Source organism: Pleurodeles waltl, chromosome 6, assembly GCF_031143425.1.
Source record: "Pleurodeles waltl isolate 20211129_DDA chromosome 6, aPleWal1.hap1.20221129, whole genome shotgun sequence".
In the NCBI taxonomy this organism is placed as follows: Eukaryota; Metazoa; Chordata; class Amphibia; order Caudata; family Salamandridae; genus Pleurodeles; species Pleurodeles waltl.
In genome coordinates this window covers 654,925,920-655,070,098 of record NC_090445.1, presented here as the reverse complement: position 1 = coordinate 655,070,098, position 144,179 = coordinate 654,925,920, and the positions used below count along the sequence as shown (strand labels likewise).

The following is a 144,179-nucleotide window of genomic DNA, read 5'->3' as shown; positions in this document are numbered from 1 at the left end:
TAAATACCATAAAAAAGGGCATAATATCTACTAAATGTGGGTGATTCCACAGCTATGCTTAATGCTCTGGACGTCGCAAATTGTACATCTACTAGCATTGCAAAAGTTATAGAAACTGGGACTAGATGTAGCTCCCTGAATACTTTCAACTATGAAAAGCACACGGTAAATTGCCACATTCACTGGATGATGTATTCAGTGATGCCATCAATGATGTCATTTAAAATGCCATGAGTGATGTAATATGTGTGGTTGTAGCAGTGCTTTGCTGGGGTGCAAGTTACAACTAGGTTACTGAATTATACCTGGTGAATTTCAGTGTTTTTTTGTTTATAAACATTAGCTTATAAGCCTTTTCAACATCTATTACGTCACTTTAACCTTTGTTTTTTTCAGTGACTTTCTGGGGCTTTGTTATCGTATTTAGCCAACATCCAAATTGTGGATGACCTTCTGCCATGCACAGCGGGTGGTTGGCCAGACCCAAACCTCATGGGTGGCGAGGCTGCTATCCCCATAATCAACTTGTTGTCCCTGCCCTTCTCATGCCTGGACTCCGTTCTGTCTGCATGCCACACCTGCCCTTCGTAGGCAGCTTGCCCCTGCCCTTCCCCACCTGCTTTTTATGGTCAGATAGCTACCCCCTGACCATACAGACCTCCGTCCATGGTCAGCTTGCTGTGTTTCCGTCCCCCCCTTTTAATCTCCATGTGCATGTCCCTTAGCTCTACCTCCTGCCCACCATGGTCCATGCTGCTTCTTCTGCCCTTTGTGGTAAACTTGCTGTTCCTCCCTGCCCTCTGCGGTCAGCTAGGTGCCCCAGTCCTGTCTTCTGCCTTCCATGTGTGTGCCCCTGCCTCTTCTTATCCACCCACTCTGGTCGATTCTGCCTCTACCCCATTTGCCTTCCCTGCCTGTTATCCTCGCTGCCCATGCCCGGTACTGTCCATGCACAAGGCAATGCCTCCTCCTTCCAACCCTCTGCTGTCTTTCGTGTTGCCACTACCCTACCACCTACTATGTCTGGTCAGCTTGCTGCTTGTTCTGCTGCCCTCTGTTGTCTGTGTGCTGCTGCCTCCTCAACTCTGCTGTCTTTTGTGCTGCCACTGCTCCTGCTGCCTTGAAGAGCTTGGTGCCCCTGCCTCCCCACCCCTGTTTTCTAAGTGCAGGCATCTCAGCCTCATCACTCCCACTGTGGTACCTTGTGCCGCCATTGCTCTCCATTGCCCATGTATGCGCCCATGTCCCTTGCCTCTGGCCTTTCAAGCTTGCTGCCCAAACCTCTCTCTCCTCTCCTCCATGGTCCATTGATCTGCCACTGCCTCTTGCTTGAGCAGCTTGCTCCCCTGGTCTTTTCCACCCTGGTCTCTGAGGTCTGTTATGATGATGATGCTGCTGCAGCTGCCGGTGTCCCTGCTGTCTACCCTCCCTTGCCAGCTTGATGCCTCTGCACGCCTCTGCCCTCTGTTGTTGGTGTGCATGGCCCTCCTACTTTTCACAGTCCACAGCCACTGGCCCGCCCTCCTTCACTTAGTTGTCCTTTTGCGTGCCCATGCCCCACTCTTTCATGCCCTCCACTGCCCATTGTGGTGCCCCTGGCCCGGTCACCTTTTGGTCTTACTTTTAACTTCCTAGAAAGCTAACTAATTTTTATGATAGAAAGAACTCCCTCATGTTGTCCATTTCTATGGGAAATGCTTAGGTTTCACAGCCTAGATTCAATTAACATGTCTTCAGGGGTGCCACAGTACTATCTTAAATACAAATGTAAATTGGGAGGGGGTTATATTTCTTGTTGACTTGTACTGATGTGGGGCAACTTCAGGTGGCTAATTAATGGCATTTTGGATTAAAAAATCATGTGTCCCACCTGAATCAGGGCTGTTGGCTTGTTAGCTAACAGACTGCTGCTGGTGTACTTTTCGGTCTGCATGTCCAAATGTTTCATTTGGATGAGAAATACATTTGACAAATCATGGACAATGTGCCCCCATTTTAACATCGAACAACATTAACAATAATTGCTATGACAAAACAAACCCTCTCATTTTGTTAATTTCTAAAGGAAATTCTTTACACTTTACAGCTTGGATTCATTTAAGATGCCTCCAGGTAAACCACACTATTACCATAAATACAAATGTTAGTGCCGTCGCTGTTTATAAGAGCATTGTGGGAAGCTGCAATAGCACAATGGGAAATTAACTGACGGACTGCTGCTGGGGGTGACAGTACATGATTCGAGAGCATCATGGCTTGGACAGCTAGGTGGATGGCAGGCTAACCCTGCTGCTCCTAAGAGTGTGGAGCTTACCAATTACCCTTCGCCAAATTTCCGTACACCACTACAAGAAGAAGACACATAAAAGGAAACATAAATGTCTATGGAGCAGTTTGATCGAGTTTAGAGACTGTTATGACCGTGTTTGCGGCTAATGAGTTGATGTGAAGTAAAGCGGCAGCAGTTTGACTTGGTTTTAAAATAACAGAATGAGGCGTCTTCAGACTACATTGGCTCAGAACTGTACATTGAAACCTCCTGATATTCAGACCATCACACTATATACATCAAAGGGCAAGACTTATTGGCGGACTGAGGGCGGCTGGCCTTACATTCCTTAAAAACTAGGACTACAAGAGTTAACCCCTTCGTTGCCAGGCCTTTTCCCCCTCCTGTGCCAGGCCTTTTTTTGGTATTTGGGGCAGTTTGCACTTAGGCCCTCATAACGTTTTGTTCACATAAGCTACCCACACCAAATTTGCGTCCTTTTTTTCCAACATCCTAGGGATTCTTGAGGTACCCAGACTTTGTGGGTTCCCCTAAAGGAGACCAAGAAATTAGCCAAAATACAGTGAAAGTTTTTTTTTTTTTTTTTTAAATGGGAAAAAATGGCTGCAGAAGGCGGCTCGTGGTTTTCCCCCTGAAAATGGCATCAACAAAGGGTTTACGGTGGGAGGATTACCATCTCCCCAGCTTTCAGGAACAGGCAGACTTGAATTAGAAAAATGCATTTTTCAATACAATTTTGACATTTTACTGGGACATACTCCATTTTTACTATTTTTTGTGCTTTCGGCCTCCTTTCAGTTAGTGACCGACATGGATGAGAAACCAATGCTGGATCCCAGACAGCTAAACATTTCTGAAAAGTAGACAAGAATCTGAATTCAGCAAGGGGTCATTTGTGTAGATCCTACAAGTGTTTCCTACAGAAAATAACAGCTGAAATACAAAATAAATGAAATTGAGGTGAAAAAAACAGCAATTTTTCTCCACGTTTTACTCTGTGACTTTTTCCTGCGATGTCAGATTTTTTAAAGCAATATACCGTTGTAGGAGGCTGGACTGGCTTGTAGTGAGTACCAAGAGGTACTTACACCTTGCACCAGGCCCAGGTATCCCTTATTAGTGTATAGGGTGTCTAGCAGCTTAGGCTGATAGATAATGGTAGCTTAGCAGAGCAGCTTAGGCTGAACTAGGAGACGAGTGAAGCTCCTACAGTACCACTAGTGTCATATGCACAATATCATAAGAAAACACAATACACAGATATACTAAAAATAAAGGTACTTTATTTTTATGACAATATGCCAAAAGTATCTCAGTGAGTACCCTCAGTATGAGGATAGCAAATATACACAAGATATATGTACACAATACCACAAATATGCAGTATAGTATTAGAAAACAGTGCAAACAATGTATAGTTACAATAGGATGCAATGGGGGGACATAGGGATAGGGGCAACACAAACCATATACTCCAAAAGTGGAATGCGAACCACGAATGGACCCCAAACCTATGTGACCTTGTAGAGGGTCGCTGGGACTGTAAGAAAACAGTGAGGGTTAGAAAAATAGCCCACCCCAAGACCCTGAAAAGTGAGCGCAAAGTGCACTAAAGTTCCCCAAAGAGCACAGAAGTCGTGATAGGGGAATTCTGCAGGAAAGACCAAAACCAGCAATGCAACAACAATGGATTTCCAGACGAGGGTACCTGTGGAACAAGGGGACCAAGTCCAAAAGTCACGATCAAGTCGAGAGTTGGCAGATGCCCAGGAAATGCCAGCTGTGGGTGCAAAGAAGCTGCTACTAGGCAGTAGAAGCTGACGATTCTGCAGGAACGACAAGGGCTAGAAACTTCCCCTTTGGAGGATGGATGTCCCACGCCGTGGAGAGTCGTGCAGAAGTGTTTTCCTGAAGAAAGACCACAAACAAGCCTTGCTAGCTGCAAGTCGTGCGGTTAGGGTTTTTGGATGCTGCTGTGGCCCAGGAGGGACCAGGATGTCGCCAATTACGTCAGGGGACAGAGGGGGCGCCCAGCAAGACAAGAAGCCCTCTCAGAAGCAGGCAGCACCCGCAGAAGTGCCGGAACAGGCACTACAAAGTGGAGTGAAATGGTGCTCACCCGAAGTTGCACAGAGGAGTCCACGCCGCCGGAGGACAACTCAGGAGGTCGTGCAATGCAGGTTAGAGTGCCGTGGACCCAGGCGTGGCTGTGCACAAAGGATTCCCTCGGAAAGTGCACAGGAGCCGGAGTAGCTGCAAAAGACACAGTTCCCAGCAATGCAGTCTGGCGTGGGGAGGCAAGGACTTACCTCCACCAAACTTGGACTGAAGAGTCACTGGACTGTGGGAGTGACTTGGACAGAGTTGCTGGATTCAAGGGACCTCGCTCGTCGTGCTGAGAGGAGACCCAGGGGACCGGTGATGCAGTTCTTTGGTGCCTGCGGTTGCAGGGGGACGATTCCATCGACCCACGGGAGATTTCTTCGGAGCTTCTAGTGCAGAGAGGAGGCAGACTACCCCCACAGCATGCACCACCAGGAAAACAGTCGAGAAGGCGGCAGGATCAGCGTTACAAGGTCGCAGTAGTCGTCTTAGCTACTTTGTTGCAGTTTTGCAGGCTTCCAGCGCGGTCAGCAGTCGATTCCTTGGCAGAAGGTGAAGAGAGAGATGCAGAGGAACTCTGATGAGCTCTTGCATTCGTTATCTAAGGAAATCCCCAAAGCAGAGACCCTAAATAGCCAGAAAAGAGGGTTTGGCTACTTAGGAGAGAAGATAGGCTAGCAACACCTTAAGGAGCCTATCAGAAGGAGTCTCTGATGTCACCTGCTGGCCCTGGCCACTCAGAGCAGTCCAGTGTGCCAGCACCACCTCTGTTTCCTAGATGGCAGAGGTCTGGAGCACACTGGAGGAGCACTGGGCACCTCCCAGGGGAGGTGCAGGTCAGGGGAGTGGTCACTCCCCTTTCCTTTGTCCAGTTTCGCGCCAGAGCAGGGCTGAGGGGTCCCTGAACCGGTGTAGACTGGCTTCTGCAGAAATGGGCACCATCTGTGCCCATGAAAGCATTTCCAGAGGCTGGGGGAGGCTACTACTCCCCTGCCTTAACACCTTTTTCCAAAGGGAGAGGGTGTAACACCCTCTCTCTGAGGAAGTCCTTTGTTCTGCCATCCTGGGCCAAGCCTGGCTGGACCCCAGGAGGGCAGAAACCTGTCTGAGGGGTTGGCAGCAGCAGCAGCTGCAGTGAAACCCCTGAAAAGGCAGTTTGGCAGTACCCGGGTCTGTGCTACAGACCCGTGGGATCATGGGATTGTGCCAACAATGGCAGGATGGCATAGAGGGGGCAATTCCATGATCATAGAGATGTTACATGGCCATATTCGGAGTTACCATTGTGAAGCTACACATAGGTATTGACCTATGTGTAGTGCACGCGTGTAATGGTGTCCCCGCACTCACAAAGTCCGGGGAATTTGCCCTGAACAATGTGGGGGCACCTTGGCTAGTGCCAGGGTGCCCACACACTAAGTAACTTAGCACTCAACCTTTACCAGGTAAAGGTTAGACATATAGGTGACTTATAAGTTACTTAAGTGCAGTGGTAAATGGCTGTGAAATAACGTGGACGTTATTTCACTCAGGCTGCAGTGGCAGGTCTGTGTAAGAATTGTCAGAGCTCCCTATGGGTGGCAAAAGAAATGCTGCAGCCCATAGGGATCTCCTGGAACCCCAATACCCTGGGTACCTCAGTACCATATACTAGGGAATTATAAGGGTGTTCCAGTATGCCAATGTAAATTGGTGAAATTGGTCACTAGCCTGTTAGTGACAATTTGGAAAGAAATGAGAGAGCATAACCACTGAGGTTCTGGATAGCAGAGCCTCAGTGAGACAGTTAGTCATAACACAGGTAACACATTCAGGGCACACTTATGAGCACTGGGGCCCTGACTGGCAGGGTCCCAGTGACACATACAACTAAAACAACATATATACAGTGAAAAATAGGGGTAACATGCCAGGCAAGATGGTACTTTCCTACAACCGTTACGTCCGCTGGACTCTTCTGGTTGTAGGGATATATAGGGCTTGAAGGTTCATCAAGAACCCTAGGTACCCAGAGCCAATAAATGAGCTGCACCTTGCAATGGGTTTTTATTCTATACCGGGTATACAGCAATTCATTTGCTGAAATATAAAAAGTGAAAAATAGGTATCAAGGAAACCTTTGTATTCCCAAAATGGCCACAAGATAAGGTGTTGAGAAGCAGTGGTTATTTGCACATCTCTGAATTCCGGCGTGCCCATACTAGCATGTGAATTACAGGGCATTTCTCAAATAGACGTCTTTTTTACACACTGTCTTACATTTGGAAGGAAAAAATGTAGAGAAAGACAAGGGACAATAACACTTATTTTGCTATTCTGTGTTCCCCCACGTCTCCCGATAGAAATGGTACCTCACTTGCGTGGATAGGCCTAGCACCCGCGACAGGAAATGCCCCAAAACACAACGTGGACACATCACATTTTCACAAACAAAACAGAGCTGTTTTTTGCAAAGTGCCTAGCTGTGGATTTTGGCCTCTAACTCAGCCGGCACCTAGGGAAACCCAGCAAACCTGCGCAGTTTTGAAAACTAGACACTTAGGGGAATCCAAGATGGGGCGACTTGTGGGGATCTGACCAGGTTCTGTTACCCAAAATCCTTTGCAAACCTCATAATTTGGCAAAAAAACACTTTTTCCTCTCATTCCGGTGACAGAAAGTTCTGGAATCTGAGAGGAGCCACAAATTTCCTTCCACCCAGCGTTCCCCCAAGTCTCCCGATAAAAATGGTACCTCACTTGTGTGGGTAGGCCTAGCGGCCACAAAAGGGAATGGCTCAAAACACAACGTGGACACATCACATTTTTTCACAGAAAACAGAGGTGTTTTTTACAAAGTGCCTACCTGTGGATTGTGGTCTCTAGCTCAGTTGGCACCTGGGGAAACCTAGCAAACCAGCACATTTTTTAAAACTAGACACCTTGGGGAATCCAAAATGGGGTGACTTGTGGGGCTCTGACCAGGTTCTGTTACCCAGAATCCTTTGCAAACCTCAAAATTTGGCCAAAAAACACTTTTTCCTCTCATTTCGGTGACAGAAAGTTCTGGAATCTGAGAGGAGACACAAATTTCCTTCCACCCAGCGTTCCACCAAGTCTCCCAATAAAAATGGTACCTCACTTGTGTGGGTAGGCCTAGCGCCCACGAAAGGAAATGGCCCAAAACACAACTTGGGCACATCACATTTTTTTCACAGAAAACAGGTGTTTTTTACAAAGTGCCCACCTTTGGATTGTAGCCTCTAACTCAGCCGGCACCTCGGGAAACCTTGCAAACCAGCACATTTTTAAAAACTAGACACCTAGGGGAATCCAAAATGGGGTGACTTGTGGGGCTCTGACCAGGTTCTGTTACCCAGAATCCTTTGCAAACCTCAAAATTTGGCCCAAAAAAAACTTTTTCCTCTCATTTCGGTGACAGAAAGTTCTGGAATCTGAGAGGAGCCACAAATTTCCTTCCACCCAGCGTTCCCTCAAGTCTCCCGATAAAAATGGTACCTCACTTGTGTGGGTAGGCTTGCGCTCACGAAAGGAAATGGCCCAAAACACAACATGGACAAATCACATTTTTTCACAGAAAACAGAGGTGTTTTTTACAAAGTGCCTACCTGTGGATTGTTGCCTCTAGCTCAGCCGGCACATGGGGAAACCTAGCAAACCAGCACCTTTTTGAAAGCTCTACACCTAGGGGAATCCAAGATGGGGTGACTTGTGGGGCTCTGACCAGGTTCTGTTACCCAGAATCCTTTGGAAACCTCAAAATGTGGCCAAAAAAACACTTTTTCCTCTCATTTCGGTGACAGAAAGTTCTGGAATCTGAGAGGAGCCACAAATTTCCTTCCACCCAGCGTTCCCTCAAGTCTCCCAATAAAAATGGTAGCTCACTTGTGTGGGTAGGCCTAGCGCCCACAAAAGGAAATGGCCCAAAACACAACGTGGACAAATCACATTTTTTCACAGAAAACAGAGGTGTTTTTTACAAAGTGCCTACCTGTGGATTGTGGGCCCTAGCTCAGCCGGCACCTGGGGAAACCTTGCAAACCAGCACATTTTTTAAAACTAGACACCTAGGGGAATCCAAAATGGGGTGACTTATGGAGCTCTAACCAGGTTCTGTTACCCAGAATCCTTTGCAAACCTCAAAATATGGCCAAAAAAACACTTTTTCCTCTCATTTCGGTGACAGAAAGTTCTGGAATCTAAGAGGAGCCACAAATTTCCTTCCACCCAGCGTTCCCTCAAGTCTCCCGATAAAAATGGTACCTCACTTGTGTGGGTAGACCTAGCGCCCACGAAAGGAAATGCCCCAAAACATTATCTGGACACATCAAAATTATCAAATACAAAACTACCTAGGCAGTTTGCAAAAAAACATTTTTAGGCTGACAAGTGCAGCAGAATTTTTATCGGTATAGATGAGAAAATGCTGGGTAGTAGGAATTTTGTGGATTCCTGCAGATTCCGGAAGGTTCCATCACAAAAACGTAGGAAAAATGTGTGATTTCCAGCAAAGTTAGAGGTTTGCAGGGGATTGTGGGTACAAAAATGGTGCGGGGTGCATGTGAAACACACCACCCTGGAATCACCCAGATGTTTAGTTTTCAGATGTGTCTAGGTCTTGTGGATTTTTCTACATGGCAGCGTCACAAAGTCCATAAAGTGCAGCCCTCACCGTTCCAAGTGGGGCGATTTTGAGAGTAAGCCAAGCTCTCACGGTCCAAATGTAAAACTAAAACCCAAAATAGTCAAATGTCTTCTTGCTTGCTGTGGGATAAGATGTTTTAGAGTGCGGGGAGAGCTGAAAGACTGTTACCCCCTTCAGTTGAGGTGGGGGTGTAACCAGGACCATACTGGTTGGTGGCCACCACCCCAATATTTTTTTTTTTTTAAAATTTACTGGCATCTAGTAGACTTACTGCCCCCCCGGGGTGTGGCTCAGGGGTAATTGCCCCATCTGCCCACTGGTGGGCAGAACAACTTTGGCCCCATTTATTTGGGGTGGGGGTATGGCTATACCCTCACCCTCTTATTTTTGAAAAAACTTCCCTGGCCTCTGGTGGGCTTTCTGCATACACACACACCAATCCCTGGTGCCTAAGTGGTTTCTGCCCCCATGGGGGGTACAAATGGTCTAAAAACAATTTGCCCCCCAGGGGAGTGACCGTTGACTAAGGGGTCGCTCCTCACCTCTAAAAAACAAAACAAACAAAAAAAAAGAATTTTTTTTTTATCCCTGGCGCCTAGATGTTTCTGCCACACCTGGGGGCAGATCGGCCTAATAACAATAGGCCAAAAAGGCCTAAAATAAATTTCCCTCCCCTCCCCCGGGGAGCGACCCTTGCCTGAGGGGTCGCTCTCCACCTCTAAAAAACAAAACAAAACAAAAAAATAAAATCCCCCAAAAATGTATCCCTGGCGCCTAGAGGTTTCTGCCCCCCCCTGGGGGCAGATTGGCCTAATAACAATAGGCCGATCTGCCCCCAGGTGGGGCAGAAATGGCCTAAAATAAATTTGCACCCGACTCCCCACCGCCCCGGGGAGCGATCCTTGCCTACGGGGTCGCTCCCCTTGTGTGACATTTGGGCAAAAAAAAAAAAAGATCCCTGGTGCCTGTTGCTTTCTGCCCCCCGGGGGCAGATTGACCTAAAATTGCCCAATCTGCCCCCAAAGGGGGCAGAAATGGCCTAAATACAATTTGCCCCTCCAGGGGAGCAACTCTTGCCTAAGGGGTCGCTCCCCATCTGTAAAACAACAACAACAACAAAATCCCCGGTGCCTAGTGGTTTCTGCCCCCCTTGGGGGCAGATCGGCGTAATTAAAATATGCTGATCAGAAATGGCCTAAAATAAATTTGCCCCCCAGGGGAACGACCCTTGCCTCAGAGGTCGCTCCACTTGCAAGAAATTCATGGGGAAAAAAATACCTGGTGTCTAGTGGTTTCTGTTCCCCTTGGGGGCAGATTGGCCTCATAAAAATAGGCCAATCTGCTCCCAAGGGGGGCAGAAATGGCCTAAATATAATTTGCCCCCTAGGGGAGCGACCCTTGCCTAAGGGGTCGCTCCCCACCTCTAAAAAAAAAACAAAAAAAACAAAAACAAAACAAAAAAAATTATCCCTGGTGCCTAGAGGTTTCTGCCTGGCAGAAATTGGTAGAATGTGACAGATATAATAGCTGTAAGGTGAAGTACATTAAAATAGGTTCAGCGCTTGTTGTCTCGTTTGGAGGTGACTATATCAATGCATCCACTGTGCTCCCGCTCAGGTCATGCCTGTTCCCAATGTGGCCACCATGAAAGTTCCTATGCTCATTTTTTCTGGGTTCTACTCATGTTAATTATGAGAATTCATCTATTACTATAGTGATTTGGATTTAAGATCTTTGACACTGGTTGGGCAGCCATTATAATGAGATGCCATTATAATGAGATGCATACCATCCTACTAACAAGACTAAAACTGTCCTTTATTAAGTCATTAAGCTCAACCTACCTGACCTAAAAAAAGACCTCAAAATACAAAGGTTCCAGTCTGCTTGTAAGCAGTATTAGCTCTGTATAGATCCATACAATGCATAAACGTACTTTATATAGTATGTAAGAGGTCCAGAAACATATGCTGCTTTCTTGTACTTCACCATAAATCCATTTGAAGATAAAAAATAAACATGTACTATAGACTTAAAGTACAACATATAAACACGACCTTTGGAGCATGTACCCATGGTGGAGAAAGATACCAAATTGAACCTCAAGAGGTCGAAAGTCAAAACTCCTTCACTAGACTCACTGATTAAAGGAAAATCTGATATAAACAGCACTATGGAAATGATCCTATAAAAATGGCTGAGGTTTACAGCCTGGCAAAGTCGACAAATATCAACACAGATACGATGCAACTAGAAATATGAGCCATAAATTCAGATATCAACTTAACAACAAAATAATAGTGGCTAACCACTGGAGTAGCACAGTCGAGGAAATGTCTGTGAAGGCAAATAAGGACCTTAAAGTACTTTACTCAACAGCAAAATCCTTCCAAGGGGACCCCTCAGAACTAGAAGTTATGAACAGTTGAAGTAACCTCCATATCTTTTATCTTAAGTCTATATGAAAATTGTATGACCTATGTGGCGGCAGCGGGTGGCCTTCGGTTCACTAAAGACATCATGGAAGTCTTTATACGGTGCAGGAATGGCCTGTGTGTCATCCGGCTTGATAGCCATACTATGTGTGGACCCACAATGCAAGGGTGTCACTAGTAATGTTTTGTCTTGGTAGGAGGAGTGTCAGCAATGTTTAGAGTCTAATGTCACTGTCCTTGCTGCCCAGTCAATTTTGAGATTGTGTAACTGAAGCCAAGGTATCCCCAAAATGGCTCCAAATACTGGGGTATCTATAAGGTCAAACTGAATTTGTTCTGTATGGTTGTTTGCACAAAGCATGGACAATGGTGTTGTTTGATAAACGATAAGCCCGGAGGACAATTCTGAGCCATCCACAGCAATGACTGGTTCAGGGACGCCTTTTCTGACAGTCGTAATATTTAGGGTTTTAGTCAAACCCAAGTCTAAAAGGTTTCCTGTAGCCACAGAGTCAAGCAATATGGGAATGACCTTCCGAAACTGAGGGGACAACACTAACGTCACAATAAGAGTTAGATGTTGAGGTACTGAACTGGTGGTATTAAGAGACCATATTGAAAGAAGAGCTCAAGAAAATGGTCTCAGAAGTTATCGAGCCAGTTCGTTTTCCACTTGGTCAGGAAGAGAGAATTCAGGCACTGTTACCGCTCCGATGGCTTTGTTTGGAGCAGTAGGCTTGTTAGGACATTCCCGAGCAAAATGCCCTGCCTTACCGCAGTATAAACACAGTTTCAATTTATTCCTATGTTCTTTCCCTTCCTTAGATAGTGGGCCCGGCACACTGCCTATATGCATGGGCTCAGGTGTATCATGAGTGGGAATAGGAGACTCCTTTTTCTCAGTTTTGAACACCACTGAGCGTGTGTCACACTGGAATTTTTCTCCCTTACGTTCACTCAAGCGGTGATCAAATCGTACCACCAGGTCAATGAACTCGGAACACTCCGTAGGAGGCTCCACAATTTGGGCTAGAACATCCTTGAGATCATGCCGAAGGACACAATAGAAGAGGGAGGTCCTCTTCTCCTTGGGCCACTCAGTCTCTGCCACCAACTGATTGAAAGAGGTGATATAGGACAGTAGACCCTTGTTTCCTTGGCGCAAATTCAGCAACTCATTGTCACTGGCTTGCACAAAGAGATGTTTGGCGAACAGTTTCCGCAAAGCTTCCTTGAACTGGTTGAAATCATACAGTATAAGGTCATTGCGCTCCACCACCGGACTAGACCAATTAGCTGCATTGCCTCCCCAATAAGAGATAATAAAAGCTACCTTTACAGCATTGTTGGGGAATGCAGCTGCCTGACACAAAAACTGTAGCTGGCACTGGTTAAGAAAAATGTTGAACTTGGCACTATCTCCAAAAAACCTTTCTGGAGGAGCTAAGGGCACAGGGGTTGGTGTTGTGACCATTACCTGCATGGGTTGTGTGGTGGAAGTCGTTGGGCCTGAATCGGGTCTAGGATCATGATTAGACGGGTCAAACCGAGGGGCCTGTAGTACTGGAGATCTTTTTAGTTTGACTCCTCCCCAGGGGGTGTCTTGTGGTTTATACCGCTGTAGTTCAGTGTGCAACTCCAGGTTCTCTTGCTTAAAGGAAATAACTTTCTTCTGTAATCCCACTAGGGCCCTAGTTAAATCTAATAAAGATGGAGCATCCTGTTCAGCCTGTGCTAAACCTTTGAAAGTACCCATTGAGGAATCCATCACCCAGGCAGACCTGTAAGTTGTGGCTTGGCTCTATGTCGAAACGGGCCACTCACCTGAAAAGCAGGATGTCTGCAGGGGGGATGGTATGCCCCGACCTCCTGGAACACCTCTCGGCACTTCCTGGTGTACACAGAAACCCAGGCATGTGTCCCAAAAGGAAAGGGAGAGTGGAAGAGGAAGAGACAAAACACTGCCACGTCTTGCCCATCCAGCCAGGCACCCTGTATCTTCGGGGGGCAGGTCGTTGTTGAGAGAGTGATAGTAGAGTTAGTGCACCCAACTTCCTTGAAACTGAATCTCTCTTTCTGATATGGGCACAGGAGCAGTAGAAGAACACCTGGATGCTCCAGCACTTTTCTTGGATAATAATAACAGTTGGCACAATTACTAACACTGCATTACCAAAAACCCAAATTGAGTACCATAACAATAAGTACTGCAACACAAGGGCTGGCTTCAAAGAGATTCACTGTTGCACACTACAATTAGAACTGTAGTTGCACTTGTCATGCACAAGAAAGACAAACAAGGGCATTAATGATATCACATATAACATTCCTGCATGCATAGGGTTAAACTAAAAAGAACAAAAACAATCCAAAGAAATACAAATGTCCACTCTGGGTTTAAACAGTTAGGGTGGCACAGTTTGGTTTGGTTTCACTGTGTGTGTGAAAAACCCTTCAAAAGCAAATTCCTCAAACCTGAAACACAGGCATGAATGACACAATTTAAATCCAAGAGCTATGCTATTAGAGAAAGAAAAGTCATGTAAATACTCTTTTAAAATTGCACTGTCACTTTTTGTAGTACTTGAGCTCAAGCAGATTTCCTGAAGCACATTTAGGCAAGTAACTACAATAATAATGTAGAATGTTCAGAAATGCATTTGTCTCTTCAAGATAAGCAATCTGCCAAAATACGAGGTCTGAAATACACCAGCTGTTCTAGGAAAGAACAGCGCTCAAAGAACAAACTCCCTGGAGAATACTAGTCACTTATCTGGAGTCTTTTCCGGAGTGCTGGAGGAATGCCTGGTTTCAGCTGGCACAGGAACGAAGAAAATAATTGCCTCAAAAATCCTGAATACAAGGATGACAGCAGGGGCTGGACTGCCAAATCAGATGCTGAGATCAGGAAGCAAAACAAAGCCAAGCAGGGAGGCATGCTTCACTCTGCTATTTATAGCCAATCAGGAAAGTAGTTGAGTTTCCACATGTGGATGAGTCACCACACCCAATTAGAAGCACATGTCTACACCACACCCAATTAAAAGCACATGTCTACACCTGCTCACTTTAGCAAACAAGCATTGATAAAACCAATTGTGTAACACAGCACATTATGGCCCTCATTTCAACTTTGGCGGGCGTCAACTGCCGCCCGTCAAGTTGGAACCGCTGGGAGGCCGGCAATGCGGCCGCACTCCCGCGGGGGCTATTTTGAGATCCCCGCTGGGCCGGCGGGCAGAAACCAGCTGGGATCTTGGCAACAAGGGAGCCGGCTCCAAATGGAGCCGGCGGTGTTTCAGCTATGGACGGGTATAGTTGCACCCATCGCGCTTGTCACTGTCTGCTATGCAGACAGTGAAAAGCTCCATGGGGCCGTGGCAGGGGGCCCACAACTCCCCTTTCCGCCAGCCTTTTCATGGCGGTTCATACCGCGTTGAAAAGGCTGGCAGGAGGGGGACTCGTAATCCCCTGGGCAGGGCTGCAAGCAGTGCTGCTCTGGGGGATTACAACCGCCGGGACAAAAGTGGCGGGAAACCGCCGGGACAAAAGTGGCGGGAAACCGCCGGGACAAAAGTGGCGGGAAACCACAAGTCCCTGCGGTGCGACCGTGGCGCTTCCGCCGCAGTCGTAATGCCCAAGTTTGTACCGCCAGCCTGCTGGCGGTACAAACTCCAAAACGGCCCTGGCGGTCTTTGACCGCGAGGGTTGTAATGATGGCCTATATTTACTCAAACATGAATGTTTAACCAAGAACAGAGATATGATTTAACCCTAAACCCTGGGGATGCTAACAGATAACACAGGAGGCACCTTGGGGATTCCTGACATCTTAGGCATTCTTGAAGGTTCTGAAGAATCGTCAGACTCCTGTATCTCTTTTTTAGAAAGATGGATACAACAAGTCACTGGCCTGTTCTTTAACAACACTTTGAACTGGAGCCCGAACACCACGTACCATCTTTTAAACCTGCAACCAAATATATCACAAGACAAATTGTGTGCAGGCCCCTGCACTTCCAACACACGGAACTGATCTTAAATTGCATGCGCAAAAAAAAACATATTCTCTGGAACAGTCAGAAAATCAACATATCACAAGACTACACAAAAACAACAGTTGACACCAGGAATGGCTTCTTGTCCCTTCGCCCTAGACTCAAAAGCATGAATATCCAATGAGCTCTTGCTGGCCTGGCAAAGCTCAAAGGTTTCACAGAAGGAAAGCATCACATCGTTGTTGACCACAAAGAGCTCACAGCCTTTCTAGATGGAAGGAGAAAATAAGAATGAAAATTCAATATACCAAACCGAAGAGGAAATACTGAACCCAGTCAAACACCAGCTAGATTTATTTCTAGCCCTTGCTCACGTATATCTGTGTCATATTTTACTTCAGTTATGTGCAGATAAGTTGTCTCTACTGATATATTCAAAACTAATAACTCTATGTAGAGATTTATCCTGAGCTGATAGTGATAGAATACTTTAATGATTGCCCAACCTTAAATTTGCTCTTTCGCTACCAGATTTCTAATGGATTCACATTGCACTGTATCGATACCTTTCAAGCATTGAGTATCCAGTCTTTTGGAATTACGCTGATTAGCTTAAAAGTTGAATGCTACCTGTCTATGTTATAGCCTTAATTTGTTTGAATTGAATAGTTAACCCACATACTTTGTAATAACTGTATATGCAATCACATACATTTCCATAAAGTTGCCTACTGAGTGCCTTTCTACCAGAGATGTTTTTTTATGATACTATGTGCCCCTCCCAAACACAAAGCACTCTGTTCTTCCTGTTGTTGACTCTTACGTTGGTTAAGTCCTGGGCTCATGTAGGCTTGTACACTACAGCAACATGTCAGTCGCTGCTGGGTTGGCGCTTCTCCATCGTCTCCTCTGTTATCACTGTTTGGGGTTCAGGGTGGGTCTATTAATATCTCTCTCTCTTAACTTACAGTTTCAATGTTCTACTTCCTTTTTCCTTCCTCTGATATACCCTTTAACAGTGAAGTCCAAGTAACGTGGTTTTGCTTCTCACTGCCATCACAACAGGTCACTTTTGTACTAATTTGTATACCAAGACACAGGGTGCACTGAAAGCTCCAGTGGTTTATGCCACTCTGCTGCCATGGACATGTCCTTTCCTCAGACTTCACTCACACAGCGAGGTTAGCACAAAAAACTAAACACTTTTCTGCTATAACTAAGGCATACATGGTTCCGGAGCACCAGACTGTAGTGGAAATAACAATTTCTGGCACTGGCACCCTCTCACAGCCACTTTGGCCAAAAAGGCTACCACTTCCTACCATGAAGCGGAGAGGTAGCCCTCAGTTAATTGTGGGGGTGTGCAGTGGAATGTGCAGTGGGGAAAAAAGGAAGGATAAGGCATATTCCCTGAAAACTATCTGTAGAACCCACCAGTACAATGTTACTGTGTGGCAGCCCGGGAAGAATCAGTGGATTCTGCCTCCCACAGGTGACTGTGATCCTGAAAGGGCATGCTAAAGAGGTTTGACAGGTGGGGGTGGCAGGGGAGGGGTAGACTGAGCGGCCCTATGACCTTGCCTACCAGGTAAGTGGGCACCAGGTCCTTGACCGCAAAACTGCTAGGTTCCTTGTTGAGGTTGGACAGGCTGGCAGTACAAGACACCTTGACCAAATCTGCAAAAGGAGAACAGTTGCAGCTGCGGAGGGGAAGGGGGGTGAGGGAGAGGGAACAGGCCCAGAGAGCATGCAGTAGCCCTGCACTATTTAAAATACCCTGGAGCTGAATCAACCTTATTCCCAAACATACAAGTCCTATCAAAGAGCAAGTCCATCAGGAAGGACTGGGCACTGACTGCAAACCCAGTCATGCATGTCAGGGAATGGCAACAATAGTGCTACTTGTCCACCTGATGGAATTGCTGTGAATCACTCTGAACAAGAACAGGTCGGAGATCTTCAGGCACATCAGGGAGGACTTGGCCACAGAGCTCCAAAGTATATCAGAGACCACAGGAGTGACCCTTACACCTCTAAAAGGACCTGGGGGTGATATATTACAATGCAAAAATGTCCAATCAGGTATCATTTGAAATCATGCTTCTTAATTCTTACAATGACACATTAATGTACTGTGCGACCCCAAGAGGTCAAAAAGGAAAAAGAAAATGACCAAATAAAACACTATATTTCAAAGGAATTATCCAAATCACTTGTAATTAAATGCAACACATATATTAATAAAACTAGTGAAGTAAGTGCTCAGTGCAGTGTGAGCACATGGTGCTCACTAGTTTAAGCTAATGGCACAAAAATGGAGTTGATCACAATACAATCAAGAGAATGACAGAAAGCTCCAAACAACAAGTGCAGTTCCTCGAGTAGGAAATTCACAGTCTCAATTTGGTTATCTGCTCAGGCTCACGTTTGAGACTATGTGGATGCACGAGGCTGGGAATCTAAGAAGCCTCTGAGTCGTCTCAACGAGACCCAGGACTCAGCTGCAACATCAGGATCTTGTCATAAATGTCCTGGATTTGCTGAGGCAGTGGTAAAGTCTTGAACACTAGCATTTCCAGGACAGCCTCAATGAAGGAAACCCTCTGTATGGGGCACAGGTAGATGTCCCCTCCTTGACTGAAAATACAACAGATGTTGGATATTTGGCTATCTTTTGCAGGTAATCTAAGCCCGCCTTGAGCAGCCAGTCAAGGAATGGTAACATGTGTCCTGAGTGCCGAAAGTGAGCAGTGATCACTGCCTTCACTTTTGTGAGCTTCCAAGGGCTGAGGTAAGGCTGAAGGAAAGGACAGTAAAAAGGAAGTGTTGCAATCGACAGCATGAAACAAATAGCAGGTTATGAGATTGGAGGATAGAAATATGAAAATACATGTCTTTTGGGTCCAGAGCTCAGGAATCTGGGACAGAGTGAGCATTTTGAATATCATACAGCCAAGAGGCTTTCAGTGGATGGTGGTCCACTTTGTCATTCTTCAGTACAAGAAAGCAGGACGTAACCCCACTGAATGATTTGGAAGACCCAGCTCTCTGACATGATGGCTCTCCAACCGGGGAGGTAATGTTTCTTTCCTCCTACGAGTTGAGCATGGGCCTATGAGGGCAAGTTAAAGCTGCTTGGCTACCACTACTGTAGGAGAGGAAAAGGTAGAGGAGAGTTGATGTGAATGGCCTTGGTCAATGCCACGACCACATCCTCCTACTGGTGCATATGTTGGGAATGCTGGAACTGCCTGTAGGCTAGCTCCCTTTGAATAACCCATAAACGTTATGTACTATTGGTGGAACTACTTGGTAGGACACAGGGATCACACCATGGCTTGGATGTACTTAAATTGTCCAGGCACCAAAACAGCATCCTCAACAATTTAGGAGCAACTTGTTAAAAAAAAAAAAAAAAAAAGCAACTCGCAAAGTGCTTTGCGAACGCAAAAATTGCATTTTGTGATGTACAAATGCCCTTCGCAATCCAAAATTAGCGATGTGACTGTTGCAAGTCTGTATTTTTAGCAGACGATATTATGAGTTGTAGTTAGGAAATCTGTATTTGTGATTCACAAACAACATGTTAGAGGCAGTCGCAAAAGGCCGGTTTACACATGGAAATCACCACCAACTCAGACCAGGTAGTAACTGGGTACAAAGTATAAAAGCTGGTCCAAGGTACGTCAGGGGTTTCAACAATGCCTGCTCTGTACCTGATTGCAAGGAGGATGCAAATACTTGCTGCCCAGCAGAGGAGGAGGCGAAGACAAAGAGGATAATCAGTCAGTCTGACCAATTTTCAACAGAGGAAGAGATATGAAAAATACAGGTTAAGTAGCAATGTCATACTGGAGATAATTACCCTCGCAAAGCCACATCTAGAATACAGGGCACAGCGCAGCAGGTCTATCCCCACTCTTATTCAAGTGTTGTGTTCGTTCCACCTATTGGCCTCTGGCAGTTACCAGGGTGTGATTGTTGTAGCAGGAGAGATGTCTCAAAGTTCACATTTCTGTGCATTCCTAGATGCCATGCTGCCCTACATTCACGACCACAGTCACCTACCTAGGAATGAAAAGGAAATGCAAAGTACAAAATTGCACTTTTACAGGACTGCCAATTTCCCCATATCCTAGGGTGTATAGATGGGACACATACCTTTATGTCCCCAATCCCAGCTGAAATATATTTCAGGATCAGGAAAATTGCACATATTTAAGGGGTGTGTAATGCCCAAAACATCATTACGGATTTTGTGTCAAAATATCCAGGAAGCACTGATGACTACTTCATGTTTAGACACAGCGGAATATAGAGATGGCTGGAAAGAAGGGAGTTTGATGATGGCTATTTATTAGGTGCAGAAAAAAACGTACATACAGATACATGATTGTTGTCACCTAGTCTAATTAATACATAGCCTTACACCAATACCTGTTTTGCAGGTGATAGTGCGTATGCCTTAAGTCCATTGATCCTCATACCATACTTTGCCCCAATCACCTAAAAAGAATGGCTATATAACAATGCACACCATCGCACCAGGCGTGTGATTGTGCAAACATTTGGCCTACTGAAAGCTTGTTTCTGTTGCTTACACAAGAATAGGGGTGCCTTACAATATGCTCCATAAAATAGCTCGCAAGATAGTAACAATGTGTGCCATCCCACACAATATCGCCACCAGGAGAGACCTACACATCGATGTGTTAGCCTCAGATTCCAAGGATGACAATCGTGCCACCAGTGCTGCAGCCTATAGATGAGAGGAGAGCAGTGGAGGGGAGGAGGCGCAAGGACCACAGTGCCACAAATTACCTTGTGAGGTAAGTTGACTCTACAAATACATTGTGCATGTTCAAATAACACAACCAGGTTGATGCTCGTCACCAAAGTAATCTTTAATGTGAAGTATGTCCTGTGGTGTGAAAGAAAACAAACAGATGAACATGAAATACTGCTCTGCTGGTTAACTGCTGGTAATGTCACCAGATATGAGAAACCTTAAAGACTGCCAAATAAATCACAAAACTCAATGCTCCTGGCCCCTACGAGCTGACGAAGTACCTTCTGTTTGTGTGGCAGCATGTGTCCGGCTTCTGCTGTGTCTCAGTGATGTGGCATCTGTAGTGGATAAACTGCTAATGCTTGATTGCTCCTCACTCTCCTGACCTTTTCTAGCAGGGACACCGGCAAGTAGATCAATTTGTATTGCTTAGACTGCAGATGTGATTTGTCGCAATCCCCTTGACACATCACCCCTACAGTGGCCCATTTTGACATGTTGATTTACAGTCCTTCTACACAAGGTTGATATTGCATGTGCTAGGCATCCTATGGAATGGTTTAGGGTGTCCTGTGTGCATTCTTGCTGCACTGTCTTTCTCTCCGTTTTTGCCTGGAGTCAGTGTCTGCAAGTTGGAGATGCAACCTTTCCAGGGCAGAAGTAATTGTGTCCATCTTGTGGTACATTTGTCACTTGTTCCCGGTCATCTGACTGGCAACATTTCCAAAACCCATTGATAGGTTGTCTTGCATGCTATACAACTTGTGATTCATTATTTTCATTTATTTGTGTTGCAAGCGTTGAATATATAACATGGATATTTTCAGCCTTCCAAACAACAGTGTGTCCTCTGTTGACTGTTTGTTTGATGGAAGTGTTTGGGGCACAGGTCTTGGATGACTGTGTCCCAGAAGATGCGACTGCCATGGTCTTACTACAGGAGTGATTACAGGAATTAGTTGTGGTTGGCCCTCATCCTCTTCCAGTGATGCAGGCTAGGGTGAAAAAAACAGCACTTGTGCTGTGATTATGTGATGTGAAGGCTCCACTGTAGATGTCAAATGTGTTTTCCTCCTCACCCATGTGAGTTGTGTCACCTCCCTCTGATACTGTCCTTTCTATGCAGTGTGCAGATTCATCAATCGTGCAGAAAAATATCCAGATTCGTTTTTGTGTACACGGTTGTGAGCCACCTAACATACATTTGCTGTTTTGTTACATTAAAGTTATGAAGAATACAAGCATATTTCCTGTATTACATGTCCCATAATGCACTGGTATGGCTCCAGTCAGTGCTACCTTTACATGTGTGTTTAGATTTATAATCATGGTTAATACGTACAATGTACATGCTGCAATAACTTGGATTAGGTCCTGAAGTCAGGTGTCTTTATTTCCAAATCCAACTATTGCCTCAAGGGTGCCTTCCACCAGTGTCACAATGGCTGTATGTGGGGGTACTCCAGAAGGTCTACCCACTGTAGCACAACTCTCTGACAGGTGTGGAGCCACCTTTTCTTAGGTCCTTGACCTGAGGTTGTACCATCTTTTGCGGATTTCCTCCACAGAGTACTGTGTGACCCCAAATGTTCTTATCTTGGATTCGATTACAGTCCAAATGTTTTCGCTATGTCTCTGGGAAAGTCATGGTGGGTGCTTCATTCCTCAGTTAGGATCTCAATCTCCTTTTCAGAAAATGTTATCGTTGTTTTCCTGCCCCGTCTCCTTATCTCCTTCCTGGTTTGCCATGTTTGAAGGGGGTTGGGGTGTTCAAGGCAGGTAGTCGTTTTCCAAAGCAAGTTGCTGTTCCACCTCTCTCATCTTCACTGGCAGCCATTGAGAAACACTTCCTGCTTCAGGTGTTTAAATCTCAGAGTCCAAAGCTTGCACCAGGAAGTGTTTCTTCTTGCATACATAACTTATGATGGCTGTCGCAATTTAGGTAATTGCAATTTCCGATTCACAAAAATGCGACTCGCATGAATTGCGAGTAGGAAACAATTGCATTTCACTAAGTACATGCCAAATAGCGTTACCTAATTGCAATTTGCAAAAAAGTAGCAATTAGGTAATCACAACTTGGCCCGTAAGTACAAGTGGCCCTAAGAGCTGTCTAAGTACATATCTGTAAGCGACACCTGGACATTCCCTGAATATCTGGTTGATCGCATCTAGGTATACCAAAACACTGTACTGGCCCTGATACCTCAGCCCACACAGTCTGTCTCTCCAAACCAGCACACAATATGCTTCACCACATCCTAGCCATCATGTACCCTTTGAATCAATGAGGCTATGAGGTCCTTTGGGGTGGGTGTATAAATTTCACTAGCCATGCCCCGTAGAGCATGGGTGTACTTTCCCAGAAAGCACAGCACAATCAAGGGACTCAAGACCAAACTGGCCTTGAGAACAATCTTTCTGAAGGCATCGCTACATTTTGATTCTCTATCCAAGAAATGGTTGGAAAGGTATTACTAGTGCCTTTACTCTTCAACTCTAGTACTACAAGCTTTCAGGTGTACGGTGACTGCTCAGAAAATGAGGGTGATTGGGGGCTGGTCAATGTGGTCCGTCAAAAATTTGACTAACTTGATGGCTGAGAACAGAAGTAGTTGGACCTCAGTGAAAGATCTCAGTTAACATGTATGCCTTGCTTTCAACAGTAGGCACTAAAAAGAGAGGCCCTTTCTTCCATTGGTGGCTCAGGTGGCAAGTCTAGCTCTGACTCTAGGGGTATAACAACACCACTGGTATTTTCTAATAGGTAAAGCTCTGGGGGAGCAGGTTGTTCACCTCTTTCTCATCACTGTCAATATCAGAGTCCTGGGAACATTTTGCATAGCCGGAACCACGTCAAAGCTAGATACAAATAAGGCCTCTGTTGCCTCTAATGAACAAATTAGTTACCTTCCGTAATGCCTTCTCTGGTAGAGACATATTCTAGTTGCAGTTTCCTTACATTTGAATTTTCCCCAGGTGTCAGCTTGATCCAGAGAATCTTCTGAGCAGTACCCCTGCGTGCTGTTAGGTGGCGTCAAGGGTCCTATATAAGCACCACCCCGATATGTTGACGGCAGTTTTTTTTTTTTTTTTTATGAATTCCAGGCCAAAAGCACAGAGCCATGAAGAACACTGACTATTGGTGTGCCAAAACTAAGGCCCTGAAAGGGGTGTCCCTGTCCCCTGAAATCAGTTCGCAGAGCAAGCAGGATGGGTGGGTTGTTAAGGAAACTGCAGCTAGAATGTTTCTATCCGATAAGGCGTTACTGAAGGTAAGTAACTTATCCATCTAATAGACTTCTAGTTGCAGATTCCTTACCTTTGAATAAAAACCCAAGCAATACCATCCCCTGAGTCGGGTCTCTGAACCAAGATCATACTAGAAAGTCCCACAGGACCAAACGGACAAAGTACCCATCCCTACGGCCCTGACTGACCAGGCAGAGGTGTTTGGTAAATGTGTGCAGAGAACCCCATATTGCGCTAGACAGATGTCAAGGACTGGAACTCCACTGTAGCTTGGGCATAATGAGCATGCAAACCTTCAGGTGGATGCTTTATTGTCAGTATGCAGTAGATTTTAATACGGAATACGACCTATCTGGAGATGGTCCGCTTCTGCACGGTCTTTCTTTGCACCTACTTAACCAATAAACAATCATCCACCCGGAACTCTTTTGTGCAATCACGGTAGAACGCAAATGCTGTTTTTGGGTCGAGGCGGTGGAGCCTCTCCTCTTCCTTAGAAAGATGCGGGCGTGCGTAAGAAGAAGGCAAGGCAATGGATTGGCTTACATGAAGGGTGTAACCACTTTTGACAGAAAAGAAGCCTTAGTGCAAAGCACAACTTTGTCAGGATTGAAGGAAATATAGGGCGGCTTAGAGGACAATGGCTGCTGTTCACTTGCCCTGCGGGCAGAGGTGAAGGCTGTTTTCAAAGTGAGAAGTCTGAGAGGATAATTTTGGAGAGGTTTGAAAGGAGCACACATCAGGAAGGTCAAAACCAAATTCAAATCCCACAGGGGCATAAAGAACAAGAATGGAGGAAACATACGTATAAGGCCTTTAAGGAACTTAAACAAGGAAGGTTGAGCCAAAGAAAGTATAAGCATCAAAACCTCAGTGAGAGGGGCAGAAAGTGGGTCAACAGACTTGTCTGGGCACTATGCCAGAAATGTCTTCAAACAAGAGGCATATACCTTTTTGGTGCCTGCCAAGATAACATTACAGTTTTCGGGCAGAGGGACAAAAGCTGTCAAATGCAGCTGCTCAATCTCCAGGAAAGAAGGCGGACAGTGGACAGCTCCAGGGGCAGAACCCTCCCCTGCTGCCGCAACGGAAGATCTTCCTGAAGGGTCAGTCTGATCAGATGTTCGATGGACATGCTCAACAGCTTGGGATACCAGACTCTCCATGCCCAGTACTGAGGCACATGGATTACTTGGGCCAGGTCGTTCTTTATCTCCTTACGAACTCTGGCAGAAATGGTATGGGCAGAAAGGCGTACAGGAGGCCTGAGTTCCACTCGAGACAAAAAGGATCTCAAAGCAATTGCCGCCATGGAAACTCCAACGCACAAAACTGCTGACACTCTGTATTCTCTGCGGAGGTGAACAGATCTATCCAAGGCTCTCCCCACTGTTAAAGGAGACCCTGCACCACCTCCAGATGGAGACGCCATCTGTGATCTGGTAAACATTTTCTGCTGAGTTTGTCTGCTCTGGTGTTTAGAGACCCCACCAGATGTTGAACCACCAGGGATATGCCCTGCTGTTCCAGCCATGTCCAGAGTCGCAGAACCTCTTGACAAAGGGTCCAAGACCCCACGCAACCAGACCTGTTGCAGTACCACATAGCGGTGGTATTGTCTGTGAACACCTGCACCACCTTCCCCCTGACAGAGGGAAGTGCCTTCTTTGTTAGCCAGATCACACAGAGCTCAAACAAGTTGATACCTCTAATTTCCACCTTTTCCAAATGGCCGCCCCATCCCAAGTGTGATGCATCTGTCACTATTGTTAAATCTGGCTGGGTAAGGGAGAGGGATCTGCCTCTGACCCAATCGTGATTTGTTAAACACCACTACAGATTTTGTGCAGTTCCCAAAGAGACCTGGACCTTGTCGGAGAGATTCCTCCGATGCTGTGCCCATTGGAACTTCAGGTCCCACTGCAGAGTCTGCATATGCCATTGTTCAAGTGAACCCTAGTAAATGCAGGAGGTCCACTGTAGTCTGGAGGTGGGAGATGACAGCCCGGGGCACGCACACCTTCAACAGTCACTCATCAAGATATGAGAAGACTGAAACCCCTGATTTGCGCAGATGAGCTGCGAACACCACCATCACCTTGGTGAACAACAGAGGGGTGCTGGGTAAGGCCAAAGGCGAGCACGGTAAACTGAAAGTGCTCGTGGTCTAACGTGAACCGCAAGTAACGTTGATAGGCAGACAAAGCAGGAATTGAAAATAAGTGTCCTAAAAGTCCAACGCTTTCATCCAGTCTCCTGGGTCCAGGGCAGATAAAACCTAGAGCCAAAGTGATAATTTTGAACAACTTCTTCTTGAGGAAGAGATAAAAGGGGTCGAAGTCTGGAATAGGATAGAGGCCCTTGTCCTTTCTGGACATCAGAAAGTAGCGTGAATAGCAATCATGACCTACTTCTGGCTCAGGAACCCTCTCTATGGCTTTCTCATGGAGAAAGGACAGATGATCCTCCGTCATCTGATCGTATGTTGGTGGTATGGATGGACGGGTAGCCTCTAAGGCAAGGAAGTAGCCCTTTCGGACTATCTACAAAACCCACCTGTTGGACGTGATGGATTGCCAGCAGAGCAGGTAATGGTGAATTGTGCCTCAGACTTGCCCTTGTTGGGGAGTCAGACTAGGAAGGCTTAGAGGCTGCTGCAGGGTGAGGGTGGACTGGCCAGACCGCTAGCTCCCTGATCCACGAGGTTGGAGGATCCCATGCCCTCAGCCACGCAGAGGCTGGGCCGCATGCACGGCATGGTGACTGGCTGGGAATGGGCCTGATTGGAGGCCCATTCCATAGCCACAAAAAGAGCGAATGACAGACTTAGGGGGATGAGAGACCATTGCAAGGCCCAAAGACCTGGCCATAGTATGAGAATCCTTGAAACGCTCGAGCGCAGAGTCTGCCTTGTCTCTGAAGAGACACGTGCCATAAAAGGGCATGTCCATCAAAGTAGCCTGGACCTCCCCACAAAAAGCCAGATGTCCTCAACCATGTGTGGCATCTCAAGGCCACCGTTGACGAACATGCCCAGTGAATCAGTCATACCCAGTCTACAATGGATGGTGAACTTTGCTGCCTCTCCTACATCAGGCTGCCAGTACAGCCCTGGCCTCCTTCGGAAACTGTCAGCACTTGTGCAACCTTATCTCACAGCTTGTGGGACTAACGGCCCAAAAGGCATGCAGTGTTCACAGATTGCAATGCTAGGCTGGAGGAAGAAAAAAATCTTCTCAAGTGTGTCCAAACTTTTGGATTCCCTATCTGGGAGGGCGGAAGGAAACCAAGCTCTCAGGGATGGGGTGCTGCATCAGAAAGTTTGGGAACGGCAGAGCGGGTTATTGGCGGTGGGCAATTTTTATGTTCACTTGAGCCCCTATGCTTGGTTTGGACCAGATACCCAGTAAGACATCTGTAAGGGCTTCATTAAAGGGGAGCATGGGGTTTAGAGGATAAATCCCCAGGCTGAATCACCTGTCAGGAGGCTAACCCTGACTACCACCAAAGACAACTCAAGGTCCAAGACCTCAGCTGCTCTTCTCACCAGAACCGAGCAGGAAGCCCCCTCCTCTGTAGCTACATTAGGAGTAGAAAGCATGCCAGTATCTGGAGAAGTATGCAGTCCGCTAGTCTCACTCCAAGTCCACAGGATCTTGGAGCTGGTATTCTAAAGTGTCCATGGCCCTTTCCCATTTTCCATTGTAACCTAGCCCATAGGAAAGAGGCTCAGGAACGGACATAGGAGGCAAGGTACTGCCGGCACTGGCATTGTACAATATCCATCCGGCTCCATGTCGGAGTCAGCAGTGAGAATGGGGATGGTGCCACCTGTTGGCGCGGGCGGTGCTGGGAGTGTCAGCGTCGGGACCGGCTTTAGGCAAGGTCAGGGTGGTCTGACCGATGCAGGTCCAGAATCAGATCCACAGGTGCCCCTCAGCGCAGAGGCTGAAGCTACCGGTGAGGAACCCTTATGACTCCACGGGGCCCATAGATGCTCCAGCAGAGTCAGGCTGCCAAAAATGAGGCATATGGCCTCATACAATTCTCAAAAGTTGGGTGTGGTCGCTCCGTCTTCCGGAAACTCGAGGAGGAGTGCAATCAGCCCAGGTGCAGGATCCTCGGAACGATGCCTAGAGTGCTGACTCTTCATCGCCTTGTCAGCCAGGGAGAAGTCAAAGAACGCTTCGACGTATTGCTTTTCTTGTGGCTCGACTTACCCGATGGTCTTGAGGACTTTGGGTCAATGACAATGGATGACTCAGTGATCCATCCTGGGCCCTTCCTCTTGACCGGGACCTCGACTTGCGTGGAGTCGAGAATTGGGCCACCATTCATTTCAGGGAGTGCTCCCTTAAAGCCTTTGGATGCATGGCCCAACACTCCGAGCACAACTTTGTGCAGATCAGTCACCGACATCGCCCAATGACATGACATGCAGGGCTTCAACCTGGCCTTCCTCGATGACATCAACACACCAGGAGTAGAAAACTCAAAAAATCTTCGACAAAGTAAAAAAAAAAGGTCAGTGAAAAAGTGAATGAGGAGTAGCTCTCTCCAGATCAGCATTAACTGGCGCAGAAAGAAAAGAACTGACGTCAGCGCACCGTGTTGGTGCCTATTTAGGACCCGCAACTTAATTTCCGGTGTGGCCAATGATTGACGCATTGCCATTCAACAACACCTATCGGCGCGCGGGGGTACTGCTCAGAATATTCTCTGGATCAAGCTAGCGCCTGGGAGAAATTCAAAGGTAAGGAATGTGCAACTAGAGATCTCTATCAGATAGTACTGCTGTTGAGGTAGAGGTCAAGGATTAGAGTGTGGTTCCAGCCGACTGGTTGCTTCTCTGTAGTCTCAAAGTGCAACACATGCCTGGGGTAAATGGACAATGGCTCTGGGTCACAGAAACCACCATTGGGAATGGATCTTGGGCTAGCACCGGTAGAGGAGGCATTGGCCCAAAAGACATTGGCTTACACCATGGGGCCGGAGAGGCAGCATCAACAGTCTCTGGAACAGCCCTGGCCCCCCCCCACGGTAATTTGGCACCAATTCGGACTGGCTGGTGGCAGTCTAAATCCAAATGGAGCTTCTCACTTCTCGGTAGGGCTAAATGCATGCTTGGGAGTGCCAAAGCATATGAAAAACCTCATTGAAGGCTGCAGTTTGCTGCGGGGACGAACTACAGTAAGAGCTGGGAGTCGAAAAACACTGGAATGACCCTTTAATTGATGCCTTCGTGCCCGATTGCAAGCATCAAGGTGGAGTTGAGTCCTGCTTCACCTTCCTGTGCTATTGGCACGTCTCCAATTTATTGAAAATGTTGGTCCAGGAAGGGGACTTCACGGTGGACAAACTCACTGCAACTTGGAATGGCAGCAGGATCTTTTTTTTTCAACCGCAACCTGTTCTTATGCTTGATGATGTACAATTTTGCCTCCTATTCCCAGATTGCCTTTGGGTGCATTCATCGCACAATTGAGAGTCACTACTGGAGCCCAAGGACCAAAGCCGCAAGTTGGGCAGGGCTGTGACTAACATCTGCTTCCTACAGACATGCAACATCTTGAATCATGTTGTTTTGAGGGAGTCATCATCCCAAGCAGACAATGTATTTTTTTTTTTTTTTTAAGGTGGTTAGAAAGCCTGCAATTTCTTTGCAATATATTTTTTTTAAGGTCGTTAAACCAATGAAGTTGAGGTGGAGCTGTGGATCGGTGTCCCAGGGCACAAAATGAAAAGAATGGGCATCAGTGTGCAAGGGTCAGGTTTTTATGAGATTCCACTTCATCACTTCTGGGGTGAAACAAAAGTGAGTCCAAGTGGAGCCGCACAGTAGCACCACCCAGCGCACTCGGACATTACTGAGAAGATTGTCTTGTTCTAGTCGGCACACAGTGATATTCTTGAGGTTAGGAATGTGTGTGTATCACAAATAAGGAGTGTACAACATTGTACTCTAGTTCCTTATTAAATTGCTAGTTACAATGGATGTAGTTGAATTGCATGAATGAGTGCAACTGATATCTGGGGGACTGTAAATAATAAAAGACCTTGCCCTTAATTATTAAGATCTGTACTTACTTGGAAAATGCTTTAATTTATTACAATCATGGAACAAACCTATTCTATAGCTATTTCAAAGAATGTCAAAATATAATGAAAATCTCTTGTGGAGATCAGTTTCACTGAAACATAAGGGCAATTAAGACCGAATATTGGAGTCACACAATTAAATAATGAGGAATGCCAGACTACAAGCCGAGCTTTTTAGGGTACGTCACACCCTTGGCACTGGACTCTGGCTAGACCTTAAGGCTGAGCTTCAGATTCTTCCAGGTGTTGGTGATGAAAATAATATTGTGATACAGTATATACCCTCTGGATCTGCACAGCTCTGATTAGTTTTTTTTTACAAGAAGTGGTATAGGGTAGTTGCCTTTAGTTGAGAAGATATGCCTAATCGTGCAATAAACTTATATAGCTTTTTGACTTCAGTGACACTCCGAAAGAGACAGAAAGAGTGCACCTTTTATCCCTTCTATCGTATTCTGCGATTATGACAACCCAACACTGAATGCTAAATGTTTGGCAATGATAAGCACCTTGAGACAGGGTTGCATGATCAAAAACACAATTTAGAAAATATCTGGGACCCAATCTAACACTTTCTATTGTTAACATTGCACCATAATTTATCATGTGCCTCACATACCCTTCATATTTACAAAGGATGAAATAAACTCAGAGTACCACAGCCACTGAGATATCCTGTGATTTTCATGTATTGGTTTGTTCTTGATTACCATCATTTTTAGGTCTGATTTGCTAGTGCATCTGTCTCCAAGTCTTACGTGATCAACAGAAAAAGTACTTTAAGAAGGACTACTGTGAGGGACTTTGTCTTCACCCACATGTTGATTTCCTTAGCGCAGCATTTTAGCGGGCAGATGTGCGCTTCGTCTGGGGGGGGGGGGGGGGGGGGCAGGGGCAGGGGAGTGCTTGTATTACACTTTTTGCCTTGATAAAGTTTTTGCTCAGTATAGTATTACTGATATGGTAAGGGTGCCAAACCAATGGTCAAATCATATGCAGGATTGGTTCACTGGGGAGGGTTATGTTAGATGCCACTGGTCTGATTGGTTCATTATGAGAAGTGACAGCAAATGCACCAAGCCAGATATATTTTGAAGCCTTTCTGCATTTCAGGTTGGATTATTATAACACTGTTTTAATGACTCAGAAGTATTTTGTTACCTGGAATATCAGATTTCTACGCGAGCCATGATTTTTGGTATTGGCCACCTGTTCTAACAAGGTTTTTGGAGTTCACGGTTGTAGTGAAATATGTGTTTTAGACCTCTGACTTTGTGTTGCACTACTTTGCACCTGGATTACTTTTTGTGTTCACCAATCGCAGACTACATTTTGTATTCAGTTTAGCTGCCTATTGACTTTATCGTAGAGTTAGACATTGCCTTGTTAAATGCATCTGTGTTTTTCCACATTGTAAACTGTACTTGTTTTTGTATTCTTTCTCACTGAAGAGCAAGGACATATCACCGAACAGTTAGTCAGCACGATAAGAACGGACCAAACTTCTGTTTTTTTTTTTTGTGCAAGCAGAGAACAGTTTGGCCTTGGAAGAAATGCCTTGGGATGTTGGCCAATTCTCAACACGTTCCTTTCAACTCTGACCTACATTAGCCAGCATGTTTGAATTTTTTTTTTTTTTAATGGGAGTTTTTTTTTTTTTTTTTCCAGAAAGCCCTTTTTGGTTCTTTAAGATATAAAAAGGTGGCCCTGCTCTGTAGTGGTGGAATTTAAGACCTCGGTCAGGATTAGACGTCGAATGCCTGACATATCTGTCCCGTGAGGATGGAGACCTTTCTCGCAGTTGAACAGGGTCCTCTTCTTGCTGGCATGAGAAAGATGAAGAGCTTGGCAGGCCCTACGGTGATGAATTTTAACTTTATTCTTTGCTTTGCAATAATGATATAATATAACCACATACATTTGCTGTGTACATTGGAGTTGAGAATCATTTTGGGTATATTTTCCTTTAATTGCTGTGACTATTGTTAAACGTGTGCTTTCGACCTACTAATCTCCTTTTTTTAGGAACCTCGTGGTGAAATAATAATGTCTTCATTGAACTGAAAAGTGCATTCCAGAGAATTCTGTCAGCTCTGTCATTAGTGAACACAAAACAACTTTTGCCAACTGTCATTTTGAACCTATTTGTAATTTTTCACCTATATGCCAGGCGGCTAATGACATTAAGAAGAAAAGTACCTCTCTGGTTACCATTTTCACATTTTAAGTAAAAGAACAATAGTTTTTATACTGTCCCATAAGAGATTGCTTCAAACATAAGGCATATATCAACATGGATACATTAAAGGTTCGCAGTTACTATGGGATGAGAGAATAACAAATCACAAATTCTTCTAAATACCAATTAAGAATTATATGTAAAGTTGAGGATCACTACCAGTGACAAAAGCAATAACCAATGATTGTGAAAAAGCTGTCAACATAATATGTGCACATTTTAGTTAAAGACACCAGCCCAAAAGCAGAAGAAAATAGAATACGGAAAACATGTTTTGAGGTGAGGCCTTCTTTCTCCGTAGAGAAAAGTCCACAACAAGACATAAAAGTATGTGCCTGGTACCAAGTCACTATAATCAGTTCTTAAACAGTGCTACAATGATTAAATTCCAGGTAACTTGAACCAAGGTTTACAGTGCTGATGCATTTCGACCCTGTAATCATATGGCATCTCCTCAGGACAGGGATCTGGTATAGGATGTGCCTGTGAACACAGGACAAAATTATTTCCTCAGACCTTACACCCAGAACAGATATAGGATCTGGGGTCTAACAAGGTCTCTGTGAAAGTAATACTCCACACCTTGTCATTAACATTTACTCCTTACGTTATACATTTAATATCAACGTTAAACATTTCTTTTATAGAATAAATCTGCACTGTATCACAGTCATGTTACAATAAAAACACTGTCCCTGGTTTTCTTATGTCTTTATTTAACCCAGGAAAAACAATATGAAAAATCCAATAACTTTTGGTTTGACAATGGTTGTATTGTTGCTGACAGAGAAGAATAGTATGGCACAGAAGTCTATAGATTTAGCATATACATGTACATAATTGTTTTTGTTTTAAACATGTGGCTGAACGACAATACGGTTCTGTAAGTCTGATAAAATGTGCTATAAATAAATACCCACGCCACTAAACTGTTAAAATCACAGTTAATTGATCATAAATAGCAAACAAAGCAGACCGCACAGTGTAGATATTTCCAATTACTTGAAGTAACACCCGTTCTTGCCATTCAAATTCGAAACTCACTTTTATTCCTCTAACAGCCATTATAGGATGATTTGACCACACCGTAAGAGCTTAATGTAATTACAAAATATTACAACAATTAATGCGCTCCAAAAGAATCACCTCACAATTATATACATTTTATAATTTCCTCAGCATAAATAGTATTTCCATTCCTGTGACTTTTAATAACTATGTTAAACAAATGGAAAATAAACTAAGATTGTTCTTAAAAATATTACCCACTTATCTCACAAAGATATGTACATATTTTTCATCATCTAATATGTTTCCAAAATTGAAACATCAGATGTTACACTTATGTTCCCACAAACTGCAAAGACAACTGACAGTTGTCCTCCCTCAAGTATGTAAGACAAAGCTGTACGTGCAAAAATGTAAGTATGCAGGGTGCACAGTTCAGGTGGATGCACTTATAGACCTAGTCTTTAAAACTGGTAAGTTATCGAAATGGCGAGATAATTATTCTTTACAATATTGAAAGGAAAAAATAAATAACCAGCATTCCTATGTAAACTATTAAAACAAAGGAGAAAAATACTGGCGATTGCGAATCAGTTAAAAAAAGTTTCTCTTTTGATGAAAGACAAAGCAATTTTTTTTAAAAGTAAAACTTGCTTCAACATTAACCATTGTTTAGCTGAATGTGCAAAGACGCTACGACATTTTGTATTAGAATTCAAGAAAACACATCACTTTATGTGGACATCACATCACTGCAGCACTGTAAAATTCATCGTGCTATTAGTGGCATCATACGTAATTTGTGTCACAAGGTTCAGGTGCCTTTTTCTGATATTAGGAACGTTATTAATTACAACAATGGCGAGGTAAGATCAATTCTCTTATTTACAATTCCATTGGTCTGAACGAATGAGCAATGTAATTGTTCGGCCTACAGGAAAGGTGCTTAATTTCCTATGATGTGTTTAACTTCCCAAAATACTTCGTATAATCTATGTTGTGTGTTCTGTTCATAAATGTCCAACATACTTGATGCACAGCTGATGCGATGTGCTGCTCAAGCAGTATGGATTCCATCTGACAATACACAAAATCTATTTACCATCGTTGGCCGGTAGGTGGCCTAGTATATAACACGCCTTGCAGAAAATAAAAGCAGCATGTAGCAATCAAAGTGAAACACTTCGGAGAGACCATTCTGTGTTTTCAAACAGATGTCTTATTTGTATTCAATCTAGCTCTCTTACATGATTTACAATATTTGAAGATTTCATATTTATAGCCCAAGGAATTGTTCCAAATACTTTAAAAAATTCGAATAAAATTATGAATCATAGGGCTTTCATTTACCACCTACCGTTACACAAAAATATGAACAGATATGAGCAAAACTGTCCTCCCGTAATGGGTAAGCCTGTGCATAGGTTAAAGGCATTCCAAAATGTGTGCGATCTTTTTAAACAGTGTCATGTCTTCTTATACAATGCTGACTTTTTAAAGTTTAACATTGATGTAAAACGTCAGAAGTACCGAAAAGTAAACAGTTTTCAGATGTCAAACAAATGCTCCTAAGCCATGTGAGAAAAGGGATACTGAGGATGCCACCAGTCTAGGAGACGTACACTGTGCACTGGATCCAAAACTACTTGAACCCCTTGTTCGCCACGCGGTTTCTTCCCATTGAGTACCGGAGAATCTTGTAACACAAGCCTGACGCGGTGATGCCTCATGTCAGTGCTGACATTTATAGTAAACTGAGGAAAAAAATGAAGACGTGATTATTATAGTAAAACAGCATGCTGCGGTTTGTTGAGTTAATTTTTTATAGGGGCACACAGTAAACACTTCTCATGTAGGCCATATGTTATGGTCTATTGATCTATATTATCCCACCCTCATTTCTTTCCCCAAGATCTGTTTTTCAAACATGATCTCACAGTTAAAAGCAAAGCTACCGAGCTGCACTCTGTCTTCCCAGACTTGCAGTTTTGCTCTTCGTTACGGATGCGGACTCCCATGTCTCTGTGGATGAAGTGGAAGGGCATGCACGTGAAGCAGGGTGGAAGGCTCAATAAACTGTGTTTGCTGTTGACAATCGTAATTTTCCGGTGGTTATGACTTTCAATCCATGCAAGGCAGACGCAGCCTACATTCACCTGAGGTGGGTAAACTGAATACCATGAATTGCATTAAGAACTGTTACCATTACTGTTCAATGTTCTTTGCTAAGAAGCCCGAGATGGCTGCAGGCATCACGTGATGATTTGTGACTGTCCCGAAGCCACATGCCATTAAATGTAAATGGCGTTATTAGCAATACAAATCATACAGGTATCTTAAGTACACCAATTAGCCAAATATTGTACATTAGAATGTAAACACCAGTTTCCAGAAGCTTGCTAACCAATAAAAAAAAAAAACGTAGTGTGTGACAGTGTTCCTTTTAGAGACTTCAACTAGGCTAGAAACTGCTTGTGTCACTGAAAATTTTTGAGAAGAGCTGAACCGTAATGTACAGGCTGAATCGGTTAGTTTCAGGAACTCAAAATGAGAAGGGGGTCCGTGGAGAACAAAATTACAGAACAGGTTGCACAATTTACCACTCTAATTGGACAAGGCAAACTCTTTAAAATATATACCCCCACAACGTTGCGTGTGTGTGTGTGTATATATATATATATATATATATATATATATATATATATATATATATATATATATATATATAAATAAAATGCCACTTACCCAGTGTACATCTGTTTGTGGCATGTAGTGCTGCAGATGCACATGCTATGCATAGCTTCTGCCATCTAGTGTTGGGCTCCGAGTGTTACAAGTTGTTTTTCTCCGAAGAAGTCTTTTTTTGAGTCACGGGATCAAGTGACTCCTCCTCTCGCCCATAGTGTGCATGGGCATCGACTCCTTTGTTAGATTGATTTCCCGCAAAAGGGTGTAGGAAGGAGTGATAGAGTGAAAGAATGTAAATGTGGTAACAAATGTAATAAGTAAATAAGATGTCCATTAAAATGTAAATGTATATACATATGTACAAATAAGAAAATGCAACGACTGCAGGCTTCCGGGGAAGAGGGAGGGTGCATGTGAATCTGCAGCACTACATGCCATGAACAGATCGATGTACACTGGGTAAGTGACATTTTCCGTTCAATGGCATGTGTAGCTGCAGATACACATGCTATGCATAGACTAAAAAGCAGTTGCTCTCTCCAAAAGAGGCGGTGGCTAGCCTGTAGGAGCTGAAGTTGTTTGAAATGTTTTTAATACAGCTTGGCCAACATTGGCCTGTTGCTTTGAAAATACATCCACACAGTAATGCTTTGTAAATGTATGTGGTGTAGACAATGTGGCAGCTTTGCATATGTCTGCCATTGGTATGTTTCCTAAAAATGCCACTTCTACCTTTTTCTAGTGGAATGAGCTTTAGGTGTTATCAAAGTTGTTGTTTTGCCTTAATGTAACATGTTTGAATACATTTAACAATCCATCTAGCTAATCCTTGTTCAGAGATAGGATTACCTTTATGTGGCTGTTGAAAAGCATGAAAAGCTGTTTCGTTTTTCTAAACTCTTTTGTTCTATCCATATGATACATTAGAGCTCTTTTTAAGTCAAGGGTGAGAAGGGCTCTTTCAGCAGTTGAATTTGGCTGTAGAAAGAAGATTGGCAATTCCACTGTTTGGTTAATGTGAAAAGGTGATACTACCTTTGGCAAGATTGGATTAGTTCCAAGTACAACCTTATGCTTGTGTACTTAGGAAAAAAAAAAAGGTTCCACCAGAGTGAATGCCTGTATTTCACTAAATCTTCTTAAGCAACTTTCCAAGTTAGAAACTGAATCTCACACAAATGCAAGGGTTCAAATGGTGGCCCCATTAGTCTAGTGAGTACAATATTTAGATTCCAAGCAGGAACTGGTGGGGTTCTTGGTGGAATAATACATTTTAGTCCTTCCATGAAGGCTTTAATAATTGGAACTCTAAAGAGAGGTATGTTGTATAGTTTGTAAGTATGCTGATACAGCAGTAAGATACATTTTAATAGATGAGAAAGCTAAATTTGCCTTTTGCAAATGAAGTAGGTAGGATACGATGTCTTGTATAGATGCTGAAAGTGGGTCAATATTTTTGGTTTGACAGTAATAAACAAAATGTTCCCACTTATTAGAATAACATTGTCTAGTTGTAGGTTTGCATGCTTGTTTCAGAACTTCCATACATTCCAATGGAAGTTGCAAATATCCAATTCTATGACTTCTGGAGCCAAATCGCTAAATTGAGAGCACTGGGATTGGGATGTCTGATTTGACCTTTGTTTTGTGTTACCAAATCCCATCTATTTGGAAGTTTGCAGCGAAATACTACAGACAGGTCTAGGAGTGTTGGGTACCAATGTTGTCGTGCCCACGTGGGGGCTATGAGTTTCATGGTGAGAGAAGTTTGACAGGGTTTGTTGACCAGAAATGGAATTAGTTAGAGGGGGGGGGGAGCGTAAGCAAAAATCCCTGACCAGTTAATCCATAGAGCATTGCCCTTGGAGAGAGGATGTGGGTGCCTGGATGCGAAGTATTGGCATTTTGCGTATTTCGCTTGTTGCAAAGAGGTCTATTTCTGTTGTCCCCCACCTTTGAAAGTACTGTTGAAGTACCTGAGTGTGACTCTCCCATTCTTATATCTGTTGGTGTGTCTTGCTTAGGAGGTCCGCTAGCTGATTGTGTATTCCTGTGATGTATTCTGCTAGTAAGTAAATATGATTGTGAATCGCCCATTTCCAAATTGTTTGGGTTAGAAGGGACAGTTGAGATTAATGTGTCCCCCCCTTGTTTCTTCAGATAGTACATGGTTGTCATATTGTCTGTTTTGTGTTTGAGAAGTGGTTGGAATGGTTTTAGGCCAAGGAACACAGCTAACAATTCTAAATGGTTTATGTGAAAAGTTAACTGTTTTGAGTTCCATTCCCCCTATATGGTAAGGTTGTTGAGATGAGCTCCCCAACCTATCATTGATGCATCCGTTATTGTGGTTTGAGGCACAGGGTCCTGAAATGACCGCCCCTTCATCAAATTGCTGTGACTCCACCATTGAAGGGACTTGAGCGTCTGGCGGTCTAACACTAGATCTTGCAATTTACCCTGTGCCTGAGACCATTGTTGTGAGAGGCACTGTTGAAGTGTTCTCATATTTAATCTTGCATGCAGTACTATTGCTATGCAGGATGCCATCATTCCCAATAATTTCATGATAAATCTTACTGTGTAACGTTGATTTGACTGCATTTGTGGTATGAGGTTTTGAAAAGCTTGTATCCTTTGTGTGTTTAGAATTGGACCTAAGTAAGGTTGAACCTACGCTGGTTCAAGATGGGATTTTTGGTAATTGACAGTAAACCCTAATGTGTGAAGTGTTTGTATTGAGTGTGTTATTGACATTGTATAACAGTGCTTCATTTTATTAGCCAATCGTCTAGCTAAGGAAAAACATGTATGTGTTGTCTTGTTAGGTAAGCTGCTACTACTGCTAGACATTTTGTGAATACTCTTGGAGCTGTTGTTGTGCTGAATGGTAGAGCTTTGAATTGGTAATTCTTTCCAGCTATCACAAACCTTAGGTATTTTCGGTGAGCTGGATGTATGGGGATATGAAAATACGCTTCTTTGAGATCTAATGCAGTCATGAAATGTTTTTGTAGTAGTGGAATGACGCCCTGCAGAGTTATCATGGGAAAGTGTTCTGACAGGATATATAGATTTAGTGGTCTTTGATCGAGAATGGGTCTCAGAGTGCCATCCTTTCTGGGAATGAGGAAGAATAGTGAGTATACCCCTACTCAGTGTTGAGATTTTGGAACCAATTCTATTGCCTCTTTCAGTAGTAGTGATGTTGTTTAGGAGTAGTTCTTTTTGTAACATAACGTTGTGTTCTGGGGACAGCCTGTGATAATGAGGAGGAATGTTTTGAGGGGTAGAAATCAATTCTAGGCAATAACCATTGTGGATAATTGAGAGCACCCATTGGTCTGTGGTGATATTTTGCCATTGGGAGTGGAATTGCTGTAGTCTCCCCCCACATGAGATGTGTGGGATTGTGGTATGCTTATGAAGTCACTGTTTTGTTGGAGTGGTAATATTTTTTGAGGCCTGGAATTTTCCTCTGGTTCTGAAGTGTTGGCCTCTATAAGAGCCTCTAAATGCTCCTCTTTGGTATTGTTGTTGGCTCTGTTTACGTTGGGAGGTAGAAGCATCTGTAGATTGGGGCTTGAAGCCTCCTAGGTGTTATGTATCGGGCTCCCATTGCTTTTGCAGTGTCTGAATCTTTCCTGGGTTTCCCGATTGTTGTGTCAACCTCAGGACCAAACAGGTGTTTTTTGTTGAATAGCATATTTAGTACTGCTTATTGTATTTCTGGTTTGAAGCCAGAAGATCTTAACCATGCATGTCGACGTATGGTTATAGCAGTATTTATGCTCCTAGCTGCTGTATCTGCAACATCAAGAGCAGACCTTATCTGGTTGTTTCTTTTTGCCGGACATTCAACAATTTGTTGAGCCCTTTTGGGAAGTGTTGTATTAATTCCTGCATTTCGACCAAGTGTGCCCCATCATATCTTGCTAGCAAGGCTTGTGAATTGGCAATGCGCCATTGGTTAGCTGCCTGTGTAGCTACCCTCTTGCCAGCAGCATCAAAATTCCTGCTTTGTCAGAAGGAGAGGTATCCCCTATCTATTGGCCCTTTTTCTGGCAGCAATGACAACAGAGTCTGGTGGTACCTGATGCGTGATGTAAGGTGGATCTGTAGGTGCAGGCTTGTATTTTTTGTCTATATGTGGTGTTAAAATCCTAGCCTTAACAGGTTCTTTAAATATTTCATCTGCATGCCTGATCATACTAGGCAGCATTGGTAGGCACTGGTAACGTGAATGCGTGGAGGATAGTGTATTGAAAAGGAAATCCTCTTCTAAAGGCTCACTATGCATAAGTACTCCACGGTACGCAGCTGCCCTTGAAATGACCTGTGTGTATGCTACTGTATCCTCTGGTGGTGAAGGTTTGGAAGGATAAAGGTCTGGGTCATTTAGTGGTATGAAATCATACAGATCCAAGGGATCAATTGTATCACCATGCGAATAAATGTGGGAGTGTGTCGGTGAAGGCAATGGTGGTGGGCTAACGGGTGGTGGTGAGAAAGAAAGTTGTGGCGAATGTGGGGGAGAATCTTGCAAAGGTAATTGCTTCTCCTCCCGTTGAAAAATCTTTGCTGGTGGTGGAGCAGTACAAAGATGTTCTTGAAAAGCCAATTTTCTTTTTGTTTGGGGAGGAGGTGCAGCAAGGATCCTACCGGTCGCTTTGTGGATATGAATTCTTGACCTGTTTGTCATCCATGATCTCAAGTATAGGCTGAATGTCAGCATCTTCAGAAATATATTCTGATGTCTTTGGTGATTTAGAGGACTGTTCATCAAATGTCTGAGCTCTGCTTTAATTGGCTTGAAAGTCCTTCTTCTTCTGTATATGAATACTTTTTCGGCTCAGAAGTTGACAATTTTTTCGGTCCCGAAGATACAGCCTGTTTCAGATCCGAAAGTGGGCAGCGAGCTTTCTATTTCAAAGAGTGTGGATGCCGGCTCGGATGTAGAGCTTTTGATAGATTTGCTGGACTACGGTATCGAAGCTGGTGTGGCCTTTTTCGGCGCCGAGCCCGAAGGTTGGTCGCCGATTAGTTTCTTTCGGGTAGACCCATGACTCTCTGGCAGTGGTGCACCCAAGGCCTTAGATGGTCTTTTAGTAGCGGGCGTAGGGGCAGTTGTACTCACATGCTGAGCCACAGTGATCGGTTGCCTATCATCTGCCGAGTCTTCTTCAGAGTCGGTGTCCTGAATGGAAACTGCCGCCTGGGCCTGTTCTTCGTCTATGGTGTCGACGTGTTCTGTATGTTTCGACGCCAACTCAAGTCTTCTGGCTTTCCGGTCACGACCGGAACAATCAACAGGCTTCACAGTCTACTTCTAGATGGTCGGGAGAGAAACATAGATTACATACCACGTGTTGATCTGTGTACAGAAATTTAGCGTGGCATCGAGGACAGAATCGGAATGCAGTCCGATCCATCAGGCTTTGGCGTGGCAGGCCTAACAGGCCAGAGTTAGGCGCTCGCACCCAAAAGGGCGTAGTTTGGTTTTCAACTGTACTATCGGTTCGACTATAGACGGAAACGCGATCAAAACAATACCGACGGTCAAATAAAGTTATATCAAGTTTCTGAATCGAAAATCTCTGAGCAAGAGGAAACGCGCCCGAACCCAACAGCGGAAAGAAAACAATCTAACAAAGGAGTCGATGCCCATACGTACTATGACCGAGAGGAGGAGTCACTCGATGCCGTGGCTCGAAAAAAAGACTTATTCAAAGAAAAACAACTTGTAGCACTCTGAGCCGAACACTAGATGGCAGAAGCTATGCATAGCATGTGTATCTGCAGCTACACATGCCATCAAACATATACATACATATATACACACAGGGGTCACTCGGTCTCGTCACTCGGGGGGACTTTTTCGGGGAGGGGCGGCTTGTGGCACTCCGGGCCCGGCACTGGGTGGCGGGATGTGCGGGGCGTGTGAGTCTGCAGCGTCTCATGCCATGAACAGATGTACACTGGGTAAGTGACATTTTCCATATATATGTATGAATGTGTATATGTTGTTTCTGTGCTTGGCATGTTCGTGGATCATTGCATGGCTCCTGGGTGGGTTGTTATATACTAGATATCTATGAATTCCTGCTCTCATCTTATCACACTTATCTACTCATCACTCTTATGTCATGTCTCTATCAAACTATTCTCCATTCTCACTCTGACTCATCCCAAATCCCTTCTACCACTTTCATCTCCTAAATATTTCTGCCTAAGCTCTTCCCTCCACTTCCACATCTAACTCACCAAACCTCACTCTACCTCTGTGACCTCCCACACAACCCTACTAAATTCTCCTGCATTCATCTCACCCTGCTACTATGCTCTCCCTAACCCTTCCACATACTCTTCCCCCTCTGCCCCCCTTTACTCATCCCAAGCCTTTGGGTTGAGTAAATGAAGGATATACTCCCAATTAACACTTCTGGATTTCTTTCCTCCTCCACCCCTCCATTACTCCAGTCAATCTAACTAACAAACTCTCATATCTGCGGCTCAAATTATCTCATAATAATACTAAAACTATACTCATTATTTAACGATACTAATCCATCACTAATTCTTGTTGGGTTCCGGATTAGCGTGCTATTCATCGAAAAGCGCTTCGACACCTCGTCAGGGGTAGTAAGCGCTGTATAAATACGATTACAATATATATATATATATATATATATATATATATATATACACACACAAACATATATATATATATATATATATATATATACACACACACACAAACAAACATATATATATATATATACAAACATATATATATATATATATATACACAAACATATATATATGTGTATATATGTATATATATATATATATATATATATATATATACACACATATACATGTACATCTAGTGTACATCTGTTCGTGGCATGGGACACTGCAGATTCAAATGCTGTGCATTATCCTGCCATCTAGTGTTGGGCTCGGAGTGTTACAAATTGTTTTTCTTCGAAGAAGTCTTTTCGAGTCACAAGACCGAGGGACTCCTCCCTTTCGGCTCCATTGCGCATGGGCGTCGACTCCATCTTAGATTGTTTTCCCCGCTGAGGGTGAGGTAGGAGTTGAGAGTATACTAGATGTGCCCATGCAATGGAGTAGGTGTGTATGTACATAATGTGTATTAAAATATTATTTATTTACAAATTTACAAATCTTAATCAACTAACAACGGCTACAGGCTCCTGGGGAGGTGGGAGGGCGCATGTGAATCTGCAGCGTCCCATGCCACGAACAGATGTACACTGGGTAAGTGACATTTTCCGTTCGGTGGCATGTGTAGCTGCAGATACACATGCTGTGCATAGACTATTAAGCAGTAACCTCCCCTAAAAAGCAGTGGCTTAGCCTGTAGGAGTTGAAGTTGTTTGAAATAATGTTCTTAATACAGCCTGTCCTACTGTGGCTTGTTGTGTTGTTAACACATCTACCCAGTAATGTTTTGTGAATGTATGAGGCGTAGACCAGGTGGCTGCCTTACAAATTTCAGTCATAGGTATATTTCCCAGAAAGGCCACTGTGACGCCTTTTTTCCTAGTGGAATGCGCTTTTGGTGTAATAGGTAGATCTCTTTTTGCTTTAATATAACAAGTTTTAATACATTTAACTATCCACCTGGCAATGCCTTGTTTGGATATAGGATTACCGGCATGAGGTTTTTGGAAGGCTACAAATAATTGTTTTGTTTTACGAAATTGTTTTGTCCTGTCAATGTAATACATTAGTGCTCTTTTTATGTCTAATGTATGTAAGGCTCTTTCGGCTACTGAGTTTGGTTGTGGAAAGAAGACTGGGAGTTCCACTGTATGGTTTAGGTGGAACGGCAATCTGACTTTTGGTAAGAATTTGGGATTTGTACGTAGAACCACTTTATGTTTATGTATGTTTGTATAAAGGGTTCTTGTATAGTAAATGCTTGTATCTCACTTACTCTTCTAAGTGATGTGATAGCTATTAGAAAGGCTACCTTCTAAGTTAAGTATTGCATCTCACAAGAGTGCATGGGTTCGAATGGTGGTCCCATGAGTAGTGTTAATACAATATTAAGGTTCCACGAAGGTACTGGTGGTGTTCTTGGGGGTATGATTCTTTTTAGTCCCTCCATAAATGCTTTGATGACTGGGATTCTAAAAAGCGATGTTGAATGTGTTATCTGCAGATAGGCAGACATTGCAGTGAGATGTATTTTAATTGAAGAGAATGTTAGCTTAGACTTTTGTAAGTGTAATAAGTAGCCTACAATATCTTTTGCGGAAGCATGCAGTGGTTGGATTTGATTAGTGTGGGAGTAGTAAACAAATCTTTTCCATTTGTTTGCGTAGCAATGTCTTGTAGTGGGTTTTCTAGCTTGTCTAATGACCTCCATACATTCTTGTGTAAGGTCTAAATGTCCAAATTCTAAGATCTCAGGAGACAGATTGCTAGATTGAGCGATGCTGGATTCGGGTGTCTGATCTGTTGTTTGTGTTGAGTTAACAGATCTGGCCTGTTCGGTAATTTGATGTGAGGTACTACCGATAAATCTAGCAGTGTTGTGTACCACGGTTGGTGAGCCCAGGTTAGTGCTATAAGTATTAGTTTGAGTTTGTTTTGACTTAGTTTGTTTATCAGATAAGGAATGAGTGGGAGAGGGGGAAAAGCGTAAGCAAAAATCCCTGACCAACTGATCCATAACGCATTGCCCTTGGACTGAGGGTGTGGGTACCTGGACGCGAAGTTTTGGCATTTTGCGTTTTCTTTTGTTGCAAATAGTTCTATCTTTGGCGTTCCCCAGCGTAGAAAGTAATCTTGTAGGATATGGGGATGAATTTTCCATTTGTGTGTTTGTTGGTGATCTCGACTGAGATTGTCAGCAAACTGGTTCTGTATGCCTGGGATGTATTGTGCTTTTAGGCGAATGTGATTGTGAATTGCCCAAATTTTCTGTGCTAAGAGATACAGTTGTGACGAGTGTGTCCCTCCTTGTTTGTTGAGGTAATACATTGTCGTCATGTTGTCGGTTTTGACAAGAATGTGTTTGTGGGCTATCAGTGGTTGAAATGCTTTTAATGCTAGAAACACTGCCAACAGTTCTAAATGATTTATGTGTAGTTGTTTTTGTTGATTGTCCCATTGTCCCTGTATGCTGTGCTGGTTGAGGTGTGCTCCCCATCATGGAAGCATCTGTTGTGATCACGTCTTGAGGCAATGGGTCTTGGAATGGCCGCCCTTGGTTTAAATTTATAGGGTTCCACCATTGAAGCGAGAAGTGTGTCTGGCGGTCTATCAACACTAGATCTTGGAGTTGACCCTGTGCTTGTGTCCTTTGTTTTGCTAGGCACTGTTGTAAGGGCCGCATGTGTAATCTTGCGTTTGGGACAATGGCTATGCATGAAGACATCATGCCTAGAAGTTTCATTACAAACCTCACTTGGTAGTGTTGGTTTGGCTGTATGTTTAATGTTATATTTTGGAACGCTTGTACCCTTTGTGGACTTGGAGTGGCGATTGCTGTTTGTGTGTTGAGTGTTGCTCCGAAGTATTGTTGTACTTGGGATGGCTGCAGATGTGATTTTTGGTAATTTATAGAAAACCCTAGTTTGTGTAGAGTTTCTATAGCATATTGCATTTGAAGAAGAGACTGTTGTTGAGTCCTGTTTTTTATTAGCCAGTCATCTAAGTACGGGAATACGTGCATGTGCTGTCTCCTTATGTGAGCGGTTACTACTGCAAGGCATTTTGTGAATACCCTTGGGGCTGTTGTTATCCCGAACGGTAACACTTTGAATTGATAGTGTAAGCCGTGTATTACAAACCTTAAGTATTTTCTGTGGGAAGGATGTATGGGTATGTGAAAGTAGGCATCCTTGAGATCTAATGTTGACATGTAGTCCTCTTTTTTGAGTAAGGGAACCATGTCTTGAAGTGTTACCATGTAGAAGTGATCCGATTTGATGAAGAGATTCAGCGTTCTGAGGTCTAATATGGGTCTTAACGTTTTGTCTTTCTTTGGAATTAGGAAATAGAGAGTAGACGCCTGTTCCTTTTTGATGGTTGGGTACTAACTCTATTGCTTGTTTTTGTAACAGTGCTTGGACTTCTATTTGTAACAGGTCTAAGTGTTGTTTGGACATGTTGTATGCTCTTGGGGGCACATCTGGCAGGAAATTTATGAATTCTATGCAATAACCATGTTGGATAATGGCTAGGACCCATGCGTCCGTAGTTATGTGTGTCCAGTTTTTGTAGTATGCAGTAAGTCTCCCCCCCACTGGTGTTAAGTGTTGGGGTTTTGTGACATTGAAGTCACTGTTTGGTTTGTCTTGTTTTAGGGGTTTGGAATTTTCCCCTTGCTCTTGGAAATTGTCCACCCCTATATGAGCCTCGAAACCCTCCTCTCTGGTATTGTCCCTGATAGGTGGGTCTGGTTTGAGAGGTGGAAGGTTCTGGTGTTTGCATACTAAACCCCCCTCTAAACTGTGGCTTTCTAAATGTGGCTCTGCTTTGTAGGGGAGTAGAGCGCGCCCATGGCTTTGGTCGTGTCTGTGTCCTTTTTTAATTTTTCAATTGCTGTGTCCACCTCCGGCCCAAACAATTGTTCCTGGTTAAAAGGCATGTTTAACACAGCTTGTTGGATTTCTGGCTTGAATCCGGAGCTTCGTAAACATGCATGCCTGCAAATGTTTACCGCAGTGTTGACTGTTTGTGCTGCTGTGTCTGCCGAGTCTAATGCGGACCTTATTTGGTTGTTGGCTATTGCTTGTCCTTCCTCAACAACCTGTTGGGCACGTTTCTGGTGTTCTTTGGGCAAGTGCTGTATAATGTGTTGCATCTCGTCCCAGTGTGCCCTGTCGTAGCGAGCCAGTAAGGCTTGCAAGTTTGCGATCCGCCATTGATTGGCTGCCTGTGCTGCCACCCGTTTGCCCGCTGCATCAAACTTCCTACTCTCCTTGTCAGGCGGTGGAGCATCTCCTGATGATTGAGAGTTTGCCCTCTTTCTTGCTGCCCCTACAACTACTGAGTCTGGCGTAAGCTGCTGTGTTATAAACACTGGGTCCGTTGGGGGAGGTTTGTATTTTTTCTCCACCCTAGGTATGAAAGCCCTTCCTTTCACTGGCTCCTGGAAGACCTGTTTTGCGTGCTTAAGCATGCCTGGGAGCATTGGTAGACTCTGGTAGGAAGTGTGGGTGGACGCCAAGGTGTTGAATAGGAAATCATCCTCTATTGGCTCTGAATGCATTGCTACATTATGGAATGTAGCTGCCCTCGATAGTACCTGCGTATATGCAGTACTGTCCTCTGGAGGGGACGGCCTTGTTGGGTAGCAATCTGGGCTGTTGTCTGATACCGGAGCACCATTTAAGTCCCATGCATCCGGATCATCCTGTGTCATCCCTGTATGGGTCGGTGACTGCATTGGGGGTGTTGTTACCAGGGACAGCTGTGGTGAATGCAGTGGAGAAGGTTGTGGCGAAAACCTTGGTGGTGGTGTTTTATCTCTTGCCGCCTTTGGCTGCATTTCTGACTCATGAAATGCCAGCTTTCTTTTGGTTTTGAGGAAGAGTTTTTATTTTCCCAGTCTCTTTCTGGATATGCAACTGCCTTTCGGTATGGCCTGGTTCCCCCATACCTATCTCCTGCTCAAATCTGTGTTTTTGCATTTGGCCGGAAAGTCCTTGCTCTTCCGTGTAAGAGCTTCTTTTCGGCTCCAAAGCCGCTTTTTTCGGTCCCGAAGCTTCCGTGAAAGTCTTTTTCGGTTCCGACGTAACTTTTCTCACCTTGGGTGAGTCGAACTCTCGGTGCCGAGATCGTTCGGAGCCTGAATCTCGACCGGAGTCCGATGTCTTCGGCAGTTCTTTGGCCTTTTTTGGTGCCGATGTTTGGTCACTGTCTTTTCGATGGGTTAAGCCATGGCCTGCTGGCGGTGGCATCCCCTTGGCCTTCACGATCTTTGTGTGAGTCTTGGACGGGGCGTTTTACTCACTGTTTTCTGCGTCGTCGCGGGTCGCTCACTTTCGGAATCATCTGAGTCCGTTCCAAGGATGGAAATTCTTTCCTCCTCTTCGACGTCGAGTTGTTCCCTCTGTGTCAACGCCATCTGTAGTCTCCTGGCTCTTCGATCGCTTAGGGTCTTTTTCGATCGAAATGCCCGACAGGCCTCACAAGTATCCTCCCTGTGTTCTGGTGATAGACACAGATTACAGACCAAGTGTTGGTCTGTATAAGGATACTTCGAGTGGCACTTCGGACAGAAGCGGAAGGGGCTCCAGTCTATTAGTTTTGCTGATAGACGCTGTGGGGCCGACCAGGCCCTGCTGAAGAGCGGAAGCCCCGAAGGGCCACCGGAGCCCATCTACTGTCGGTGTCGATACGCTAACACTAAACCGGTACCGAGCGCGAACAATACCGTCAAATTTTCGATATTTTGCCAACTTTCCCGATTCGAAATACAGAGCGAAGAGGAACACGTCCGAACCCGATGGCGGAAAGAAAACAATCTAAGATGGAGTCGACGCCCATGCGCAATGGAGCCGAAAGGGAGGAGTCCCTCGGTCTCGCGACTCCAAAAGACTTCTTCGAAGAAAAACAACTTGTAACACTCCGAGCCCAACACTAGATGGCAGGATAATGCACAATATGTGTATCTGCAGCTACACATGCCACGAACACATACATACATATATATATGCTATATATACATATATATATATACATATATATATACATATATATGCTACATATATACAGGGAGTGCAGAATTATTAGGCAAGTTGTATTTTTGAGGATTAATTTTATTATTGAACAACAACCATGTTCTCAATGAACCCAAAAAACTCATTAATATCAAAGCTGAATATTATTGGAAGTAGTTTTTAGTTTGTTTTTAGTTTTAGCTATGTTAGGGGGATATCTGTGTGTGCAGGTGACTATTACTGTGCATAATTATTAGGCAACTTAACAAAAAACAAATATATACCCATTTCAATTATTTATTATTACCAGTGAAAACAATATAACATCTCAACATTCACAAATATACATTTCTGACATTCAAAAACAAAACAAGAACAAATCAGTGACCAATATAGCCACCTGTCTTTGCAAGGACACTCAAAAGCCTGCCATCCATGGATTCTGTCAGTGTTTTGATCTGTTCACCATCAACATTGCGTGCAGCAGCAACCACAGCCTCCCAGACACTGTTCAGAGAGGTGTACTGTTTTCCCTCCTTGTAAATCTCACATTTGATGATGGACCACAGGTTCTCAATGGGGTTCAGATCAGGTGAACAAGGAGGCCATGTCATTAGATTTCCTTCTTTTATACCCTTTCTTGCCAGCCACGCTGTGGAGTACTTGGACGCGTGTGATGGAGCATTGTCCTGCATGAAAATCATGTTTTTCTTGAAGGATGCAGACTTCTTCCTGTACCACTGCTTGAAGAAGGTGTCTTCCAGGAACTGGCAGTAGGACTGGGAGTTGAGCTTGACTCCATCCTCAACCCGAAAAGGCCCCACAAGCTCATCTTTGATGATACCAGCCCAAACCAGTACTCCACCTCCACCTTGCTGGCGTCTGAGTCGGACTGGAGCTCTCTGCCCTTTACCAATCCAGCCACGGGCCCATCCATCTGGCCCATCAAGACTCACTATCATGTCATCAGTCCATAAAACCTTAGAAAAATCAGTCTTGAGATATTTCTTGGCCCAGTCTTGACGTTTCAGCTTGTGTGTCTTGTTCAGTGGTGGTCGTCTTTCAGCCTTTCTTACCTTGGCCATGTCTCTGAGTATTGCACACCTTGTGCTTTTGGGCACTCCAGTGATGTTGCAGCTCTGAAATATGGCCAAACTGGTGGCAAGTGGCAACGTGGCAGCTGCACGCTTGACTTTTCTCAGTTCATGGGCAGTTATTTTGCGCCTTGGTTTTTCCACACGCTTCTTGCGACCCTGTTGACTATTTTGATTGAAACGCTTGATTGTTCGATGATCACGCTTCAGAAGCTTTGCAATTTTAAGAGTGCTGCATCCCTCTGCAACATATCTCACTATTTTTGACTTTTCTGAGCCTGTCAAGTCCTTCTTTTGACCCATTTTGCCAAAGGAAAGGAAGTTGCCTAATAATTATGCACACCTGATATAGGGTGTTGATGTCATTAGACCACACCCCTTCTCATTACAGAGCTGCACATCACCTAATATGCTTAATTGGTAGTAGGCTTTCGAGCCTATACAGCTTGGAGTAAGACAACATGCATAAAGAGGATGATGTGGTCAAAATACTAATTTGCCTAATAATTCTGCACTCCCTGTATATGCTACACACACACACACATATATGCTACACACACACATATATATATATATGCTACAAAGTTTTATTCCCCGCTATTTAAGAAGCTGCAAACAAATCTTACCAATATTTGTGGCAGTCTAAATAATGGGTATATAGTCATTAACAGAATACAAGCATTAAAGACAGCGGTCTAAATCTCACAGATTTTAAATGGTGTTATTGGGCTGCTAAGGGAAGCACAATGGTGCGGTCCCGTGAGCTCTAAATTGCAGTGTCAGAGATACGCTTTGTTCAACTTCTTTCCAACTCACATGCCAGGATGCAATTATTTAAATTAAATGTAACCAATCACAGTTTCTAAAGAGATCAAATTAAAGACTATTTATATTTATGAACGTTTGAGTGGATATATGCCACGTTTATGGGATGCCTCAAATCTGTCTAGTCTATGACAGTGGTTGTTAACCTTTTGACTTCTGTGGGCCCCACTTAATCATTATTGGAATTCGGAGTCTCTGAGTGAATCATTATTGGGATCTAGGGACTCCCACACTGAATCATTATTGGAATTTGTGGACCACCACTGAGTCGTTACAGGAAGCCAGGGAATCTGTCCTGAGCAATTTTGATAACTTGAACCGCAAAGCAATAACACAACAATACAGACACAAGCATTCATCAATCAAAAGCACAAATTATCAAATATTTTATTTAATTAACAAACTAGTATAAAAAACTAATTTTAATTCTAATGGGAAGATTAGAGATTTTTTAAGTTCAATTGAGGCCACATATTATCCATATTACATTCTGTTAGGTGCACTTTTTCTATGAATCAATCTACGGAAATCACATTTTTATTGAACGTTTCAAAGTTTAATAGTACTTATTTATTCACATACACTTTATTTAGCTGTGAATGTTATTTCCTAAGCATTTGCAGACCCCTCAGTAGGCATTGCTGATTACCCAGGGGTCCACGGACCAGAGGTTAAGGACGGTAGGTCTATAATTTAGGACAATCTACTTTGTTTCTATTAGACAGTCTACCTTTTTAACTCCAGTATCAGTCATAGATTTCCTTGATGTTGCTCACACAGAGTTCACACACTGTTGGACAGTTTTTAGAAGCCAGGAGAATACTCAGCTTTTCAGAACCTCAACAAACACATAGCCTAAAAAAATCAATAGTGCTTCAATATGTACAGTTGGCGTCTGTCATTAAAAGAATGCCACGGCTTCCATATCACTGTTATCGCATCCAGTGGCATTTGCTTTTGGGGTTGGGCTATTACGCAGTGCTGTGAGCATGCACAAAGCCATGTGACAATGGTTAATAGCTGGTCAGAAGAACTCTGTCAACAAGTCTGACAAAGTGCAGGAAACGTTTGTAAATAATGTGCGGTATCTCAAACTGGGTAAGCTGTACATGCAATGCTACATAACAATTACTAAAATTTATTGTATTCTAGAGTGACTGTTTCACCCAAGCTTAATGAACCTCTAGCTACCCTAAATGATGCTAACCTAATAAAAACGCACTTAGACTGCCCCATAATCAATATGCTGCACTACGAAATTAAGATCCAAGATGTGCATTAGGTTTAGATCCGATCCAAATGGTGGCCAATGATTCTTGGAAATTTCCATAGTTATTGGCTGTTCTGCTACCTAGATCGCAGCTCTATGCAGAATCACTAGCATTGGTTAACTGATTTCAAGAGTCCATTCTCTGTTATTCCTAGGAGAAAACAGTTTCTTGTGCCAGAAAGGTATATGGAACGTTTCAATGGAATTGCCAAGACAAGTAGGACTATTATAAGCGTTAGAATTAAGCACAATGTCATTTTGGATTGGGTTTATCTCTGACAGAAACATACTTCTGACACCAGTTATCTATCAAAGGTGGCTTCATACACAGTGAATAGCTCCATTCATGTACAAAATCCTAGAAACCTTTAGAAATGCAGAGAAAAATCAATTAAAACATGCCTATGAAAATGCAACAATTGCTGTGCAGTTTTTTTCATCGTATAGGCATAATGTAAAAGTACCAGTATAAAAAAATAAAAAATAAACAAAAATAGGTCTAATAAAAGCAGCAGCCTTCCTGCCCAAACACAGCTTTTTCTTTTCCCCCAACGAAATACGAGAAACAGTTGGTTACTTCAGTTAATTTTGACGTTTTGAAGTACACAGGTTCTTACCGGTACTACACGCTTCCATTTCATGGGCAGCACCAGAGAAGACGGGGGTCGTTTATGATTCTATTTACCATGCCCTAAGAGAATCTTATATTCCAAGTAAGTAACTACTTCGTCTTTATCATGTGGTCTTTATTAGTATTAATAAATACTGAACAATAGCGAGCTCATCACTTCCTAGAAGCAGTGGCATAGCCATAAATAATGGAATGAAATTAGGATCATCTAAATGAGTGTAAACTTAGTGAGCTTAGGACTTTGGGGACAGGTATACAGTGCAGATAAATAAGGCTAGAGTCATGTTGGTCATAAACTGAAGTTACTATTTATCTTGACGTGGCACTAAAGAGCCTGGCAGCAAGATAGCCGCCACTTAGAGAGGTTCCGATCTAGAGAGATCCGCAATTTATCTGTAGGGTTAGGGCAATGAAAAAAAAAAAAAAACACCGCCCAACACCATGCCTGCAGATGAGGTGGCACTGATGATGCCACTATTTACAAGAAATTGGACCCAGGATAGTGAGATGCTGACCAGACTTATTGCAGCCTGATCCGTGACTCGGCGCGTGGCCCGACCACTCTCCCACTGCGGCGACCCTGACTGGGTCAGAAGCGGCCTGTGATCTGGGAACCTGCTGAGCTACAGGGGAGCCCCTGGGCCTGTGACTCACCAGCTGGAGCAGTTAGAGGCAGCTGGGATTAGGGCTGCTGGCTGTGATCTGTGGGACTGCCGGGCCAAAAGCAGAAGGTGGAGACTGGCCAGGAGAACTCTGGGGCACAGTCACAGAGAGGTCCTGGGGGAAGGGAGAGGCACCTCATTAGGAGGTGTTGCCCCTGGTGCACTGTGTACGACCAGAGCCGACTGGGAGACAGGATGGTGCTTCAGCCTGTCGCGGCCTGTTCTGCAGCCTATGAGATCCTCTGACCTGAAACTGGTGGAAGCTCTGAGCCGCCGTACTGCTGCCTTTATTTGAGGCGATGCCTGCTGACCACCGACTGCTGCGGCGAAAAGGGGAAGCCATGCCTGCAGAGCTGCTTGATGATAGGCACGGCGTCCTCGCCAGGGTCAGTCAAGGCCCATTACTTCGGTGAGGCGTGTGGAGAGTGGGCCCTAGACAAACCCAAAGCCCTTGACCCTGGCCTGAGGCCCAGGGGACTGCTTTTGGAGCTGTGGGGCCTTGCTCCTGCCCTAGGTGTGCCCCACGAGGAGGATGCCACTCTGGCCTGCAGACCCTACTTGCACAAACAGGCACATACTCCTCCACCCCAGACCGTGGGCCTGCTTGTGGCCCCCTTTCCCAATTGTGCTTCTGCAGCTGTTGGGGGTCGAGGCAGGTCCCTCAGGAAGTCAGTAGTTTGCAGTGCCCCAGCATGATAACAGACTGAGGTACAGTGGCAGCCTGTGAGCACTGCACTCAGCCCACCAAACATCCCTCTGACCTGTACTGCGGACACCCATGGAGAAACTCCCAGTGCTGCATCTGCTCATGCCCCCTGAGCCTTGGAGAAGCAGGGCCAGATAGCAGCAGGACTCAGTGTATGCATCTGATAACCCTGATGGCCTAACAGATGTTCTCCACCAAAGGCCATGTACATTTTGATGGACCTTTGGCTTGAAGCCTGATATGCAGAGCCAGGAGTATCATGAAATGGGGACGCTGGTGTTGACAACCTCCTCACCAACCCGGTGATGCAGGATCCGCAGAGTAGACAGCACAGCAGATGGTAACAATAGAGATAGTGATCTTCTCTGTGACTATCTCCTCCCACAGCTTTTTAACTCCTCTAGAAGAGGAATGACTTGCTCATGCATCTCATTTCTTCTTGTATTGGGAAGGGAGTTCAACAGAGTTAGCTATTCTCAAGAGAATGCTAGCCTCTATCATTATCCTCTGTAACAGCTGCTTCCAGTCTTTTGTTCTCCTTATCTGGTGGGGGAGCATTACCCATGGCATGAGCGGAAGCCTGCTTGTGTGCTGTATGGACAACAAGAGAGCCTTGTAAGATATGACCCTTGATGTAGGGTGGGTCGCTGGGAGAAGGTATATATTTTACTCATCCTGCCCTTAATTGGCTATATATAGCTGTTGGGCTGATTTTTCCAAGCCCTTCAAAAGGGTGAGGAACTGGCCAGTTCCCTCAGACTTGGAGAGTATTTCTCTGAGGAAATAGTATTCCTCATAAAGAAAATGAATATGTTATTTGTGGGAAGTAGCTGCCCACTAAATCAACTCATGGTATGCCATTGTCTCATCTGAGGGAGATTCCTTAACAGGATAGTGATTCAGGTCTGTATCTCCCAGGAGGGAATCAACATCGTAGTCAGTCCAGGAGTCATCTGAGGGCACTGGATCGAATGGTGCCTTGTACAGGTCGCAGGGCCAAAGGGGCTATCTTCCACATAAGAAGGGGGGGGGCTACTCTGGTGGATGTGGAGGCAATGAAAGGTGACACAGGAGGTGGTGCTGGTGGTGGACGTGCAACATAGGGGAGAGGGTTGGTGACCAATGACCCTTGTTGTGGGGCTATCAATATTGGAGCTGCTCCTGCTGTGATAGGCTGCTCCCGACATTTCTTAGACTTAGTAGGTGGAGATGGCTCCAAAGCCAACTGCTCCTCAAAAGTTAGTTTCCTCTTCCCAGGCAGAGTTCCCAAAAGTGAAGGGGACTTTGTATAGATTTAGCACATTTGGAAATGGATGAAAAGTTGTTTTGCCTTGCATACAACTCCTTCTGCAATCTCTGTAAGATCAGTGCCCTTCACTCATTGGGGCTCCCGTTGAAAGAATCCTAAGTGTTGATGGTGGTTTCGGAGTCAATGGAGGCATTGGGATAGAAGTTGGAAAATTGCTGGCATCAAAGATATCTTCTGCTTCGAAGCTGCTCAAGGCTTATGGGTGATCTTATAGCTTGACAGGGCTCATGCTGGAAGCTGGGAGAGATATGAGTTCCGAAGCCTTTGGTCAGTGCTGTATAGTAGTTGGAGAACGCGATGTCTGACCTCCTGGAGGGTGGTGTTCTGCCTCTGATGGAGGTCTTTATTCAAAGTTGCATAGGTGAGGAAAACCACTTGATTTTCCTTCTTGTTTGAGTCGGAGGAAAAGGCCACCTCTTCATTGGTCAACGGCTGATGGGGCAGTATGCCAGAATTGGCAGGCATCCTCACCGTCCTCCAAGTCAAAAGGGGCCTGTTCGCCGAAGATGTTGGGAGTGAGAGGTTTGCTGCAGCATCATCTGAGGGGTCCACCTTCTTTCCAGTTGATAACAGAGTATGTTCTTCAAGTGGAAGGTGAGGCTGGCCTAGCATGCTATGTTTTTGTGGTCGGGGAGCGGCAGGTTGCAAACCTCATGGTAATCGAACTATAGATATTTGATGTGCCAATCAGATCAATATTGAAATGGTGTCCATTTCATCAATGTGAGTGCATTCTTTGAGGGGAACTCAAGGACGAGGGGCTCACTGCCCCAAAAAAGGCCTGCGCCCCCAACGGTTGGAAATCTATGCCAAATCTCTCTCCGGAGACATTGAAGTCCTTTTTTCTCACGTATTGGAATTAAAGTCCACAATTTGGGCCAGAGCGGGAGTTCAGAGAACGAGTTGAAACTCTGAGCCCGGTACTACACCTCCGAACCAGATGGTCGGAAAAAAAAACAATCTAACATGGAGTTGGTGCCCATGCACATTGCTAACTACGGAAGGAGTCACTGAAAAACAACTTGCAAACATCTGAGCCCAACACTGTATGACAGGAGTATGCAAAGTATTTTTATCTACAGCAACACAAGCTATGAACGGTATTTTCTTTTGGGCATGCGGGAAGATGGGTGTGAAGTGCAAGGATTAGCACTTTATTGATCTGGTTGTCAGGTACGCATGGGTACCCACTTCCTGCTTTATCAAAAACTGTGCCCACCACATAATAAAAACTGTCATTTTGAGCATAATGTACCTTACTGATGGACATCAGTATCTTTTCTTGCACTAGCTTTCCCTCTTTGGAGGGCCACTTGTCAGTAGCTTTAAGAATCTTGTCTTCACTGGTGGCAGTAAGAGGTTTTCTCGTTATATGATTTAGTTCTAGTTTCTTGAATGCTCTGCACAAAGAATTATGCAAACCAATAGATCAGATGATTTTACTGGTAACTTTCCAGGGACATCAAGATCAGGCACATACACTGGTACCTTGAAGAGGAACATATGGGTTGTGACCACCTAATACTCCTACAGGAGGGGTTATTAAATGCTCTCTGAACCACATACAGATTATGTAGCTTGCTTAATCCTATATCCAACACCCTGGCAGTCAGGCTTGTTTAAGTGTACTGTTGGTGCACTCTACGACCCCATTAGATTCTAGGTAGAAAGGGCATGAATATAGCAGTCGTAAGCCCACAGTAGACATGGAATTTATAAACACCTTAGCAGTGAACGCATGACCGTACCATTATCGGAATGAATGGTATGAATTGCTCCTGTTCCTACTAGGTACTGCAAGTCCTATGACCGATTGAGCAGAAGCAGTCTTTTATGACCCAGAGGAATGTAGAGCATATATCGACAGTAACCAAAATATGCTTATGTCACCTCACACTTGGGAATGTGGTCTAGGAAAATTACCCCAAAGGTTTATCAGAGATTGTAAAAGAGAGACTTTGCTGGTCATGAAACCATAGTGTGTTTTGTTTGTTGGCAAACAGTCCCAAGCTGCACATATTATTTGGTAACTTTTGATAAATAGGGCCACCAGTATTGTTGATGTAGTACTGACACAACTGTGTTTATCCCATCATGTGCAGAACCTATCCCCTAATGTGCTGCCCTAATCAAATTTAACCTAGCTCGCTGCCTAGGAATATGTCTATCCCTTAAGGCATAAAACACCATCAGAGGGCTTTTCTCCTTTTAACATGGTTTATATTGCATCCAAAACATCTGCATTGTTCTTGGTTTCAGATCGGGTTACAGCAGCTACACCTTAGAGGTTTGCACCGCTGAGTTTGCAGCAAAATCTGATGCACAGTTTCCCATTAGTGTGAACTCTTTCACTTTTATGGGCAATGGTATGCTGTACATGGACCAAAGGGTCCAAATCTACCTACCCCCCCCCCAAGCTGTTTACTTTTTATTGAATTGCTTTTGAAATCTCTAAACCAATTTAAACATCAGTATGTTAAATACATAATACGTCCTTGCCCAAGGAATGCTGATCCCAGCACAATGAATGTAGGAAATGACGAATGAGCCTGCTGTAGGATAAACAACACTGCATGTATTTCTGCTAGTTGTACAGAAGAATCACCTAAAATTTTAGTATGCATGCTAAGCACCCTGAAGTTTCAATCTTCAAAAATTCCCTGCACTGAAGCATAAGCTGCAGAGGATTTCTGTTTCGTACTAACTGCAGAGCCAACCATTTAGAACAAGTTCTTTTATTCCTGTATAATATTAAGAGTTTGTGGTATTTTCTGTTTTTTTACATTTTTGCAGGTGGAGTGTAGAGTCATACTTGCTTTTATTTCCACTGCCAGTGGACGTATAAGACATACTATAATAATCCTTTTTCCGGCACCAAAATGCTCTTTTTCCAATATGGTTGCCTGCACCGCAGTGACAACTATCAGTGGAAGTGCAACCTTCCTCAGCAGAGGAGTACAGGTGTCATCTGTAGGCGAATGGGCGGGGGGGGGGGGGGGAGGTTCTCTGTCCGCTGTAAACTACATATCTGTAACCTGAGGTACTAGGAATGACTCGGATCACTTGGTTTGTTTTATTATCATGAAGCTGTTAATATTGAATCTTTAACAACTCTACTTGTAGTCCATGTAAAATAGCTGTGTTTTATCAACCAATGTTTTTCAGAAATGTGGGGGGGGTAATTAAATCATACAAGGTCTTCATTTGAACACCATAATGTAACAAGTTAGCTTGACCTACGCTAGGCAACAACACCAGGGCTTGTAACTTTTTCAATGTATTTGGAGGTTGTGAAGTAGCAAACTTCTAAGGTAAGTCAGGTGCCAAAGCTTTATCCTCACTAGATAATTCAATATATGATTTTAGATTTTGTAAAGAAGGTTATACTCTTATCAGGCTAAAAAGTCACTAAAGAATCAACTCTATCCAGGTGTTTAGTCAAGTCATCATCTGCAATCTATGTATCATCGCTATATGCTAGTGCTTCAGGGTTTTCTTGTAAGAGCTCCATGATTCTAACTGCAAAAACCTCAACCGTGAGGGATGGAGGGGAACCTAACATTTGCTGTAAATGCACATGCTGTATATCCATTCTTAATATTTTATTCATGGTTGGAGTACGTGATGGTCCATCTCAGTGGATCGCAGAAGGGTGGCTACATAGCAGAGTTATGCTTTGTGGTCACACGGACATTGCTGCTACAACCTGGTGCTGCTTATTTTGGTGTTGCAACTGCCACTTCCACTAGGGTGTAAGAACCTGCTGTTGCTGGCCCATGATGAATCGTTTAAATTGGAATGGACCTTTGTTAAAAACAAAAAGTAATGTCAAACACCACAGATTCGAGCACTTCCGCAACAGACTATTTCTGAACTATTTTCTGAACTTGAAGGTTACCTACCCTACAAGCATCTGTTCATAACTTGAAGTGCTGGAGAGTATCATGCACTGCATACTTCTGTCATCTAGAGTTGGACTTGGAATTCTGAAAGTTGTTTTTCTTCTAAAAAACTATTTTGAGTCACTAGATGAACTGTGATTCTTCCATTACTTGGCAAAGAGCATGGGTACTGACTCCATGTTAGATTGTTTTTCACACAGCAGGTGAGTGCGGTATGCAGTAGTTAATACATAAAGCATTGTGTAGATGTACAGTGGGAAAGGAAGTTATTTAGTAAAGGAGTGCAAGGAAATGCCTCCTTGGCATGGCTACCCCCTGACGTTTTGCCTTTCCTGATGCCAAGTTATGATTTGAAAGTGTGCAGAGGCCTGCTAACCAGGCCCCTGCACCAGTGTTCTTTCCCTAACCTGTACCTTTGTCTCCACAATTGGCACACCCTAGCATCCAGGTAAGTCCCTTGTAACTGGTACCCCTGGTACCAAGGGCCCTGATGCCAGGGAAGGTCTCTAAGGGCTGCAGCATGTCTTATGCCTCCCTGGGGACCCCTCACTCAGCACATGCACACTGCTTGCCAGCTTGTGTGTGGTGGTAGGGAGAAAATGACTAGGTCGACATGGCACTCCCCTCAGAGTGCCATGCCAACCTCACACTGCCTATGGCATAGATAAGTCACCCCTCTAGCAGGCCTTACAGTCCTAAGGCAGGGTGCACTATACCACATTTGAGGGCATAGGTGCTTGAGCACTATGCCCCTACAGTGTCTAAGCAAAACCTTAGACATTGTAAGTGCAGGGTAGCCATAAGAGTATATGGTCTGGGCGTCTGTCATACACGAATTCCACAGCACCATAATGGCTACACTGAAAACTGGCAAGTTTGGTATCAAACTTCTCACCACAATAAATGCACACTGATGCCAGTGTACATTTTATTGTGAAATACACCCTGAGGGAATCTTAGAGATGCCCCCTGAAAACATACCCGACTTCCAGTGTGGGCTGACTAGTTTTGCCAGCCTGCCACACACCAGACATATTGCTGGCCACATGGGGAGAGTGCCTTTGTCACTCTGTGGCTATTAACAAAGCCTGTACTGGGTGGAGGTGCTTCTCACCTCCCCCTGCAGGAACTGTAACACCTGGCGGTGAGCCTCAAGGCTCACCCCCTTTGATACAGCGCCACAGGGCATCCCAGCTAGTGGAGATGCCCGCCCCCTCCGGCCACAGCCACACTTTTGGCAGCAAGGCCAGAGAAGATAATGAGAAAAACAAGGAGGAGTCACTGGCCAGTCAGGACAACCCTTAAGGTGTCCTGAGCTGAGGTGACTGACTTTTAGAAATCCTCCATCTTGTAGATGGAGGATTCCCCCAATAGGATTAGGGATGTGCCCCCCTCCCCTCAGGGAGGAGGCACAAAGAGGGTGTAGCCACCCTCAGGGCTAGTAGCCATTGGCTACTAACCCCCCAGACCTAAACACACCCCTAAATTGAGTATTTAGGGCCCCCCAGAACCAAGCAAGATAGATTCCTGCAACCTTAAGACAAAGAAGGACTGCTGACCTGAAGCCCTGCAGAGAAGACGGAGACACCAACTGCTTTGGCCCCAGCCCTACTGGCCTGTCTCCCCATTTCAAGAAAAACTGCAACAGCGACGCGTCCCCCAGGGTCCAGCGACCTCTGAAGCCTCAGAGGACTAACCTGCATCTAAAAGGAAAAAGAACTCCCGAGGACAGGGGCCCTGTTCCAAAGAAACTGCAACTTTTCAACACAGAAGCAACATTTAAAGACCCCACGTTTCCTGCCGGAAGAGTGAGACTATCCACTCTGCACCCGACGCCCCCAGCTCGACCTGCGGAAAACTAACACCACAGGGCGGACTCCCCAGCGACTGCGAGCCCGTGAGTAGCCAGAGTTGACCCCCCCTGAGTCCCCACAGCGACGCCTGCAGAGGGAATCCAGAGGCTCCCCTGGATTGACCCCCAGGAGGCCCTATCCCTAGCCCAGGTGGTGGCTACCCAGAGGAGCCCCCCCTTGCCTGCATCGCTGAAGAGACCCCTGGGTCTCCCATTGAAACCTATTGCAAACCCGACGCCTGTTTGCACTCTGCACCCGGCCGCTGAGGGTGTACTTTCTGTGCTGACTTGTGTCCCCCCCGGTGCCCTACAAAACCCCCCTGGTCTGCCTTCCCAAGTCGCGGGTACTTACCTGCTGGCAGACTGGAACCGGGGCACCCCCTTCTCCATTGAAGCCTATGCGTTTTGGGCACCACTTTGACCTCTGCACCTGACCAGCCCTGAGCTGCTGGTGTGGTAACTTTGGGGTTGCCCTGAACCCCCAACGGTGGGCTACCTTGGACCCAACTTTGAACCCTGTAAGTGCTTTACTTAGCTGAAAAGCTAACAAATACTTACCTCCCCCAGGAACTGTTGAATTTTGCAGTGTCCAATTTTAAAATAGCTTATTGCCATTGTTTGCCAAAACTGTACATGCTATTGTGATGATTCAAAGTTCCTAAGATACCTGAGTGAAATACCTTTCATTTAAAGTATTGTTTGTAAATCTTGAACCTGTGGTTCTTAAAATAAACTAAGAAAATATATTTTTCTATATAAAAACCTATAGGCCTGGAATTGTCTGAGTGTGTGTTCCTCATTTATTGCCTGTGTGTGTACAACAAATGCTTAACACTACCCTCTGATAAGCCTACTGCTCGACCACACTACCACAAAATAGAGCATTAAAATTATCTCTTTTGCCACTATCTTACCTCTAAGGGGAACCCTTGGACTCTGTGCATGCTATTTCTTACTTTGAAATAGTACATACAGAGCCAACTTCCTTCAAGGAGGCAATCTGAATCGCATACTTCTGGGAAATAGGGTGGGCACATTGGAACCTACAGCACTACAGGTTGTGAACAGATGCTTACAGGGTAAGTAAAATTTTCTGTTTGTATCAAGTTTTGCTGTAGATGGTTGGAGTTTGAAGGTGTTGAGGCAAAAAAGTGGGCTTTTTCAAACAGTTATCCCCTATGCTGTGGTGCAATCTAGGATCTATTTGCTTGAACAGCTATTTCATAACAGACATAGGCCCTCATTACAACATTGTAAATGACGGGCGCCAACATACCGCCGCCGTGGCTACTAGCTGTCAACGCGTATTATGACCGCCAACGGTGTTCCGGCAGAAATCTGGCAGAACACTGCAGACGGTCATAGCGGCGGACTGCGGTAAGGCGGCACCTGCTGACAACAGCACCGCCACGCCAGCAAAACACCGCCGACCGTATGATGAGCAATGATACGGCCTGGCGGTGTTTTTCTTGCGGACGCTGCTGCTGACCGCAGCAGACCATTTCCAGCCGGGGGACCCCCTGCAAGCAGGTAAGTCGGGTTCTCCGACAGGAGAGGTAGTGTTGTGTGTTTGGGTGGGGGGGGTATATTTTGGGATGTGTGCATGTGGGTGAGTCGCGTTGGATGCGTGAATGAGGGATTGTGAGTGTTGTGTGTTGTGGATGCATGTGTGTGACAATGTATGTTGTGGTGTGTGGGTATGTATGTGTGGGTGGAGGTGGGTATGCGTGTGTGCATGTGTGTATATGGGTGCACGTGTGGGTGTGTATATGTGCGGGGCGGGAGCGGGTGGGGGAGGACTCTAGGGAGGGGTAAGGAGCAGGGGAGACCCCTATCAGTGCCAGGGAAAGCATTCCCTGGCACTGATAGTGCCTACCGCCATGGTTTTCGTGGCGGCACAGAAACCACGAAAACCATGGCAGTAGGCCGGGTTGTAAAGCCGAGGGTGGGACTGTGACGGCCTCCGGGCTGGAGATCGAAGTCTTCAGCCCAGCAGCTGTTACCACCCTTTTTTTTGTTTGTTTTACCGCCGGCCTGTTGGCGGTATTACCCCCGCTTTAACACCCACCGACAGGGTTGTAATGAGGGCCATAGTCCCTTCACAAACTTTCAAAAACGGAATGCAAATGTGACCAATCATCTATCTATTTGTGCCAGGTTGACATTTTAAACTGGTAAAGAGGCTCAGCTGGTGGGTGGTGATTATTTCCTCTAAATGTCTCTTAACCTAGAGATCATAAGTACTGAAAGAGTGTGCCTTCCACTACAGGCTAAGGAACTCATTATGAGTCTCAAGACCGCCACACTCGCGATGGTGGTCAGACTGTGGCTGATGGGCCACGGTCTGACTGCCGGTACTGCCAGGTTGCCGCCTCTTGACAGCCTGGTAGTCGCAATCTGCCAGGACAGCGCTGCAAGCAGCGCTGCCCTGGAGATTATGAGTCTCCTTTCCGCCAGCCTTTGCATGGCAGTCTTAGTGCATGACTTGACTACTACCCTTCCATTTCATACTCGTGCTACTGACCCTGAATATAGGAGTTGAGTCCAGTGGGTAAATGCTGCCCCCAGTCCCATTGCTTCCAAGACTTGGTACAGATAGTCCCACCTCAGGCTATCAAAAGCCTTTTCTATGTCTATTGACACTATTATCACTTTGTCTTCTTCTGGAGGGGCAGTTTTCAGGATAGAGAGCAGGCTGCGTATATTCAGAGGTGTGTTTCGTCCAGGGATGAACCTGCTCTGATCTCGGTGTACCAACCGTGTCATATGGGTGGAGGGGTGGCGACGGCTGGCCAGTATACTGCTCAGGATTTTATAATTCACATTAAGCATCAATAATATGCAGTATATGACATGACGTCTTTGGGGAGGGAGGGAGGGTTGGGGGGGGGGGGGGGGGGAATGCCTTCCCGGCTTCAATAGGGGAATCACCAGCACCTCCCTTGTGGTGATGGGCAATTGGCCAGTTTCTCCTGCGGCTACATATAAATCGACTAGTTTGGGGACCAGCTCGGCTATATATATATATATATATATATATATATATTTTTAACTCAACAGGAAGACCATCAGTCCTCGGCACCTTTCTCCCAGCCATATTTTTAATGATTGATCAAATTTCTTGCAGTGTAATGGGGTTTCCCCAACTCTTCTGCGCCCATTCGTGGCAGTGTTGCTGCACCCAAGAATGTCACCAGGGGGTCTTTTAAGGAAACGTGAGGAGGTTCATATAGGTGCATGTAGTAGGGTTCAAATCTGCAATTGATAATGCTTTGATTATAATGGTACCTGCTTGTTTTAGATTGTATCTCTAGTATTGGTCAGCTTCTGGGGGTGGGATTGATGAGCCATGCTAGCAGGGTTCCCACTCTTTCCCGTTCTGCATAGATCTTGATTATGTATACCACTATGATCAAAACAATGTAGTTTTTCTAGGTGCATTGCTAACTGTTATTTAGCATCAATGAATTGCAGTTGTAATTCTGGGTTACAAGGGCAACTTTTCTCCAGGGTTCTGTCCTGTGCCTCAACTTCCGAGGAGAGTACGCAGGACTCCTACTGTTTCAGCAATACACCTGCCTCTTAGCAGAACCTTAAAAGCAACCCATTCTGCCAGAGGGGTGTCTGTGATAAGTGTGTTCTCCGTAACATAATTACGGATAGCCTCCCCAACGGCATTACAGAATGCTGTGTCTTTTAGGGCTTCTAATCACAATCACTAATCTGGAATTTGAGGTTTCTCGCTCTACCAATCTAGTGTTATTAGTATCGGGTTTCAGTCCGATATTGTACGAGAGAGAGAGGTATTCAGCGTATCGTACTTTTTGGTGTACTCCTTGTGAACAAAGAAAAGCATGGAGTCTGACATGCAAGTCATATACACTAGAGAAATTCAAGTCTATCTGTGGGGTGCAGCCTCCTCCAGGAGTCTGTGGGTCCCCATCTAGATTGCCAGTCGCGGAATATTTGTGCTAGCCTCACCACCGGGGAATCATTTAGGGGCGCGTGTGTCCTGTCTAGGGCAGGGTTGGTGACACTGTTAAAGTCTCAATAAGTTGAGTCAGGTGTTTGGCTAATGTATGGGACAGTGTAGCAAAGAAGGTCCCCTGGTCAGTGTTAGGTGTATATAGCCCAACAATGGTCAAATCCTGCCCTCTAGCCTACCTGATAATAGCATATACCTCCCATTGAGATCCAGAAGTTTTCCTGTTTTTTGGAGGAGGAACTCCGGATGGATACAGATCAGGACGCCCCTCGCAAAGGCCGAGTATGTTGTAGTGCACAGTTATCTCCTGCCGTGTTTGAGGAGGACCTCCCTCTCCAGGGCCTGCCAGATGGATCTCCTGTTTTGTCTTGTTATTGAGTCCTGTGACATTCCAGCTAATCAAGGTATAGGCCATGGATTGTAGGTTAAGTAGAGTATTAGTTGCTTCCATAACAAGGTGGAAGCAGTCACGAAGTCAGCATTCCTCCACCAGTTTTTAGAGGGCCAGATATTGTCGCTTGGTGCCCTGTAACATCAAAGCCAACAAAAACATACAAGAACATCCCAACTCCCTTGGCCCAGGATGAGAAGCAAATGCACACCCATCCAAACCAGTAGCCAATTCAGCGACATTCCTGCATTCATCTTGCACAAATTAGATAGTTGGGGGTGCTATCGTTACGAGGAGCCCCCCGACCTCACTACCTAATATCCAGACTTCAAACAGGGTCAAAGTGGGCTAATCTCACCCCAGCTAGGCTCGCACGATAACCAGGTGTCTTGTGTGGTCTTCCCGTCTCCTTTTCAGATGTAGGTCAAGTAGCAGTTGTTGTGCAGTGTCGGACAACATTAGCCATTTTCGGCCCACCCAGTGTGGAGTGCGCAGCCCTTTCCCCCCCTCCCCTTCACATTTGTGGCAGGATATCAGATTAGGTCATCCACTGTTCTAGCCGTTATTTGCGGGAGGGAAGTATCTGTGGTCCTCAATATATTAGACGCCATATCCGAGTCCACCAGGTCATGAGTTGTTTTCTCCGATTGGGTGGGGGTGGGTGTTGCAGGTAGGGTGGAGAGTGGACACAGATCTTGATCCGCTAATGGCCGCCACCACCAGCTGGCGTTCCTGTACAGCCTTGCAGCGGGAGGGGACTGCCCTCTTCAGGTTTTGCTTGTTTTCTCTGGCTCTTAGGGGAAACTGTGCTGCGTGTTCCGGAAGGGATTTCCCCCCTGGCTAGGGAGTTGCTCAGTCTACTTGCAGACCTGGGGTGGGAAGGTGAACTAGTGTGATGAGTTGTTATGGGTGTCCCTAGGTCAGACAGGGGACACCATACGGAAGGCCCAGTTTTGCAAGTTGGTTCTTGGCTTCCGTAAAAGAAGCTCTCTGCTGCAATGCATCAGTAAATTTGGGGAAAAAAATTGACCTTGCTATTGGCCACAGAGATGTCTCCTTTCAGTCGGGCTTGTGCCAACGTATGGTCTCTATCTTTGAAGTGTAGCACTCTAGCAATGATGTCAGGGGTCTGGTACGAACTTGATGGGCCCTTTCAAAAGAAAAAAACGCCAAGATGCCTTTGGGCGCTATTTCAGCTCTGAGCCAGATTTCTAGGAATTTAGTCATGTCTGCTTCACTGCCCTCCATCCGTTCACGAAGTCCAATAATCCTTATATTATTCCTCTGGGTGCTAGTTTCAGCACCTTCTGCCCGTAGCTTTAGGACTTTCACTCTGTTTTCCAGTCCCGTTAGCCAGGTGGTCACTGAGGTCACCTTCAGGGGTTATGTTCTCTATTACTCATTCCGATGTTGTTACCCTTCCTGTTTGTCACCTATGATCATCTCTGAGGAGTCCCAGATCCGTGACCATGGATATCTATTTAAGTTCTAAGGCTTTGCAGGATGCTGCTATGACTTAAAGGATAATATTTAATGCGGCACTTGTCTTGCTTCCCCGTCTGAGCCCCCAACCTCATCCATGGTATCCAATGTGGTGGTCAGGTTACCCCGTTCCACATCAGGATCTCGGGTGTCTTGTTTCTTGAAACACTTGCCCATCCTCGAGAAGTGACAAGGTGGTTGTGCAGAGAGGGACGTCCTTCTCCTTGCACGTATTTCTCATTTTGACAATTCAAAGCCGTCCTGGGCTGGAGCTCTCTGAACACCCCAGTGATGAGTGCCGCGAGAGAGCCGTATTAGAATAAGTTGCACCACACAGGCCCCAACTCAAGGGCGCAAGTGCACTATGAGCAACTTGGGAGTTCCGGAGAATGCACCTTCATTCTCCAGAAGCGTTCGTGCAGCCTGCGAGGCCTAGTGTGCCTCTGCAGTGGATATGATCCTTCTTAACTTGGGAACTACTTGGGCGGCCATTAGACAAGGTCACATATCCTGCTAGGGTATTCCTCTCTCTGATGTATAGGTGGGGGGAGAAGGCAAGCTGCAGGCTCACCTACCCTAAGCCAGTCTCTTTCCCCTTTGAGATTATAGTTGGAGTCTCACTCGGAGCAGCTCATTCGCCCCAGCCTAAGTCAACATCAGGTCTCAGAGTGTAACAGCGTTTTGCATGAGGAGGGGGTTGCAGAGAAACGGAGCTCCCTCTGCCAGCTACCAAACGGATAGCTGCAGATGAGTCTGGGACAGGGAGGTGGCATCAAGTCTGTGCTGGTCCGCAGGGCACAATTGAAGTCCACTCATGGAAGGGCTTGCAGTCCATTGATTCGGGCCGCTACACCGGCAGTCACCATCTCGGTAACTGCAGCGGGGCAAACGGCTCCTGGGACTACTCAGGAATTCAGCACCGCCTGGTAAGGGCACCCGGTCCCCATTCGCTGTTGGCATCAGGTGAGAGAGAGGGTCGGGGAGGTTGAAAATGTTCTCCGGCTGCCAACCCCACACTCTTGGGTGAGGTGGGCCAGGCAGGCAGCTCCAGGTCCTCAGCCAAGTTTCAGGCTCTCGACGTCAGTGCCACCAGTTCGTGCTATCTGGTTTGCTCCCCTCTGACTGCCACGTTACAGAAGGGGGAGGGGGAAGGAAGGGAGAGACTGTAATCCCACTCCAGAGACATCCGGTATTCTGCTCTGCTCTTAGGGCCGTCCGCACCTTCTGAGTCCATTGCGGGGTAAACCGATCTGCGAACAGGGTCATCTGTGAGCGCCATCTTGCCCAGTGTCGTCCAGTCTCAAAAGCGCAGCCACGGTTCTGCTGCTTTAAATTGTAGCGGCTATTGCACAGTGTTCGAAGGGCCAGGAGTGGTCTCCTGTAAATTTAGAGCACCGGGAGCTCTGTGGGTCTACTGCCTACCCCATTGGCGTCAAGCCACGTCCCCCAACCGATATTTATTCTCTTCATCAGAGAAGTGATATTGTAAAGATTCTACAGACCATAACAAGGAAGTTGATGATTTTAACAGTGTGTATACTTTTTGCACTAAAAAATTTGAGGAAAATTATGTATTCCTAGACTTTAACAATTGAGTCAGAGATGTGCTGTACTGTTGCCAGAGAATGTTTCATTGAATTGTAATCAAATTTATTGTAATTTGATTTGTTTTACTATGTGGTTTTTAGTTTAATGGACCACGGTCCCAATAACTTACTTCTGACTCACTCTAATGAACTAGAAATTCTTTATAAATCAATAACAAATATTGTGAACCAGAACAGACAGCTTTTAGATTAAACAGTGAAAATATGTTCAAACTTCATTATCACATTGCAGAACAGAATAATATGAACCAAATGTGCAATTTAATGATCACGCAGATTTACTCTTGATTAATTAGTACATGTAAATTAAGAGTGGGGAATTCCTAAAAGAGACATAATACTTATAAGAAGTGGTACAAGTAGCTCTATTTCCTGACTGATACCTTGACTGCAACATCCTGCAAGTGGCTGACTGCTCAAGCAACAGGCAAGTAAGTGCAAGAGCACCAGTACTGGTATAAACTAAACTGGGTTCCTATGGCAGAAAGAGGAATGGTGGTTATGGCTTGGCATACAAAGCACAATAACTAATGACTAGTGCTTAAAAGCAAAGCTTAGGTTTGTCCTACCATAGTAGTGTCTTTGTAACCAATTTATAAAGCACAGAATTGAAACCTAGGAAGTGCCGGAAATGAAACCTAAAATGGTGTGAAATAAACATATGTTTGGGAGTACAGAAGAGTAAAGTGGATAAACATATGAAAGCAGAAGGCTAATCATGGGTGGGAAGTTTTTTGGCTTGTCTTTTAAATTTTGTGGCATTTGATTTCGTATGCTCTTAAAACTTCGTAAAGCCCATCTGATTTGCAAGGAAAGAATCTGGAAATAGGTGACACAATAAAACATAGTTCTGATTATCACACACTTACACAGGATAATGTCATGCCCATGACAACTGGTATGAATATAAAATTGAGAGTAGTGACTTGCAGCAGACAGCAGTCCTGATCTGGGTTAGTATGCACTTCTTCATACCTAGTAGGGGGGCACAGAGCAGGATGACTGTTCTTCTTGCACCTAGGAAGCTTGAGAAAATGAAATCATAAACACACATCTCACCTCTGAAACATTATAGACTATACACCAATGGCTATTCCCCAAAGCGAACAGGAATACAATAACGGTAGCTGCTGCCAAATGCTGGAATCTACTCCCTCAGACTTTAAGGCAGGAACAACATTTTTTGGCCTTTAGAAAGTCAGTCAAAACCTGGCTGTTCCCACGTTAATCCAGGTTTTATATTTTTGTAGGGATCAAGCACACACTCCAATCCTTTGAGCGCTTTGATGCTTTTGCCAGAACGCGCTTTATAAATACCAAATACAATACAATGTAATAAACTCAGTGAAAAATCTAAATATACAGAACATTGTTAACTGCAAGGTAGGTTTACAGTTTATGCTAAGGGGAAATGTTGTACTAGAGAAGCTTGCAATGCTGCTGCTAGGTATGCCAGGAGTGAGACAAGCAAGTACTGCTGCTATTTGTGCTGTACTTATGCTGTGTGTGTGTGCAAGGTCGCATTGCTGACGGTTATCCCTGCTCTTTCTGTTTTACGGAGGCATAAGAATCATTTCTCACTATACCAAAGCAAAAACGATTGGCTTTCTCACACTTCTTTTATACCAGAACATTATCTTATTCAAGTGGATAGTAGTCAGACCATCTCATTAATGACGTAAAAAAGTGGTAGAGAGAAAATAATTAAAACATTGTTGTGAAAACAAGGTCTAACTAGAATAAACAAGCTTAACAGTGAAAATGTGTCTTCAATCATAGTTAACCGCATGTTATCCACTGCTGCCACACATACATCCGTACCATATTTATACTATGAAATTTTGACCAATTATGATTGCTTCTTTAACAGCTCTGAGGAACTTAAAGAACATGTGCCAATACCTGCTTTTGGAACTTGAAGTTAAATTCCCACATTGGTTCTTGCCGAACCCCAATAGTCTTTCTGCACCAGAAAAGCAAACACTGCCAATAAGAATATAAAAATAATCAGATTACTTTATTCATACGTACAAACTGTTAAACAAATATATAAATGTCACTTACCCAGTGTGCATCGGTTCGTGGCATGTTCCACTGCAGATTCACATGCTATGCATAGGTCCTGCCATCTAGTGTTGGGCTCGGAGTGTTATAAGTTGTTTTTCTTCGAAGAAGTGTTTTCGAGTCACTTCAAACAATCATTTCTCACCCAAGCTTTAGCAGAAAGACAGATATAAAGATGACACTAATTATATGACATATTCTAATGAAAAATTGGCTAAGTTCTTTTGGGTTCAAACTGAGGTTTAAATACTGCAGCTGAAAGCCAAGGAAATTCTAGCTTGAACATATTCTCTTATAGCTTTCTTAAAAACCAAAAATACAAAAATGCAAAAAAAGGAAACTAGGTCAGAAAAAATGTAGTTCTTGCCTCAAACTGTAGAATACCAGTGCTTGCATCTATCTTTCAAAGATCATGACAATTGAAACATGAGCTCCCCAGCTGGCCTTCTGCTACTTTAGCTGCCTGTGGCCTTCACCATACTATACTTGTCGACCACCAGGATTGAGGGGGAAGCGCATGTGGGGCGGGGACGAGGGGGTTTGGCCCCCAATGAAACACCTCTGGATGGTTTATTTCCTTTGTTACAGGAGTGCGCGCACACACACACACACACACACACACACACACAAACCATCCCCTTGCTCCCTTTTCACTCGAAACACTTGGCTGTCGAGTTCCTCAAGAAATTGTGGCTTCCCCCATACTTATAAACATCTACATTCAACCTGCTGGAAAATCGATTAGGAGCTCTGGGTTTCAGGAGTTGTCATGAGCTGAAGTCAGACTTCAGCAACTCAAACACTGGACTGCCCCTTAAAGAGTATTTGCAGGCTAGTCGAGATTGGGTGGCAGTCAGTTTCCTCAAGCTTAACTTCAATAAGAACAAAATCTTCTTTTATTCTTATTATTTAGGACCTCAGAGGAGTATCATCTTAGATTCTGGATTAAGATATCTCAAGTTAACGTCCAGTTTAAAATACTCAGGCTGCTTACTTCCTTTTGTTGAAAACTCAGGAAAATCCTCCTATTTTTCCCTCTTGTAAAGAACTGCATGAGGATGATTAATTCCAATTAATCTCTCACATCTGGACAATGGGAACACCCAATGACTACCAGGTTAATATTGGATTGATCGATGTTGATGCTCACAGCAACACATTTTTATACAGGAGTCACACATTTTCATGCATGAACGCATCATCATTGTTAGATTCCCCCGTCGAGAACTCTCCGTCAACGCCAGCACTTACATATATGGGGAAACGCAGGCTCTGAGATCTAGGCCGGAGGTTGATGACTGACAGGTCACAGGTGGGGTAACACTTAGCCTGCAGCCAAATGCACAAGTAGGAAAACTTAGATCAGATCCCACAGATAGGCAGCAACACTACAATGGTCCCCAGAGAATGGCCTCAATAAAACACACAAGGCCAGAGGGATGCGTGCCTGCCCAAAAACACAGAGTTAGGTACACTTAGCCACTCAGAACGCAGTGACCACGTGCCCCTCAGGATGGACATCTGGACACATACTCGCTGGCCCATATTGTGTCCATGCAAGGTCGAGGCCCACCTGTGTCCACTATCTCGAACTGCATTTACGACTCCTGGACAAGTGTTCACATTTTTCACCAAGAAAAGAATATCTTATATGGTTTCATTCCACTCAGAGAAATGTATAAAAACTTGCTTCAATGCGATGTACAATGCAAGATTCCTCAGACCCCAGTTCTGTGACTGCTCTCTTGGCCTTAATGTTTAAGTAAACGAACCGTTCCTGTTTTGTCAGAAGCCTCGTATTGTGCTTTTTAAGGTAAATCCTCATTCAAGCATCAAGGTCAAGAAACTGCGAAGAATCCAGACTATAGCAGTACATCTGGCAGCACATTTACCGGAAGGTGATCGTTTTTTTCATAGTACAGGCTCAAAGCTGCCTCCTTCTCTTTTGCTATTAGTTACAACCCACTTTACAGCTCTTAGATCAGGGTCCTCTGTTACTCCACCTTCCACACTACAACTTCAGTGTGAAAGAAGATCTTTTAAAACCATGTGCCCAACACACAAATAAAATGCCTCAGGAAAATCATCAGATCATTCTGTACTCCTTTTCCACGAATAGCTGAAAACTTCTGTTTGTTTCTTTTCACTTCTTCTCATGCCTATGTCCAAGCATCATGGCGTCTGCGGCTATAAACTGTGCAACAATAATAAATAAACATTTGAAATTGTATGCCCTTACAGTTGCAGATGCTCATGCTTGAGCTGGGATGTTACTACATTCTGTTGGCAAATCCAAGAGTATAATTACTCAAGGTACACAGTTCTGAGAAGAGACACACCACACAACCAATTAGGAGGGGTTTCTACATATCAATCATCACAGAGAGGCAGATGCAAGTGCCCTCTCTCACCAATTGGTGACATGCTTCATCATGCTTCACATCGTGCCCATACCCTCCTCTGAACAACTGGTAGTCCCAGAATGGTTGTGTGTATTCTAAGAAGAAATTATTCATGTGACTATATTACTCAAGAGGTGTCAAGTACTATGTTACATCGTTCACACGCAAAGAACTAGCAGATATGACATATTGGCTATCCCTAAACTTCAAAGAAAAATTAACATATGCCCTCAGGTAAAGTAAGAAGCGGTTTTAGCTGCTGAATAGCCCTTTTCCCTTAGCCCTTTAACATATATCATGTCAGAAAGGGGTAGTTACAGATGCTAAACAACCCTTTCACAATAGAGGATCAGGGCAGTAAGTAAATTCAAGATGGGGTCAGTTCTATCCGAGGAATAGATTTGTTCAGAGCACTGATGTGGGTTCCTAATTTAAAAACCCATCTTTGTTCCTTCTCAAACAATCGCTGGGCCACTTTATATGATTCAGGTATAGATTCTGAAACAACCCACTCGGGGTCATTCCGAGAGTGGTGATTCTCTATGAAGTGTGTGCTCATCTTCATGGCTAGTTGCTTAAACCGGATAGTACTAATTTGTTCATTGATCCCAATTCTGTTCATTCTGGTGGTCGTGCCAAAATATAACAAGCCTGTCAGGCATTGCAGTGCCGGCCTGATGAGGAGCACTGCCCAATGATGAAACATATAAAAAAAAGAAGAGAGAGAGTGACTGGGAGAATTATGGTCTAGTGTACGGTCTCCCAAGACCAAGATATGTAAGTAGAAATAGTACACTGTTCCAATACATGTGCATGCAGGGAGAGGGAGTGTCAGTATTTTCAGGAGAGCCCTCAAGCATCCACTAGGATGCTAAGCATCATCATTAGGCAATCTCCTCGTCAGACCGGTACTGCAATGTCTGGCGGACCACCTCACACAAGGTGGTGGCACTCAACCGAAAATAATATAGCAGAAATAATGAGGTCTGCAGAAAGTACTGACCATAAGAAAAAAATGGGAGAGACAAAAGGATTAAAATTGACTCTGAGCCTCAGGCATCATGATTTAATAACTCAGAAAAAGGATCAGGACAAGATTAAAAAAGGAAACAAGAGGAGTTAATACGGGGAATAATGTCCCACTGTACTCCATGGAAAAGAAAAAAGGTGGTGTACCTAGTTCTAACACAGTGTGGTCAACATGTTTCGCACCTCTGCGGTCAAAAAATGATCCCTTGGCGCTTCATCGGGACCGTAATGACTACTTCTCCTATTTATAAAAAAAAGATAAGTGCTGGAAAGTCACTTACTGAACGAGGACTACTACGACTACGTGCGACCCAGGGTAGGTTTACTGATGGACCAGAGGAAGATACGAATATAAATTCTCTTTGGTTTGAGGCTTGCGCGTTCCTCGGATGCCTTTTCTCTACTATGGGATGGGCGACCTACTGACCAATTGACAGTGACAAGTAGTCCTCGTTCAGTATGTAATCAATCTTCGTCCTTGGCTAAGACTTGTCACTCCGGACCAGAGGGACACCTGTGGAAGCCAGAAGCACCTTCAAGTTCCCTTGGACTAGAGGCACTAGTCCCCTGCAAACTACAGGTAAAAGTAACCGAAGATGCCAAATCTTCACTGGCCATCAGGCCTGCTGTGGTAGTGTAACAACCAGGTGGTCCAGTGTCTTCTGAAAGTCATAATCCCGCCTGCCTTCAAGTTTCAGGCTGCTGAATTGCTCCCTCAGACCCCAGTAAATTCTCAAAGGAATCCTGCACCTTTAACTCTGCCAAGGCTTGTTAGTTGCCAGTCCGGTAACTAACCCCCAACGCTCAACGCCACAGGTGCAGGGTACAGTGTGCAACTTACAGCGGACATCTGCAACCCAGCCCCAGCTGAGGTTTTGCCTCTCTTTGTCTATTTTACTTACAGCTCAGGATTTATTTATTTTTTTAATTATGAACAGCACTTGACGCACACAATCGTATTTTGAGAAGCTTATTTTGTATAGTAAGATGAAATGTTAGATGATGTTTTTTCGAGCGCAGTTGTTTACTGTGTTTGTCAGACTTGAAAGTGTGATAATATTTTCTTTTGCTGTATTTAAGGTTGCGTTTGTGTATTCACTTATTTTTTTTTGATACAATTATTCTTTTGTATGTTGTGTGTGTTTTTAGTTGCACGCATTGCTTTTTGTGTGTCTTTATTTTATAATATTTGCTGGAATTTCTTCCCTGTATAATCCATCTGTTAGTGTTTTCTTTTTTCAATGGTTTTGTTGAGTTTGTTTTAAAGAGGCTTCTTTATTTTAACTTCCCAGGGAAATGCATGATTCTTGAAACGTGTAGTGTGGGTGTGCTTGTCTGTTTATTATGCACACTGTTGTGAAATGTTAGAGGCTGCTTAAGGGAATGTAGCATTAACAAAATCCCGATTTTTTTATTTAGCTGCTTGAGAAGGACTTTCAAAATTTTCCTTCTGCTGCAAAAGCAAACTTCACCCTTGCAGGTTCCCGGGGATACACATCAGGCCCGGTATGTCGCTGCCGGCCGTAGGTATATGAACTCTGTGTGCTACCTTGAATGAGATCGAATTGCCACTACACAGTACTCTTAAGTCTTTCAAGTAGATACATGAATTAGTAAAAGTATATTGGCTGTTTAATAGTTTTTTTAGAAGTGTTGTAAATATAAAGAACTCTGCAGTTGCTTTTAAAATGTTGCTCTTCTCCAATTTGTTCCCTTGCTGCAAAAGCTGCCCATACCTCTCCAGTTTCCTAGGGACATGCACAATGCCCAGTACAGCTACTGTGGCTGTGTTTTCGTGTTTTTATTCACATATATGAAATGTCAGAGGCTAGTTCCAGGAGTGCAGAGCTATTACAAGCTAAAATTAGTTTTATCTCAACGCCGCAGAAGAAGGGTAATATTTGCACTTATATATGTTTTTGCCTGTTATTGTTTTTTTTGCTGCGTTTATGTTTGGTCATGTTTTCTGATCTGTGTGGTACATGTTGTTGTCAGCAGATATATTAAGCCTTTGCACTACCTTAGCTGAGCTATAATTGCCAATACATGAAACTTCGAACTCTTTCCAGCAGATACATTAAATAGTTGTAGTATTGTGCCATTTTTATAGTTGCCTGAAAACTGTCTCCAATCCAAGGTAGTCTGCAGTTGTTTTAAAAATGAATTACTTTTACCAATCCAGACCCAGGTGATAAAGCAGCCCCCACCCTTTACAGCTTTCCAGGGATACGCATGATGCTTGGTACAGCTGCTATGGCTGTGTTTGTATGTTTATTATTTACACAGATATTAAATGTGAAAGCACAGTTCCAGGAATGCAGCGCTACCAAAAGGTAAAACAAAAAAAGAAAAAAACCTCGGACACTAAACGCACTTATGTATATTTCAATCGTTATCATTTTATGCAGTCTTACATTTTAAGGCATGTTCTGTGATCTGCATATTACACGTTGTTGGTACCTTGTTTCTTAAACCTGTGTGCTACCTTAGATGACCTCTAATTGGGACTTAGCGTTGCCGGGTACCAGTTTGAAATACAAGTAACTAAAGTTTTTTTTGGGGGGGGCAAGTGAGTTAGTGTCTACCTGTGACTCGCGTACACATCTGGTCCCAATACAGCTACTGATCTTTACTGTTCTTTTTACACAGAGGATCAGCCTCCGGCATCAAACTGCTACAAAGTATTGCGTCATCTCCTTCACTTAACACTTTTGTGTTGCAGTCATCTTGGTTTGATCTTGTAAAAGGTGGGAGCGCTTGAGCGCTTTTCAATCATTCGTCTGCTCAATATAGGTTTTTACTTAGAATGGGGATCGTGTGTTGGCTGCTTGGAGGCATTGTATCCAATGATAGAAGCTGCTTACAGGAATGCAGCGTTTACATAATCTTAAGATACATTCATATTGTTGGCAGAAAAAAATGACCATAATCATGCATCTCTGCATGTTTCATCAGTTACTGTTTTACCCAGCTTTGTATGTTTGTGCCTATTTTGGCAATTGCATTTTATACCTTGTTTACTTTACATATATTAACCATATGCGCTCCTTTACACAAGTTTTAAATGCCAATACACAAAACTGTTTTTTCTTTAGCAGGTATATTATTGAATAGAACTGTTTTGGCATTTTTTAAATTTGTTAGAAGTCCCAGTTAGTCTGCAACTGTTTTCAAAATGATGCACTTATGTAAAACCGGTCCAGGGTCGAAAAAGGAACCTCTACCCTTCCAGCATCCCCGGAAACCCACTATGCCTTGTCCAGCTAGTGTGCCTATGTTTGTCTGTTTATTTTTTACTCCAATATTAAATGTGAGCGGCTGGTTGTAGGAGTACAGCACTACAAGCAGCTCCAAATATAGTCTTATTGCTGCAAGCAGCATGTATATGAACTCTGAGCTATCTTTGTTAGTTGTAATTATTCATACACAATACTTAAAACTCTCTCCAGCAGGTACATTAATTAGTAAAAGTATTTTGGTACTTTTGTGGTTGCTTGACAACTGCTGGAAATTAAAAGACCTTTGCAGTTGTTTTAAAAATGATGCATTTTGCCTAAACCGGCCCCCGCTACAAAAGCGGCATCCAGCCTTTCAGCTTCCACAAGAAATGTTTGGACATATTCTGTGAACTGTAAAGTACATATTGTTTGTGGCAGGTATATTGACACCTTGGCTGACACGGACGAGCTGGTTACGTCCTCGGCGCTCGATTGCCAAGGAAGTAACCAGTTCGACCTGCACACAGCCCACTGGAGGAGCGCTAGCGCTAGCGCTCCCCTCGTGGGCCTCCAACCCCCCTCCCCTGGGCAGGGATGGAAGGGGTATCGCTTCACCTTCCATCCTGAGACGTCTGATGACATCAGCATGCGATCGGGTGCTGACCTCATCAGAGGTCGGCCCCATCGCTCTGGAGGCATTTCTCTTCCGATCAGGGAATGGGCCTTTCCTTTCTGGTCTCTGAGAATTTCTTCAGCACATCGTAAAGCGATTGTGCTGCAGAAATGCCCACTGGTCACCAGGGAGTTTTGTTTACTTAATACAAACAATGAAGGGGAGCGACCTCTTGGGCAACGGTCACTCCACTGGGAGGCATTTTTTTAAGGCCGTTTCTGCCCCCAAGCCGGCCTATTTTAATGAGGCCAATCTGCCACTAAAGGGGGCAGACTCCACTAGGCACAATGAAATATATATATCTATACACACACACACACACACACACATATATATATACACCTATATACACACACATTTTACAGGAGGGGAGCGGCCCCTTAGGCAAGGGTCGCTATCCTGGGGGGCAAGCTGAAAGCCTACTAGATGCCATGGAATAAAATAAAAAAAATGTGGGGTGGTGGCTACCAACCAGTATGGGCATGGTTATGCCTCCACCCCCCAACTGAAGGGGATAACAGTCTTGCAGCTCTCCCCCTGCACACTAAAAAAAATCTTATCCCAACGGCAAGCAAGAGGACATTTGATTATGTTTTACATTTGGTCCATGAGAGCTTGACTTACTCTCAAAATCATCCCACTTGGAATGGTGAAGGCTGCACTTTTTGGACGCTGCCATGTACAAAAATCTATGAGACCTTGACACACCTGAAAACTAAACATCTGGGTGAGTCCAGGGTGGTGTGCGTCACATGCACCCCACACCATTTTTCAAAATGCCCTGCAAACTTTCAACTTAGCTTGAAATCACACATTTTCCCCACATTTTTGTGATGGAAACTCCACAAAATTCCTACCACCCAGTATTGTTGCATCTATACCGATAAAAATTCTGCCCCACTTGTCAGTCTAAAAAAGTTTTTTCTTCCCGAACTGCACTTTTGGACCCTCTTTGGTTCCCCCTGAATTTTGACATGTTTTTGGCTCTTCCTCGTCACAGGCACTTGGCCCACCTATACAAGTGAGGTATTATTTTTTATCAGGAGACTGAGGGGAACGTTGGGTGGTAAGAAATTTGTGCCAGTGCGGTGATCCCACACAGAAATGTGGGGAAAATATGATTTTATTTTGTTTAGCTAAATATAAGGTTTGCTGAGGATTCTGGGTAACAAAACACTGGAGGATCCACGCAAGTCACACCTCCCTGGACTCCTTCAGGTGTCTAGTTTTCAGAAATGTCTGGGTTTGGTATGTTTCCCTAGAAGGCTGCTTATCCCAGGACCAAAAATGCAGGTGTTAAATCCCATTCATGGGTTTGTGGAATACTCCTGGGTAGATATTCAGAGTAATTGTCCACTGCTAGGATATGTTCCAACAGGGATATTTTGTGACTTATCAACCAACTTCACATTGTATGTGGCAGCTTGGACAATTGTGCTGAGTGGGTGTTATCTTTTGTAGTAAATGGGGGGGGGGGGTGGGGGGTGTCATGTTCTCCAGACGAAAGACGACCACCAAGTGGAGAATTCTCTTTTGAAATGCTAGAAAAGCTAAATGTACTGAATAGGTTCCAGCACAGATAAGCAGTAAGCACTGCTGGGGTGACCACTGGCCCTCAACTGAGAGGTCGCATATGTAAGCCTCCCCAAACAAGAGGAAGGCGTCTTTTTGTAGCTGCGGTTGTGGGTCGAGAAACAACCTGCCAACTAACATTATCCTGGGATCTAGCAATACTAGAACTGCCTAATACCAAATATTTTTGACCATTGTCTGAAAAGATTTTTTCAGGAGGATGCAAGGAAATACAGGAGGACATCATTCTTAGCTGCTCTCCCTTTACCAGAGCATCGATTCCTCAGACAGTAAGAATGATAATGAGCCATTCTTATAATGGAGGAGCAACCGTCTGCGTAATTGGTTGGGTACACTCTGCCTGAATCTCTGAAAGACACAGTTACGATTTTTCCACATTGTTTGTGAAGCCGTCTGTGAAGCAGTATGATTTTTGTAGAGTGTGAACAAGGCACTGCACTGGGTTGCTTCCCTATACTAGCCAGCATATGTACTCAAACACAGGAATGTGTTGCTGCTACTACTAGGCATTTAATAAACACCCTGGGATACATGTAGGGATGAATTCTGGTTACCACAAACCAGAGGTATTAGTGTAGAGTTGCATGAATGTGGAAGGGTCACCATCGAAGCTCCTTCTTGCAATTGTTATTTTGAAGTGACTGAATGTACCACAGTGGTTGAGTGCTCGGGGGGTATGAAAGGGGGGTGGGGGTAAGGAGTGGTCACAATGTTTTGTCCAGTCTTTTCTGGGAATGAGGGAATACAGATTATGATCTTTGTACTGTGTGTTGTGCTGGGGCACCAACTGATGGCACTTTAAGAAGGAATAACTGTACCACCTCTAGAAAGAGCTTGTGGTTATCCATACTGATGTGAGGATAGGGTGGCACTTTAGACAATATTGATGGAGGATGATAGAGGGGACCCTTTGAGCCACTGTTATACCCTGCCAACAAGGAATTAATGGGAGGGCACTGCTTGTTGGCAAAGGTCTCTCTACCTTTTGTCTTGGAGAGAGTATTGCCAAGAAAGCCACTGCTAGTCTGCTCTTGGCTAGTTTACTGCGGATCTTCTTTAAAAGACTGCTCTAGAAGGTACTAGTTTCGAGGAGCAGGAGATGTTACTTGGGATTGAGGGTCAGCAAAAACTTTTGCATTGTTATTGCAAAAACCCATGGTTTTAATAGTGCTATTTAATTTTTTCAGTCATCCTGTCAACCTGAGGTCCAAACAGATGATTGCCATCAAAGAGAAGTTCCATGAGGTGGTAGTGTTCCTGAGGGAAGAAGTCAGACACCACAAACCAAGCATGGTGGAGCAGAAGGATGATGGCGTTCACCTGCATGGAAGCTGTGTCCAGTGCACAAAGGATGGTAGCATTTGAATTGTCTTTTCACTAGTGTATAAACTCCTTCACTATTTTCTTAAGTGCATCTGGGAGTTGCTTGAGCATCTCCTCTCATTGATACCTGTTGAATCGTGCAAGCAGGCAAGTGGAACTGCTATGCATTATTGTGTAGAAGCCCTACAAGCCAGTCTCAATTTTCTTATTCTGCTGGTCAAGTGGAGGAGTACTGACTGTGCACTGAATAAATGGTCTTGTATTTTCTGTGTGCACAACAAGACAGACAAGTGAGCGATGCCCATGAATGAATAAAAAGTCTTTCTAGACCCTTGGAAGTGTCTTTCCAGTCTTCATGGATCTCGAGATTATCTGTAGAGCACTTTAAATTAGGGCCTGATTTAGGTCCTGGTGGAAAAGAATATGGGGTCACAAATGTGACTGATTTCCCGTCCGCCTTATTACACTCTCATGATACCCTATGGCGATTGTAATGAGGTGGACGGGATATCCTACTTGTGATGGAGTATTCCCTCCGCCAAGATCTAAATCAGGCCCTTGGTCTTTAGCATGGGTAGGGACTGAGTAATGCTTAGTTTTTAAAGGGTCTCAATGAGAAACTCATGTGCTTCCTCATACAAGAACATTGTGGTTCTATGCCACCCTACCAATGACAGCATGATATGTCAAACTGTCACCAGTGAACGGGAAACCCCAATAAGGTCTGGCTCCAAAGACAGGTCGTCCTGAGGATCTGCCTTGTAATCTTGTGAAGCATCATCTGGCTGGGATGTGGGCTCTGCGATGTGCTACAAGGGCATAGGTTCAGCTGAAATGTCCTAGTCAGAGTTTTAATATGTAGAGTTAAGGATACGTTTGTGTTGGTGAGGTGGTGTCTACCTTTTTCTTTTAAGGAATAGGGTAAGCCCAGAGCTCCTCCGATATGTCCTTCTCAAAAGTAAGATTCCGTTTTTTGCTGATAATGCTGTGTGGGATGAAAGTTGACCGTGCAACAGCGTCACCATATCTGCATTAACATGGTTCTCTGCCTAGCATCTGGGTGTTTACGTTGTTTTTGCGAAGAATGTGGTGTGCTCGGATTCAAGGTTTTGGCCTACTTCAGTGACAAAGGCTGGTCAGCTTCATTTCCTCTTTCAGGATTGGTGCCTTGCATTGGAGGGGTCTTTCAGCGGCAAACGGTCTTGACTGAAGAGGAAGGTGCCACCCGTCAAGCCTTTTTAAGTGGCGGTTCATCTGACAAGGCATGATGCTCTCGGGCCATTTCTTTCCACCTAGAGCTGCGCTTTTTTTCCCGAGGTCTAACCCATGAGGGAGGATGCTGAAAGTGAGGGCAGATAGCATTTGTCAGAGGTCATGGGTTTTGAGCTCAGATCTCTATTTCGATGCCAGAAACCTGAGGTGTGGTCTTTGTCCTCAGCTAATTTTCATGGAGTGCCCGACAGTCATGGTCTCTGGAGTTAGTTATTAGGGAGTATATATGTAAGACTCTGACACTCTCTGGTGTCTGCACCATCAGATATGCCCCTCCCTTCCATCTGTTGTCAGAATTGACTGGTTTGAGATATGTGGTGACCACAGGAGATGATGCATTGCTTGTTTCTGCCATGTCTCTATCAATTTTGTGCAACCAACTTTGATCCATTAAGTGTTGAACAGCATTTTTCGAGCGGAACACTTCAAATTCTGAAGTAGTACTTTCTTTGTGATTCCTAGTCCAACACAGGTTATAGACCTGATATCTAATCATATGAATTTGTGACTGGAAGAGGGGCAACATTTAAATGGTGTATTCTCCAGGCCCTTCTCATCTGACTTTGCCCCAGGTTCAGTGAACAGGTCGGTTCTGAAGCTGCAGATGATGGGGAGATGTACTCTGTGCCTTTAAGACCAGTACATGGTCCAACAGTGTAGAAATCTGTTTGTCGGTGCACAGCGCTAACAGAGCAGTTGAAATACATCCAAACCAGATAGCAGGAAAAAAAACTGAGGTGCAGATTATGTCCTGGTGCAATGTGAAATTTAGGGGAAGAATTACAAGTCACCCCGAAACCTAAACTCCTTCAGAGTGAAACAACTTGTAAAATTGTGACCCCAACACTAGATGACGTATGCTGTAAACCAATGGTTCCCAACCTTTTGACTCCTGAGGACTTCCACTGAATCACTACTGGAAGCCAGAGACCCCCAAGCAATTTGTACGATTTAAATTTCAAACACGAAAACAGTAATTTGCAAAAAATACACAAACAAGTGCACACCAAATAAATACTCCAATTACTAAAGATATAATTATTTAATGTTTATAAAATATGCAAAAATCGAAAAACTTTAATGGGAAGGTTGGTGCTGCATCTCGGTGACTAATTTACAATATTTACTTTTATTTAGGAAAGCTGAATCATCAGTTCAGATTATAGTTTCCCAAGCAATTTCTGTTTTTACTTTTTAAGTACATAAACTCCGAGAAAGTTTTTTCCACATAATTATGTAGTGGGGAAAGGAAGCAAAACCACGAGGGCCTCCCATCTCTCCACAGCCTGTCACAAGCAATTTTTTGTTTTATAGCACCTCTCATACCAGTGCACAGTGTTGGAGCATTTTACAGGGGACTACAAGGTGTAGGATTCATGTGTCATTTACACTGGTAGGCATTTTCTAAGAGTGCTTGGTTTGGAGAAGCACAAACACATAATTCAGAACGTAACAGTGGTTAATATTGACTTTGGTAATAAGAATGTATTTCTAGGCAAGGCAATTTTTTTATAGCATCATAAGGAAAAAGAAAATACTGGGAAAAACATAACTTTCTAATTTGTGTCATGCAGTTTGCATGCGGCTCCCTGATGGTAGTTCATAGCTCACTGTGCTAGATTACGACTAACTTATGAACTGCACAGTAATAAAAGAACCTCTAACAAAAGCAGTAACCAACTGTGCTATACACATAAAATACTATTCTTTGCAGGATACATATTCTTTGCAGCAGGCACATAAACCATCTGCGCTACCTTAGATGATGCTTTTATTTTTGCCCGAAAGCCGTTGAATGTACAAGGAACTTTGTATTGCTTTAAAACTGCTGCACAAAGGAAGTAATAAATATAAAACCATGCACGTGTTTCTGTCAGAGGCCCCAGCTGGAGAAGTGCCTTCCTGCCGGCCCAGGTCTGCGGACCCCCTGGGAATAAGCCATGTACCCTTGGGAGGGGGGTGCTGCAGACCACAGGTTGGGAATCGCTGCTGTAAGCATGAAATATTTTGGGAGACTTCTAAATTTCACAGCCAAGACAAGATAATATCACTGCTTTCACTACCATGAGTTTCCAATCACAGTAAAGATAGGGGAGCACATCTCAAAGAGTTGATACCAAAACACAGATCAATTACACTGTTTAACACGAAAGATGAAAAAACATCACTGTGGCCAGATTTCAAACCTACAGTCAAGGTTGGCTCATAACCATAAGTAAGTGCCCACTATGGAAATGTCCAGATAGAAGCACACACGTCAAGAACCTCGGTTTTATTGGAGTTCAGTTTCAAAGTTCTGGTAGTCGTCCATCAAAAGAATGGAACTATGAATGTTAAAGTAGGGGGTGGTGTTTTAATCAAAGTGAATGAGCAGAGGTACATAATCCACATACCAGACAAGACAAACTATATGTTATAAGGGGGCAAAATATGCATTAAAGTGTGAATTAAATTATCCATACCTCTTGTAAGGGAGCAGCATGGAACAAAACCTGCTTGTAATTTCTCAATCAGGTGTTTATGACTAGCTGTTTGTCGACCTGACCCTTGATCAGTATCTTCATACTGGTGTTTATTAGCGATACTCAGTGCCAGCTGTTGTTGTCAAGTTGTCATTCCTCCTTAATTTGGTTATTAGACATATGGAAGTTCTGCTGAACTCTTGCCTCAGCGCTAAAAATTACTTTGCTTCTACAAATGCTTTAAGAGGATGGCGATTGTATGTTCATCTCATCTTGTACAGTTGAGGTGAGAATCTGTCCCTTCCAGGTGATTTACCAGTATGTATATTGTTAATTACTTTCATAAGGTCTTCTTGGGTAATGCCTCCTTCCTTTGATTGATTTGGGTGAACTGACAGTCATGGCAGTAAAAATTAGGACTTCAATTTTCCTCACTTAAGCCGTGCTTTTCTGTGCGTTGAAGTCTTTTGAAGAACATGGGAAATAGTTGTGTTCCAAAAGGTATATCAGTCTATAACCATGCCGTCTATAACCATGTAATAATGCTGTTATCCCGTGCTTTGCTTCTCTTTTCTAAAGCTGTGCAGCAAAAAGATCTCAACTGTGCTCACAGTGAATCACCTTTAGTCCAGACAAGAAAAATTAGGACTGGGATAAGAGAGATGTTAAGTCACAACTGGCCTATTCTAGTTCACGCAATAAGACTTAAGGGGGTTTGATTACATTTGTACTTAATTTCTCACTGATCCTTTTCTCCCATGCTGTGAGCTTATTGCCTTTCAGGCAAATGGGTTCTCTATCAGTTCACATTTCTGGTAGTTCTTACCAGCTTCCCAAATTGTAGGGTTAAAGCATTCATATTTTTAAGTTGGAGACTAGAAGCACATTTGTTATCAATGTGTTTCAGATCCTAGAAGATGTAAGTATTATTTGTACATTTCTTCATGGCAGTGCTATATTCCATTTTTAAGCAATGGCTGGTGGAGGTCAGAGATTCCCCCATAAATATTTTTTGCCATAGGGCCATGGGAATCCCAAAGTAAATCTATCCTCACATACGTTGCATGTACACATACAAATGTGCATTCCCTGAATCAGGATATATCAAACGTCAAGAGTTCCGGTCTGAGTAAGGCTACATTAAGGTCTCACAGAACGATCCTGATGGAGACACTGTAAGGGTTCCCGAACCTGTCCAAGATGGGTTTGATCATCATGGTTCAGTATATGCCGATAATAACTACATATTCCACTCTCCATGAGTAATCTGAAGAGCTTGGTCTCAAAGCCTGATTTGCCAGAGTTGGGGGCATCCGTTGAGCCTAGAACATGCACAGAGCTATGAATGTCTACCTTAGCACACATTCCTGCAACACCCCTCAATCCAGGTTAGATCACTTTGTGCCTAGTGCACAGTGAAGGAGTATGGTCCCACCATAGCTGCTGGTACTTGTGTGGTTGTTCAGTTCATTATGCTCCTGCGCTATACTCTAACCAATCACTTCTTGAATCGTCCAATCTCTTCACATTTTTAACTAGGGTTACGATTTTTAAATCAAGCTGTGTGTTAATATGCAGTTTACCTTCTGAAGCATTTAGCATATAAATATCACCAGTGATGTTTACGCTGCGTTTAAGATTGGCGCATTCATAGCTTCACATCTGTAGGGAGTGTCATTGTTAAGGGTGCAGTTGGCTTGATGAGGAGTTCCACTCTATCCCCTATGTCTAATTTAGACCTGTAGTGTGTCAGATGTCAATATGCCCCTGCAACCAGCTGCCAAAGGTAGAGGATACACAACAGTGAGGGTTCAGTCACTGGAAATATCGTTATGTAGATTTCAGGTAAACAGTCATGTCTGTGAAAGAAGTATTATTTTGCCATATAGATCAAAAATTAAACTGTACGTATAGGCTTTCAAAAGTCAGATTCTCAAAGTAAATACACATTTATGAAAAAAGAAAAATAGGTCGATCCATTTCAAAGTTACTTAGTAGTCTCAGATCTCATTTACTATTTTGCCCTTTAAGAGGTCTCTAAATAAGAGGTGAACTAAAAGCCCTAATGGAAATTAAACAAGACTCTAGCTAAGCTGGAACTAATTCCACTTACTTTAGAATTAGCTAAATTGCTAGGAGTCGATTCCGGGATTGTAGGATTTTTTGCCAGTCGAGAAGTAAACGGCTCATACATATGGAACAATGAACGGATCACACAGGCACGCAGACATCGCAGTTTTTCGATGCACTCTGGCCTCAAGCGAACTGGAAGTAGAGCATCAATATGATAGTGCCTAAAGGAGGACAAATAACAAAGGATCAAAAGGTATGCAAACAGCCACAATAGCTGTACTCAGACATATCACAAAAAAAGTGACAGCAACAGAGCTGTGCCTGAGGGTAAACCATTTAATGCAACATATCCACTTTACTGTCCATGGGAAATTAAATATTTGCTATCTGCAGATGAATCCTTCCCATTATTTGCTATATCTCAATATATCAACACTCAGATGGTAAAGTGGCTTCTCTGGTAAAAGGCAGTACTCAAGTTAAAAGTAGTACATTTCATGTCACTAGCCCAATATGGAGCATAAGCTAGAACAAACCAGAGAAGTGTCTTAACTCGTAGGGGTATTTGAAGGAATAAGTGATACGTGAAATGTGTACAACCTTGTTGCACTCACAGTCACCTTAAGAATAAAGCTTTAAAAACAAAACTAGTTACAACATTTGGTTCAAAACATATAGTATTCACTATGATTGCCCAACAGTATCTTCTCAAAAGCAGCTATCCTGTAAAACTAAGCTGTCCATAAAAAACAGAACATATTTACACATCATTTCATAATCTGCTGTCTGCAAAAGACATCAATCTACACAGTGGCACAGTTATTAAAATATAGCATCTCCAAAACAAGTAGGCAAAACAAAGTGAATTTTCAGCTTGAACACAGAATCTAAGCATGCAAACTTTTCTATAAAGGAAAACAACTGGCGAGGCAAACAATACAGATACAAAATATGCTAACCAACTTACAAAACAAAACAGTCAGACCATTTTAATAGCAGAAAAATTAAGTGGGTTTGGTAGGTTACAAGAAAATAGTATTCTCTGGGGAAGTGGGTGTGTCAATTTTATTTACATTAATCTGAAAGCAGGAAGGAGCTGAGGTGGACTTCTAATTTATTTTTTTGCAGTGTTTCATGAAGATTAATCAAACAGCGCCAACGTAATTAGCAAAACAAAAAATATTCTTCCAATGGAAACACTAACTCCTGTAGCAACTACTGAGTGGCAACTGCCCAACTGCACAACACGCATGACTTTTGGCTGTGTCTGGCACAGGGTTGGGACAGTAACGTGTGGCAATAAAATATTACTATATGTTAAAAAAAAATCCTTAAAAATTCACTGAAAAAAGCAAAGCCTTTGCTTATGACCACACATATTACATCACTCATGAAATACTGATTGCATCACTAATGACATCAGAAATGACATCAGAAATGACATAATTAATGACAACACTGTACATGGCGGGAGCAGGAGTTATAGTCCCTTCAGTTAACTATAACTGGTACATTTTTGTGTTTTTTTTTTAGTTTAAAATTATACATTTTAAATTACATTTTCACCTAACTATAACATCGTTTTAAACTGTTTTTCCAATGGAAATATGTCCCCTGCAGTATTTACACATCTTTTAATTAGAGAATAATGTAATGGCCTCGCAGTTCCAAAAGAAAATATATTTATACTTCCTCTTGCCTCTGCGCTACAAGTCCTTACTTATGAACAAAGGGACCAATATCCCAAGAATTCATTAAGAAGTGATGTCAATTAGCACTTTAGTGATTCCTGCTCATTTGGCATTTAGTTTCCTACTGTTTTCAGCATGTTCGCTATGACTGCCTTCTTCCGGACAGCATAGGTATAGACATATATAAATACTATCACAATGGCCTTACTTAGCACTTTAAAGAAGTTTCTTTCAGAAAGTGATTAAAAATGATTTCCTTAGACAGCATTAAAATTAAGAACAATGGTTTACTTCGACAAACCATTTACTCACCGAGACACAATCGTTTCTCCTCACCCTCTCCACAAACTGAAGTCCATGCCTTTTAAGGCAACAGTTGAGACGTGGGGCTTTCAGTAACATTACAAAATACCACCCAATCTCTGCTTAGCGGAGTTTGCCAAAAGAACGTTCTTACTAACACGCTATTTGATGTTGCGCTGTAAAATGAGTCAAATACTACAGAATTATAGACCACCTAAGTGTGCTACACTAACCTTAAAGACCTGTTCCAGTGCTTAGCTTGGTCCTTTAACGAGGGAGAAATACTTTAATGGCTCGTAAAATCTTATACGGCTGGCTATTAGAACACCGGGCCCCATGAAATTTAACCAAGCATTGTCTGTCTGCCTTCAGGTTCGATCAGTGCTTGTTTGGTAAATTTGTATTTAGGGAAAGCTGCTGGGCCGTCACCAGAACGAAAAAAGCACTATCTGAAAGCAAAATATTGTTTTGGTCTCAATATGTACACAGTCCCATAGTAGTTTCTGGCGCTGAACCCAACTGTTTTGTTTGCAGATGTACTAGCTGTAAAAGGGCAAAATGTCACTTACAGCCAATGGCTAAAGTGGACTGACATGCTGTGTGCTGTAGTGGGTGGAAGAAAAATGTGAATGACAATAACAGACCAAGGGCTGAAGAGAGCCGACTGAAACCCCCTATAAGCAAGTACGTTATATTATTTTAGTAAAATAAAAAAGGTCTTGGCTCATGCAGACCCAACAAAAAATTGCCTCATGGGAAGACTCAGGAGTTTAAAACCCCTTGCATCTCTGATGCTTCAGTTCCCTTTTAGCACCTGCTGCGAGTGCCTGAGAGGCACACAAACTTCATGATCTGTAAAATGAGGTTTACATCAGCCCGATTCTCCCTCGGCTCTGCAAAACTTCTGTTCGTCATTTGGCAGAGGTAAGGGAGACAGGATCTGGGGAGAATTCCTCTCTCTCTCCCTCCTTCCAAGGCTGCAGTGACACAGAAAGCAATGGGAAGTGTTTTAGGGAAAGCTCTCTGTGTGCCCTCATCCACAGCCTGTTTTTTGCTTGCTTTCCTTCGCAAAATCCACAAGCCTGTTAGCCTATGGAGGGGCAGAGGAGAGTGAGAGGCAGTGGATTAGGATATTGGAAATTTGACAGCAGCGGGTCTGTGCCAGTGTTTATAGCCTTCTGTTCCACCACTGTGTTCAATAAAGCAGTCATCATTTCAATGCGCTAATAATGAAGAATTTAAAAACAGGTGTGCAATAAAAGAAAAAAGTAAGTCAAAGTAGAAATAACAGTTCCTCGCCACACCTTTTATATAATCTCATCCAAAATGCTGCAGTGCAAGTAACAGTCCAGGCATTCTTACAAATAAGAGCAAACTTCACGATATCTTCTGGGCGTATATAGGAGGCAAGCATCAGCCAAATGTCTAAGGGATAGTCATCTCCAATGTTGCTGTGCAAGGATTCTAAATAGAGGGAAGGACATCAAAGAAAAAAATATATGACATAACTAGGAAATATTTATGATAGACTAAAAATAATTCGATCTAGCAGCCAGCCTCACTTTTTTATTCAACAGGTTTGTTGAATTAAAAAAAAAAAAAAAAAACAAGAGTATGACAGCATGCTGTGAATGACATGACGTTCCATTGAACAACTCCGCAGGCAAATCCAAATACAAACCAACCTTACCTCAAGATGCAAAGTGCATTTACCATGTCTACTGAAGGTCCTCCTCTGCCCACTCCCAGTTTCTACAATCTCATATATTTAGTCAAAATTAAAGGTAATTGTAAAAATACCAGACGGCCACCTTAACAAAAATACAGTGCTGTCATTAATTTATCACAAGAAAGGTGGGGAGACGTTAGCATGAAATATTTATCAGACTTGATGGAGGCAGACACCATGGAACGACGTTTTCAGTGGATCGGGTGAATGCCTCCTATTCTATGTTCAAACTTAGAAATGGGGAATAACTCGTACAGGGTGGTGCCGATTGAAAGGCACAGTAATAACTGGATATGTTTACCCAAGGGAAACAGTTATAAACACCTGATCAGTATTGGGTGTGGTGAACTCCACACTGCCTACAATTCTGATCCCTGTGCCAATTTGTTTTCTCCTCGGAGCAATTGCCATGTGGTTTCCACATAGTTCCCTCACAATGTTTAATATTGGTAGCAACAACTGACTAACATTTTGAGGGGATGCCTTTCATACCAATCTAATGTGTGCTCTGGAGTGGATGTAGGTTTCTAGTCAGTCTATAAAACATTATGTCATGACAAACAGAATATGGTGCAACTGTATCTCAAACAGTCAAATTTAGAAGACGCTTCTGAAAGTCACCATTTTCATTCTACCCAGTGTGCCAGTTTACTGACCAGAAATATGGGGACAGCCTAATTTTGAGCAGGCTTTCCAACTTTGCTAAACCAAAAGCATAACTTTGCTAGATTTTTTCAAAGGATGATGTTTTTTCTCAGCCAAACACGATTTGAACTATCAGAGTTAGACATTATGTGCATCCGAATAAAGTTCCGACTGTGCACAACTAAGTCTAACTGCCACATTCAATGTGACACTGTCAAACACCCTTTCTCTTGCTTCCCATTCAGCAGAGCATTAACACCATGATAGTGTTTGGTACACAGACAGGTACCGGAATATCACACACGAGAAAACAACCTCCACATACACAAGCTTTCCACTAGATACTCACTAGAAACTCAGCACTTGTAGTAATTATCTATGTTTCGCTATCTTCTAACAGAGCTGGACCTCTCTTGGCAAAAGGCTCTTTCCAATGGACCTCTCTGAAAGACGAGCTACAAAGCATCCTGCTTCTTTTGGAAGCAAATAGACAGTGGCTCACATGTACAGTTTTTACGTGCTTATATAATTTCTTACTTCTGTTCGGTTACAATGTTTAAAAGCAAGCTTTTATGCTGCTTAGAAGGGTCTTAGATGCTTGGGTGCTCCTTTGTCTCTTTCTGTGAGCATGTTGTTAGACTGATTAATGTTTTTAGTAGGTTGCCAAGCAGAACCATCCTGTTTTTTGCTGGCTTGCAGTGCAACTTTGAGTGTCCACCAGGTATCGAGTGCTTCTCTAGGTTCAGCCTTCCTACACAGAAGTAAATATAAAGTTCTAAAGGGCTGAATGTGCTCTAATTGATATGTCATTGTGTAGCATTTCTATTTTCAAATTGTCTTGAAATTTAACTTTTCTTTGCAAAAGGGAATGATATTTTATGCATTTAAATATAAAAGTGCAAACAAGGACCAAATCAAGCTTCAAGACTCTATTAACATACCATTCCATCCAGAATATAAAATAGACTAAATAATACAACCAGATTTTAACAATCCAATCGCAGTCAGACAGATGAGTGCAGCACGAACAATTTTAATGTATGCTTAAAGTTGTTAATCACCAAACTGTTGAAGATAAGCTGGCAGTTTCTTCCAATCCTCTGGCTCTGCAAAGGTCAACACATTTCCTTCAAGCTTGAGATAATCAGCTTAGGAGTTCTAGCAGACTGAAAAATGTTTTATCACCATCATATTGGGCCTGTGCCAGGTTAAGTAGACATGTTTCACTGGTTGGACTATTGGCAGGTACAAAACAAGCAGAGCAAGTAAGTCTAGTGGTCTGCCAATTAGCTTTCATTAATCGTTTCGCCACCAATTCATATTGCTCTAAAGATAGTGCATAAGTCAGTTTGTATTTGTTCATGGCTTCATGTAACAAATAGCAATTCTTCGGCACAGTCAATCATGCTGCATAGCTTAATGGAAGCAACTACAGTTAGTTTGCTGATGAAGAATTCTATGGCTGCCTGGATAGAGTCCTATAGCAGTGGAGCACCCCTGAGGACTGCTGGACCAGGATTGTCTCCCTGTATGGTAAACCAGCAGGTACTTCTGCCCTGAGTGACCTTCTGCATGTGAAACTGCTGTCTTCCCTTTTTTGTTTGTCCTACATTCACACTAGTTTAATGTGTGCACAGAAGCTTAGGCCTGGCCTTTGTAATGAGAATTCCAGAAAATGCTTTCTGACCTGTAGAGGGTGCACCAAGTACATCCTCATAGCTGACATGGGACTACTATCCACGCCCTAGGTTAGTCACAACGGTGGCGGCAGCACACAGAGTTTCATGAATTATTAGTTACAAGACCTTTTTGTGCATCACTGTACAGTACGGTCTGCTGGCCCCACTCGTGTAAACTTCCGCTTTAGTGTGAATCTCTGACCCTTGCACTAACATTCTGTGTCCGTGTTGAGTGTGTATGTGAGTACTGGGACAAGTGGGATCCATTTTGGATAGCTCATGGTTTAGCATAGTCCAGAACAGTGGGTGGCTACAGCTTCCCCAGATAGTTAAAGTGTACTGACTGCAATCCTGTGATAAACAGTGGAGGCCCAGACAGTGAAGCAAGGGAGGATGGAGACAGAGCTGCCTCTAGAAATTAAACTGGGTCCTTGTTAGCAAAAGGCAGCCAATTAGGTCTTGATGACCAGCGCGAATAGGCAAGTAGCCTGGGAAGGGTAGGAAACTGCAGTTTGTTACTCAAGGTGAAAGGTTCTAGGCAGGACCTGCTGTCTTGTCTGTCAATGCATACTGTTTCAGGAAGCATTATGACAGCCAGGTACAAAGATCTCACTTCTCAATGTGCACTGGTTTTGAACACTTCTGCATGAAGCTAGCATTACTGCTACCTGCAATGAGAGCAATCAAGCTAACCCATTTTGTTCTCGTTTCAGGTTCTTCTTGACCAAGGAAGGGAGATCTTCGCACAGTACTCTAAGGACTGCTGTGTGATTAGGCATGGTGCCTGCAAAACAGAGTTCCAGATGCCAGGGGACATCACATGAAGTCTCCAGCTTACTTGAGGAGCGGTGGGTCTGCCCAGGACATAGAAATTGTCTGCCTGCAGAAAAAAAGTAAGGGTGCCTGGCCCTCAAGGAGGAGATTGTCTAGGAGGCGAAGCTCAGCATGTTCCTGGCATTTGTAGCATTTAGAAGTGGCCAGTTGCCTCCAGGGAACAAAGTTGGTGTCTTCTGAAGTCAGGAAGCCCCCCTGCAGATCCGGTTATGAACAGTATGCAGAAATTAAGCATTTGAACATCCGGGTGTTTGCTGGCAGTCCCAGGGGAGGCCTCAAAGAACTGAAGTCTGCCGCCTGCCCGTGGTGTGCATCCTTGAGCACTTGTCTGCACTGTAGTGATGGTCAAAACTGGCTAAGTCAAGCACATAACTGAATAGGGCTGGAAGCAAATAGACAAAGATGAAAGTGCGCCGAGGAGAACCATCTTGGTGTTCAACACCAGTAGCCTAGAGAGGAGCAAGACCACGGTCTCTCCAGTGCAAGGTCACTGACTGCTCCAGCCAATGCCACCAATCCACAGCTCCATTGAACAAATACTGTGCAGCTGAGCTCACATGAACTGTGACATTGTGCCCAACTCACACAAGGGAGAAACAAACTGCTAGAAGGCTAACTGCCACAACAAACTCTGGGGGCATAAAGACTACTAGCGCACTACCCACTGGGCTAACCATTAGTGATTTGCGCATGTGCCTAACTAATGCCTATGCCTGCAACTGTGCTCATGTCACCAGACATTTGGAGCTTCCCAGAAAAGAGAGGGCGCCATAAGCAATAGCATTTCACTAAAACTAATAGAAAAGGTCACAACCATATAACTGAACCAACTTTGGAGTGTGTGATATATTGTTTTGTTGTGAGATTATAGTAAATTCTTTTTAACTAACGATAAGCACTGGGCTGGACAATACAGTATTGTGTCTCTTGACTGACTCTTGAGTTCTGAGCTTTGAGTTCTTGCACCCACACCACTTCCATGAGATGCCTCTAACAGTTTGTCTGTGGTACTCGGAGAGTTGAGTGCGCAAGAGTTCTATTCAGCCCAGCATACAGGGCTATAGTAGGATGGACTACAGTGACAAAGGACTTCAACCATCCAGAATTGTGTCCAAGTTGCCTATATGTCCTATGAAAAGGTCTCATCCACCTATTACTCACAAAAGGTCTCACCGACATCTACCTTCATTCATTCATTCTCAGTTTTTGTTGTTCAATGATAGATACTGCCATGGCTACACATGCCAGTCTGAAGAGCCACAGGAGAGGAGAAATCCTAACCAGCTCTTCTCGCTCCATGCCTTTCGCCACAAGACCGGGGGGAAACAAAGGGACCTTTGAACATTTGGCTACGCAGAGGGATAGGGAAGGGCTGTGGAGGCTTCCGGTTTCCTTTTTCTGTAGCTGTCATTATCAGTTCATCTGCATACCATTGAGAGTGTGAGCCCTAGGAGGGGGAAGCATCTGCTTTCGCTCTGACCACATAAGGCCTCTTTCTCCTCCAAGCACCGACACATAGCCCAAGGAGAAGGAGAGACAAAGGCTAAGAATAAAACGTATTTAAATGCTGATGGCAGAGGGCCTTCACCACTGTTTACAGCTCCTTGCCATTCCACTATCTTCAATAAAGTTCTTAGCAATAGAATTGCAATGTCTTGATAGCTGTGTGGGCCTTTGTCTGCAACCTGGGCTCGATTTCAGGAATTAACAGGTGTCTTTGTCAGCAGCTCCAGACAATAATGGTCAATCTTAACACTGGAATGCTTGGAGGTTCATCAAAAGAATGGCAAGGATGAGGCCACAAAGACTGGAATATTAGAACAGAAGGCCTTATCTAAATTCTGTCTCACAGCTTCTCCCTGTTCATTCACAATATTCTACCATCAATGGGTAAAATTTCTAGTGGCTTTATAGCCCTTATGTTGTTCGCTACATTGTTTTTTAGATACACTCTTACACAAGGTCTTAGTTGTCAGCTTGAGGATGTAACTGCGGGAAGAGGCTATTAAAACTGGTATATCCCTCTGCAGCACTGTACAGGCAAGATGGCAGAAGCAGCAACACAGAGAGGCATGCTCTCTATAATCATCTTGTAATTATTATTTTTTTTAAACATCATTCCTTGTGATCTTTTAACTGTCCAAGAACTACGAAAAAATGATCATCAGCTAAATATATTGAGCAAATTCACAGGGAGCCAATCTGACATTTCCATTAGACTCACTGCTCTTTAAACCCAGTACAGGTTTACAATGAACAAAGCTCAAAAACCACAAGCCAAGTTCAGGCATTGGTGTAACATTATTCCTTTAACTCACAATGATGTGATCCAGGAGATCTAAATTTAAGAGCCACTTTGGAATCCAGGAGATCTAAATTTAAGAGCCACTTTGGAAACAGGGGTAAGCAGAGATTTTACTTTTCTGATAATTCTGTACCTTAATCTGTAAGGACTTCATCCATAAAAGATGAGAAGCCAGACAGAGTAAAAAAAAAAAAAAAAAAAAAAAAAAAAGAAGAAGAAGGAACTGCAACGAAGAATGTTTTACCCACCACAGCGTCCTCACGCCCCACAGCACTAGAAACATCATTGTACCATCAATCATCAACACCTTCCCTACACTCCTCGAAACATACTCGCCAACCCCTCACTGCACAAGCTTGTGACTAGGATGTACAACATCATGCAACCCACGGCGCCAATTGTGACCGTTCCCCTTCCCTCCCCCCACACAGGGTGGGATAGGGACATCAACCCCACTGTTGCCGATGCCCAGTGATCCTATTGTTATCAGATGAAACTTCTATCACCTAACTATAGACGGGGGCTAATACACTTAAAATTTCTACACCGCTTGTATTGCACTCATCAGCAGCTGAACCAGATGGGGCTTTTGTAGGAGGCCCACTGCCTGCGTTCTCTCCAGGGAGTGCCCTGGGGGTGGCACAGTTTTTCGGAAGGGGTCTTCTCCCACATACACACCATTACGGAACATGCAATGGAGAGCACCCCCGTTAGGCCTCCTGGGCTATATTAAGGATAATCCTGCCCAGGGCCGTTGACTCGTTGCTATGCTCCTACTTTTGGCCAAACGGAGGGTCGCCATGCACTGGGACCGGCGTTCACTTCACAGTCTCGATGCATGGCTGCAGGACGTTACATACTGCCAGGCGCAATTATCCATGTTTTGAGAACAGATGGTGAGCTCCCGCCATAGAGGCACCTAGGAACCCTTCTTATCCTACGTGCTGAGGGACGCCTCTGTGTCCTCGAAGCATGGCCATGCATCTCCTGACCCTTGCATGCCTGCTTAGCTGCCAGTGACCTGAGCACCAACTACATCAACACATTGTTATGTGGGCCCACTCTACCTGTTGCCTCCACACCTCACACAGACAGCTTCTATTAATGCTGCAATGGGGATGAGTACCAATAGTAGTTCTCCATGATCAAATTCCACTGTAGGTGGGATGTGCTTAATTGTTATAATGTCAAGTATTGGTGTGTGACCTTGCTACCCCTCATCCCTGCTGCTCCTGCGAATCTCTGACTGATGTACGGGTTGGGTGCTTTTCCTCTGTATTGTTGTATGTTAAAACTCAATAAAAACAAAAAACAACAGTCTACCCATTTAAACTAATAGATAGCCAAGCCCGACCAGTCTTTCTGACACCAAGATAAGATGTTCAGCAGTGTAGAGATTTACTGATACACATTTTCTCTGTGCCTCAGAATAAAACATACCTTTGTTTCTCTTGCTCCTTTTCTTCTTCCCAGCTGATAATAACGTCTGTGGATTTTCTGCCATGTCACTGTCGCTTTCACACTGTCCATTCACAATAGTGGATGACAGATCTTCCTCCACTGGTACGAGAGATGCTTCCAAACCGCAAAGTGATTTCACTAGATCAAAGAAATGTATAGATCACGGACTTAATGAAAACTATGATAATAAACCAAGAAGGTTGAAGGAGTCGTTTAGCTACTGAGACTTATTTTTCAACTACTTCTACATATCAAGCTCACACACACACACACACGTCACAGAAACATGTTTCAATAGGTTTGCATACACGTGTTTGACTCATTTTGAAACATTGTGCCAGTGAACAAATCCCAAGAAATGTCTGCAAAGGTCCTACATGGGGACTGATACATAACCAATAACTAATATAGTACATGTTACAGCAGTTGTAAAAACTCTACTGGCATGATAACTAATTCTATTTACTTCATTCCACCTTCCAGGTGTGGATTTCTGCACGAAGCCTCAAAACCAAATTATTTTCAGCAACTTGTAAGGATTTATAGTAAGAAAGGCCCCTACCCTCCACCCTATATGTGGCTAGAGGTGGAGGCGGCTGGAGATTCAGCAGTTATGCAGATGAAGGTTTGCAGAGACAATAAGAGTTTCTGAAATTGTTTTTAAAAATCTAGTCGTTGCCCTAGTGGTTAGAGATCGCATCCAACTGTTTTTGGCTACCTTGTATGACAAATCACCTTGCTCTCACACCGTTACTTGCCATTACTACATTTAAAATATTCCTGGAGATTTCACAGAAAATATGCTTCTGTCAAAGAAAAGTAATTTTTAGAGCAGCACATTGTGCCTAATAGTCTATGCTTGTATTACATAAATTAGAAGCTAAAAACAAATTAACTCTTTTTAAGGCTTACAGTAAGCTGGCTGCGTATGATTATTTTATAATAATGTAAGATTTAAGGATTTCTTATTTTGCACTTTATTATACATGCAATAGTTTAATGGAAGCCTGCCAAAATAAAATAATTTGATGACACTTAAGTTGTGGTGGGTGATCCTGCCTTACACTGGACAGGAAGACCAGTTTGTAAGCTATTATGTGGCTGCTCCGACAAGTAAAGTAAGTATGAGTTCCATTTCTGGTGAGGTCATTCAATGGCAATGAAGATCACTCCCGTCTTGGCTAGTCTGGATTTCACCCCCCATGACAGAAAAGAGACTGGCGAAAGGTGTACAGAAAGAGTTCCAACCAGCTACTAAAAACTCATTCTCCTTGGAGAGGACCTCATGGTCCCTGGGTGCAAATAAGTGGCACGTTCAGTTCCTAGCTTTGCCAAAATGGACTGTCCTTGGATTTCTCCAGGAGATGAAACCGTGATAATGAAGGTTGTTGCACATGAACCACTATTCGCTTTGAAAGAATTCAAAAAGAATCTGGACCTGCTTCTTCTGTACTCTGTGAAGGCTCACCAGCATGATGCTAAAATCCATGGTTGCTAACCCAATCAAAATGGCTACAGCCACTTCTCATGACCCACTGTGTTCAGGTAGTAGAGTTTTTTGTGATTTTTTTTTCTCTATCAACACTTTAATGCTCATCCATGATGACATTCAATTTGAGCAAAGAAACAAACCGTTAACTTGTTATCAGTAAATAGCTTGTTGACCTTGCCTGTGAAGCGGTCTATGCTTTGTTTGAGAACCAGGTCCTAAGTGACATCCTATGTGCATGGATACCATGTGTGTCTGGGTATGCGCACAGCAGGATATATCAGGAGTGTCTGCACCATGGATGATGGTATCCAATCCGTGTTATGGCTATTCATGTTCTGATGAAAAAATGATGGGCAGAATGGGAATTTATTCCTCACCACATATAGCACAGTAGAGCCAGGAGAATCAGACCTGAAATAACAGACCCTGCAACGGCGACAAGTACCTTTTTATTAGCCAAGATGTTGCAGGCTTTCATGATCTTGATTGAGAAACATTTTCAAATCGGGCAGAATGTAGGAGTCATAGGAGCACCACGTGTTGGTGATGCCCTGTACTGCAGCATCTTCAAGAGTTGTATGACTTTACAGGGCATGGCTGTACCACACAGATGCCTTTATCACACATGCTAAGTATAATTAGGGTAAGTATTCACTTAAAAATCAAAGGTTACATGGATATTATAATTAGACTCCCATTTTAAATGTACAAACCACAGAAATTCATCTGTTTAAGTTATTTCAAGTAACTATACCTCGTGCCACCATGCACAGTGTTTTCCACAAAAATGCTACTGCAAATATTACATTGATATTATCAAACAGGTCGTGAGTGCTGTAATATCTGTAATATGTGTGGTAAATAGTGCACAGGGAGGGAGCGAGTTATAGTTACCTTATGGCACGGGTTATAGTTACTTGAAATAACGTTAACAGCTGAATTTCTATGGTTTTGTACATTTAAAATATGAGCCTACCGATTACATCCCTGTAACATTTGGTTTTTCTAAGTGAATTTCTGTGTCCTTTTTTAACAAAGTAATTTTAATTTCTATATTTTAATCCAACCACTCCCGGGTTGGGAGCTTAAAGAGAGTTGGCCAACCCTCTGAAACCACCCAACCCTATGCCATGCACAGTCTTGAGCCTCGGCCAGGGCTGGACGCAGGGTCTGCTCAAAGTCACCCATAGTTCCTTTAAAAGGAACATATACACACGCGCACACAGCCACACCCCATCTCCATTCAGCTCTACTGCGTGTCCTCTTATTAAAAAGATAAGTAATGCTCTACCACTTCAATTCAAATGTCACCTCAAGGAGTGGTTAACTTTAACAACCTGTGCCATTCCTTAGCTTTGACTGCTTAAGGATAAGGCGGGTTCAGACACTACTTTCATAGATGGAACTTCTGAAAGAAAAAAGAAAAATACAAGTTTCTGTAAAATATATAGCTACTGCCTCAATTAGATCAGAGAAAGGAATACAACAACAAGGAATCATTTTCTTTCAATCCTTTCATCACTGAAGATGGCTTGCAGGTCCTCGTTTTTCATATGTAGTAAACCTTTTTTTATAAGTGTGTAAACAAGAGCAGTGGAAATGTTTAATTTAGCTTGCAGTTTCGATACCCGATTGGCTTCTTATAGTTTTCATTTCAGATCACTGTGCACATACAAACTGGATTCTCATACAGCCCCACTGGATTTTGATCCAGACTACGTGTAAACAACTTAAACAGGACACAAGCTTAGAACATTTTTATATTTATTTAGCAGACAAAGCCCTGGAGCAACTCACCTTCTTTTTGAATTGCGTTGGCCACAGCTTTTCTAACACGACCAGACTTCACCACAGCTGGATCAGAATTGGCATAATCCTCCACTGTAACTGAGATGGAACAAAATAATCTTACTATTGCTCGCAAACTTGCATCAAATATTTTTCAGAGGATGTTTGATAGAGGACCAAACAGAACAATATTAGAAAACGTTCTTTAGATCAGTGAAGCATAGTTCACAAACGTATCACATATCTGTTGGGTGTTACCTGTAGCAATGCTCATAAAAACTGGGACCTGGGTTATGTTCCATTTAAATGTCAGCAAACGTACAGTGTCAAAACATGCCTGTTTTTCCTTCATTGCTCTTTCAAATGAAATGCAGAATTTTTAAATAAAGCAAATTGTACAAAATAAAGCAGTTTTACTCCGACTATGGGTATTTGAGAAGAAACGTGTGAATATCAAAAGCACTGGCATGCCATTGAATTATGACGACTGAAGACATTTAAGAAGCCATCTTATGAATTATTGGATCTTTCGAGTATTAAAGAAAGTGCAACATAAAGCTTCTGTAGGAAATGGTAAAATGGTGTGTGCCACCTTCTCGAATAAAAATATCACAAGGATTGAAAATGTTGCCTGACCAATAGGAAATTAAAACAAAATTAAAACAGTGAATATGAAGTCTTGAATCATTGCAACTAAACAGTCAACAAGAGCAGCTGAACACTGGCGCCAGTCTACTTTGTGAACATAGTTGCTTTTGATGGACTCCAAACAAGCAAAGCTTTGAACAGTTTCGTACGAAGGAACATTAAGCACACCATGTTTAAAAATGCCTCCCATAAAAAAATACTTTAAAAACTAATCCTGTCCATTTTCTCAGTTGTGTTTTATCTGCTGCTGGTGCTAGGTTTTGCAGGCATTTTGTCTGCCTAGTGAATCCTTCAGCCTCTGCTGGTCTCACTTAGCAATCAAAGTTTTGCTGAAGCTCTTTTGCACCTACGGGCCTGAATGGAAACTAATTCAAGGTATAAGGCAAACACCTGTGAAGAATTTAGAAGCACCCGTAGAAGACATACCACAAATGTAACTTCTATTGAAATACCTAAGAGCAAAAACATATTTAAAACCTATTCATGTCTGGAGATTAAAGTACAACAAAGCAGCACGACTGTGCTAACTGATAACTAAAACCTTACTCTAGGGGAGATGTGAGCAGGGCGGGATGTGGCTGACATTGTGGCACTGTTAGATGTAACGCTGATGAATGGTTGGACTAAGCAGGTCACATGCTTACATAGAGAGCTGTTTGCAGGATAGTTCCAAAAGGGACAAAGACACTAAGTGGTAGGAACACAGTTTGGGGCAGTTATCCCAGAAAACTAATGTGTTTGCTGCCTGGGTTTGGTTAGATCAGTCCCTAGTAATGCACAATGAAAAACGTCCTAAGCTATTGTAAAGTTTCAATTCTAATAAGGACACAGAGGCGAGGATTATGCTCAAGCTTTCTTTCCTTTTTATTACCAGCAGAGTTTAGAGGAACAAACACTTATTTCCAGAACACCACTGGAAAAACTACAAAGAATGTCAAACAACCAATGAACACTCTCCAACTGTCCATATTATTCGTCATCCCCTCAAGCACTTACTCTTGCTTGACGCGAGGTTATAACAGTCTTTGTGTTATTCTCCTTTGTTTGGCTTATTGCCTGGAAAAATAAGAACACAGAATGGAATTAAGAAACAAACCCGGTGTGAAACGACTCATATCCGTTGCAATAAACAAGATGTTATCAACGTAAAACTAGTCTTGTAGCCAACAACCATAACAAAATTATGTAGGCAGTTTTAACAAGGAAAAAATAATAATACCTACTCTTAACCATGTCCTGAATCAGATTATATTATTTGGTTGGCTGGAAGAAGCCATGTAAGACCTGGGAGGGAATAATCCTTGCCTCTATGTCCTTAATAGAATGGAAACTTTCCAGTACAATAGCTAGGAAATTTTTTATTCTATGTCGGGACGGGAGGCGAGGATTATGCTCATTTTAAGCTTATTCACCACCAAGGATGCCATATCGACTACTGGTTTGAAGTAATACCTCTTAAACAGAAGCTGATGACCAATCGGCTGCATTAATAATGTCTTCCAATCTAGCGCCTGGGGAAAAAGCCTTAGAGGCCATAGCTCCTGTAACTGAATGAGCTTCAAATAGTGCTAAGTTGATACCTGCCTTCTGCCTGACCCATGAAGCTATGGTGGGGGTCAAAACTGCCTTGAAAGTATTTTTTTTATGGATATCAGTAATCAGACATTCAAGCCTTCAAGCATCTCACGACACACAACTTAGGGGCCTTGTCAAAAGGCAGGGTAAGATATCAATCTTGTCGGTTTTTGTTATCCTGGAGACATGAAAGGTTACTCCCCGAGGTGTAAAAATCCTTCTTGAGATATCTAGAGACCGGACATCCGAGATTCTAAACCAGGAAAAATAACATTGCCAGTTTTGCTGACAATTCCTTTTGCAGGATTTATTCATTTCTTTGCCAAGACTGGAAGAGATTCAGAACCATATTAATGTCCCACAACTTGGAATATCTAGGTCGTGGTGGGAGAGCGAGGCAAATACTCCTCAGGAGTTTACATACCAGAGGATGTTCCCCACTGGAAAATTCTGAATGGGGAAATATCTTGCAGATACGGCAGACCGATAGAAATTAACTGTGCAATAGACCATGCCCTTAGATGTCAGAGGCCAAAATATTCAGGATAGGGACAACATAGAACTCCATGGGATCTTCTTTGCTTTGACCAACGCACCCATTTTGACCATGCAGATTAATACCTCCTAGAGATGCTGTCTGCCCAGGCGCAGCCAAGAGTCTTTCAGGGTCTGGTGGAAGGCCAAAGACTCTCCATCGCTTCCGGAAATCCTCCATGTCATGAGGGAAGGACTTGAAGGACTATCGGGTGACTCTGACCCAGGGGATCCTTCAAAATATCTGGATCTTGGAGAAGAGGGATTGGAAAATCCCAGAAGCACTGGAAACCACACTTGAGATCTCAAAATTGGGGTCATCACACCCAAGGCGTATACCTTCTCCTTTGACCAATCCTGAAGGAAGGCACCTGCCGCCAGAGCCTGTGGGGCAGGCTTCCAGCTGACATCTTGAGGAGTTGGATGGTTCAGACGAGAAACAAAAAGATCTATAGTAAAAGGACCCCAAAGGGAGTAGAGTTTCGAAAATATTTTCGGATCTAACCGCCACAACTTGAATCCGGCCACTCCCTTGAGCACCAATCCGCTATTTGATTTGAGGTACCCGGAAGGTATTCTGCTGTGACTGATATATTTTAAGTTAGAGTGTACGCCTAAAGTTCCTTGGCCAGGTCTGCCAGAACCTTGGATCTGTGACTCCCCCCAAGAGGTTGATATACCGGACCGTTGACAAGTTGTCCATCTTGAGCAGGATGGAGCATTTTGCCCTGTCCTTGGGCCAACATTGATTGGCAAAAGACCTGTCAAAAGTGGAGAGACTGTTAGTCTGAACACCACTTCCCTCGGTTGAAATAATCACCACAGCATGCACCCCAACTGGAGCCGCTGGCGTTGGATTCTACGATAATGTCCGGATAGGAGTCGAAAATGGCTGGACTGTTTCATGCTTCCATGTAGGATAGCCACCAAAGCATTTTGTTCTTTGCCTCCTTCGTCAGGTGAACTTGTTCTGGGTAGGTGGGAACCCTGCAAAGTCTTGAGACATTGAAGGGCCCTGTTATGTAGCGGTCCCGGGGAGAAAACCCCCCCCCCCCAAAAACGCTTAGATAGAGGCGGCCCACTATCCGAGCTATCTGGCATAGGGAAGTTGACTGTTTGGAGACTGTCTTCCTCAGTTCCTTGCAAATTTTGTCTGTTTCCGGGAGGGCAAGCTGAGTCTTGTCCATTGAACTGATGACAAAACCCAGGAAGCTAGTTTTTCTGGAGGGCGTCAACAGCGACTTCCTGACATTGATGAGGAAACCTAGATTCTCGAGAAAGGAAATGGTATACTGCAGTTGATTTTGCAGTCTGCAAGGACATTGATCCATCAACAAGAGTTTGTCGATATAAATGATCAGTCAGGAACCCCTCGCTCTTAGGCGTTCCATCACTGACTTTATAAACTTGGTGACACACCAAGGCATTAGGAAAGACCAAATAGTAGGGTCATGAATTCGCACACTTGCCCCTTCCATTGAATTTATAGGAACCGACGATACGAAGGAAAAATTGGAATCGTCAGGTAAGCATTTTGAATATCGAGACAAACCATCCAATAGTTGGGGCGCAACAGATCACAGAGTAGATGGATGCCCTCAATCTTGAAGTGATGGTAGACCACCCAGCCATTGGATTCTTTCAGATTGATGACTGGGTGTTGTCTGCCATTCTGTTTCTCCACAATAAAGAGATTGCTCAGGAAGCCCCAAGGATGAAAAGACGACGGAGATAAAGCAGCTTTGTTGAGCAGTTCTCATACTTCGTGATCCAGTAGGGCAACCAGAGACTGACAGAAAAACAAAGGAGGCAGGTGCAAGGGATGAACGGGGAGCCATAAACTCTATCTAAAAGCTGCGGATTGACTGTAGAACCCAGACGTCTGAAGTAGGAGGTTCCCAATTGATAATGAAATGAGCCAACCGCCCACTAATGGTAGGAGCGTCCGACAAAACACTCACCGGTTTGAGATCCCGAGTTGTCCTCAATGTCCCTTTGGCACCTCTGCCACGTTGGCCTTGTCTGGTGCACAAGAAATCCCAGTAGCGGGGTTCTTCTTGGCCCCATATGGGGAGAGGGGTCCTGTGGTGGGGCCTTGTAAGTAGAACCGGGCAGTCGAGCACTCTCTCCCACAACAGTCCACAATGAAAAAGCGTGTCCAAAACCTTTGAGGACTGAGCCTTATCAAGCGACGTGAAGGTGGTCACAAATTTAGACAGTTCTTTGATGAATGGAATGCCGAATAGGCCCCCTTGTACCACTTCCTCTGCCTCGGTGGATGCAAGATCCCCCAGTTTGGGGTCTACCTTTATCAGGTGAGATCTGCACTTCTTGGCTAAGAGGGCGCAGTTAGCATTTCCCAGGAAAATGATTGCCCTCTGAGCCCATCCGGAGATGGACTCTGGTAAGAAGGGCATACCGGAGGCTTTAGCCTGTTCAGCCAACTCCAAGACTTTTGTGAGCGGACTCGTGATATCTAAAAGCTTATCTTGACAGGCTTTCCACGACCTGTCGATCCCATTCTCTGGATCTCCAATAAATGTTTGAAGGAACATAGCCATTTATGGATCGATTTCAAGCGTGGGAAGGGAGGGTCAGGGGCCCTTAGTTTGGTGTGAACCCCCTTTACCAGGGGTTTTCGCAGATGGCTAGCGACATATGAACTGAACTGAACTTGTTCGAGGGAAACCACTCAGAGGATCGGGGAGGGACTTGGTCCTCCAGGTCTAACATGTCAGAAGATCCTTTTGTCTGGGGTGGTTCAGAGAGACTCTGATGGTCTCCAGGGCCTTGACGGGTCCGCTTGGTCATTGGACGCCCAGTGGGAGTCATCATCAGCATCTGCTGAGGGGCGATTCGAAAGGGGGTCCCCCTCAGCATTGAAGATGTCCAGGGAGGACAAGAATACAGGGGGGAGGGGGCCCTCTAAAAACACCTGCTTCACCTTATTGAACACAGTCATGCCCACCCCAGACTCCATCCTGCATTTTATTGGGGGGCGGAGGGGTGCAATGTGATGCTTGATCACAGTCTGCAGATGAGCCACTGGGGGGAGGAGAGAGATGTTCAGGGGAGTTGGGCAGGCGAACACCAATTGAATCAAGCACCTCTCCAGAGGTTCGATAGATGCGGCCACCACGTGATGATTGGAGGCATCCACGGCCTCACAAAACTTGTCAATGGGAAGGACCGATATGGTCTCTTCCTACACAGTCACCTGACTGCATAATACCAAATATGGTGGAGGCCAAGAGGAAAATGATGCTGAAGCACTTATGTGTGAGCTGGGCTGGCCAAGTGATGCCGAAGCACTTAAATGTGAACTGGCTGGGACCAGCAGTATAATGTGTGGCAAGCACAGGTTCTTTTTTGCCTGGTCAGACCAGTTGATTAATGCACATGTGATGCAGGCAAGACAAACAAGGGCTGGGATAGCCCATAGGAAAACAATGACTAGTGAACAGTGCCTCCAAAGAACGAGCGGAGTAATCGCCTGGGGGCCACTTCCCTTAATTATACAGGATTTCTCGGCTGGGCCCAGCCCCACAGCGGTTATTAGCACTTTTGCATGAGAAGTGGAATGAAGGAGAAAAGGAGCCCCATGAAGGCCTCCAATACAGACCCTTAATGGGCGTCTTACGGCTTCCACTTTGTAGAAATATAGATATGTACAGACCCAGAGTCGGGGAGTCAGGGCTTCCAAGGCAGTTGGGGCTTTGAAATATTGCTGAGGGAAGAGCGCTTCTGACAGTTTCAGAGCGTCTCCCTCACGGACCAAAGAGATGTGAGTCGTAGCACCGCCCGCCCTCTGCAGGTAAGCTGACCTCAACGGGTTGAAGTGCCCTGAGGGAATACAGCCACAAATAGAGCAGTGAATGCCCTTCTGTGGTAGGGGTACCTGTAAATCAAGCAATAATGAATAAAGTAAAAAGTAAATTAGCACTCGTCAAAGTGAAATATCGACAAAAGCACTTCTCTTTTCTCAAAGCAGGAAAGAAAGAGGACGTGCCCGAGGGGACGGATAATAATATGGACAGTTGGAGAGCGTTCATTGGTCGCTGGACATTCTTTGTAGTTTTTCCAGTGGAGTTCTGGGACAGTGTTTTTTTTTCTTTGAACTCTGCTGTTAATAAAAAAGAAAAAAAGATTGCGCATAATCTTCGCCTCTGGTACCAACATTGAATTCCGATTTACCTAATTCAATTACGTGCACCAAACGTATCTGATCCTAGCAAGAATAGGGAAAATGTACTTCAGGGGAGGGTTGGGAAATGTACACTGACCACTGCCCGGGTGCATGGAAAGTGTCAGACTTTGTGCATACAGTATGGACATGCCCAGTGATATCGCAATTTTGATCAACAATGCTGCAGTGCATATCTGAAGTTGCCACCTGACTTCTACCCCAGGATCCCAGTCATTTTTTTTTTTTTTTATTAGATGCACGACCCTTTAACCAAAAATACAAAGCAACTTGATCGCTTTCAGAAATTGGCCTTGGTGCTCGCAAAATGCTGCATAGTTTTGACACAGAAATCCACTATGGCGTCCGTACTGATGCAAAGATTTGGTAAAGTGGAATACAGTGGGGATAGCTGTTTACTTAGATGTATGGGCCAGGGAGGGGAGCGATGGATCCGTCGATCTGTGGGACACTTCACTGGAGAATTGGAAAAGCTGGAACCAAAAATCAGATGTCCGCCGCGCCCCTGTGAATAGGAATGTTGTTGAGAACAGTGAGTGGTGTTGACTGGTGGATTCTAATGTTGGGTATCAGTGGGACTCTGGAGACAAAAGGGCAGTGTAAGCTATGGGGGATAGCCTAAGCACTCCTAAATGAGTTACAAGACCCACTATGGCAACACTGGGAGCGGTCTGGCTGTGAGAAGTGAACAGTATCCAGATTCAAGCAGCCAACTTATGTGGAGTTAGGGGGTGTTCATTACATGCAATGTTGTGTAATTTAACAGAAACATTAACTATTAGGCTGGTTATGGATAGTTTACCAGGATTTTAATCAAGTGTGCTGGTTGGTTGGGACAATGCCCTACAAGTATCAGTCTTAGAAAACCTGGCCCTGCACACAAAAAGGCAGGGAACCCAATGCGCAAAATTCAGTTAGGAATTTACTGCCATAGGTTTATTCCTATGTGTAGACAATTTTCAACTTTTTTTTTATTCTGGGAACACTCCCGGTTACAGGTTTCACAAGAACGTGCAATTATTTTTTAACTCAATTTTTGCAAAAGTAATCAATTTATATTTGCTCTTGCAGAAACTGCTAAGCACAACTGCATGTTTTTTTTGACTCCGCAAAATATATATATATATTTTTTTTTAAACCGCAGGGGTTACATAATCAGATTTCAACATAAAATTGGAACTGGAATGCTTCCTTAGTAAAGCTCCTATTCTTGTTTTTAAATTGTGGTCGTGGATGCTTAAATTGATGATCAATCTAACGAACTTCAAAGCAGGAGTTGAAGGTTATAGCATGTGAGACATCTACTTTATCTCGTATTAAAAACATAATCGGTCTAAGCAATGGCAAATTGAGATTTTCCTAGCCTTGGTGTCTGAAAGGCTAGATTTTATTAAAGACACCGAGGCGAGTACTATGCCTTCTTTTCTTACTTTATTTACGTAGCAGCCAAGAACAACAAATCCCAGAAGACCCCGGGAAAGAACTACCAAACATAATATGAGCCTACGGTCTTGTAATAAAATTTAATTTTCTATCTTAACCAGAATATGAAAGGAACCAGGCTGAAAAACTTTTCTTCCAGTTGTCATTAAGCCCGTAAGGAAGGGTATAACTGGACACACAATGCTTGCACCCTCTTTTAAGGGAGTCGTGAGGCATCCTCATGTGAGGAGGATTTGAAAATGTTAGGATACCTAGGGTAGGCAGAGTGAGGAGCTTCTTTGTGTGCTAAGGAAGAGGCCTCATCTGTTTTCTCTTTCCATGAAAAAGTGCTTACCATGGACCTTTAGGTTCACCTGACATTCAGAGTACCCTCAAAGATTAAAAGGGCAAGCAATAAATTCTCCTTACGCTGACCTCTTCTCTGCTATCCATAATAGTTTTTCCATTCTCTTCCACACTTTACCTTTGGGTTGAGAAGCACATTATCGGATGCATATTTGAAGTGTGACCCTTGGCCACTCTCCAATGTATATTAAAGGGGACCTGGGATCACTTAATCGTTTGGGACATGACTGAGCCACCCCTTTGGAACTATAATTCACAGTTGGTGAGAGTCTAGGCTTTTGAGAGAGCCGCCACGATCCTTCTAGGCTCTACACTTTCAATGGCCTCCCAGTAGCCGAGTGGCAAATGATTACACATACAATGAATGAAGTAGGAACGAAGCTGGGTGAACCTGGGACTATCTGGGGTTCTTAGTACCAAATTTAGCATGGGAGAGGTGCATATGTAGCACCACCAGAATACACTGCTGGAAAGAAAAGCGTTTCTCACTAAAAGATTAAATGCATCTCAAGGCAAATGGACATTAATAAGAAGGGACACCTCCCGGGCTACAAAACAGTACATGCACTATGGAGGCAGAGAGAAGAGATAGATGGACCACTCCAGGTGATCAATTAAGTGTTTTGAAGATATAAACGCCCTGTTGTTTCTGTGAGCAGGATATATATATGGGACACATTGAGAGAAATTTGTTCTGTTTCAGGAATGTCACCAACCCCCCCATGCCCAGAGCACTGTAGACCACAGCAGAGTCTAATCCTGGCTCAAGAAAAAGGAGACTAGAGTAAACAAAGTTGATATTGTGACAAAGCCCAAATGGCATTATGGTCATTGGCTGCCCAGCAAGAGAACCTGTGCGTAGAACGAGCACATGATTCAAAGGGTAACTGTGGCAGATTGGAAGGGATATAAACTCAAATGTAACATTTTCCTCTTTTCTCACTTCCTTTTTCATCATGAACCCGATTGTACAAGTCCTTCATTTGCTGCTGCTACTTGACTATGGCCCAAATCAACCCAGTCATCACTGGAATCGCAGGTAAGTGTCTTTTCTGACTGTTCCCATCTGAATTGTCTTTTTACATTAGCCCTGGACTAGTGCATTTGTAAAGTCACACTTACTAGCAATGGGATAATAATGTGCAATGCTTATGTGTGTGTAATGTGGTTGCTTAAGAATTGTAAAGAAACACACTTGTATATTTTATTTACATTTACAAATCTGGTGCAAGCTGCCTTCATGCTAATGGACACCTACACAAAAAGTCACATTAATCACCAAGTCAAAATGTGTCCATACAGGTGTGTTTAATCATTTTTCCTATACTGTAAAATCAGATACATATGCATTACACATTAACAACATACATTTAATAAAATGTAGAAACAGGCAAAAAGTTTGTTCTGACAAACCTGGAAATGAAAAATGAATGTTACCTTCTAAAACTGAAAACATCTTACATGTGTATTAATGTTGCATTTCCCCGTGTAATGCATTTTCTGCACATCATTCAATTACCTTAATTTTTCATATGTAATGCATGTGTTTTTATCACTGATCAATTTAAAATAATCACACCTGCATTAGAATGTAAAATAAAATGATAAATGTAAATTTTTGGTGTGTCTTATGATGGATACTTGTACCAAAATTACTATGCACATAAATGTTTATCACTAATGTATGCACTGTACAAATGCTATTTTAAAACAAAAATGTGTTTAATGTCAAATGAAAGTAATCTCATGTATCACACATTTTCATAATTAACATCATTAATCAATTACTTGTAAAGAAATAATAACGAAAAGGAACTTTTTATTCAGAAATGAGATGCCTCTCTCAAATCTTTATTATAAATGTAACAATACTTGAAAAGAAACATCATACGCAGAACAAACTTATGGGTTTTTGTCCCAGAACCTAAATACACTGCTGAGGGTAAACTCCTCAGGAAGGGGAATCTAGTGGGCAAAGAGCAAGCACCTAAAGTATCCTTTTTGGGAGAGGTGGGTTTGGGTTTCACAGAGGGCGGGACGGGTAAGAAGTAAACTTGGGTGGAAGAGTACAGGAAGGAGGGGTGGGAGAGGATTGGGTTTGGGAGGCAGAAGGAGGTGGAAGGGTGATGCACATGTGTGACTCTTTTGCAGGTGCATGTGGGTCTGGTGTATGTGTTGGAGTGTGTTTCTTGGAAGGTGTTCGGGTTGATGGTGTTGAATGTGTGCGCATGAGTTTGGATGAGTGTGCTGTTGATGTGGTTGTGGTGCATCAGTCGGCTGTTTTGCAGCTGCATGTGTGTCTGATGTATTTTTGAATGTGTGTGGTTTAGCAGGTGTTTGGTGTTCAGGTGAGTGTTTTGGTTTGGTGGGTGTTTTGCTTGTAGGTGTATATTTGTGTGAGTGTGTTTGGATGAGTGTTTTGTTTAGGTGGATGCTGTGGGGGTGGTGGTCGTTGTGGTGCCTGAGGGTGTAGTGCCAGTAGCGTGTGCATGTTGGATGGGTATTTGTGTGTGTGCTGCTTGTTGAAGTGGGTGCCTGTAAACAAGTGAGTGTGTTTGGGTTAGGGGTGGAAGTTGGTATGAGGTAGGGACTCAGGTGGGGCACAAGGTTGGGCTGGTTGGGGGGGGGGGGGGGGGGGGGGGGGGTTGTGGTTAGTGCAGAGGCTATTTTCGCAAGTGATTTCTGCATGCCAGACACTGCACTATGAATGGCATCCAGAAATGCCACAATTTGTTGCATTAGGCAGCTAAAGCCCCGGATGCCATTCATGATAGTAGTCTGGCCTACGGAAATGCTACGTAACGTCAATAGCCTTTTCACGGAGTGCAGCCAGGGGGATGGGGCAGGAGAGGAGGTGCCTGTGGTAAAGGAGACTTCCAACACTTTTAGAGGGGTGGGTGGTAAAAGGGAGGGTGGAGATGGTAATCTGGGTGCAGGTCAAGGATCAGATGGTACAGTTCCTACAGGGTCCACCATCAGGACTTGTCGCTTGTGGAGGCCTCCGAAGAAGATAATGAGCTGGTGGCCTTCGTTATGGTCCCGCTCTCCATGCCACAATATCCATCGGTTTCAGATGTCTCACCCCCCCTACACACTGTAGGCAGCTGACCCCGAGCCATTGTGGTCAAGGTCTTCTTCCCCTGCTCCTGAAGATGCTGAAAAGACATACAACAATATTATATCTGAGTAAATAAAACTGATCATGAGTTTTTTTTTTCCCTTTAAAAAACATTTCCTAATTTTCATATTTCACCTGCTTCGAGGCTTTAAAACTTAGGTATACTTTACCATGATCTCATGCATGTAGGGAACATCTTCAAAACCCATTTGCTACCAGCTAAGAAATTTCCCATAATTGATCCCATTTAATTTTTTATCATTTCTCTTAAGCATGTTGAATTTTCTCCAGCAATCGTTTAACACTTCTGAATGGTAGATTGTATGATTTGAATAGTGAACTCCGGCTACAAAAATCAATATCTACATTGTTCATCTGCAAAAGTCCCTTTCACTAATATCCTTTTCTTCGATACTGATTTATTATCTGGACGTACCAAAGGACAAAGATGTTGGTTTCGGTATATGTTACTCTTACACATTTCTAGTGTTTCATTCAGAACTGTATGCCTAACAAAATCATGTTTGAAAAACAGTGGCTTACATGCACATTTGTGAAGGAGTAAGGCATCATGCCAATCTGCAACTTTTAACATAAATGGACTTGTATTTTTTAGTGAAAAACATATTTGTTTCATGTTTTACTAAAAAGTTGTCACCATTGTTCTCATCTAGTAATTTTGGCTCACGTGCTCACTATTGTTTGTCTATTATACCAACTCAAACACTGCCATAAACCTCCCTCACAATTGTGATGGAGCATCACACCTGGCACAATCATACATTGTGGCCTGTTTGGCCTAACTGCCCCTTATGTCATCAAACAAATTAATGTACCTTTTGTTTCTTAGGCAGTCATATGTCTGCTCAAAACAGTCCTTTGGTAAAGTCCTTTAAAAAGAAATATACAAAACACATCATATACCTTGTTTAAAACTTACACCATCCAGAACTTTTCTTGTGCGCTGGATGTGTCAGTCTTTATGTTGATGCCATAATTTGCTGCTGTGACAAAAAAAATAAAAAATTGTTATCTAACAATAGGAACTCAAAAAAAGAAAAGAACTTACCTTCTTGATGCTGCTGTTGGGCTTGCAACCACTCATCAAGCTGGGGATAGGCCACCACAAGTATGCAGGCCATGGAGGAGCGGATGGGGGGGTTGTCAGGGTGCATCGCGCATGCTTCCCATGTTGGGAGGACTGGTCGAGCTGAACTTCTGGTGACTTCTTTTTCCAGCCTCGTAAGTCCTCCGAACTCTTCCTGCAATGGATGATGCACCGGTTGTAGTAGCCCCTCCCTTCACCCCACACGCCCCCCAGGGTCAGCACTTTCTCTGCAGTGGCCTGCCAGATGTTTTTTCTAATGGGTGTTGACTTGTATGGATAAAAAAAAACAAAAAATAAAAAAAAACATTTTTGGTGAGATTTTGTTTGTACTGGTGTAACACAATCTTGATAAATCTCTCTAATCACAATCATTTCTAAAATATTAGTATAGCGTATTGTTTTGTAATTTCTTACATTAAACTAAAAATTTGCGGTGACCTGCTGAGTACCCTTATCCCTTTTCATGTTATTAATTTTACAAATCCAGGCCACTAACATTATCTAGGAAAGGGTATGAAACATTTTCTATAGTGAGCGCAACTTCTGATCAGTGAAAAACACTGCGAGCTACTGAAGGCTGAACAACTTGTGCATTGTTACCACACACACATGCCCAGCTGCCTTGGCTTAATGCCGAATGTTTTTAGAGCCGCATACTATGCTTTGAACCATATACCATGACTAAGGGCACTATGAAAGGGCTGCCCTGTGTGTTAATGAGAGTGCGGTGCTTGGTGATGTACAAACGTATGCGTAGGAATGGGATATATTTGTATTGGTGACTGAAAGCCTGTGTCATATGTACGTGTAGCACAGGAAATACCTTTCACCATATGTGGAACCGTTGCACGTGTAACAAAAACACACTCATAACTTAGAAAATTTGATAAACTTAAAGTGTAGAAAATGTTTCTGCAGACACGTTCATAACTTCACCTGCCACGTTTCCTAGGTCAGGGATGTGGAAATCCTATAGCACAATGCCCAGGGCACATTGCTTGGGGGCAAGGGCAACACATTTTCATGTTTATTTTGTCCTTGGGACAATTAGCCCAACCCCATAGCACAAACCTTTTGACTGCCAGTTTACAGGGAAGGAAACTGTCTGCAGTTGAGGTGATGTGTGTGTCCATATGTTAATGCTGTTCGAACTTGTATACATGGTTCATTAATGAATAGCCTTTATTATTAGGGTGAGCACTCTAAATAAATCTTTTAAGGCTGAACTGCACTACTGACAGTGGTTCAGAAAAAAAAACAAGCATTTGCAAAGCAATGGGTCTCGCGTTTACTTGAGTTAAAGCTATTACCTTTGCAAACTCCTAACCGAACTTTTCTTGCCACCTAAACTGAAAAGTAAAACAGTCTCACATAAGCAAGCTGACAGCCACCATAAGTGCAAATCAAACACACAAAAGGAAACAGAACTTCGTTCGCAGTGAAACTTATCGTCAAAAGTGCTATCATCCATGTAACAGGGTCGATGTCATGCAAAGTGCTGTACTACTGCCCAACTAGATTGCACTACCTACGAAATAAAGAGAAAAAAAAATAGTGCAGAAACCATACTGAAAACACAGAGCCTTGCATGTTTTCAGTAGTTTACCGGTTCACTCGAGGTAGGCTAAATACTGGAAAAGGCATGACGTAGGCATCCCTTTTGCTAATTAAATCAAGATAATTTTAAAAGCAAACCAACCAAACGGATGGGCTTGACATGGGCGTGGTTACAAGCCCACAGAGAGATTACACCAGAGAGGGAACGCTTTGCGCTTGACCCTAAAAAGGTAAGAAAAAAGAAAGAACCAAAAAAGACCAAACAAAAGAAGCTAGAACTGAAAGAAAGAGAATAAAAGAAGATAAACATGAATGAGGACAAGAAAGAAGTCAAAAAGAAAGTAAGGAGGAAAAAAAGGAAGGAGGGAAAGAATGAAAAGAAAAGAAGGCAAAAATGGAAAAATAAAGATAGGAAAGAAAAAGGTAAAAAATGAAAAATGGAATGAAAGGAAAGGAAAGAAGGCAAAAAGAACAAAAAAGGAAATTAGGCAAAGAAGAGGGAAAGAAAGAATGAACAAAGTCAAAAGAGAAAAAAAAAGTAGGTAAGAAAGAAAGACAAAAAGAAGGAAGGAGCCACGTACTGCAATCCTATTTGGCTAATTAAGTATTCACCTGAGCCTACTTGAAACAGAAAGGGCTATTCTCATATTAGGTGGAGGCCTTCTCAACATCTTTAAGTGTGGATAAAGCCTCAACCTCAGGGAATAGTTAGTGCATGAGTGAAAACATTGTACATGGGATGTAGGTCATCAATTTACGAGGAAAAAAAATGCAACTAGTTGGACAAGACCAGTTTTCCATTGGAGATTAAGACTTGCCGTAGCACATATGTCAGCATCTTTTTTATCAATATTCAGTAAGGAGAGTGGTATACACAACTGACACTGTCTCATACTTGTCAGATTCGATTAATACCTCTATGGTGGCTTTCATGCTAATAGGCAGCATCTGGCTACAAACCTTTGTTTAGCTGCTGATAATAAAAAAAGCTGAGGATGGTGGCAAATGCAGCAAAACCATAATTATGAAAAACGCCACAGCAGCAGAAATGCATAATTCTATTGGCCATGGTTACACCTAAAATGTTCTTTTTAAAATATGTCCGTTGTAATTTAATCTCATGTCAAGTTACCCCAAGTTATTTTACGTTACGCTATTTTTTAAGCTACATTTCATGAGATGTGAAACATGCTAAGAACTCGCTATCAACTACCAATTCCTTCTTGTATCCAACTCACGCAAAGTAGATACAATTTATGAAATGACTAGCAAACCGTTTGATTTTTAATTGATCGATAAAGGTCATGTCATTTAAGGCACGCGTGCACCTATATTTCGGTATTTGTTAGACTGTGGTGTTTTGCGAAAGAATAAAAAAAGGCAGTTTGTTGAAAATGCTTTCGAATCATGTGCATTAAAACACAGAAACACGGTCTGGAAAGTTAAGCTACCCATTTCGTGAAATATATGATCCTGAGCCGAGTGTTCTGTGGCCAATGAGAGAGCGTCAGCCTTGGCCAATTCAGACAGGTCTGCATCCATGTCTGGAAAGAGTTCTGCAAAGGAAAACGTGTAGTACCTTTCTGCAGAGAGATGGCTTGTGGAGAGAGAACACTCCAGATGCTGAGTGCTAATACACAAGGAAGAGACGAGAAAAGCAGATTCAACTGGAACGCTCTAACAATGCTAAGAGAAATAAGGTGACGGTGGTACGACAGAAAGGCGTCATTTTGTGTTCTGTTCTCTGGAGAAGGAGGTATATTTACAAAGTAAATAGCCTCTGAGCAGGAGCGAGATTTAAAAATCCTGAGGGAGCGGCAGGAATGCTCTTGCAGATGGTGAAGGAAGTAAGGGTTTTTAACTGTAAAGACAGAAGTGGTGTCTGCTAAAAAAAAAAAAAAAAAAAAGGTAAAAAAAAAAACACAAGGATTTGGAATGCAATACTCTCATGTTTGCTCGAGTTAGAACTCATAGCGTTGTAAATTACTGACTGGACTTTTATTGCCACACAGACTGAAAATAACAAAAGGAATAGAGCGGGCGAGCTGGCCCTGGAAAAGCCCCCCTCTGCTGTTGGTTTATGTTTACAGAGGGAGCTGGTGGGGAGGAGGGACTGAACAAGCACCCAACACTGTTGAGGTGAAACAGGCAAATGCCCCCAAAAAAGTCACTTACAGAAGAGATAAACAGGACATAGCGTAATTACACAGTACTTTGTGCTGCTCCCAAAGCGAAAAAAGGCAGGGCAAAGAGGCAGAACTGACCACTAGCAAGCAAGGATTTTTGAAGGACACTGCAACTAACAAATCAAAAAACGCTGGAACTCACTCTATTGTATACTTTAGTACACAGCAGGCCAAACGCTCGACCTAAAACAAAGTGTACACACAAGAAGGAAGTTGGCTCTGTATATACTATCTCAAAGTGAGAGATAGCGTGCACAGAGTCCAAGGGTTCCCCTTAGAGGTTGATAGTGGCAAAATTAGATAATACTAATGCTCTATTTTGTGGTAGTGTGGTCGAGTAGTAGGCTTATCAGAGTGTAGTGTTAAGCATTTGTTGTACACACACAGGCAATAAATGAGGAACACACACTCAAAGACTTAACTCCAGGCCAAGCACACACAAGCCCACAAAACACACCCTCAGCGGCACAGGGGCGGCCGGGTGCAGTAGGCAAAGTACACGTTGGGTTTCCTATAGAAAGCAATGGAAGGACCCGGGGGTCACTTAGGCGATGCAGTGTTTGGTCCAGGCATATGGTTCCTTTGTTACCAGGCGGTCGCTGTCAGGGGGAGCCTCTGAATCCTCTCTGCAGGCGTTGATGTGGGGGTGCAAGGGGGGGGGTCTTCTCAGGGTGTCCACGTTGTTGGGGTCACCTGGGAGTCCTCTCTGCGGTGTGGGTTTCTCCACACTCGAACTGGGGGCGTCTGGTGCAGTGTGTGAAGACTCACGCTTCTGGCGGGAAGTGAAGTCTCTTTAAAAGTTGCTTTAAAGTTGCAAAGTTGTTGCAGTTTCTGAACAGTTCTGCTGTTCTATGGAGTTTCTTGGTCCTTTAGGTGCAGGAAAGTCCTCAGAGGTCTCTGGACCTGGCTGGATGCATCGCTGTGCAGGTTCTTGGAGTCTGGAGACAGGCCGGTAGGGCTGGGGCCAAGTCAGTTGGTGTCTCCGTCGTCTCTGCGGGGCTTTCAGGTCGGCAGTCCTTCTTTCTTCAGGTTGCAGGAATCTGATTTCCTGGGTTCAGGGTCGTCCCTAAGTACTAAATTTAATAGGGGGTGTTTAGGTCTGGGGGTAGTAGCAAATGGCTACTGTCCTTGAGGGTGGCTACAATCTCCTTGTGCCTCCTCTCAGAGGGGAGGGGGGCACATCCCTATTCCTATTGGGGGAATCCTCCAAAACAAAGATGGAGTATTTCTAAAGGCGGATGTCACCTCAGCTCAGGGCCCCTTAGGGGGCTGTCCTGACTGGTAGGTGACTCCTCCTTGTTTTTATCATTATATCCTCTGGACTTGCCACCAACAGTGGGGGCTGTGTCCAGGGGGCGGACATCTCCACTAGCTGGAGTGCCCTGGGGCATTGTAACGTAGAGCCCGAGCCTTTGAGGCTCACTGCTAGGTGTTACAGTTCCTGCAGGGGGAGGTGTTAAGCACCTCCACCAAGTGCAGGCTTTGTTTCTGGCCTCAGAGAGAACAAAGGCTCTCACCCAAGGGGGTCAGACACTCGTCTCAGTGGCAGGCTGGCACAGACCAGTCAGTCCTGCACTGAAAGATTAGGTCAAATACAGGGGCATCTTCTAAGATGCCCTCCGTGTGCATTTTTTTTTATAAATCCAGCACTGGCATCAGTGTGGGTTTATTAATCTGAGAAGCTTGATACCAAACTTCCCAGTATTCAGTGTAGCCATTATGGAGCTGTGGAGTTCGTTTTGACAGACTCCCAGACCATATACTTAATATGGCCGCTCTGTACTTACAATGTCTAAGAATAGACTTAGGCACTGTAGGGACATATTGCTCATGCAGCTATGCCCTCACCAGTGGTATAGTGAACCCTGCCTTAGGGCTGTAACGCCTGCTATAGGGGTGAATTACCTATGCCATAGGCAGTATTTTGTGTGCATGGCATCCTGAAGGGGGTGCCATGTTGACTTTGCCTTTTTCACCCCACCAACACACACAATCCGCAAGGGCAGTGTGCATGTGTTCGGTGCGGGGTCCCTCAGGGTGGCACAACACATGCTGCAGCCCTTAGGGACCTTCCCTGGTCACAGGGCCCTTGGAACCACTGGTACCTTTTACAAGGGACTTATCTGTGTGCCAGGGGTGTGCCAATTGTGGAAACAATGGTTAGCAGGGTCCCAGCACACTTTTTAGTCAAGGCAGCATCAATACCAGGCAAAAAGTGGGGGGTAACTGCAACAGGGAGCTATTTTCCTACAACACATTTCAAAAGTTTAACAATATAAGGCTACATATAATGCTCCCAGAATGCTCTCTAATTAAATGCATTTTCTTGCAGAAGCTTGTAAGAAAAAGTGATGATTCATTGTTTTCAAAATAAAGGGCCTCATTAAGAGGCACCTGGCGGTCAGGACCGCCACTGCTATGGCGGTCCGACTGCTATATTAAGACAATGGCAATCAGATAGCCAGGGTTCCGCCATCTCCGCCAGGATCAGTAATTCTGTGGGTGGTTGTCAAAATCTACCAGGGCAGCTCTACATGCAGCGCGGCCCTGCAAATTACGACCATGTTCTGCGCTAGCCTATTCATGGACGTTTAACTGCGATAAAAAGACTGGTGGAGAACAGGTGTAGGGAGGCCCAAGGGGGACCCCTGCCCTGGCCAAGCACTTGGCATGGGCAGAGCAGGTGTACAAACCCCCCCGCAGTGTTCACTGTCTGCTGTGCAGTGAACATTGCCAGGGTGCTGGTGGTGCACTCTGCAGGTGACTACATTGCTGCCGGTTCGATTTTGAGCCTGAGGTAGTAGGTGGGAAACTCCTAATAGGTTCAGCGGGGTGGTCACCTCTACTGCAGCAGCCACCCTGTCGGGAGTTGGGCTGACAGGTTATCCCATCCATCAAACTCATAATTAGGCCCAAAATGTTCAGAAAAACAAATGCAAGTAGCAAAAAGGTTTGGCTACAGTGGAATTCTATTTCTTTGAAGCATCATTTGGTAAAATGTGTTAATGCATGCTACTATTCCCCAAAAGTATTCTTAATGGAAAAATCAGTGTAACCATTCTGAATACGGTTATGTGAAACATGAAAATAAACAAGCATGGGCAAAGCCAACGGATCTGACATTTGTGGTGAGTCTTATGGTTTCTTCAATACATGTCTTGTTTTGACATGGCTTTTGTAATACTTTATTGTTGGGGGAGCTGCCAGGCCCTTACCACTGTAACGAACATTGACAAAAACAAAAAACGTTTTTTTGGTCTCAAAAAGAACACATTGCAACCAGTGGTGTAACAAAAGTTCTTCAGTCCCCGAGGTGAACTCCGGGCCCACCTCAGCACAGCACCTGGCCTGAGTGAGGCTATAGCGTGTCTCCCTACATGTTCTTTGCTGAGGGATGAGTTGGGGGGGGGGGGGGGGTCCCCACCAGTTTCATTACACCACTGATTACCACAGTAGCTCCTGGCATTGAACAAAACTACTCTGTGTGCCAGTATGCTCCTTGTAAAACAGCAGAATGCTATCACTCACAATAAAGCTAGGCAATATATAGATACAGAGATAAATAGAAGTTTGCTAAAAACAAGATGTCTTGGTTAACGCAAGACCTAACAAGGGACCCAATTCTTAAAGAAAGTCACAAAAGTGCACCCAGGATAGAAGTCTTTGAATTAGTGTCTTTCGTGAATTCACAAGAATTTACAAAATTAGACCAGGAAATCGTACCCCTAGGAAATATTTGTGAACTGTATTTTAGCACGAGCAAATATGCATGTGTAGATTTGCTCATGGGAAAATCTGTTGAGCGTTTTTACAAGTTCACTTTCCCTCCAACCACTTTTCCCCCCCCAACCCTGGAAAAACGTCTTCTTCTACCCTTGCCAGGAGTAAATTTCCAACCTTTCTCAGTATGGGAAAAGAATAGAGAAGAGCTTGTGAAACTCCTTAAAACATGTACGTTAGTCCATTTGCACAGACTCAAAGGCATTCCAGCCCTAGAATAATTGGTTACCTTCTCCTCCACCCCCAGTATGTAGATCTGTGAAAAGGTGGCAAAATAAGGAAATTGCTATAATAGGCCTTGCTGTGTTCAAGCCCTACTATAGTATCAGCCCTGGCATATTCAGAACGGCTATTAAAAAAGCTCTGACATAATGAGATTGCGGCCATGATTTCTCACCGCACGACATGGGACCAAAGGAATAAGTAGACTTTTTTTTACAGAACAAGTAGATTTAATACGCAATCTGTTCCACGGACAAGCAGATATTCTCTTAATGTCCACACCCCTGCGAGGTCCATGTGTTATGTGAGGCTCCAGTCCAGATTTCTTCCTAGGACATTTAGGCTGTCATTCTGACCCCAGGGCAGAGTGCCGCGGAAGCACCGCCAACAGGCTGGCGGTGCTTCATGGGCAATTCTGACCACGGCGGTAAAGCCACGGTCAGAAAAGGGCCGCCGGTTTACCCCCTTCCCGCCATCCTGGTCCTGGCGGTAAAAACCGGCGGGAACGGGTGTCGTGGGGCCCCTGGGGGCCCCTGCACTGCCCATGCCACAGGCATGGGCAGTGCAGGGGCCCCCTAACAGGGCCCCATAATGATTTTCCGTGTCTGCCTAGCCACTGCACCCGTCGCACACCAGCAACTCCGCCGGCTCCATTCGGAGCCGGCTTCATCGTTGCTGGGGCTTTCCCGCTGGGCGGGCGGCCTTTTGGCGGTCGCCCGCCCAGCGGCAAAGTCAGAATGACCGCTGCGGTCATTTGACCGCGGTGCAGTCTTCTGGCGGTCTCCGCCCGGCGAGCGGCGCCCGCCGGGGTCGGAATGACCCCCTTAGTCTTCTTTTAGAATGGTATAAACAAGACTACAAGTCCCAGAATTTTAAGTTTGAAAAAACTGAACTGGAGCAGCAAATCACGCATGAACTTGGGGAAACTGGACAGGGCTGCATAACATGAATCATTTTTCTGCACTTTACATTTATCTCAAATGAAAAGTTACCTTAATCATCAAGGTAACTTTTCATTAAAATTAACTGACATTTAAGCACAGTTAGAAACAGAATTTTGATCACAGCTCCAATATTGTGTTGAATTCACTCAGGAACTGAAAAGGGACATTTTAGCCTATGTTTGTAAAAAAGAAAAAAAAAGAAAGTTAGTGAGAAATACATTTTCTTATTAAACATGCATCTGTTCCTCCGGTGAGCCATAAAGCTGGCTATACAGGACCTCCATAGTCAGCAAATGGAGATCCATTGCTGAGAAGCTAGGAGCTTTGTCACCTGCCTTTCCAGGCATCTTAGCTCCCAGAGGTCAGAAAAAGCAGCAATAGTGGAGGAGGCAACGGAGGTTGTTTTTGATACACCAGGTACATGTACACATCGTAAGCGATCATCAGCAGACACGGACACATCCATTGGCTTTTGTATGTTGTCACACATGTTAGCTTATGGCTGCATCCATTGTGGAGTTTTATACCAATTACTTGGTCAACCTCCACTGATGGCTGTCTGATTGCAAATGTCCTGACAGATTGTGAAACAGTGTATTTGTAATTAAGTGCGTCACCACCACTCAAAATAGTGGCTAGTTTGTTTACATATACAAAATGTAAACATTACTCATTTTTTAAAAAGAAAAACAGTATTATGTAGTGCATTACTGTAGCTAAATGTGACAGTTGCTCTGTTTTGTTTATAATTCCATTGACGGACTTTTTGTGATTTCTTTTTTTAATTTGAAAATTCCAAAACACTGGAGCAGTATCTGGTGGCACGCTACAACTAGTTTGCAGTGGTGTACTATCAGAAGTTCTTTCTTCCATGAGGAGACATCAACAGCTTCATATAGTTTCCACAGAATGAGGATTTTGCCAATGTGAAAGAAGATTTTGATGCTTTGGGTGGGCTATCACATGTAGCTGGAGCAAATGATGGCACACCTATTACCTTAGAGCCACGACAGGAAAGAGCACAAGTCTACCGCAATCAGAAGGGCTTCCATTCAATGTGCAAGTTGTCTTCTTACCCGATTTGTACATCACAAGCGTGTGTGCACGCGTTTCCCAGGATCAACACAGGATTCTTTTGTACTATGGAATATCAGCAAATGTGACAACTTGGACCCGAGATGGCCTGGCTTGTTGGCAAGTACAAATTCTCAATAGAATTATTAGTAAAGTTCTAGTTTAAGAATCTACAATGGGATTATATAGTTGGCTCATTTTTTTTTTTATCCATATAGGAGACTCAGCTTATCTGAACTGACCATGGTTAGCATCACTGACGAATCCAACACCACCAGGGGAAGTCTGCATGAATGAGGCCCATGGTAAAAAACAGAGGTCAGTGGAGCGGGCTCCTGGGTTCCTAACGGCCATATTTAGAGGTCTGGATCAGACTGGTGGAGACCTCCTCTACTTACCCGATAAGGTGTGCAAAATTACAATGGCATACTGCATGTTGTACAACACAGCCTTGCCATTGAACATCCTGTACACTGCAGAGGATGGAAACCAAGATGAGCCACTGGGAAAGGATGTTGAAATGCCAAATGATGATATTGGCGAAGAGGAAGGAACGGATGTAGGAGGCTGGACTGGCTTGTAGTGAGTACCAAGGGGTACTTGCACCTTGCACCAGGCCCAGTTATCTCTTATTAGTGTATAGGGTGTCTAGCAGCTTAGGCTGATAGATAATGGTAGCTTAGCAGAGCAGCTTAGGCTGAACTAGGAGACGTGTGAAGCTACTACAGTACCACTTAGTGGCATATGCACAATATCATAAGAAAACACAATACACAGTTATACTAAAAATAAAGGTACTTTATTTTTATGACAATATGCCAAAGTATCTTAGAGTGTACCCTCAGTGAGAGGATAGGAAATATACACAAGATATATATACACAATAGCAAAAATATGCAGTATAGTCTTAGAAAACAGTGCAAACAATGTATAGTTACAATAGGATGCAATGGGGAAACATAGGGATAGGGGCAACACAAACCATATACTCCAAAAGTGGAATGCGAACCACGAATGGACCCCAAACCTATGTGACCTTGTAGAGGGTCGCTGGGACTATTAGAAAATAGTGAGAGTTAGAAAAATAACCCTCCCCAAGACCCTGAAAAGTGAGTGCAAAGTGCACTAAAGTTCCCCTAAGGACAAAGAAGTCGTGTTAGAGGAATAATGCAGGAAAGACACAAACCAGCAATGCAACAACTGTGGATTTCCAATCTAGGGTACCTGTGGAACAAGGGGACCAAGTCCAAAAGTCACAAGCAAGTCGGAGATGGGCAAATGCCCAGGAAATGCCAGCTGCGGGTGCAAAGAAGCTTCTACTGGACAGAAGAAGCGGAGGTTTCTGCAGGAACGAAAAGGGCTAGAGACTTCCCCTTTGGTGGACGGATCCCTCTCGCCGTGGAGAGTCGTGCAGAAGTGTTTTCCCGCCGAAAGAACGCCATCAAGCCTTGCTAGCTGCAAATCGTGCGGTTAGCGTTTTTGGACACTGCTGAGGCCCAGGAGGGACCAGGAGGTCGCAAATTGGACCAGCACAGAGAGGGGACGTCGAGGAAGACAAGGAGCCCTCTCTGAAGCAGGTAGCACCCGGAGAAGTGCCAGAAACAGGCACTACGAGGATGCGTGAAACGGTGCTCACCCGAAGTCGCACAAAGAAGTCCCACGTCGCCGGAGAACAACTTAGGAGGTCGTGCAATGCAGGTTAGAGTGCCGTGGACCCAGGCTGGACTGTGCACAAAGGATTTCCGCCGGAAGTGCACGGAGGCCGGAGTAGCTGCAAAAGTCGCGGTTCCCAGCAATGCAGCCCAGCGAGGTGAGGCAAGGACTTACCTCCACCAAACTTGGACTGAAGAGTCACTGGACTGTGGGGGTCACTTGGACAGAGTCGCTGGATTCGAGGGACCTCGCTCGTCGTGCTGAGAGGAGACCCAAGGGACCGGTAATGCAGCTTTTTGGTGCCTGTGGTTGCAGGGGGAAGATTCCGTCGACCCACGGGAGATTTCTTCGGAGCTTCTGGTGCAGACAGGAGGCAGACTACCCCCACAGCATGCACAAGCAGGAAAACAGTCGAGAAGGCGGCAGGATCAGCGTTACAGAGTTGCAGTAGTCGTCTTTGCTACTATGTTGCAGGTTTGCAGGCTTCCAGCGCGGTCAGCAGTCGATTCCTTATCAGAAGGTGAAGAGAGAGATGCAGAGGAACTCGGCTGAGCTCATGCATTCGTTATCTAAAGTTTCCCCAGAGACAGAGACCCTAAATAGCCAGAGAAGAGGGTTTGGCTACCTAGGAGAGAGGATAGGCTACTAACACCTGAAGGAGCCTATCAGAAGGAGTCTCTGACGTCACCTGGTGGCACTGGCCACTCAGAGCAGTCCAGTGTGCCAGCAGCACCTCTGTTTCCAAGATGGCAGAGGTCTGGAGCACACTGGAGGAGCTCTGGACACCTCCCAGGGGAGGTGCAGGTCAGGGGAGTGGTCACTCCCCTTTCCTTTGTCCAGTTTCGCGCCAGAGCAGGGCTAAGGGGTCCCCTGAACCGGTGTAGACTGGCTTATGCAGAATTGGGCACCTCTGTGCCCAACAAAGCATTTCCAGAGGCTGGGGGAGGCTACTCCTCCCCTGCCTTCACACCATTTTCCAAAGGGAGAGGGTGTCACACCCTCTCTCAGAGGAAGTTCTTTGTTCTGCCATCCTGGGCCAGGCCTGGCTGGACCCCAGGAGGGCAGATGCCTGTCTGAGGGGTTGGCAGCAGCTGCAGTGAAACCCCAGGAAGGGCAGTTTGGCAGTACCAGGGTCTGTGCTACAGACCACTGGGATCATGGGATTGTGCCAACTATGCCAGGATGGCATAGAGGGGGCAATTCCATGATCATAGACATGTTACATGGCCATATTCGGAGTTACCATTGTGAAGCTACATATAGGTAGTGACCTATATGTAGTGCACGCGTGTAATGGTGTCCCCGCACTCACAAAGTTCAGGGAATTGGCTCTGAACAATGTGGGGGCACCTTGGCTAGTGCCAGGGTGCCCTCACACTAAGTAACTTTGCACCTAACCTTTACCAGGTAAAGGTTAGACATATAGGTGACTTATAAGTTACTTAAGTGCAGTGTAAAATGGCTGTGAAATAACATGGACGTTATTTCACTCAGGCTGCAGTGGCAGGCCTGTGTAAGAATTGTCAGAGCTCCCTATGGGTGGCAAAAGAAATGCTGCAGCCCATAGGGATCTCCTGGAACCCCAATACCCTGGGTACCTCAGTACCATATACTAGGGAATTATAAGGGTGTTCCAGTAAGCCAATGTAAATTGGTAAAAATGGTCACTAGCCTGTTAGTGACAATTTGGAAAGAAATGAGAGAGCATAACCACTGAGGTTCTGATTAGCAGAGCCTCAGTGAGACAGTTAGTCACTACACAGGTAACACATTCAGGCACACTTATGAGCACTGGGGCCCTGGGTTACCAGGGTCCCAGTGACACATACAACTAAAACAACATATATACAGTGAAAAATGGGGGTAACATGCCAGGCAAGATGGTACTTTCCTACAACGGACTTGCGTCAAGATGTTATTGACAACTTCATCACGAGTGCCTCATTATGAACCTGGAGGTCTCATGACTGCCAGGTTCGCAGTGGTGGTCGGAACACCGCCTTTGTGGCAGTCCGAGTGCCATATTACGACTGCGGCTGTTACACCCCGGTTCGACCGCCAGGATTAGTCGTCCCAGCGGTCCTAAACCACCAGGGCAGCCAGTGAACACTGCGAAGGTGCTGGTGCACCCTGCAATCTACAGCATTGCCGCCGGCTGGATTATGAGCCAGAGACAATGCTGTAGGTCATTTCCCAGCTGGACCAGCAGTCGGAAACTGAGGTACCCGCCCACTAACCCAGTAGGAAACTCGTAATGGGCCTGGCGGGGCGGCAGCCACACTGGCGGCAGCCTCCCTGATGGGATTTCGGTGGACGGGCTTTTCTGTCCGCTGAAATCGTAATAAGGCCCTAAATGTCTAAGCAAATTTTAACATACTGAGTATAAAAGTCTGTGCTAGAATTGTTTTTTTTTTTTTTTAGGAATGGCAAGTCAAGGAAATTCTGGATTATACAGCAAAAGCGTTTTCAGATAAAAATGGAGCAACCTAAAGTAAAAAGAAAATTAATAGAATGATTAGACCTTTATGTGTTTTTGGTAATTACACAAAAATTTTAAATTACACACGTGCAAACTTCAAAACAGCAGGTGGAGAGATATCCTAAAAAGAAAGTGTATATAACATATACTAAACATTCAACCCAACACAGTAGAGAGGAGAAAGGAGACCTAAATCACTCCTAGGCCTAGCAGGCTAAAACCCAGACTATTATACAAATTAGAAGGCTTTATAGCATTAGTCATCTTATAAACATTGCAAAGTACATTTAGTACCAATACAACTTATATTCAGCATACAACACCACAAATTAAAATCTTTAAGTCAACACACTTTCATTTGTGAAACCAATTACGTCAATTCAATAACAGGAAAGCGACAACATACAAAATGAAATAAAATGACACTTTTATATAGCATAAAATGGAGATTGAGAAATGCATAACAATTTAGCATGTATGTAAGAAAACAGACAATGACCAACATCACATTGCGCTATTTTCTAGATACAAAACAAGACATCATGGCAGTTGTCATTTCAAATCAACATTAAGTACACTTACAAAATTGTGATTTCAACCTAACTAGTTAAAAATATGCAGTGACAATGAACACACATTTAAAATATATGAACATATGTTAATTATGTTAATAGGTGAAAAAACACTTACAAGCACCATACATTCATTTGAAATTAGGTGGAGTTTGGAACCTGCTATCTTAACTACAACATAACAGACAAGGCAAATGCAAGTGATAATCCATGAAGAACACACATAGTGAACATTAATAAAACAAGAGATACTACCATAACACTACTAATTTGATAACAATAGATTTGGAAATTTTAAATGTGGGTTTATATGTTGTACAAAGGTGCTAAACACATTAGAGACTGCTATCTTAGGAGTGCAAACTACATTTATGTTTAGTGAGACATTTATAAATCAAATTTACCAGTCTTCAATCCACCATGGATTCAAGTGAAATCTTCAGGATGTAGGATCGGCAAGACCTCCTCCTCCCAGGGAAAAAGTTGTAAGGTGTGGGGCTGGGAGAACCACCACCAGTCCTCTGGGCCTCCAGGTGATGCTTGGAGACCAGGTAAAGCACTCTCCCCCAAAAGGTGTTCCACCTCTTCCTAATTTCCTCCTCTGTTCGCAGGTTGTTTGCTACAGCATACACTATCAACGATTCTGGACTACATTTGCTTTTTCTGAGCTATTGCTGTATTATGTACTTGGGGTTAAAACAACTGTAGCTCTACAATAATTTCATCCACCACGACTGACAATTCTACCTCCGTATAACGGGGATTTCTTCCCACCCTGCCATTATGAGTGAGTAAAAATAAATGAAATAAAAGGACTCACAACTTAAAGAATTAAAAAATACAAATGACAAACAGAGGGAGAAAAACATTTTTTTAACCTGACTTGTGTGACAATTTCTTCAGGAAAATAGTGTTGTGCAGTGGAATGGCAGCGGATCATGGTCTGAAATGGAATGTGATTTATAGTGCGGTATGCAGGTGTCAACAATTAGCCAAAAGACATCAGGTGTGTGCCACTAGCATTCATCCAATAGCCACAGGCATAGTACAATGTGGAACATGTCCCGCAACTGACTCCTGCAGTCAAAGGCCACCACTAGAACACCACCAACACAACTGTGATATCTAAATATGCTCAGTACAATCCTGATGCAACTGAGTACTACTAGGCAGCATAGAAGTCCACCTGGTAGGCAGCAACAAACCCTTTACACAACAGAATATACACTGTCGAAGTGGGTGGAGGTTCAGCTGCCATACAACTAAATACAAGGGTCAGAAATCCATCAGCTTGATAGAGTGTTTGAAACCGCTGCCACAGAGGAAAGACGGAAGTCCCGTCAAGATCTAAATTCAGCCTTAACTTCAGTCTTTGACAGCGAACTTTAAAAAGAACGTGCACATGTGGCACTAGTTACCAAATCTAGTAGTTAGACCCATACTGGAACCCTGAAAACATTTTTTTTTTTTTTTTTAAATACAAAACTATGTGTGATATGAATCCCAAATGATGTTTTTAAAGTGTATATATTTGTTCTAGGATAGCTGCTATTCATCAAGGAGACTTTGTATTAAGCCTCTCTTCTTTTTCTACTGTGCTGGATGTCTGCCTTTGGCTTGTGATATCCAGGCATCCAAACGTTATCATTGAACTGTTTTATGTAATTAAAGAGGAGGTTATTGGTCACAAAACAATGGCACTGTCAAAACAAAGGCTACAGGAATCATTGGTTTCTATGCAAATAGACAAATGATTGCTTTATGAAGACTGACAAGAAAACAGGCAAGCGGAAGATTTACTACATTTAAAAATAAATTTCGGAGTCGCACAGGTTATTAAAAAAAAAAAAAACTGTAGAGAATATTACACTTATATTTTGTCTATAACAAATGTAAACTTTTCTTCTTAAACTGAACCAAGTGCATTTCACGACAATACGAACTCAACATTTTAACATACTAATAATGGCACAATTCTTCTGAAATCTTATAAATTATGCTTAAAATAAAAAGAGGCCATTAAGAGCGCCTTGCTACCCCAAGTGGATATCATGGATATCACAGCAGTAATTGCACACTACACTACATTTAAATGTACAGCTTTTAGTGTGAAGCAGTGCAGTGGTCTGTTGGCCCAGCCCATTTCAGAAATGGCATGTGCTTAAGGTGTCACACTCATGCAATTAGATTTGCAGGAGATGCATGTTATGCCACTTAATTTCAAATGGCCTTTTAGAAGTGCGAGAGAACATTTTTGTATTACCCGGAAACCCATGTTTTTGTGAAAGATTTTCTGTTCAGAATTTTCGAAAACTTGTTGTGTGGAAAACAATTTTATCCTCTATGTAATGCTTGAAAAAGTTGTAATTACTGTTTGTGTGCTTGTGTGCAGGCGTATGTGCATGCACATGGACGTCCACATGTATCTAGAGTAGGTGTGCTTGTTGCACTGAATTCTCACAAGGTGCTACGACAGTTGCACAGTCATTTCAAATTCACAATGGCAAATTTTGTTTGCCATTACGTTAAGGGATAATCCTCGGACAAGTGTTGTTGGCCTCTGCAGGTTCACTTCACTTCACATAAGTGACTAGCATTAGTCTTCTGAAAATGTTTTGTTTTCTCTAACTCATTACTATGGCTCGCAAATACATGTGCCAATACTGCCTTGCATGTAAACTCCATGTCTAATGTCTCACTTTCACTTAAGATATGATGTTGAAGAAGAAGGGTAGTCAAGCCCCATGGCTATTTATACTTGATTAGTTGTTCATAAATAATAATGAGCACACTGATGACATTCATGCTATGTATTTTTAACATGCCCTTGACTTGTTCACGACGATTTATTTTTGTTCAAATTAAAGATGCTTTAGTAATCGATAAGCTACTCTGAATACCACCGAAAGCAATTTATATCTGAAGAGCTTCTTCATTGATTGGCAAATTTGCATCTCCTTGGATGAGCGATTGAGAGAATTAATGAATGCATTAAGGAATGTATGGATGAGTATAAAGACAGCTGAATGGGTGACTAAATTAACTACACATACAACATAGCAAAATATAAACTACCTGTGCACTTCCATTAAAAACTATCTATTGGTGACAATTTAATAAATCAAGATTTGAAGTGTTGCAGACGCAGTTATCACTGGTGTTTTGGATATGTAGCTGGCTTGAGAACATGTCAATACTTTGCACTGGTCAGCATGTCAAATAAATATCGGTCTGTGTGATATCGTTTTACATGGAGGCTCTGCATACACCATCCAAATGTCAAGTCTTTAGGCTTTGTCAGTTCTTATTTTATTTTTTGAAAGCCTGGAAGCTACCCAGACATTTCCTGCTTCTTCAATCAATGTTTGTAAAGCATAGCTACTCACCCGTGAGGGTCTCAAGGCACTGGGGGCTTCAACCTAAGAGCCATGTCTTGATGTTCTTCCTGAAAATGGTGAGTGACAGGCTTTGTCTGAGATGCGGGGGGGAGGTTGTTCCAGCTCTTTGCTGTTGTCCTCAGGCAGTAGTTTTGCGGATGCGAGGTATGGTGGCCAGGGCTATCTGGGCAGAGCGGAGGGATCTTGCAGGGGTGTGGAAGGAGACGCAGTGGTTCAGGTAGGCTGGTCGTGCGCTGTGTATGGCCTTGTACGTGTGGGTGAGAAGCTTGAAGGTGATTCACTTCTCGACCCTGTAGCCAGTGGGAGGGTCCAGAATGAGTCTGGCGGCGTCGTTCTGGATGAGTTGTGGTTTATGTTCCCAGTTGAAGTGGTTGGCGTAGAGGGAGTTACTGTAGTCGAGCTTGCTAGTGACCAAGGCCTGCGACAGTCTGCTGGGATCCATCCAAGATCTTCTGAAGTTTGCAGAGTGTGTGCCAGCAGGAGAAGGAAACAGAGTTTACCTGGCGTCATGGACTGGAAGGAGTTGAGAATGATTCCTAAGTTGCTGGCAGGCTCAGTCGGTGCAGGGGGGGGCACTGAGGGATGTGGGCCACCAGGAGGAGTCCCAAGCTGAGGTGGCGTTTCCAAAGATGAGCTCAGTCTTGTCAGAGTTGAGCTTGAGGCAGCTTTTTCTCATTCAGGTGGCGACGGCTTCCATTCTGAGTGGAAGCTCCTTTTGGCCGTGTCCAGGTCTTCGGTGAGGGAAGTGATGAGTTGTGGGTCATTGGTCTATGACACGATGTTCATACCGTGGCTTCTGACGATGGCAGCAAGAGGGGTCATGTATACGTTGAACAGTGTGGAACTCAGTGAGGATCCTTGGGGGACTCTGCAGTTGACTCCTATATGTCTGGAAGTTTAGAGCGGGGGTCTGACCCGCTGCGTTCTCCAGGAGAGGAAGGAGTGGATCCATTCCAGGAATCTTCCACAGATTCCTATGTCGTGGAGTCTGGTGTGCAGACTGCTGTGGGAGACCATGTCAAATGCTGCTGAGAGGTCAAGGAGTATGAGTGCTGCAGTGTGGCTGCGGTCTAGGAGTAATCTGATGTCGTCGGTGACTGCCAGGAGGGCTTGTCTCCGTGCTGTGGAAGCCAGACTGGGAGATGTCCAGGGAGTTGTTGGCCTAAATGAAATTCCATAGTTGTGTTGACTGCTTTCTCCAGTACTTTGGTGGGGTATGGTAGCAGCTACATGGGCTGGAAATTCTTTATTTCTGATGGGTCGGCCGAAGGTTTCTTTGGGAGAGGGCTTATTCGGCGTGTTTCCAGTCTTTGGGGAAAGATGCCTATGTTGATGGAGCGGTTGATTGTCTTCCGTAGCTCGGGGCAATGGATGCACTGGCTCTGATGTGTATGTGGTGCGGGCAGGGGTCCGAGGGGGCTCCGGAGTGGATGCTGTTCATGATGTTGACTGTTTCCTCTGTGGTGAGCATGGACCAGTTGTGGATGGTCTGGGTGGGTTCTGGGGGGGATGGGTTGGTCACCGGTTCCAGTGCCAGGATTTTCCAGGAGGAAGCTGTTGTAGATGTCCAAGATCTTGTGGTGGAAAAAGGAGGTGAGTTTGTGACAGAGGTCCTGTGATGGGGTAGGGATGCTGGTTGCTTTGGAGGGGGAGGGGAAACTGAACACGATGACAGAAGAGTTCCTTAGAGTTGTGTGAGGAGGAGTTGATGTGCTCCCGGAGCGTGTCCTTCCTTACGTTCTTCATTTTTTTATCGGTGGCCAGCGGTTGCGGCTCTGAATGAGGCGAGGTCTTCGCTGGTTTGGCTGTTCCTCTATTTTTTCTCTAAACGTCTGCAGGTACGCTTTGATTCTTAGAGTTCGCTGGTGAACCAGCTGTCTTTCATAGGTACGCGTTTGGCCGATGTCAGCCGGAGAGTGGCTAGAGTGTTGGCACGTTCAGTGATCCATGCGTTGAGAATGAGCGCTTCTGTTTTGGCATCATCAGAGGGAGAGATTTGGCGGGTGATGAGGTGAGTTACTTATTGGAGATTTTGTTCCAATTTCTGTGGGGGGGTCCTGGAGATGCAGGTGTGGCGACCGTGAAGTGTATGCAACAGTGGTTGGTCCAGTCTCAGGTGGAGATGGTCTCAATGGTGATCCAGTAGCTTGAGGTGAAGATGAGGTCCAGTGTGTGTCCTGCAATGTGTGTGGGTGCGGAGAAAGGGTGGGGAGGTTGTCGAGTAGAGCAGTGGTGTTTGGGTAGATGCAGTCCTCAAGGTGGAAATTCAGGTTGCCGAGGAGGAAGTAGTGGACTGACGCCAGGCCCTGAGGGGTAGCGATGTCTACAACGTTGTATATGAAAGCTGGGCGGGCACGGGTGGCCTGTACTACAGGGTGCACAGATAGAGGAGTTGTGATTGGGGTGGACTAGCAAGTGAAGTGTGTTCCTTGGTGGTGCAGTGTTCTTCGGGGGCGGCCCTGACACATAGTGAGGACTTGTGTATGATGGCTAGTCCTCCGCCAGGGCAGGAGGGCCGGTCCCTCCTTAGGATGCTGTAACCATCGGGAATGACGATGTCTGGACCCAATGTGCGGTTGGTCCAGGTCTCATAAGGCAGGCAATGTCCGGTTGGGCGGTATCGATCAAGTCCCAGAGTTCAGTGACGCGTGTGTGGAGGCAGCAGATTTTCAGGAGCAGGCAGTTGATGGGGTTGTGGTGGTTGTTGGCATCTTTGCGTATAGAGAGTACCTTCAGCTTGTTGAGGCTGGCACTGAAGGTGCAGTTCCTGCAGGTGAAAGGTCGGTGGGTGTCCTTGAGAGAGATGGTACAACATTTGTTGAGACGTCCGGTGTTAAGGGAGAGGAGGGTCCCAGAGGCGTAACGGAGGAAGTCCACGGGTGGTTTAATGCAGATCCAGGGTTCCTGGTGCTGGGCAAGGTCCAGGCTGGGACGGGCACAAACAGGCTTGCCCTTGGCACGGCTGCGCTGGGGCCGCCATTAAGAAGGGGAGGAGTAGCGGTCAGCTGGGAGGCGGGAAAGGTGCTTCAAGGGGGGTGGGGGGGTAGCAGGGGAAGAGGGGAGAAAGGAAAAAGGAATAAAAGGAAAAAACAAGAGGAAAAGCAAGAGTGAAAGTGACAGAGAGAAATAAATACTTATTTGTGATGGCTGTTAGAAATGGGGTCTTTGGTTGACAGTCAGGTTATCCCCTGTTCGAGCAAGGACCCTCACTCTAGTCTGGGTAAAAGAGAATCATCCTCAGCTAACCCCTGCTTACCCCCTTGGTAGCTTGGCAGAGCAGTAGGCTTAACTTCAGAGTGCTAGGTGTAAAGTATGTGTACCAACACACACAGTAACTTAATGAAAACACTACAAAATTACAACACCAGTTTAGGAAAATAGGAAATATTTATCTAAACAAAACAAGACCGAAATGACAGAAATCCGACATACATAAGTCAAGTTATGAATTTTTAAAGATTAAACTAAAAAATAACGCTTAGAAACACAAAATGCTTCGATGCGGTGTTAACACGACGTCATGACGGAGTCATTCCCAACAAGCCGACACCAGCGGTGCCAGACACGGAGTCGCGTAGACCCCCAAGTACAATACCTTTGGTAAAGAGTGAAAACAAGTTGATGCTCGGTCGATGATCGCGGCGTCTGTGCGAAACGTTAAATCTGCACACTTTGAGCGGTGTCACAGCGTGGTGCGGCGACTTCCACAGAGTTGTGGACTTCAGCGGGACTGCAGTGGTGTCGGGCCTGCGATGGTCGTCGCGTTCAAGCGAAGATCACGAAGTCGGTTGCAGGCGGCGTCACCGGATTCAGCAGCGGCATAGGTCCGAAGTCGATTTCCTTGGATTTCCACCAGCTTTCCTTTCAAGGGCCCAGGGACTGGCTAGGGCACCACTTCTCAGAGCAGGAGTCTTTCCAGAGACTCCAGGTGCTGGCAGAAAGAAGTCTTTGCTGCCCCTCAGAATTCAAACAACAGGAGGCAAGCTCTAAATCAAGCCCTTGGAGATTTCTTCACAAGATGGAAGGCACACAAAGTTCACTCTTTGCCCTCTTTCTCTGGCAGAAACAGCAACTGCAGGATAGCTCCACAAAGCACAGTCACAGGCAGGGCAGCACTTCTCCTCAGCTCTTCTCCAGGCAGAGGTTCCTCTTGTTTACAGAATTTTTCTAAAGTCTGTGGTTTTGGGTGCCCTTCTTATACCCAATTTCCCCTTTGAAGTAGGCCTACTTCAAAGTAAAGTCTCTTTTGAATGTGAAATCCTGCCTTGCCCAGGCCAGGCCCCAGCCACTAACCAGGGGGTCGGAGACTGCATTGTGTGAGGACAGGCACAGCCCTTTCAGGTGTAAGTGACCATGTAGTGTGGTTGGTTTTACGTATCCTTTGCGCGTTAGCTTCAGGCTTTAGGCCTTTGTGCACTTTGCCCTGGATGTATTTTATTCATTTGCTGGCAGCTTAGAGCCTCTGTGCACTTTGCTCTAAATGCTTTTTATTAGGCTTCGTACTGTTATTTTTCAAATAGCCAGTTCTACGGTTTTGTTTTTTATTCATATCACACTGTTTTGCCTACTTCAGCACTGGAGTTCTCCATAACACATTCACTCTGTGCTTCAGTCAAGGATACAGTCTGGTACATTAGTAACACAAAAGGATGATGGACGGAGTGCTGACAATGCAAACACTCACCCCCAGTCACAGATCTGGGTTTAATCCATCGTTCTTTTGCTCACCATGCCACCCCAGTTCGGACCCAGCCATATGCAAATCAGTCTTGACCCTGTTCCTCATGGGAACAGTCCAGCCCGAACTGCTAGGCCAGGTCCTCCCTGGACTGGAAACAAGCATCCTGGGACCGGTTTCAGGGTATCACCCTTCTTCAGCCAGGCTAGCTTGATTCCAGTGGCACAGTGAGCAAGGGACCCACGTCTGGGCATACCCTTATCACTTAGGGCAACATTAGTAACACAATTCTAAAAGTGGCATTTTCAAACACACAATCTTAAAATAAACTTTACTAAAAGATGTATTTTAAAATTGTGAGCTCAGAGACCCCAAACTCCACATCTCCATCCTCTTGCAAAGGAAATCTACGTTTTAATCAGATTTAAATGTAGCCCCCATGTTAACCTATGAGAGGGACAGGCTTTGCAACAGTGAAAAACGAATTTAGCAATATTTCACTGTCAGGACATATAAAACACATTACTTTATGTCCTACTTTAATCATACAGTGCACCCTACCCTTGGGGCTACCTAGGGCCTACCTTAGGGGTGCCTTTCATGTAAGAAAAGGGAAGGTTTAGGCCTGGCAAGTGGGTACACTTGCCAAGTCGAATTTACAGTTAAAACTGCACACACACAGACACTGCAGTGGCAGGTCTGAGACATGATTACAGAGTGATTACAGGGTGGCACAACCAGTGCTGCAGGCCCACAAGTAGCATTTGATTTACAGGTCCTGCCACTTCTAGTGCACTTTACTAGGGACTTACTAGTAAATCAAATATGCCAATCATGGATAAACCAATTACATACATTTTATACAGAGAGCAGATGCACTTTGGCACTGGTTAGCAGTGGTAAAGTGTTCAGAATTCAAAAGCAAACAGGTCAGAAAAAATAAGAGGCAGGAGTCAAAAGGATTGGGGATGACCCTGCATAAGCAAAAAAAAGTCCACCAATGGCCACTAGACCAACAAGGATGAGACGCAGGGATGAGCCTGCAGGTGGAGGAGGGGCCTCCAACTGAGAGTCAGGATACTCTCAGTTCGTCCCAGAAAACGGCAGAGGCAGCAGCCGCTGACAGAGGAGTTGGGGAGGGAAGCAGACGCTGACCAGGTCAATGCAGTTGCCCTCTCACAGCACTGCAGCTGCCATTAAGAAGGGGAGGGGTGGAGGAAGCAGTCAGCTGGTAGGTGGGAAAGATGCTTAACGGGAGGGCAGAGGAAAGAGTGGAGAAAGGAAAAAGGAATAAGAGGAAAAACGAACAAGAGAAAAAGGAAGAAAAAGCTAGAGTGAAAGAGCAACAGAGAGAAAGAAATACATACTTGTGATGGCCACTAGACCACCAGGGATGAGGAGCAGGGACAAGCCTGAGGGTTGAGGAGGGCCTCGAACTGAGAGTCAGGAGATTCTCAGTTCGTCCCAGGAAAAGGCAGAGGCAGCAACAGCTGGGGAAGGGAGAAGACGCTGACCAGGAGGTCAGTGCAGCTGCCCTCTCACAGCGCTGCAGCTGCCAGTAGAAAGGGGGGGGTCTTCTTGAATGTGCCTCATCCAGTATTGTAACAAAGCCATTCCAAGATGCCAGCCACGAATTGGCAGACATGCGCCTTATTATGTGACAACCACTGACTGTTCTTTGTTATACTTTCCTAAAAAACATTCAAAGAAAACAAGCACTGAAAAAGCCAATAAGTTGGCAACAAATGACAGACCTATTGTCTTTGCCAATGCTTGTTTGAACTTGAGGTGAAATTATTGTTAGATGGTGGGCTCAGGGAATTTTCTTTTTCAAATGGAACCAAGGTGGTTGAGGTCTCAAAAAACAGAAGTCCAGCTTCCCTCAGCAGCCAGCACCGACGATAAGACCGGAGACAGAAAATCGGACTATAATGTACGCCTCTGTCTGGTGGTACCTCCGTCCCACTGACAACGGTAATTTCACAAATCTCAAACATTTCTCATTACATTCAAACACTGCCCTATATGAAAAAAATGGCTTTGGGGCTAAATAAAATTTGAACATCAAATGGCAATTAATAATATTTTAAGAGGTGGGAGACATAGCTCATTTTTTACATTTATAATAGGGAGTATCCTGCATAAATCAGAGATGTTAGCCTATTAGCAGTGTTTCCCAAAATGAGGGTAACTACCCACTGGTAGGTCACAAGCGAATTGTTGGTGGGTCATGAAAGTTGAAATAAAGATGCCTTTAAATCATGTGTTTAACTTGTCACTTTTGCTAGTAATGCAAACATATAAGTCAGCTGTAAGGCTGCTTTACTCTTAATACGGGGATTGCTGTGTACTTCTTCTCTGACCTCAAAGTGAGAACATTTTGTAGTGAATTATGTGACAATGTAGGATGTAATTTGTTTTGCAATGTGCAACAAAACGTAAATTAGCTGTAAATGAACTGTATGCATCTAGAAGTTAGAAAAAGCTAAATAGAAGCCCTTTTTGTAATGTGTAGTGTGCTGGAAACAGGTTTTAATGGGCTCAAATCAAGACACTTCCTTGGTGATGCGCAAATAATAAATATTAGTTTCGTCAGTAAAACTGTACATCTGTGCACATTTAGTGGTCATTTCAGTTGAAAACGTGCTGTATTTAAATGTTACTCCAGATGCTTTAGCTACATTCAAAAACTGACCCACCTCATGTCCCTTAAACGATACGTGGATCGCGAACGTTTGTTGTCCTAAAACGTGTCAATCTGCCGCATAATTCAAAGGCTTCAATCAGTAGCGTGGGGGGTGCAGGGGGGGGGGGGCGCTCGCGAGTGCTAAAATCCACGGGTTAGGGGGCGCAAATTACTTGCCTTGCCCCGGGTGCTGACAACCCAAGCTACGCCACTGGCTTCAATGAAAAGTGAAATTATGATTTGCCATGCATGGCCCGAATCGTCGGGTAACACGCCCACCTCCTAGGACCTACCCTCTAATTTAGACTTTACTTTCTTACTAACCACGCCCCACAAACTCTGTCGTCTTTCGGGTCTAGGTGCTCGGGGGGTCACTACCTGGCATTTCCCTTTTTACTGTTCAATCCTAACTGCCGCGCATTTATGATGCCGGTGCGCCCCGGTCTTGGACCCGCCTTACTTGCGATGTCTTACCCCTGGCCGTGCTCAGTGACTCTCCGCGGTCTTTCACCCGTCTCCCACGGCGTTTTTTGCGCATGGCTGCGGCTCAGAGGCCTGTAAAGGGCGGCTTACGAAGTTTTCAACTTTGTCTACCATGGCGCGCAGTAGTTGTTGGGCTCACTGCAGTTCAATGTACGTGTAAAGAATGGGGCACTTCTTGCCTCTGCCGCCATGCTTGATCCTTAAATGATTAGCCCGGCTCTAGCGTAAACCGTACGGCTACAGACTTTCTTCTATTGCCATGACCATGTCTGTGACGCTGCGCTCCTTGGAGGTTGGCGTATGATGCTACCCGGGTGCTGCACTGTCGGCCATATTGAACGTTTTACTGCTTCGCCGTTTGAGTTGAGCTTTTATGATGTTAATAATACTAAAGAGTTTCTACTGGTTCGGACTTCCCCTTGCCCATTTTACTTTGTTTAAAATTGCGCAGAGAAGTGAACTTTCATTTTTATGTTTACTTTGATGGTCAATTGAACTAGACGGTACATGCTTTAATATAATTGAAGACACTGAATATTCCAAGCAACAATGGCTATGCCATATATAGTCACGACTCAATGAATGGTAGTTAAAACATTTGCAAGCCGACTGCTCTGAATTCGAGCAGAAGAGGCGGGTAGGGAGAAGCCACCATAGTTTCATACTGCAAAGTAGGAAATAAATATACGTATTTTCGCAAGCCAGTGACAACTCTGTATTCCCCTTCTCCTTGCGTGTAACGAATGTTTGAGAAAGAGGGCGGGTTGATGTAGACAAACTCTTCCGTAGAAATGTAGTGCACTAAAGGTAAAGAAATCTTGATCGAAAGTGCGTATGGTATATTGATTCATTCTAGGGAGCCCAGAATATGTTTAAAATGGGGGCACGGAGGCAAGGGCTGTTTGCACCACTGAAGGTGTGCTGAACACAGCAAGAAAGCCATGTTGTTTACGTATGCTAATAAAAAGAACTGAAAGCACTTTAGTTGAAGGGACTTTTAACCCCTTCGCTTCCAGGCCTTTCCCCCTCAGGTGCCAAGCCGTTTTTTGGCTGTTTGGGGTAGTTCGCGCTTAGGCCCTCGTCCACATAAACTACCAATGCCAGATTTGCATCCCTTTTTTTCCCAACATCCTAGGGATTCTAGAGGTACACAGGCTTAGTGGGTTACCTCGAAGGAGACCAAGAAATTAGCCAAAATACAGCGAAAAGGGTTTGCGGTGCTAAAATCACCATCTTCCCAGCTTTCAGGAACAGGCAGACTTAAATCAGAAAACGCAATTTTTTCAACACAATTTTGGCATTTTACTGGCACATACCCCATTTTTACTATTTTTTGTGCTTTCCTCCTCCTTCCAGTTGGTGACAGAAATGGGTGTGAAACCCATGCTGGATCCCAGAAAGCTAAACATTTCTAAAAATCAGACAAAACTCTGAATTCAGCAAGGTGTAATTTATGTAGATCCTACAAGGGTTTCCTACAGAAAATAACAGCTGAAATGAAAAAATATTGAAATTGAGGTGAAAAAACTGCCATTTTCCCCACATTTTACTCTATAACTTTTTCCTGCAATGTCAGATTTTTTAAAGCAATATATTGTTACGTCTGCTGAACCCTTCTGGTTGTGGGGATATATAGTACTTGTACGTTCATCAAGAAACCTAGGTACCCAGAGCCAATAAATGAGCTGCACTTTGCAATGGGTTTTCATTCTATACCGGGTATACAGCAATTCATTTGCTGAAATGTATAGAGTGAAAAATAGGTATCAAGAAAACCTTTGTATTTCGAAAATGGGCACAAGATAAGATGTTGAGAAGTAGTGGTTATTTCTACATCTCTGAATTCCGGGGTGCCTATTACAGGGCATTTCTCAAATAGATGTCTTTTTTACACACAGTCTTACATTTGGAAGAAAAAAATGTAGAGAAAGACAAGGGGCAATAACACTTGTTTTGCTATTCTGTGTTCCATCAAGTCTCCAGATACAAATGGTACCTCACTTGCATGGGTAGGCCTAATGCTTGCGACAGGAAACGCAACATGGACACATAACATTTTTACATTGAAATCTGACGTGTTTTTTGGAAAGTGCCTAGCTGTAGATGTTGGAATCTGGATCAGCCGGCACCTAGGGAAACCTACCAAACCTGTGCATTTTTTTAAACTAGACACGTAGGGGAATCCAAGATGGGGTGACTTGTGGGGCTCTCACTAGGTTCTGTTACCCATAATTTTTTGCAAACCTCAAAATTTGGCCCAAAAAACACTTTTTCCTCATATTTCGGTGACAAAAAGTTCTGAGATCTGAGAGGAGCCACAAATTTCTATCTACCCAGCGTTCCCTCAAGTCTCCCAATAAAAATGGTACCTCACTGTAGGAAAGTACCATCTTGCCTGGCATGTTACTCCCATATTTCACTGTATATATGTTGTTTTAGTCTATGTGTCACTGGGACCCTGCCAGGCAGGGCCCCAGTGCTCATAAGTATGTGCCCTGTATGTGTTCCCTGTGTGACGCCTAACTGTCTCACTGAGGCTCTGCTAACCAGAACCTCAGTGGTTATGCTCTCTTTGCTTTCCAAATTTGTCACTAACAGGCTAGTGACTAAATTTACCAATTCACATTGGCACACTGGTACACCCATGTAATTCCCTAGTATATGGTACTGAGGTACCCAGGGTATTGGGGTCCCTGGAGATCCCTATGGGCTGCAGCATTTCTTTTGCCACCCATAGGGAGCTCTGACAATTCTTACACAGGCCTGCCACTGCAGCTTGCGTGAAATAACGTCCACGTTATTTCACAGCCATTTACCACTGCACTTAAGTAACTTATAAGTCACCTATATGTCTAACCTTCACCTGGTGAAGGTTGGGTGCAAAGTTACTTAGTGTATGGGCACCCTGGCACTAGCCAAGGTGCCCCCACATCGTTCAGGGCAAATTCCCGGACTTTGTGAGTGCGGGGACACCATTACACGCGTGCACTGTACATAGGTCACTACCTATGTACAGAGTCACAATGGTAACTCCGAACATGACCATGTAACATGTCTAAGATCATGGAATTGTCACCCCAATGCCATGATCCCCTGGGTCTCTAGCACAACCTCTTGTACACCGAGGCAAGGGACCCAAAACCTGGAGCAGCCAGGAGATTGGTCATTCCCCTGCAGTATAGAGAGTTCCTCCTAACTCTTGCACATGACATTCCTTTGGCTGGGCATTTGGGCCAGATCAAAACATGGGAAAGGCTTGCCCCCCTGTTTCACTGGCCAAGGATGTCAGAGGACACTAAAGATTTTTGCAAGTCTTGTGTGACCTGACAAGCCAGTGGCAAGACTGGTGGCACACCAAAGGCTCCCCTTATTCCACTACCTGTGGTTGGGGTCCCCTTTGAAAGGGTAGGGGTTGACATAGTTGGCCCCCTTGACCCTCCTACTGCTTCAGGCAATAGGTTTATCTTGGTGGTTGTGGACCATGCCACAAGATATCCTGAAACAACTCCTCTAAGGACCACTACAGCTCCTGCAGTGGCAAAAGCCCTCCTGGGAATCTTTTCCAGGGTGGGTTTCCCAAAAGAGGTTGTATCAGACAGTGGTAGCAACTTTATGTCTACATACTTGAAAGCTATGTGGAAGGAATGTGGTGTAACCTACAAATTCACCACTCCTTATCATCCACAGACTAATGGACTGGTAGAGAGGTTTAATAAAACTCTCAGAAGGTATGATAATGGGACTCCCTGAAAAACTCAGAAGGAGATGGGATGTCCTGTTACCTTGCCTCCTTTTTGCTTACAGGGAGGTACCCCAGAAAGGAGTGGGCTTCAGCCCCTTTGAACTCCTCTTTCGACACCCTATAAGAGGTCCACTAACACTTGTGAAGGAGGGTTGAGAACAACCTTTAAAAGCTCCCAAACAGTACATAGTGGACTATGTACTTCGCCTAAGATCCAGAATGGCCGAGTACATGAAAAAGGCCAGTAAAAACCTTCAGGCCAGCCAAGAGCTCCAGAAGCAATGGCATGACCAGAAGGCTGTTCTGATTCAATACCAACCAGGACAGAAGGTGTGGGTATTGGAGCCTGTGGCCCCAAGAGCACTCCAAGACAAATGGAGTGGATCCCATCTAATTGTTGAGAAAAAGGGTGAGGTCACCTATTTGGTAGACCTGGGCACTGCCAGGAGTCCCCTTAGGATGATTTATGTCAACCACCTAAAATCCTACCATGACAGGGCTGATCTCACCCTGCTCATGGCAACATATGAGGAACAGGGAGAAGAGAGTGACCCTCTCCCTGATCTCTTCTCCTCCACTGAAGAGGATGCTTTAGTGGAGGGAGTAGTTTTGGCAGATTGTCTGACTGCAGAACAGAAAGACAACTGCATAAATCTCCTTGGACAGTTTTCTGAACTCTTTTCCACTGTGCCTGGCACCACATCTTGGTGTGAACACACAATTGATACTGGAGACAGCATGCCTGTCAAAAGTAAAATCTATAGGCAGCCTGACCATGTCAGGGACTGCATAAAACAAGAGGTTCAGAAAAGGCTTGATCTAGAAGTCGTTGAACCTTCTGAAAGCCCATGGGCGAGTCCTGTGGTGCTTGTACCAAAGCCTCACTCAAAAGATGGAAAAAGGGACATGAGGTTTTGTGTAGACTACAGAGGTCTCAATCAGGTAACAAAAACTGATGCTCACCCTATACCCAGGGCAGATGAGCTCATAAATACACTGGCATCTGCCAAGTATCTAAGCACCTTTGATTTGACTGCAGGGTATTGGCAGATCAAATTGGCTGAGGATGCTAAACCTAAAACTGCATTTTCAACTACAGGAGGGCACTACCAATTTACAGTGATGCCCTTTGGTTTAAAAAATGCAGCTGCCACTTTTCAGAGGTTGGTGAACACAGTCCTGCAAGGGTTGGAGGCTTTTAGTGCAGCATATCTAGATGATATAGCTATCTTTAGCTCCACCTGGGATGAGCACCTGGTCCACCTTTGGAAAGATTTGGAGGCCCTGCAAAAGGCAGGCCTCACTATCAAGGCCTCAAAGTGCCAGATAGGGCAGGGAAAGGTGATTTATCTGGGACACCTGGTAGGCGGAAAACAGATTGCACCACTTCAGGGGAAAATCCAGACAATCATGGATTGGGTTCCCCCTACAACACAGACCCAGGTGAGAGCCTTCTTAGGCCTCACTGGGTATTACAGGAGATTCATTAAAAACTATGGCTCCATAGCAGCCCCTCTTAATGATCTCACAAGTAAGAAGATGCCTAAAAAGGTATTATGGACAGCTAGCTGTCAGAAAGCTTTTGAGGAACTCAAACAGGCCATGTGCTCTGCATCTGTCCTAAAAAGCCCATGTTACTCCAAGAAATTCATTGTTCAAACTGATGCATCTGAATTAGGGGTAGGGGCACTCTTATCACAACTGAGTTCTGAGGGCCAGGATCAACCAGTTGCTTTTATCAGCAGA

The 144,179-nt window shown here is 44.1% G+C and overlaps 1 protein-coding gene across 4 annotated transcripts; it reads right to left on the bottom strand.

Moving 5' to 3' along the window:
- Window positions 1-32,545: 32,545 nt before the first annotated feature.
- Window positions 32,546-138,964, bottom strand: TMEM183A (transmembrane protein 183A). 4 transcript variants are annotated; one of them, XM_069239009.1, is made up of 9 exons: window positions 138,683-138,964; window positions 101,649-101,708; window positions 100,014-100,103; window positions 96,704-96,862; window positions 89,376-89,535; window positions 86,118-86,298; window positions 69,871-69,951; window positions 68,838-68,993; window positions 32,546-34,611 (listed from the first exon to the last, which is right to left on the bottom strand). In XM_069239009.1, the coding sequence occupies exons 4-9, from the start codon at window positions 96,765-96,767 to the stop codon at window positions 34,426-34,428; spliced, it is 828 nt and encodes a 275-aa protein (XP_069095110.1). In that variant the 5' UTR covers window positions 96,768-96,862; window positions 100,014-100,103; window positions 101,649-101,708; window positions 138,683-138,964; the 3' UTR covers window positions 32,546-34,425. The 4 variants fall into 4 exon arrangements, with proteins under 4 accessions (XP_069095110.1, XP_069095112.1, XP_069095113.1 ...); XM_069239011.1 differs by having other exon boundaries at window positions 138,669-138,688; XM_069239012.1 differs by lacking the exon at window positions 138,683-138,964 and adding an exon at window positions 138,222-138,573.
- Between the last annotated feature and the right edge of the window lie 5,215 nt (window positions 138,965-144,179).

What these genes read in the sequence shown, in the direction of transcription:
- TMEM183A (XM_069239008.1), bottom strand. Translation starts at nt 138,746, where the DNA reads ATGCGCAAAAAACGCCGTGGGAGACGGGTGAAAGACCGCGGAGAGTCA. An exon ending in GCAATTTAGCTAATTCTAAA is followed by an intron (nt 69,952 to 86,117) that starts GTAAGTGGAATT and finishes TCTTATTGGCAG; the next exon opens with TGTTTGCTTTTCTGGTGCAG. An exon ending in ACTTCAAGTTCCAAAAGCAG is followed by an intron (nt 68,994 to 69,870) that starts GTATTGGCACAT and finishes CATTTTCTCAAG; the next exon opens with CTTCCTAGGTGCAAGAAGAA.